This window comes from Pangasianodon hypophthalmus, chromosome 3 (assembly GCF_027358585.1).
Source record: "Pangasianodon hypophthalmus isolate fPanHyp1 chromosome 3, fPanHyp1.pri, whole genome shotgun sequence".
In the NCBI taxonomy this organism is placed as follows: Eukaryota; Metazoa; Chordata; class Actinopteri; order Siluriformes; family Pangasiidae; genus Pangasianodon; species Pangasianodon hypophthalmus.
The window spans coordinates 19,071,271-19,197,447 of NC_069712.1; the positions used below are offsets into that span (position 1 = coordinate 19,071,271).

At 39.4% G+C, this 126,177-nt stretch overlaps 4 protein-coding genes across 18 annotated transcripts; all 4 read right to left on the bottom strand.

Moving 5' to 3' along the window:
• Nucleotides 1-1,607: 1,607 nt before the first annotated feature.
• Nucleotides 1,608-71,829, bottom strand: marchf8 (membrane-associated ring finger (C3HC4) 8). Of its 6 annotated transcripts, XM_026933547.3 has the most exons (9): nt 71,081-71,829; nt 55,486-55,672; nt 20,394-20,444; nt 15,246-15,325; nt 14,134-14,916; nt 10,504-10,684; nt 6,811-6,946; nt 6,404-6,418; nt 1,608-4,812 (listed from the first exon to the last, which is right to left on the bottom strand). In XM_026933547.3, exons 2-9 carry the CDS (start codon nt 55,588-55,590, stop codon nt 4,508-4,510), a joined length of 1,656 nt encoding a protein of 551 aa, XP_026789348.1. In that variant the 5' UTR covers nt 55,591-55,672; nt 71,081-71,829; the 3' UTR covers nt 1,608-4,507. The 6 variants fall into 6 exon arrangements, with proteins under 6 accessions (XP_026789348.1, XP_026789314.1, XP_026789322.1 ...); XM_026933513.3 differs by lacking the exon at nt 14,134-14,916 and having other exon boundaries at nt 71,081-71,229; XM_026933521.3 differs by lacking the exons at nt 6,404-6,418; nt 14,134-14,916 and having other exon boundaries at nt 71,081-71,222.
• A 1,626-nt stretch (nt 71,830-73,455) lies between these two features.
• Nucleotides 73,456-92,392, bottom strand: zfand4 (zinc finger, AN1-type domain 4). Of its 7 annotated transcripts, none has more exons than XM_034303116.2 (10): nt 92,270-92,392; nt 89,804-90,108; nt 81,083-81,158; nt 80,817-80,884; nt 80,469-80,655; nt 80,025-80,169; nt 78,511-79,572; nt 78,230-78,284; nt 75,135-75,252; nt 73,456-74,297 (listed from the first exon to the last, which is right to left on the bottom strand). In XM_034303116.2, exons 2-10 carry the CDS (start codon nt 89,985-89,987, stop codon nt 74,162-74,164), a joined length of 2,031 nt encoding a protein of 676 aa, XP_034159007.1. In that variant the 5' UTR covers nt 89,988-90,108; nt 92,270-92,392; the 3' UTR covers nt 73,456-74,161. The 7 variants fall into 7 exon arrangements, with proteins under 7 accessions (XP_034159007.1, XP_034159000.1, XP_034159005.1 ...); XM_034303109.2 differs by having other exon boundaries at nt 80,025-80,172; XM_034303114.2 differs by having other exon boundaries at nt 80,025-80,172; nt 89,804-90,103; nt 92,270-92,386.
• Nucleotides 92,393-94,246: 1,854 nt separating this feature from the next.
• Nucleotides 94,247-113,051, bottom strand: washc2c (WASH complex subunit 2C). Of its 4 annotated transcripts, XM_053232842.1 has the most exons (33): nt 112,713-112,869; nt 112,466-112,509; nt 110,302-110,439; nt 110,048-110,212; nt 109,886-109,954; nt 109,081-109,254; nt 106,520-106,613; nt 106,354-106,418; nt 105,990-106,043; nt 105,756-105,842; nt 105,372-105,456; nt 105,163-105,228; nt 104,745-104,866; nt 104,498-104,558; nt 104,336-104,386; nt 104,061-104,243; nt 103,795-103,961; nt 103,362-103,472; nt 103,137-103,232; nt 102,920-103,021; nt 102,703-102,804; nt 102,406-102,578; nt 102,070-102,181; nt 101,462-101,671; nt 101,171-101,371; nt 99,656-99,784; nt 99,381-99,482; nt 99,149-99,229; nt 97,507-97,563; nt 96,279-96,497; nt 95,504-96,082; nt 95,059-95,233; nt 94,247-94,970 (listed from the first exon to the last, which is right to left on the bottom strand). In XM_053232842.1, the coding sequence occupies exons 2-33, from the start codon at nt 112,475-112,477 to the stop codon at nt 94,825-94,827; spliced, it is 4,188 nt and encodes a 1,395-aa protein (XP_053088817.1). In that variant the 5' UTR covers nt 112,478-112,509; nt 112,713-112,869; the 3' UTR covers nt 94,247-94,824. The 4 variants fall into 4 exon arrangements, with proteins under 4 accessions (XP_053088817.1, XP_026795900.3, XP_034158803.2 ...); XM_026940099.3 differs by lacking the exons at nt 112,466-112,509; nt 112,713-112,869 and adding an exon at nt 112,885-113,051; XM_034302912.2 differs by lacking the exon at nt 112,466-112,509 and having other exon boundaries at nt 112,713-112,887.
• A 2,932-nt stretch (nt 113,052-115,983) lies between these two features.
• On the bottom strand, nt 115,984-122,547 carry alox5a (arachidonate 5-lipoxygenase a). Its single transcript, XM_026945920.3, has 14 exons — nt 122,274-122,547; nt 121,503-121,701; nt 121,301-121,382; nt 120,940-121,062; nt 120,078-120,184; nt 119,740-119,912; nt 119,514-119,660; nt 118,497-118,700; nt 117,947-118,033; nt 117,654-117,832; nt 117,370-117,491; nt 116,842-116,942; nt 116,533-116,703; nt 115,984-116,438 (listed from the first exon to the last, which is right to left on the bottom strand). Exons 1-14 carry the CDS (start codon nt 122,421-122,423, stop codon nt 116,259-116,261), a joined length of 2,025 nt encoding a protein of 674 aa, XP_026801721.1. The 5' UTR covers nt 122,424-122,547; the 3' UTR covers nt 115,984-116,258.
• Nucleotides 122,548-126,177: the final 3,630 nt, after the last annotated feature.

The following is a 126,177-nucleotide window of genomic DNA, read 5'->3' on the forward strand; positions in this document are numbered from 1 at the left end:
GGTGACTAGGGCCTGGTGCATTGGCTTGTCATTACGGTGTATAATGCCTCCACAGGGCTATTCACAATGTAGAATTAATGTAGCTGTACAGACATTAATACACTATCTAGATGCTTGCTCAGCAGGTCCAACCACTGCAGGCTGCACTTGGTTTGGCCTCTCGTTTGGCCTCATGTATAAAACATGGTGTAGATTTATCACTAAAATGCTGTATGCACAAAGCTTGGAGTGTGTGTATGCTAGGTGTTGTGCACCTTTTTTTTATTATTCAAATCAGAATGAAATTGAGTGCAGACTGTAGTGCAGTTACACAAAGTTTCCAGAGAAACAGGATTTTTCAGACATCTGTGCAAGCAAAGTGCTTCTGAGGCTAAAGGATATGAAACCAGTTGATTTTCAAAATCAGTAGATGCAGTTGCTGCTGTCAAGATTTGACCATCATTACATGGTGTTACAAAGTCCCAAGAGTGTAGATGAGATTCACAGTTTCAAAATTATGATGTCACCTCCATAACAACAAGCTGTAGCAAATAAGCTATTCCTGAGAGAAACCCACAAAATGCTGCTCCTGGACTTCACCAAGCCTCAATGAAGATACAGTTAAGGTTGTGTGTTGTGGCCCACTATGACCAAAATCAAACTGTGCACACAACTGGCACAATTTAGAACTGCATACAATGAGAAAGCCACAGTAAATTATAGTTGTGGCTCATGGACATTTACATTGCTATTAACAGCATTTTGACAGCAACTTCTCCCCATCTTTGTGAATGCCTTCATGGCTGGAGCCTCATTTTTGAGGATGCTTTTTTTTTTGACAGTGTGTTCAGCAAAGACTTTCAGATGTCTGTCACTTCATCATAGCTCATGTTTGAGGGCAGTGAACACCATGTCTCCAGTGCTATGATCATATCCATCAGACATCAGACTTCTGAAGTAGAGGAAGCTTCAGCACTAAATCCAGGGGAGTTAGCAGAGCTTTCTACAAGTCAGACATGGGGGCTTTATTTTAAGATATGAATCAGATCTTGTATTTTATAATGATGCCATTTTTTGTTGAAAGTTAGGATTGGCACAAAAGAGCCATGATTTACACTCATATCTATGCATGCCTTTTTTAAGTCAGTGTATTTCTGCAGATATGTATTTTGAAAAAGGAGATACTTTTCCGCTGATTCGCCGTCAGCTTGAACCAGCCTGGCCATTCTGGTATTAGCACCAACAACTGTCTGGCGCCAACAACCATGCACCAGTCAGAGTCATTGAGATCACATTCTGAGATACATTGCTCATTCATGCAATTATCCCCATTCTGAAGTTTGATGTGAAGATTAACTGAAGCGCTTAACCTGTATCTGCATGATTTTATGCATTGTGCTGCTGCCACACGCTTGGCTGACTGGTAAAGTTCTCAGCATCATTGTTTAGGCCAAAATAAAAGCCAAAGGCCAATAAAAGAAAGGTCTCATTGAGGGTTTTTGTCATTTGAAGTCTCACGCAGCAATTAAACAAGTATTAATCATTCAGATTTGTCTGTACGACACATGTCTCTCCAAGCTACTGAAGTTCAACAGCTTTAGGAGCAACTTAAATAGACATCCAGCTGCTGGTTTCATCAAGGTTTTATTTTATTGCTCCATTTAATCTCCCCTTAAAAACACGAAACAACATCACTTACATCTCAATTAAGAAACTTAAAGTCAACCTCTTAAAAGTGTAATAATACTGAGAAAAAAATGTACAGATACATAAAATACAAAACTATACATGTAAATTACAGTCTTTTCAGTTTCACAAAACCATATTTAGCTACTGAGAAAGCCACGGCAATGTGTTCAATCAGGTCCACTGCTTCTCTATTTTGACACAGTGCTTGTGAAAGGCCTTGATGACATTTAGTAGCCGTATGGAAACCGAGGAAATGGGTATTCCAAGGAACATGTGATGGTTTCAATTCTTTAGGCAGTGTTGTGTCAAAGCAACCACTGCTTTATAACAGCAGTACAGAGTGTGGCAAAAACAAAATGTCTCATTTGCAACAATGTATAGGTTTACTTCATTTTATTTGGTTGTTTTACAGTCTATATACTCAAATATGGGAAATCAAACAAAACAAAGCACATCAAGATTTCAATAAAAACATTATGAAAAATTACTTTTACTATTCAAAGAAAAGTCACAGAGAGAAGAATGGAATAAGAGAGGGCTAGGAAACAGTCATGTTGACCACATTCAAGTTGATTCAGTAGTAATAAATTGCAGTTTGCAAGAAACAATGTCTAAGCACGTGTCATCTGTGTGTGTTAGTAAGCGTGATCGATCACATGATCATCAGAGCTCAACCACTAGCAGCCTGTAGCGATGAAGAGTCAAGAGACAAACAATACAATTACTGCAACAAATCAACGCTAAACAAAGCAGACGGAGTGCAGCAATTCAAAGCTGACACCTGACAAGGCATATGCAGAATTACAATCCAGAAATTCTCCAAATCATACCTTGTCCAAAAATATTACAGTTTGAACGTGATTCCATAAATTGTCAGTGGTCCCACACTGCCAGAGACTTAAAGGAGCCAGCTCCTATTTATCTAACAAAATCCATCTGTACACTGATTTCTAAACCACAAAGAAAAATGGATCAAACCGTAAAGGACGCCAGGCTGCAGTTGTGTGAAACTGCGCTTGTTAGGATTTACAAGCTGGTAAAGGGCATTCCCGCAGTAATCATGTAGCAAAGCAGTAGATAGTTGAGATCCCCTCTGTCCCACACAAGAAGAGTACAAGGATCTAAGTACAATATTATATTAGCTGTGCAACATCAAACCTGTAGTGTTATTTGCATAAACTGTGGAACTAAAACCCCTATGTGAAAACTGGAAAAGGACTGCAAGAATGATCCCATCAACAAACTGTAATTGCACTTTTCATTTTGCTCAAATTGCACCAATCATTCACGGTTACATTAAAATCTGTATAACAAAATGTAAAATGTGACCTTTGCCACTAGATGGCAGAAGTATGCTCTGATTTCAGGTTCGCCCTGACATTCTTATATGATGAGGGAGATAAATGTGATGTTATATCAAAAACACTTACTGCATGAGGAAATGGTGAAAGTCACAGTTAACATGGAAATTTCTCAACGTTTATAACCGTAACAACCTTGCACCATTCTGTACGCTTTAAGAGAAGGAGTGAACGAATCGATTTTAGGGACACCATGCAACAAATTCTACAGAATATGTAGATTTGTCCTAGACTGACCAATTTACTGTTGTTTTTAAAATGTCATATGTTAAGGTCATTCATGCTGAAATAATATTTTAAATATGTATGATGAACTATAATGACAAAAAGAATAAAGCAAAGTGTTGAAAGGCTACAGTTAAGTTTGTCAAGCCACGCTAATTATGTCATGTCACATGCAAAAGTGTGTATGGTTGTAGGAACAAACTGAAACTCTGTGAAACCATGAATAAAAAACTGTCCTGCTGGGTTAGAAAAATAAAGTACTCTTTAACTAAGACCAAAGTAATTCTTAAGGAAAGTGGTCAAAACAAAGACTCAGTATAAAGATTCACTCAAGTATAGAAAACACAAATCATCTAGAAAGGTGTTGTGATGCTACAGGTAACTTAATCTCTGCAGGAAAATGTCCTCTAACTGGTAATGGATGAGATCTACATTTTAGAGCCCTCAGAAGGAACACTTAAGGGCTGACAGCCTAGACAGAAACCATAGCATAGCTAGTGGTCAACGTATTCTTGATGGGCCTATGACGAGTTCCGGCACTACCAAGTACATTAACATGCTAAAACTGTGCAAGTGGCTTTAGTGGCTCTAGCCCTTGGTAGATAATCGTTAATTTAATTTTGAATAAGTATCACCATTAGAATAAGTTAAATATCAGATAAAACAAACGAAAAAGACTGATCAACTCAGAAAATATTTTCTTTTTTTATGAAAGATGGCATGATTACTCTAAAAACATGTCCATTTTCCCTTATTTCTCCTCAAATTTCAAGTTTTTACATCCAACGTTTGTGTGGGAATAAAAAATGTCATATAAAATGCGAGAAAAACTCTCAGAACTTCAAGCTTGTTTTTTTTTTCTCATGTATATATAAATGTATGGGTATTAAAACAGGAGAGCCTTAAAAGAGGGAACTAAAAAGTGCTTAAATGCATTGTTAAGGACTCCATTAGAACCAGCGCAGAGACACATACTCACACACAGGGTGAGCACAGATGCACACAGCTCGAGTGGTGCTTCACATATCTCGTACAAGAGCAGTACAATGGCAGTAGTTGGACCTGGTGCACACCGACTCATAATGGCTAGCCAACAACTTACAGGAACAGAACAGACAAAACAAAGAAAACACCTAAAAAACAGAAGGAGTTCTGTCTCAGTTACTCTGCCCAGTGCTGTGTGGTGCCTCCTGTACCCTGGCAGGAGGCAAAGCATCATCTGGTCCAGTGGAATTGGGCTGTGGATGCGCTGCTCACACGTGCAGTATCTCCATGCTGTAGTCCTCAGTCTCTGTATACTGCGAAGAGTTTGTGTCCGACTGCGCTGGCCCAAAACCCTCCTTATTATCCAAGTTTGGTTCCATAAGTAGAGGTTTATCGAAAACAATCTTTTTATAGGTCTCTGGCCGGTTTTGCACATATATCACTCTGTTGTAGGCCTTAAGTCTCCTCCACAGCTGGATATAGACTTTGCACTGCACGTACATGAAAACCAGTCCACCGGTGAAGCCAATGGCCACCACTACAAGCTTGGTCCAGAAAGGCCACTCCAGAATCCCTGCAGAAAATAGGAAAAGATCTTTATTCACAGTATCAGACGATACCAAATAAAAGCACCAAATAGTAAAGCCCAAACTTAATGTCTGTCTCAATGTTGTTACAATCATATCAGGTTTTTTGGAAGAAAAAAAGAAACATATAGAAAGATATTCATTCCAGGAGCAGCCATATGCTCTCAAAACCACAAAATGACAATTGCTAAAAACACCGCATCATTTCTGTGCACAAATACAGTATGATTCTGGAGTGTTATATATTCTCTAAAGGTCAAATCTATCACAGTGGTCTAGCTACAGGGTGGACACAGGAAGAGCTATGACACTGGAATCACAGACAAGATGTTCCAGTACGGAATCCTGATTTTCCACATAGAGCACTTATCTGAATTCATCCTAGTGTTATTGTGAATTTAAAAAGCAACTATTAACTATTCCTTACTTCTAGAAATAGCAGGGCATACCACTCACTTTTACTGTTCTAATAATGTTCTACTGCAGTTTTCTATCTTTCCAGAGACAGTCAATTTCCTTCAAAGTGACGAATGATCTATCAGAAGCAGTGGGGTCGCTGCACAGAATTACTAAGGCAGGATAAGGTTTATAGCTTCATAGTGCCTTTGACAGGAAAATATATTCAAATCAATAATTTTCACATTAATTTCGAGCATATCACCTTCCCATTTGCAGTAAGATTGGGAAGGGATTGTAAATGTGGTAAATCATTATTTTCTACTGTGAGCTACCACACAAGGTATTCCTGAACATGGAATATAATACTGTACTGCTTTGGGAGGCTCCGTAAGTTAGACCAGGGTGCAGCTTTAGTGTTCCTGACATGGCGAGCAGGAATAGAGCAAAGAGACAGGGGTTAGTCCTGAAGGTATGCAGAGCTCCTGAGAGAGACTGTACTATAAAGCTGAGAAGAACATACTTCTGGACATTTGTTGCTCTTTGATTGTTGCCAAGGCAACCGAAACTTTATTTACATCATGCCAGTCTTTTATCATTTGAAACGCACACAGCTGCTATTCTTGGGAACGGTTTGGAATTTACCGAACAGGTGTTTGTCTTGGCGTAATTCGAGCCTTTCTCTCTTGATCAAGCACAGCTATACCTTATGAAGCTTATATTTTTTAAAATGTTTATCAACTCAGTCAGATTATCTCAGATCAAAGCTGCATGGTGCTGATTATACAGTATTCATGTATCAGATAAAATGTGAATCATTGGCTGGATGGCAGTAAAGTGCTATACTCCCACAATGCTGGAAAATCCTTTTTACCATCATATTCAAAGCATACAGTGCACAGAAGGTGTATATTATTCACATTTCACCAACCAATTAGCATTCAAGGCTCAAAATGATGGGTGAATCTCTAGCAGGCAGAGAGTTGAAGGGAGGGGAGAGTAGAGGGACGAGAGAGTCAGACATTTGAGCAGAAAGGATGATAGATCAGATATTCAGGCAGAGAGGAAGAACGCAAACATCTGAGCAGAAAATAGGAGGAATAAGTAGAAATGTACTTATGTGGAGTAAGAACCAGAGTCAGAGAAAAGACACATCAGATGTTAAAGGCAGAAAGCATTTACCTGGTATTCTCCTGGCTGCGTGGTTAAAAAGAGTTTATTACTATTTTACTACAGGTGGAAGCAGGAGGCATCACAAAGTGGGGAGGGTACTGTAGTCTAATATCAGTTAACTTACATAATTAATGTACACCAATCTATAACACACACTACATAGCCACATATTAAAGAATGATAATGGATGTTCAGTTGTCAGGCATAAATGAGCAAGTCTACTTTCAGAACAAGACATACACTGGTTAGAAGAAGGGTATCATTAACACTTCAAACTGTTAATTTTCTTTTCAGAAATAGGAACACTTCAATGGGAACAAAATGAACCTACAGTAAAATCTCCAAATAGAGCAGAACAATGGGATGATGGTGAGGTAGGTTAGGGAGGGGAGAGAGGGCTGGTAGTGGCAGCTGACCTTGTTTGATCTCCTCTGCAGTGCGGTCGATCAGGACGTACAGTGACCAGACCACGCACGTAATGGCAATGACATGGAAAGAGACAGAGCACATGATCTTCCTCCTCTCGCTGGCTGTCATCTGCAGCTTCTCCCACTACAGAGACAGAGATGGGGGCATGAGCTCAGACTGGGATCTTTAAACACCTGGACTTTTTCTCTGACAAGTGTACAATAACAACAGATGGTATTTACCCCCTTATTGATGGCATAACAAATGAGGTTTACATCAGAATCCACTCCGTCTGTCTCACTGGCTGTGCTGTATTGCATTACAGATTACACACACACACTGCATTCAACTTACACACCTGGCCTTTCCACTATAACCCAACTATAAATATTTGATGTAGTTTTCTGTGTGATCTTACAGCAGCAGCTCCATGGCCTCTGTTTCAATAAATCGAGACAATTAAAATTGAATATTATATTATATACTTAATTAGCAAACTGTTTGCTAAATGCAGATGTTTAAAATTCCCTACATCAATGTACAGTATATAAGAAGTTTATATAAGGTTCTGTCAGATAGCTAAAGAATTGCTGTACATGTTTATTGATTGAACAAAACAGAACACTGACTCAATAACAGACATAAATCATCAAGGACAGTGCTGTGATGTTCCTAAAAGCCTCTGTGCTAAGCAGTTAGTGACAATATGTGCTGAGAATAAAGACCACTCAGCTCTCTAAAGAGATGCTTTCACTGAAATCCAGAAAAGATCAACACTTCTGTATCCGATAATACAGTGCCTTATTCCCCCCTGTGGTGTTTTTTTACAACCTGGAATTAAAATTGATTTTTTTGGGGGGGGTGTTACATTTAATTTACACAACATACCACTTTGAATGTGCAAAATATTTTTAATTGTGATACAAACAATAATTAAGACCAAAAAAAAACAGATATCTTGAGTGTGCATAAGCCTACTTTGTAGAGCCACCTTTTTGCTGCAAGTACAGCTGCAAGTCTCTTGGGGTATGTCTCTACTAGCTTAGCACATCTAGCCAAAGGGATTTTTGCCCATTCTTTATGGTTGGTGTATAGCAATCTTCAAGGTCATGTCATAGATTCTCAAATGGATTGAGGTCTGGGCTTTGACTAGGTCATTCCAAGATATTTACATGTTTCCTTTTAAACCACTCCAGTGTAGCTTTAGCAATATGTTTAGGGTCAATGTCCTGCTGGAAGGTTACCCTCTGTCCCAGTCTCAAATCTCTGGCAGACTGAAACAGGTTTTCCTCAAGAAATGCCCTGTATTTAATGCCATCTATGTTTCCTTCAATTCTGACCAGTTTTCCATTCCCTGCCAATCCCCACAACATGATGCGGCCACCACCATGCTTCACTGTTGGAAAGGTTTTCTCGGGTGATGGGAAGTGTTCGGTTTGCGCCACACATAGCGTTTCCCATGAAGGCCAAAAAGTTCAGTTTTAGTCTCACCTGACCAGAGAACCTTCTTTCATGCTGTTTGGCGAACTCCAAACGTGTTTTCTTTTTTTTTTTCTTTAAGCACTGGCTTTTTTTCTGGCCACTCTTCCATAAAGCCCCGCTCTGTGGAGTGTACAGCTTAAAGTGGCCCTATGGACAGATACTCCCATCTCTGTTGTGGATCACTGCAGCTCCTTCAGTGTTATCTTTGGTGTCTTTGTTGAATCTGATTTATGCCCTCCCCACCCTTCCAAAATCCATTTTAATCCCAGTTTGTAGTGCAACCAAAGTAGTGCCTGTTAATTTCTTAGCTGGCATGCCAACGTCACTTGATAGGTAGCTACTTGGCTGAGATGAAACGGGCACTGCAAAGACAGAGCTCTTCTAATTAATTACCCATCCCAATTGCCTGTAACCCCAACCTTCTTCTGTTGGCTTGGAAAGGAATCCGATTCACTAGTATGTGGTAAAAACACAAAGAAATGTGTTTATGAATACTTTTCTGATTCTGACACCCAAGAGCACAACACTTTTAGAAAACAAATTCCTTTTGCTGTTAAAATCACTATAGTCTCCTGCTTTGTTTTTGCAACCAGGAGGTGTGGCTGATGTCAGAGTGATGTGTATTACTCAGAGGTCTTTATCTTTATTATCTCAGAGGCAACTAAACGTTTAAAGACAAGAAACCACACTGTGCTTGAGATGTATATAAAGAAATTGACATAGCTACAAACAAAATTAATCACCCTTATAGTTCACTACAGTCATTTATGTAAACAGGAAAAAAGAATTACATATACTGTATATACACCGATCAGCCATAACATTAAAACCACTGACAGCTGAAGTGAATAACACTGATTATCTTGTTACAATTTCACCTGTCAAGGAGTGGGATAATATTAGGCAGCAAGTGAACAGTCAGTTCTCAAAGTTGATGTATTGGAAACAGGAAAAATGGGCAAGCGTAAAGATCTGCATGACTTTGACAAGGGCCAAATTGTGATGTTTAGATGAAAATGGCAGGTCTTGTGGTTAAGTACCTAATAAAAGTGGTCCAAGGAAAGACAACCGGTGAACCGGCTACAGGGTCATGGGTGCCCAAGGCTCACTGATGCGCATGAAGAGCGAAGCCTAGCCCATCTGGTCCGATCCCACAGCTACTGTACCACAAATTGTTGAAAAAGTTAATGCTGGCTATGATAGAAAGGTGTCAGAACACACAGTGCATTGTAGCTTGCAGCGTATGGGGCTGCGTAGCCACAGACCAATCGGATTGAGATCTGGGGATGTGCCGAACGAACAAGTCCGATCCATGGAGGCCCCATCTCGAAACTTACAGGACTTTAAGGATATGCTGCTAACGTCTTGGTGCTAGATATCACAGCACACATTGAGGTCTAGTGGAGTCCACGACTCAACAGGTCAGAGCTGTTAGGTGATTATATTAGGCAGGTGATTTTAATGTTATGGCTGATCGATCTATATACATACAGTATATGCAAGTTCTCTATACACCCCACCTCTCAAACTGTTTGAAAATTTATTTAATATCTACTGAGAAATTGCTATTTGAAACTATGTTTATACATCTGCTATAACTAAAAGGACTGCATTTATTAAGCTCTGAAAATGAACCACTGATGGCAGTCAACCACAGCTCTGTGTCAGAAGACAGATTAAAAAGACAGCACTTGGAAGAGAATGCAGTCACTGTGAACAAGGCCAGCGTGTCCAGCTGGTATTGTGGCCATACTGTTATCTTGTATAACTGACAGACACCTGACCTTGATGTGTTTCTACAGAAGCTTGATAAAAGCTGAAAGCCCACAGTGTTACAGAGGCCACACTGACTGACTGATGGTCTAGATGAGATGCACAACACAAGAAATTAATGATGAGCAAAAATTGATACTCGATTCCTTCTTGGAATTTCATTTATTTGCTTCTGCTAACAAACAGTTTAAGTGTTAAATCATTATAGCCCTTTGAAAATGATGGCAGGCTAAACCCCGTCTGGCAGAATGTGGTAGTGTTCTCAACAGTATATAGGACGAATGAACTCCTACTTGGTTGGGACAAGTGATAGGAATGAAAGAGAAACCTAAAGTCTAAATCAGTAATCAATTCAATAAAAAAAAAAACCCTTCAGACTGTTACAAGGAACTGGTGCATTTCCCATGCTCTTTCAACTGAACATGACCACTTTGGTAGGTGTTTACCTTGCGCAATGGCTTTAGTTTGGTCTCCATGATGAATTCGAACTTGCAGAGCTCACAGCAACGTGTGTCTGAGCTCTTAATCCACTGCTGCAGACAGGCCTGGTGCACGAAGCGCAGGCTGCCTGTGCAGTGGCATGGCGTGATCAGTGGACTGTCCTCATCACCCTCGCAGTGACAGATCCTGCACACAAACAAAAGAGAGAGTTCACATATGCACAAATGCCTGAAGAGCTTCAAACATGCATACAAGGCTTGCACAGCAGCTAAGCATGCACAAAGTTTTGCTCCAAAGTTGAGCATCAATGCCCTGATCAGGCAAATCACTGTAGAAGCTTTCTGTCTCCAACTATCTGCAGTGAAGCAAATCTGACATGTGATGTGAGGGGTCTCTGCCAATGTTGCCTGCTTTAAGTTTCTACATACCTGCTTCCTCTACAGACACTGTAAACTGATCAAAATAAAATGACAGCACTGACACTACATCAAGGTTTATACTTTCTACAAGGTCTACAAGCGTCATATGATTTCAAAAAAATGAAGATTATTAAGTAGGAAGGTACAAACACAGATGCTTGTCAGACTCAAATTCAGCAAATTCTTGCCCTGCATTGTCACCTACAATTATGGAGCTGCATCCAGGTATTTTAGAAACTGTACCAAAACATCACTGTGTGTGTACGTGCATGTGTGCGTGCGTGCATGTGTAGAATCTGCCACATGGGGACACAAGTAAATAAGCCTGCATTTAGATAAACGTAGCAAACATGCAATCTAACGTCCAATCAGGATTTCCAAGATAACTCTTGGAATAACTAATTAGGTACTAGTTAGCATAGATGGTCTAAAGCACACAGTCCACCAGTTAAAATACAAACACCCAGATGTAAGCACTGCCATAACTCATTATGACACAACACTCATCTGGAGAAGCTGGCAACTGTGCCCTTGTGCTGCTGAGAAATCTAGCAAGGTGACACTTGTAGCAGTTCACGTCAAACTGATGCATTTCAAACATCCCTGAAGCTCTAGGAGGGACATCGCTTGAAAAGGATTTTTCTGTTCTTTTGAAAGTAGCTGTAAAATACAATAACTGTGGTAGATTTTTAAGGAGTTACAAAGCCTAGTCAACACTTCTGATTATAGGTTTATAAACGCAGCCTGCAGTACAGCCGGATTGGGAAAGAAGGCTTAAGAAGATAAGAACAACCCCACAGCAAACAACACATGCCTGCATGTATCAGAGAACAGCACACCTCAGCCGCAGTATTAGATCTGACAACCGTCCCCTCGTTTCCCAGCTGTGTTTCTGACAGGCAGCTCTTTGGCATTAAAAATGTGACAGAATTAATGAGAAGAAAGAATGCCACCACCATGTGTGTTAAGGTGTTTCTTTCCACAGTGAACAAGCAGGATAATGACTATTTTCAGGCTGGTCTTATCCAATCCAGGATACAGGATTAAGAGACAAAAAAGATCTCCTTCAGTACACAGACTTCTGTACAGATAATAGAGATTTAGCAGAATTTAGTCTAATGGAGAGGAGCAGGCCATTTAGCAGCTGTCAGCACTAATGTTATATGTATTTGATAACAGGGGACATTTCATTTTGCTATCCAATTCAGGGAGCTGATGAGTGTCCAGACTTCACTAGACCTCCAGCAGGAACGGTACTGAAGTGCAATACAGTCTTTAATCCAGAAGACTATTTGTTTTCATGCATTAACAGTCCTCCATTTCTGAGACATTAGGCAATTCTCAATAATATGAACAAATGTAATATGATAAACAATAAAGCGACAAATGCTTTTTCACATTTGCTGTGAAGTGAGGAGCAAGGAGTGAATAAAACAAATTTGCATGAATAAATAACTCTGGGCGACAGGATGGTAAATGAACAGCAAATAGGCTAAATAATAATAATAATAATAATCATTTAATATTTAATAATAATAATAATAATAATAATAATAATAAGCATTTGATGTTTCACTCAAAAGCAAAAACAAACTTCACCAGACATGCTGTATCCATAATTAAAAAGCAAATCTGCTTTTAAAAGCATTATGCTAAATTCAGCTTTTTAATCCTTTGCACAAAGACAGACAACAGGACACGAGAGGCAACATCCTGTCCTTCAGCTTTATTTCAGTCAGAACATCTTAAGCCCATGACACAGTCCCAGCTTCCCAGCGATTAGACCGACTCAATCCAATTAGCGCATATAAGACGTTCCCTTTTTAACGCTGTCCTTCCTAACTCAGGTAATAGCTCCTGGGTCCCAGTGTTGACTGCACAACGTCTGACAATGTTGTCAAAGAATAGCAGAATAGTTTCACTGAGCAACTGTTTTATATCATGGAACAGTACAAACCCACAGATATAATTTAACTACAAATATTATTCCAGAAGTAATATTCCATAAAGTGTCACATTGACTAATGATTTCACAAACGGACTGGATTTCTCAGCATACTGTAATATAACCTTAAGGCTATTTTTGCAGAAATATTGAGACAGTCTCGCACATTTTTAAACAATAATCTATTACATATTGTGCAAATGCTTTCTCGAGCTCATGCTGCATATATCTCACAGCATCACTTAAACCCAGATCACCTTCACTGTGAGTCAGACCAACTGATCCATATTCTCTGGCTAGTTATTTGCAGATCTTGTGAAATAGACAAGACAGAGAAGGGCATTAGCAGTCCTTTGTCACTGGGATGAACTGATGAATCTGTGAAATGCTGGACTACCCAAGCAATGATTGGAGTGCCTCACAAAACAGTATGTGTATTTCATTTTTTTTTTTTTTTTTCAAAAGCTGAGTCGGACTGCATTCATATCAAAGTGAAAAATTCATTTTCTTTTCATCCTTTCACTAAGATATTTGAATGGAATTGATTGAATGGAAAAACTTAAAATGAAATGATGGGCAAACTCAGACATGCATACACAAAACTGCTTCAAACGGAATTAAAGTGCGAAAAAAAAACAACCTAAAATGGTCAATTAGGAAAATCAATTCCTTTATCTGATTTTAAGTTTTCTGTTGGTGAGTAATGCCTCTAGGTCAATTACATAGCTCAGAAATGGGCTCAAAGATGAGCTGACAGAATTGCATTAATCTTGGTTTGGTTTTAGCTCCTTGTGTTTGCAACGATGACCTGTGCGCTAATCAGATCTTCACATCCATCTTCCTCTCATAAACGAATTGACAAACTGCTATAGGTAGAGTCTACTACTTTCTGGTCTCCGTGGATGTGCTCTCCCTGGGAACCATCCATAGCAAAAAGTGCAGCTACACGTCATGAGACTCTATATCACATGCAGGAATGTGGGCAGATACTGATTATACTCAATATTTCTCTATTAGCTATTGAAGCTAAAAAAGTTGGCTAATTACTGGATTGCTTTTCTAACTGACTGTAATTAGCAGAGGAAAAGAAATGTAAGAGGCAGCACAGCAGCAGCACAGCAGCATATGGAGTTTAAACAAGTGAAGCCATAGGGATTTTGGGGACTTTTGGAAAGGCAGGTGGGATGATGGGATTCTAGAGATGGAGCACTTTTCTATAGATAGGGCACATGAGTAATTGGGCTGAGTCGGAGAGGAGAAACCTCACCAACCTGCAGCAATCCCCAGTCAGAGAGTACGGTGAGGGTGGACCTGTTTTCTCCATCAGTGGTGAGAAGCAGCTGTCCAGATCTCCATCCTCCTCCAGGGAGCAGAGAGGAGCGTGCTGCTCCTCGACCTTTAGCCTCCAACCAGAGGACTCCTCCTCAAACACATCGTCATCACCCATCTCCTCACTGCATACCTCGTTTACCTCCAGCAAGGCACTGGATGGCTTGGCACAGGGGACCAGCTCACCAGGAGGCAGGCTGCCCGCTGTGGAGGAGTGCGGGAATGGGAAGAAGAAGCGCAGCAGATTGGAGCTCTTCTGCATGTCAGCAAGGTGAGCACTCGCGTAGCCATAGGTGGTGGAGAAGGAGGTATGCTGAGTGGGGTAGAGGGGAGGCAGGCGAGCCAGCTTGACCACGAGAGTCTTGGCCTGGTGCCCACATTCTGCATCTCCTTTCGTATCGGAGCGCAACTCGCCATCTGAGCATGTGCGTTCAGCAAAGTGCAGGCTGCACAGCCCGTCCATCTTCTGACCCACGTCATTCAGGGACTTGGAGAACTTGAGCGTGCTGGTGTGCGGTCTGAGGTTGACCGATGGCTTTAACAGTGAGAGCCACTCAGCTCCAAACACAGATTTATTTTTGGGTTTGATGGGTGAGTCAAGACAGAGAGTCGTCATAGTGATGCTCTGTGATGCCCAGCGTTTATCATTGGAGTTGAGCAAAACCACAGCACTCTGCGCAGGTTTCTGAGAGACCTGCTCCTGAGCTGCAGCTCTAGCATTAGAACTGCACAGCAGGACAAAAAACAGACAAAAATACGAGACAGGAGCAGGGGCGAGAGACAAGCAGAAAGAATAATGAAACAGAGACATGCAACATGCAATACACAGCATGAGAACAGTGGTTTGAAAAAAAAGGACAAATAAAAACTCACAAAAGCAGTAGAAAAGTATGAGTCAAAATACCAGTCCTTAAATGAAAGCTTTAACCTCTGCTGGTTGCTAGCATTATAATTTTCATGTCTAATGCAGAGAACTACCTGCTTTGAGGACAGGAGGACACATGGCAGCACATGAAGAAGCTCATTTTCAAAATATGGACAAGCTAGGTGGTACCTGCAGATGTCCTGGTTTGAAGGCGTGACTGAAGTTCGAGAGAAGCTGCAGGGGGCGTTCACAGAAGTCGGGCTCCCTGCCTATGAGAGGAAAAAAAAACACATTCAGACTTGAGAGAAGAGAGAAGAGATGAGAGAAGTAGACACACTGTCAGCACTTCAACTCATGTTATGAAAAAACATCTCACTGATTGAGGAAATGAAAGTTTCATAATAGCTTACAACAACTAAATCCTGAACAGTTTTATTTTATAAGCATTTTTTATGACATTTTTATTCCAAGTGACACCAGAAACTGTAGATATCCCATTCTTATCATAGATACACATGCCATACATGCCATGCTTAATTTCTCTATGTCCATGACCAATTAGCTATTGATCCGCAGTGCATCATACAGAGAACTTATATTGCCCAAAGCCTGACGGTAATCAATATAATGTGAAGTGCTGACCTTCATTCAAGGCATGGACACACAAACAGAGCTTTCAATGAATAATATTTATAGATGCAATTATTCAGAGCGAGTAATCCAAATAATGCAAAGTATACAACAACTGATACTGTTAGTAAAGTGAAGAAGAATTGCACCTTGTATAATTAAAATATATATAAAATTGTATAATTATAATTATAATTGTTATTTAATTAAAATTATTAAAATAGTTTTTAATTATACTTTTCATTCTCACCAGAAAATAGAGGATGAAAGTTGCTGTTGTGTCTATTGTATGTCTCATATCGCATGTTTACTGCTCTGTGATCCTGCAGAGATGCAGAGCTCTTTGCGTGTGTGTGGTGACTAAGCACAAAAGTTACATTTATTTTTTGTTACATTTATTTATTTAATTATTCTGCCTTCCTGCAGTTCCACTGGTCCCCCAGGAGGTAATCATCACACACTGTGTGTATTTAAACATGATACAGGCTGTGGCATTTAACAGAACCCCACATGCACGCACCCATACACACAAACACCTTACACGAGCTGTGCCTGCATTAGCCCCGGGACCCCAGGCATGTCACAAATAAAAACATAAAAAGCTAAACGCTCCATGAGGCAAATCCTCCTTCCAGCACAGGAATGTTCTGTTGAGAAACACCTGACTAGATCACACTTACAGAGAGTAAAGGTGACACCCAACACTCAGACGCTGTATGCTAACTAATCTGAGCATCAGTTACAAAAAGAGCAAACAAGCCCTGGCTCAACGACAAGCTGCATATACTGTACGATCACAGATCAAACCACACTGATGAAATCTGTGAAATTACAAGCCATCACAAGATTACCAGTCAGAGATACTTGCACAAAGAATAGGGAAGACAGAAACAATGCACATTCCAAAGAGAAATGAAAGAAATGAAAGAGGGAACCTGCTAGTCTTTACCTGCTATTTGGACAGGCTGTATTTATTACACTGGTTGGTTAATAGTTAGAGAGGCTGCACTGACCACAGAACATGTTTGACTTACTATCCTTGTGAAGACCTTCCACTGATATAATTATTAGTTGTTGTTTTTTTTTACTTTTAGTTTTGTTTTGTTTTTTTAAATGAAGGCTGCAGTTTTTATAAAAAACACGTTGTTTTCCTTGTACGGACCAGCCAAATTTCCCCCAAGGTCAAAATGGTCAGATATTCCTATCTTTGGTACCCAACAAGATATAAAAACATGCCCCCCACACCCACACACACACACACAATTATATGCTCTATAAATCCATCTGCACCCTGAGAAGTGCATAGTGATAAATCTAATCTCACTACAGTAGTGGGCTGAAGCCTTTAGCCCAACACACTTAACGCTGCATTTATTAATGGCCATCTTTCTGTATACAGTCATTCCCAGTCCCTCCTACTGGGTACTTATCGTTTCACATGGCCTGCAGACAACTTAAACTGCTCATCTAACCACAATATTCCTATTTCAAGCAATCTGCCTCTCAAGGATTTCTGTAAATTATCATCTCTCGCTCTCTTTGGAACATTAACGATTATAAAAAGATAGCTTAGGCTTAAGGGGGCAGTATAATAGCACAGTATCTATTGACCCTCACATGGGTTTCTCTGCTATTTTTATATTGTTCTATACAGTGAAATAATAAGATGCCTGGGTTGGTTCAGAATGATATGCTTGGTGTTCTGGTGATAACATGCATGATTTCACAGATTTAAAAAAAAAAATAAGTCCCTATGACTGCTTTCAAAATAAAAGCCCCACTTCACAAAAATACACAAAGGCCCCTAGGTCCTAGAGGCATGGTGGGTTGCATTGCCACCTAACAGCTCTGGGGTCCCTGATTTGATCCTGAGCTCGGGTTACTCTCTGGGTGGAGTTTCACGTGGTCTTTCTGTGCTCGTGTGGATTTCCTTCAGGTTTTCAGGTTTCCTCCCACCTCCCAAAACCATGTAGATTAATGGTTTGGCTATGCTAAATTTCCCCTAGGTATGATTATGTGTGATTGGTGCCCTGCGATAGATTGGTATCCCATCTGGGATGAATTCTCCCACCTTGCACCCAGTATTGCCAGGATTGGTACCAGATTCACCAAGACCTTGATCAGGATAAAGTGGTTACTCCTGATTAATGAAGGATGAATGAATGAGTTTAATAGAGTTTAAAAATTAGCTGTGCTGTTATAAATATGTCCATTACATTTGCTCATTTTCTAGAGGCATCAGTAGTAGGTGCTCAGGCATGCTGAGCTAGATGCAAATAATGCTGCTTATCATCTGCTTAATCTGCTGAGAGGCACATGTTTACAGGAATGTTAAAAATAAATACACACAGATGTAATGAGCAAAAGAGCGGTCACTCAACAGGGTGTGACGCTAAAAGTGAGACAGAGAGAGAGAAAGTGAGAGAGTGAGAGGGAAAGAGAGATTCATAAATGGAAAATGATAGAACAGGTGTTATGATACAGAGACACTCTTTAGAGAGAAAAAGGCTTTTGACACAGTAGCAGGCACACAAAGTGGGATCACACTCTGAACGGTTCTAATAGAACTCAACTGGTGATTGAGGGCAATAACTGGACTGAAAAACCAATTGTAAACTGCACAGGAGATGAAATAAAAGGAAGAAAATAAAGAGAGAGAGAGCGAGAGATGCCATTCCTCATGGGAATACTCACACTGATAGCTGTAAACATCCTTTCATGCAATGTGTGTGTACGAGTGTGTATGTGCTTGATGGTATGCTTGGGGCAGTTCAAGAGAAAACGGAATACAAATGCATAATGAGACATATTTTCTGTTACTTATGTTGTTGCTGATGAAATGGCTCTAGAATGATGGGGTCCTCCTGCAGGGGTCTAACGCTGGCTGCCTGTAAACCATCAAATAACGATTCACTCCGAGGCTAAACGAAGACGTTTAACGCAACTGTGTGAACAGTCTCCATGTTAAATGATGACAAAATGTGAACCACAGGTGTTGCGTCATCAGTCCTTCTTGTGTTTTCATCTCTTGCTGAATGGTTCTGAGGGTGCTTGTCAGTGTTAGATGAGAGCTGTGGGGTTTCAGGAGCCTGACCACGCCAACCACTAATTCACCACACAAATGACATCTATCAGCACATGGAGCTGGTTTATCGGCTAAGAGGCTCATAGTGCAGATTTAGTGCACTTGTGCACAGCTAAGAGGAAGAAATCTGTGCCAAAGTGATAGCAATTGCCAGGCCTGATCCCAGAAAAATCCCACTCCACTGCACATGATTCGGCCAAGACATCGACATGGCTGCCCTGCAGCGTGTATAAACACTGAAATAAGTGCCCATTTGTCTGTGGCACTGTTTGTATACGATGAATAAAAATATTTGTCAAGTGTTACCCAGCTGTTTCCAGTTAATAAATTAATTAATTAATTAAGAAGTGCACACTATACCCTTGGGAAGAGAATAATAATTAAAGAATCAGTGTTATAGAAACTCAAGATAGTTCAGCTAAAGTTGAGCCTCAATATTATAAACAGTGAGCATGAAATTCTATTACTTTATTCACACTACCCCCAACTTAAAGTCAGCCTGGCTCTATTTCAGCAATATTTCACTTGGAAAGCCCTGCATTTTTTCAGTCTATGATCGAATTCATATGATGAAATGCAAAGGTATTGACTAAGTATATATTTAAAAAAAAATACATTTAATAATAAATACATTTAAGAAGGATATTGTTACAAACAATAATGGGCCTCATTTATCAATCTTTTAGTAAAGTTGGGTGTAAATGTTTGAGCAAGCCAAACCAAATAACAATTTTACGCCAGATTTACAAAAGTTTCAGAAACACTGATTTTCTTCGTACTCGCATACGTAGGTTTATCACGTGAAAGGTGCACAGTGCATTCCTGACACAGCTCATTTGCATCCAGTGATGCCCACAAAACTCCATAAAAGTTCAAGCTCACAGACAGCCAAAGCTCTTCTGTAAGTCACTCTGGATATAGGCGTCTGCTAAATGCTGTAAACGTTATAAAAATAAGCAATTTAACCTTGACAGTATATTCAATATACTAAAGTGCAGTAATCCATGAAAATATATGAAGTCAGTCAAGTCGAGGTTTACATTAGTAAGTCTTCTTATGCGTAAATTTACACACATTCAGGTGCATGTATAAGATACGTTTTTCTGAATTTACAGGATTTTCATGAATACCAAAATTCTTGTGTGAATGCTCGTACAAACAACCTACGAATAAATCCGTTCGTATCCAACTTGATAAATGAGGCCCATTGTTAGTAAAATGACTCATTATATATGCAAGTGATAAATATGAGAAGCGTATGCATAAGAGAGGTTTACTTCTTCCCTGGTTTATGTTTGGCCTTCCTTATTTCCCTGCCTCGAAATTATATAAATGTTCAGACCATCAATCTCCTGAGCCTGGTACAGACTAAGTGTCTCAGCAATGCTCAAAGAATAGAAATGAGAGATAAGGGTGAATACTGTGGGAATTTCAGGTGCAGACCTCCTGTAAAGTTCACCTGTCCTCATACTCTCTCTCTCTCTCTCTCTCTCTCTCTCTCTCTCTTACAACACACACACACACACACAAACACATACAAATACACATACACACATACACTTACGCACACTCAGATAAACAAACACTAAGTGAGAAGGTAGGAGGGAATCAGATTTCCGTACCTTTGAAATGTTGCTGGACCTGCTTGCAGAATGACCCAGTGGTTTCTCATTCTGTAGAGAAGAGAAAGGGAAGGACAGTGTTACCACAGAAACAATGTTCATGCATACTGCCAGCATGGAAAATGACAACCTTGTTGAATTTGTCTTAAATAGAGCAACCATTTTCACATGCGCCTGAGGCTCGAATTTTGTTAATGTTCAATGCTAGCACCTTTAATCCCATGCTGTCAGCTTGGATAAATTACAAAGGCATACAGTAAAAATACATTCAAGGAGCATTTAATGACTCTATTGACAGATAAAATAACTCTTTATAAAATGTCCATATTTTCCAAGCCATCAATATCCAACCGCTGCTTTATTCTACCCTAGAGCAAACAAAAGATTCTTTTATATGTTTTATCATTGTGACATAAAATGGATGCAAGAAGGTTATCAGAGTTGACTGAACCATTTAAACTCATTGAATGAATGGATGTAAGTATGAGCTGAGAAGGAAAAATATTTGTAAAGAGGATTTGCTGGCAAAACAGCTGAATTTCTGAGGCCTCGGCTCAAATAAGTTTAGCTGCTTAAATAGAATCCCCAGGAAGGAACAGTCATTAGGCCAGAGCATCCATCAGCAGCTAGCAAAAACCTCCAGAGCCTTCCGCATGTTTCTCCTGCACTCAGGAGTAATTTATAGAATGATGACCTTTTCAGTTGAAAATCAGACTGAAATTGTCTGCCAGCAGTCCAAGAGACCATAACTGGCCCTTCACTCTGGGTGAGAAGGACAGCATTCCTCTCTTGCATGTCAATCAGACTAACACTAGCCAATCGCAGGCGTCTGTTCTCTCATCTGTGTGAAATATACCAGTTAGTCTCCTTCAAGTGTGTTTGGCCACCTTGTGAGGCTGCATGAGTGGGATGTGATGCCTTCAGTTTTCTCACATAGAAGAATTTTAGCTAATTAGCAGGAATTATCATTGAGTAAACTGGAGACAAAATGGAGTATAACAAAGGTTGATGTTTACAGAGGCTACAGCCCTTTCCAAAAATGTGGGTATGCAGGTTGGGCTATAGTGTTCTGGGAGGCTGGAACAAGACAATTAAATTTTATTTGTCTTGTGCTTTTAAAAATAGAAATCGGCACAAAGCGAGTGTAGATCCACATCCCCAGTGAGCAAGCCAGAGGCAACACTGGTGAAAAAAGTCTAGCAAGGTGAGAGTGACTGTAGAAGGAAGGTAGACCATAAACACAACGCCTCCGAGATGGAAGAAAAACTGGTGGTTGTGGTTGAACAGGAAAGACAGTGAAGGGTTTAAGGGAGGGAGCAGAACAAGAAACAAGTGGCATGTTAATATGTTAATGAGGTGACAGACAGGAGCGGAGATGGAGCAGAATTTCGCTAGCAGGTAGATTCATTATATTTAACTATAATCTAGGCTCATGTCCTGAGTAAACCCATACCACAGGGTCTGGGGGAAAGGTTACTGAACACATCCATATTCAGTAGCCGGTAAAAGCAAACTAACATTGTGCTAAAAGACAGGGTTGAGCCTGGTACTTCCAGATGACATGGTAATAACAAAATGGACACACAAAGAAAACTCATCAGGGCTATCTGTGATCGATCTGTACACCCACATCCCATGCAACAGAAATCTGAGTGCTCATTTGCAGCATGGTGCAATTATAACTAGGGATGCTTGATTTTGCTGTACCAGGCATACTATTACACATAATGTGATAATTACAGTCGTGCAATTATTATATTTTGGGAGCCAATGTGATGATGGTCATTAACATATGACACAATGTACAGTCTGGTGTGACAAAAAAAAAAGCCTGTTAGGAAAATTTATACATACACGTACAGTACATATACACATGCAGTTTGTAGATATACAGTTATTGACTGTTGCTTAATACTTATTAGCCCATTCTCTAGCCCATCAGTAGAAAGAGACCAGCACTGACACGACCATTCCTGATCATCACGGACATGACAGAGTGGCTGTTGTAGTGACAAAGTGTTGCTGGGGTTTTTATAGTCCTTAGTGTCACTGAAGAGTTTAGAGAGTCCACCCACCAAAAATATCCAGCCCTCGACAAAGCTATGAACAGAAATTAATCACTGATGAAAGCTGAAGGACAATTAGCACATACCGTGCATGGAAAAAATGTGCTGTAGTATACAGTGTGTGATGCACTCGTACTAGCACACACTAGTGTGTAATATATTACACACACCAGTGGGCATGAGACAAAACAGTGTGATCTGTTCTCTTATCTCTCACTATAGCAAATAAGGATTTTTAAAATCTAGACTTAAGTTAAATGCTATGATATGAACGCATACACACACACGCGCGCACGCGAGCACACACACAAATCCCTGGACCAGAGAACTCCTTGTCATGTGAGTATTGTTTGTCAGAGGCTGAACTGAACTTCTGTTCTACCTCAGAGCCAGAGGAACGGCCTCCAGACACTCACACGAGGAATACACACAGACAAGATTACTCACATGTACACAGATAAGCACACACTCAGATAGATATGCACACAGTGACAAAGACAGACAGACAGACAGATACACACATACAGATAGACATGTACATGGATAGGGACACAGACACACACACTTAAAACTATAAACTGCATACTACAACAAACTGACCTATATTGGGTGTCACTGACAAAAAATGAAATGTGAAAAATGAAAAAATCTGACAAAAATGAAATACTCATACAGAGTATAATTCAGGCCCTGAGTGAACAGTGAGTCAAAAACATAACACAAATGATGTTTAGCTCAGCTGAGAGCTCAGAGCCTTTTGCAGAACAGTGTGATGATTCTTGTGCGAATGTTGTGCTGTTATCTTTCAAATGAACTGCAGTAGTTAGAAGAACAGTGCTGCTGTGAGTGAAGTGAGGGAAACTCTGTGTATCGTGGTGCAGCGCAGCAACAGAAGGACATGTTCTTTAACATTAATTACTCCACTGACTTACTCACAGCTCCTACCCATACACGTTACCATGGAGATGGCGGTGATGGAGGACTGGGTGTTAAATCCCCGCTGGTTTCTGTTCAGTATGAAGAAGAATTTCAGCCACGATAGCCAGCAAGACTCACAGCTTTCTTGCACTCACACACACAATAATTCTTTTATACACTCATGACACGATCTAACCTCATTTCTGTAACTGCATTCATGTGTAAATGTGTTAGAGCACACACACACACACAGAGAGACAGAGAGAGCACACATCTACAACTTTCATTTACATGTACTGATGCTTACAGACACCATTTACACCTCTCTACTGCATGTGCACGAACATACACAGATCGACAGCTTTAACACTGTGTACACACGGCTTTATCTAAAACAGTTTCAGCTAGCTTGAAACAGAAACTGAGGTTATTAAGAGCTTCTCCATTTTCCCCCAGAGCTGAGACTCAAATGCACAGAGATTTTAATGATGCAGGGCAGCAAATATTCTCAAGAACAAGCTGCCTTTTGAAATAACTTCTTTAGTTTTGGCAAAAACAACAGAACAGAAGTGTGAGCAGTCACATGCATTTGCAATGGTATTTGGTGTTTATTTTTTGTAAGATGCAAGATCATTTTTTCCCTAATTCCTCTTTATTTCAGTTGTTCTGACATGTTGGTAAGCCTGTGTGTGTGTGTGATTGGCTATCAGCTGGAATGCAGAAACTGGTTGCATTGTGATAAGAGGAAGCAAGAATGTTTGTTCACCACACCTCAATGACTGCCTCGTTCATCTCAACACTTTCACAAAATCCTGGAGGCTTGGAAAATTTTGCATTAGCTGACCTTCATTTACACATTCATATATCTCCAGATACTGCTTTATCATGTTCAGGGTCACAGAGGATCTGGAGACTATTCCAAGAACACTGTGCATGCATATACACATTCACACAATCATTTACACCTCGGGCAATTTAGCATAGCCAATCCACCTACAGGCATGTTTCTGGCAGGTGAGAGGAAACGGGAATCCCACATGGACACAGGGAGAACAATCCAAGCTCAGAATTGAACCGTCGACCCTGGAGATGTGAGGTAGCACTACTACCTGCTGCACCACCAAACCAGACTAGTTGGCCTTTAAAGTAGCTGATAGTGGGCCTAAAGGACTGTAAGAAAATTCTGCAATTGACCCTGCTGCCAGTTTAGATGAGGACTTTCTGGTATAAAGAAACTTACTAAGTTAGCACTGAATGCCTTTGGTCATCTGACATTCTGAGTCCACTGTTGGGTTTGCATTCAACATGGGATTAACCCATTACAAGACATTTTTTTTATAAATCCTAACTGCTCTAAAGAGACGGATGCTAAAATTTAAACAGCGTGTACTCCATTCAGTGTTATTCAAAACCACATTGCCAAACAATGAGGACTAACAGCAACAGCAGGCAGACAACAGTGAATAGGACTACTGCTTCAAGGTTGCCATGAGTGCACTGCCAGTACAATGAGGCAGCAAATGCACGTGCAGTCCTCGAGGCTAATGAGCAAGGGATAATTAGAGAACAGCAGAGGAGAGGAGAGCAGGGGAGTGATGAGAACACTGTACACCATACAAACACTCCTCCTGCACAAATTAAAGTGCCTCCAAGTAGCTTGTGTTACAACACCCCACAAATGGGTGAAAGATGAAAGGTGATGTTCTGGATGATGTGCACAAATAGAGTCTCATTGGAGTTGTATCATACAAAATGTTTGGTTGGCAGGAACAACATCCTAAATACTTATGAGAATAACCTTGCTGAAAAACAGCATTAATGCTGTCATACCCATATGCTCAGTGATCAGGGCTGAGAAGCATTTTCTCCAACACGCATGCAGATGGGCCAGTTTTGGGTCACTGCATCCTGCAGTCAGTTGTAAGTTTGTTTACAGACTCAGACAGTTGAATTGCATGGCCACTGGAGATGCCCTTTCAGCTGCTTTAAATGTGTAGTCTTTTGTATGTCTTTTGCATTTACAGTATTCACTCAGATAGCAGTATCAGAGCAGTATAATCTCCACTGAACATCCTAGTGTGGGCCCTCAGTTTAATTCAAGGACACGAGAGAGGGGACAATAAGAGATAGGTCTGAAACAGCCAATCCTGTTTCAAAGTGCAGCTGTCCCGCCTCCTAGTTTCTCTCTTCCTCTTTTTATGTGGGGCTTCTTAAGGAAGGGAGCCAAGCGCTTCAGTGACTGAATGACTGGACAGCTGGGGTTGTTACCAGTGCACTGAATTAATGGCGATTGTTGAGGCAAGGTCTACACTATCTCAGCCTGCTGTTCCCTGACCTGCTCTCTCATCCTTTATCCAGCTCTTTCTCACTCAGTCCATTTCTGTTTTTTGTTAACTGCCAGCAAGAAGTTCCAAATTCTACAGATAGCACTGACTTCCCTAATAATAATAATAATAATAATAATAATAATAATAATAATAAATGTCCTTTCTCAAACCGAAGAGCAGAAAAACTCACATAATTGTCTAGTGTCGCTGTGATAGCAGAGAGACAGCATTCCATCCCTCCCACCCAGAGAGCACAGCCAATTTTGCTCCCTTGGCTCCCGGCCATGGATGGCTATAGCATCGTGACTGAACAGTCTTCTCTTGCGCCACTTGAGAACCCCGTCCTTTCATCATCTTAAGGCCAAGGGAAGCAGCAGTGATATTCCCCCATCACTGATTGCACATGAACATTTTCTGTATAACATTTTTGTATTGGCACTGCTCAGATCCTGGGATGTAATGAAGACAGTAAGACGAGATGGAAAAATAGCATCCTCCGAACACACACTATGTGAGAGAAAGGTGATCAGATGCTGTCTAGGGCTGAACAGCACTCACATTTTTGGCTTTTCAAATACTGACCATACAGAACATTGTAACCAATCTCTGATGTTCCAGATACATGTTTGATGACATTTAAATGATCTGATAAATGCAATAATTTTCAAACTAATGCAGTCAGTAGTCAAATATCACTAAACCATTAATGTCTATAATATATTACTAAGCATGTCAGACTGCAGTAGCAGTGTTTTTTGTTTTTATTTAACACAGGTTTAATCTGGTTTGGCAGCTTTGACCCAGGGCCATTCAAGCACAGCTACTATAGCCTTTCAGTGCTTTATGAAGAACATCTAAATCCTACACTACACACACACACAGTGTCCATGAGGCACCTGTCACATTCGACCAGCAGGAGTCTTTGACAACTATCCACACTCCCGCTTCTCAAAACTGCTTCACAGCTATGCAGTTAGCGCGTAGGAGGTTTACAGCAAGTCAGCTGTGCCTACAAGCTTACAATCCTGATTATAGAATCATTTTTTCTTTCAATGAGAGATGTTTCTCTCAACACCATTACTGTGTCTAATCATTCGAACACTCCAAACACTGGAATGATTCCAAAACTATCAACCTCTTTTCAAGCAATGTTTGGCATGCAAACGTTTTGGTATTTTTTTTTTTCCTCTTAGGCAAGTATGTTAAAGGTACATTCTGAGACAGTGACCAAGATGCACCTGACCGCCAATGTACTGTGTATTAATACTGCTTTTGGACATTTTAATAGCATTTTAAAAATCAGACTGGGGTGATGAAACAGCCCATAGATATCTAGAGAAGGTCTGACTGCTGACTTCTCTAACTAAGAACATGTATGTCATACCAGCCCTGTCTACCAGTCAATTAAATTAAATTAATCTGACTGAACAGCAGATTTATTCCTATAATCAGTCTAATAGTGTCAAATTTAATTACTATAACAGATTAATCAAAAGCCTAAGCAAACACACAATCTTAGATTTGGCAACCTGTCACACTAGTACTTCATATAACTATATGTTTGTTTGTTTTTTTCAAAAGCCCTCTGTTTCAGTGCATTTACAGTTAATAAGATCCTGCTTCAGAGGCATCTACAGTACAATATACTTTTATAATCCTAAAACAAACTATTGTTGCAGACACCTACACAAATATCATGAACTACACAAAAACACTTCCTTCAATATTATGATTTCGAATGTGAGCAGAGGTAATGTGATCAGTGAGCACTGTGGGAAAAGCTTGAGCAAAAACAGAAGCCATGGTCATTGTGGGAAGATACAGACGGGTACTGAAATGTACATACATTTCAGGAAATATGCCTGTGTGTTCTTTCCTGTTCAACACTGAAATCTCACATTTCCTCCATTTTTAAGGCTTGCAGGACCAGATAACAAGCCAAGGATAATTCATACTTTAAGAGTGATGTCAGCAGCATTATTGTGATTTAAAACAAAAGCAATTCTCAAGAACTCACAGACAGTAGAGCAGAGGGTGGTGTGAACAGCATGGATACTTTTACACAACTAACCGCATGCCTGCTAATAAAACCAGAGCAGAAGACCAGAAAATCACCCTCATTTCAACAGAAGGAGATGTTTCTTTATGTATGTCTTATTCTCCCACACACACAGACCCCTGGTCAGAGAAGTATGTGAGAACAGGAAGCAGTGGTGAGCAGCAGATTCCTTCTGTCCTGCTTGGTGCCTGGGTAAAACTCTAATCAGCCACCAAGGATCAGCCCAGTGTAATATGAGATTTGTGAGTCTTAGCTGTGGGGAATTCCATTTGACTGTATAAAAAGACATTAATGTCTGTGTGTGCGCATCTGTGTCTGTGTGAAATACAGACAGAGAGAAAAAAAAGACAGAGATACAATGTATGAGTGTTGAAGTAATGCCTGAATTCATAAGGTGTTATCCAAGCCGCTTAGGAAACTGATGCGTGTGAATATCCTAATCTGATACCGCAAGTAATTCCATCCCTAAAAAAAATCTAATGTGTAGAACCAGTGGTGCAGTTACTCCATTTATAACAAGTTGATCTCAATCTTCTCCTCACTGACTTAGGCCTATGAATCCTAATTAGAGTGTTCACACAGGGAGCTTTGTACTGCTTGCTCACAGGCAGTCCATCGCCTTTTATAGAGTACAGAGGAAGGAGTTGTACTGTATTTATCTTCGTATCAATCATTACAATACACTGATAAAGATTCAAAATGGGAAGGTGACTCTACACATGACATTACTGTGATGTTAAACCCATCAATAAGCACAGAGCTGACTCCAAACCAGACTATTTAATCTTGTAAATACTTAAAATATCTATATATATGACAGCAAACAGAGAGGCAATAGTGTTCACAAAACAGTTGCCTGTCTAACAGAAAAGTCTGACTGGGCTCTAAGCAGTCTGCCTCTCCTCAACACGCTGGATATAGTCATGTAACCACTAATCTCAGTCTTCCCCTCCCCCCTTCCCCGGCAACAGGATTTTCACACAAAGCCTCCAAATCAACTTAGCTAATCGCTAAGGATCCAGATAAAAATCAGCTCTGCCTGACACTGAAAATCTGCATCTCTGTTCCAGAGGAAACATTTAATAGAACTGTGCCACATAATTAAAGTGAGCAGCAGGCTAATGGCTAGTGCGAGCTCAGCCTCGCTCTGAGGAGTGTATTATTCTGTCGTATCTGAAAAGCTGTTAATCAGTCATAATGGTAGTTAATGGCACAGAGTGAAGAAGTAGACTGACTGAGGCTGTACAGCACACAAACCAGAAGCAGCCATGTGTACTGAAGCTGATCACAAATCTATGGACTTCAGACTCAGTGTCACAAGCTATAAGAGCCTTACAGGAGTATCAGAGTGCCATCTGAGTTTAATCCGGGAACAGACAATAACCTACTCTCATACCAAGACCAACCCCAGTGAACTAACTGCAGAAAAAAAGCTATGCTTCACAAGATCTTCACAGCACACACTCCAGCATAGCACAAAATGACTGAAGTAAATAAAAGGAGGAAAAGGGACTGCAGAAGTCGTCTGGATAAATGCAGGTGCAATCGAGTCATACAGACACACACGGGCAAGCAAGCAAAAGAGCAGTAATTCTTTATCAAGACTCACAGCAAGTTGAATGAGAAAAAGCACAGACACACGAGCGCCTCATCATCTTCCAGCAGGCCTCGCCATAACAACGACAGAGAAAGCACTCTCCTAACACTGAAGGCTACATCCTCTGTGCATGAGTGTTCTCACACAACACACTCATCTTCAGGAAGACCAACAAACCACAAACACACAACACAATCACACAAATGTGAAAAAATATTTATAGCTTTTACCTGAAGCTTCATTTTCCAACAGGAATGCATCGGTGAATCCTTTGTAAGGGAGGCTGTTACCTCCCTCTCCTTCTCTCTCTCTCTCTCTCTCTCTCTCTCGTAAGCACACACACAAACAAAGCCTTGTTGGAAAGGTTACATGTCCCCTGTGTAAATCCAGTGGGGGATGAGGTGTTGCTGAAAGCAGAAGTGGCACAGCAGCGATGCAGGAGCAGGACAAACACAGGCCCTAGATGATGGCACACAGACACACGCACACATCCAGCTACAGCAGCGAGCTGCCCTACATTCACCTTTCTCTTGTACACTCACAGAAACACACGTTCCCTCGGCCACTACTTGTCCGGGCTTGCTCTAAGCTCTCAAACCCACCCATAAAACCACTTCCTCCAGCTGACTCCAATCAGCAGGGATTATCTGATAAATTATTCATGAAGAGGCTGAGCTGTGGATGTGCTTTGAGCTTCAGCCCCTGTGATTAAAGCCCGCCTCCCTGCTCACTGTTTGATGGTGAGCTCGGGAAAATAAAGGCCCTCTCTTTCCTTCGTCACCTCATCCGCCTGACAGAGTCCTTAATGCCATTAAAGGCTTCCAGAAAAAGATGGCCGTGTCTTGTTTTGACACAGAGGAGCTAAAGAGAAGCAGCTAAAACAGGGCAATCACACAGAGAAGGACACATATAGATAGCTAGAAGGAGAAGGGGGGAGGAGGCAGCGCTTCAGGGAGCATATAAGGCAGAATCTAATTTGTTAGAGAAATTACCATGGCTGAAACTAAGCCTACTCTACTCTAGCCTGGATTTATGTTGCATTAATCGAACCACAGGGCTCATCTGCTTCACAAAGAGCACACACAACACTTTCCACTGCAGCTCAGCCCCTTCACAGCACGAACCATTCAACTAGAATTTATTTTGACAATAATATAGCCTTCAGACAGCAAATGAGATAAAACAGTCTGTAAAAATACACCCAGAGCAGTGGCAGGCTGCAGCTGTGATGGTATTTGTAGCGTGTCTTATTGCCACAGTGTTTACACCACTGAGCACAATATTAAATAAGACACTGCCTCATTTGCCATGTTAGAAAAAAGATTCGCTACATTTCTGGTTATGGTTTTGTTTGCTTTATGAATTAAACACCATGTATGACATATACAGTCACAAACTATGTCTGATCCATATTACTAAACCATACAGACAATAAAAAAACAACAGCTGATTGTAAGTCTTAGCTATAGATACATATCAAATGGAGTTTTTTTTTCCATTTCAGTCACAATCATATAATCATATCTCAGCATCAGTAGCTCATATAACACACACCACTGAACTAACTCTCTCTCTCTGTCTCTCTCTCTCTCACACACACACACACACACACACACACACACACAGACACACACTTGTTTAATACTTTTAAACTCAGCTATATCAATCTAACGGTGGTATACGTTCCAGTCAAATTCAGTGATCGGATACCAAAGATAAATTATCTGAATAAGCACATGAACATTAATGCATTAACTACATCAAAACACCTACGCAAGTGAATAGATCTTTTTGTGAAACCATAGCTAGCTGCCTATGTAGTTCACCAAGTAAGGCTAAGGTTAGAGTGAGAGTTACTCCTACACTCATATACAAGCTAACTTTATCAGGCCAGTCAAATATTTCCTCTGGTTAGAGGCAGATCCATGTGTTTTTTGTAATGAAACACTCAAAAATTCAAACTCATCATTTTAGCTGTTAGATTTAAGAATACAAATGTATGAATAAATGCCTGTGGGTATAAAATGTACATGATGACTTATAAACTATTTTAATTAAGTCATTTCTATTTTAAAAGATGTTACCAATGTAACAGAACTCCACTATATTGTAAACTTCTAAAATAATCACTGAAACAAAATAACAGGCAAAATGTGTAGATAGACTGCAGTCATAAAGAAGTGTGTAGCAGAGACACACTTTTCGAATGCTGTAGTCTGTAAAGGTACTTCTCCATTACACACTTCCTCATAGGGGAGTCCAATCTTAACCACAAGGGACCGGTGTGGCTGCAGGTTTTCATTCCAACCAAGCAGGAGCCACACCTGATTCCACCTGTTTAAATCAATCAATCAATCTTCACTTTCAACCAGGTGGACTACCAGGTGTGGCTCCTGCTTGGTTGGAATGAAAACCTGCACCCATCCCTGCCCTATATAAACATTGGTCAGTCAACATGAGCATGAGCATGAGCCTAAATGGCAAATGGCCACTGCTTTCTGTTCTCAGAAACACGAAGTGTGAAAATAGTGTCTGCAAACCTTTGAGGAAATGCACACAGCCATTATGCTTGTAAAAGAGCATGATTAATTTGTGTTTTGTGAGTGCTAGAGCATTAAACAGTAATAACAATCCTCATTTAATTAAATCATAGACAAAACATAAGTGACTGGAGAGAGAATCCGATTATTAAATTAAACCTTAAATTTAAATGTTAATTCAGCTGTTCCTATTCCATTTTTGTTTCATGTTAAAACTAGAATTTTATGGATCATATATTATGGACTTATTTAGGTCCCTGGAGGACTAGTAGTTAGGCCACCCCCACGAGACAGTGCACTCCCAGTGCCAGTCCCAAGCCCGGATAAAACTGGGGAGGGTTGCGTCAGGAAGGGCATCCGGCATAAAAACTGTGCCAAATCAAAATATGCAGACCAATGATCTGCTGTGGCGACCCCTAACGGGAGCAGCCGAGAGAAGAAGAAGAACAAAATATTATGGACTTATTTGCTGCTGCTGCTGCATGGAATTTCCCAGACCTTTAATGCAATAGATTATCTACAATAGATACACTTATTTTCCCATCGAGAATGGGAGAAAGAGTGAAAGAGAGAGCGAGCGAGAGAAAGGACTATAGGTAAGAAAACTAAAGAGGGCTGATGTCTGCTAAAGAAGACATCAGATAACCCCAGGGGCATGAAATTGCAATGTACTAGTCCTTTCTGGCTCTTATTCAAAATAAAATCATACATACTAATGGGAGCCAGAGGCGCTGTCTCCTCTAGGGAACTCTCTCCATCAGGAGCAGACGGGAGATTGATAACTGGTGGGGTGCATACCAAATCCATCAGCCTCAAATACAGTCATATTCCTCCAGCACTCTACTTAATATTTTTCATTAGCGGCAAAGGGGGACACATAAGTACCTGTCTGCAAGTAAAGTATATTTACGAAATATATTTCCACAGCATGCACACTCATTAATATTCCCACTGATCTGCATTTATGGAATGTTATTCATGCCAGGTTTAAACACATAACTATGCTTAAAGAAGCTAGTTAAAAGTGCCTGAGTGAAATGGCACACACACACACACACACACACAAAACCAGTGGGTGACTTTCTTTAGTTTCTTTAGTTTTACAGGAGCTGCATGATATAATCAAAATTTGAAGGAAAATTATGAAGGCTGTCAGCCTTACCAGCATGTCTACATTCAGCTTATCACTGCAATTAAGAGGGAATAAATGCTATTATGTGTCCTAATTCACAAAGTTGCACATAAATAAAGTCTAAAGTTTAAAGGTTTTGTCTCAATGCCCAGGCTGCAGGATTTTTGCCTGAATAAAGTATTTGAATGGAAATAATACAATATTTCTGCTCATAGACACAGTCCCTGAATTTACCTCCCATCAGTCATCTATATTATATTTGGCTATTTTCAGCTGTGCAGATATGGCTCATATGATCACAATTTTTAAAATGAGAGTTTGAAAAATGAAAGATGACAGGTAAATATAGTGATAAATCATGTAGGATAATCGGTTTAGCATTACACCTAATTCATTAACAATGTCGCTAACAGTCAGGAAGCGAAAGCTTAATGCAGGTGGAAGACATTACTGCTATAGGGAGTGAAGATGTAGCCTTTGTAAGCCGGTCATGTGCATCTAACGTCATGTGCATGTGATCTTACTAGGAGAATGAATGAAGCATTTTAATGTGCTGGTAATGCCCCCGAAACGGTCGTTGGATGAACACAGATTCTCGGTGGGGATCTGGTGATCAAGCACTCAGAAAGAGCAGTGAGGAAACTGACACTGCATGCTGGAATGCCCACAACAGCCTCAGAAAAGTGGCTCCCACAGCAGGAAAGCAAAGAAGTACCATTAACACATAATAAAATTACAAGTAACTATATAGCAAAAACACTACTCAAGTAGTTTGTTATTCCGGACTATTAAAGTTGATCCTGAAGATATCAGTCCTGATTTACTTCATTGTACAAAAAAAATCCTACAGTATAGGAATATGTATATAATAATTATACAGGGTGTCCCAAAAGACTCCCTAAGGGAATATGTACGCTATCGGTTGTTCCTTTCGTCAGTGGATGTTCATGGACGTCCACTTCTCGGTTTGTCCACAACACTTCCAGTCTTTCTGAATTTGTTAATAAGTTTGGCAACAGTGTCGTGTGTGATGTGCTTGCCATGTTTCCTGTTAAAGTCCATCGCAATCACAGCTTCCCGATCCAGTCATGAGAACGATTTCAATACGTTCTTCTTTTGTCCAATGCATTCCTAAAGGCTACCTGAAAAAATATATATAATATAAACCAAGTATGAAAAATTTTGGAAGACATTTTGCTAAAAAGTGTTAATTTCCTCTACATATGGAGACTTTGGGACACCAAAGTCAGTCTAAGTATATTCAGTTAACATCTTAACAATTACACGAATGGAAGTTAAACCAAACTAGAAGATGACTAACATTATTACGCAACAGATACTGTAGAAAATGTAAAAGAATGTATTAAGATGCTAATAAACTTACTGATGATGCCACATTATGAGAAGATAGAGAACAGTTTACTGTTCCTGTTATTCAGAAGACTGTAAAGAATAAACTGCAGACTTGCATGTAAACAACAGAAGGCCATGTTGCTATAGTAACCGTTCTATAACAGAATCCCAGTACACAGCGCGAGCATAGTTGATAGAGTTCAGTTGACATTAGCATCACATACATAATGTTTCATGGAAGCAGCTTCATATTTTAGCGACGTTAAGGTCAAAGCAGTAAAATGTATGAAATACTAGCATAGCAATTTCATAGTTTAATGAGGCCTGTAAAATGTAGCCTGTTTAATTTTGGCTTGCTCAGATGAATGTAAGGTGATGTGTAAGTGCAGACTACTGATTTACTTCCATTTACATAAAGAGAGTAAAAGAGAAATATGACTCAATTTAGACTATACATGTCAAGTCTCTTGTGTCAGTGCCATTTGTAAAATTGCTTTTTATAATTTAAATGTGTTACTGACACTTGAACAGGGAGATAATCATTAGACAATATGGGGAAAAAAACAAACAAACAAAAAAACTTCCTGTAACATGATTTCTTACATTTACGCTTTTTGGGGTCAGTGTGTTATATAGCCATAATTTCTCACAGTATGGAAAAACAGAAGCCCCGGGACGACTCGTCCTCCACTGAGCTGTTGACGAGATTGTTGTGACAGTGTTTGATTGGTGATAATATAGTCATGCAAGGTATAACCTTATCCAGATGTGCAGGCAATGGTCAGCCAAATAGGACAGTTTTATATTTACAAACAACTCATGTAACTAAACAACGTGTTTAAACAAAATACAATTTATTCCAAAAGTTACTTAAGTAAATGTAATATCATAAATCATACTCAGACTTCACAGTGGAAGAATGTGCAGACTGATAAGAGTCACAGACACTGAATGTCAGAAAGACAAGAGAAAAGAGAACCTTTTGTTCTGCACTGGGGAAATATGAACATGAAAGCGAAATATGAAAGTATTTTGGACATATTCTTTGTGGGTTTTTATAAATGTTTTATTTCAAAACAAAAACTTCAAGAGAGAGGAAAAAAGAGGCTGGTGATGGAAAGTCTGTTTATAGCTGCTATAAAGTAAGTGATAACTTGTCTTTCGGATGTTCCACAACATTAAATGTAACTATAAATGGTTAAAAAGCATGAAGTGTCATTTATTAATAAATTAAAAATTGTAATTGTTATAAGAGGAATAAAACATGTTCTGTTAAAGGAAAATAATCCATACAGCAAAGCGCCCTCCTGTGATGGATTATCTTCCCTTTAACGGCATGTCCAGTCATGTTTTATTCCTGATTTAGTGCAGCGGGGCTTGCTCTGATCTCGCCTATAGCAAACGTGTGTCTTCACAGCGGATGTCGTCCACACTGTGAACCCATACATAACGACAAAAACATCATGATAGCTTCACTGGTTTTTAAAAAGTTTACGATCACACACAGCCTTGGGTAGTAAATATTTTACTACTTACATTTTCTACATTCTACATATTTAAACTCGGAGCCAGAAAGCATAAGATTGCAATTTGCTACTCTTGTTGTGATGAAATGAAGAGGATTAAAGTGAAAAATGAAGTGTTTAAACATCATTCCTTGGAGCCATGATTACACACAGCTCAAATAATTCTCCCATCGTGGAAAAGCAAAAGCATCTGAAAAGCAAGGAGTGTGTCGCTTCTTAAGTATTATTGCTACAGGAATATCTTCTAGGATGACATTTAAGAGAGTGCCTGCACTCCCTCATCTGCCTTACGTCAGGACAGAAATACAATGACTATTATTAATAATGCTATTGACAGTGGTTTAAAGGGGGGGTGAAAAACAGGACATTTATCTAGCCTAGTTCTGCTGGAAGAAAAACAGCGCAGACAATAAACATTAACAATAACCCAGACACAGAGCGTGAACTAGATTCAGTGAAATTGAAGAGAAAGAGGATGCAGACGGATGGAACGCTATCTGCGCAGTTGCTCTGTTAATCTGTCTCAGGTTGTGGTCTGGGACGCAGCAGGATGAAGACTCTAATTGAGAGCATTTCTGAGGACCACTGGTGGGAGAACAGCACAGGAGAAATGTTTTGATTACATGCGACATTGCTTGACATTTGAGTTCCGACTTTAACGCAATACCACAGATGTGAAAATAGCACTGGAGGAACGGCGCAGCACTGAGCTGTGTGGGAGGTACCAGATTGTGAAGCATATCTTCACTGAACACCACCAACTCGTTTATTGCTTCGTAAGCCAGGTCATCACACATGCCATTACCTCAGCAAGCAATCAGTCATTTACAATGAAGACCCAAGCAGCATCTCTCGGCTCCCACGCTGATCCATAGAAACGCAAAAATCATCACAATGATCAACCTGTAAAACATGTAAGGCTGCTAAAACCCGCCCTCTTCCAAAGGTTAATCATGTTCTACACGAGTTTCTGAGAGTCTCTCTCCATGGCAGTCATCAGCATGCCAGCTCGAGCAGTTGTCAGCTCCACAAGCAGGATTCCGAACTACAGCCGGGTGATATCTAAAAATAATTAGAACCATATCTTTTCATGGGATGGGAGGAAAAACAAATCGCCATAACCAACAAAACCCGACAAAAACCCAGAAGACCACAGTCAGAATACGCCATCCCCAGAAAAGCAGACAGCAGAGGAGAAGAAGAAGCCAACAAGGAAATACATAGCTAAAGTATTTTCACTTTATTGTATTTTAGTCAAAGGTTAAATATGAAACCATTTCAGTTTGATTTAGAATGATTAATTCTACATTTTGTAATAACTAAATGCCTCATAAATAAATGTTTTCATAATATAGCCTACATCTTGTCTTGTTTTTCTTTTTCATATGATCACTTAGTGAGGAATTTATTTAATCTGCCTGCTGCGTTTGCTAATTTATTTTTAGTCAGTAAAAATCTCTACTTTTATGATTCAGTATTTTCAGTATGCAGCTGTTTCTTATTTGTAGAATAATTAAAATGTACACAATGTACACATGTAAACATATAGATAATATTAACCTATTTCACAAGCAATTTAATACTGCACGCCTAGTTCTCTATGTCCAAAACAAGTGATCATCATCTGCCAAGGATTAGTGCTAACTTTAGTTAGGACACACCTTAATAGTTCAGATTTCAGGCATAGTTTGTCATTAATGCTTTGTGTCACTTCAAATGATTAAAATGAAGTCAAATACTTGCAAAGCCTCTTCACTCAGTTAAGCATACAAATGTGAAAATTGTAATTTTCTTAACCTTTGTACACCCAAAATATAGTATTGTGTGCCTTGAAAATTCTCCTCACTATTGATTCTTCGAACAGGAAGAGGTCTGGGAAAACTGTCATTCCCAGCTGTCTTCATGAAAGGATCTTACAAGAGTATACATTTGGGTCCATAAATATTTCTACAATGACACAATTTTTGTAATTTTGCCTCTTTACACCACCACAATGGATTTGAAATGAAGCAATATGTGAAACTGCTCATCAGTCAATTGTCCAATTACTTTTGAGCCTGTGAAAATGGAGGGACTCTGTAAAAAAATAAATAAATAAATAAATAAATAATGGCTGTAATTCCTAAAGGGTTAATGCAATATTTTTGTTAAACCACTTGAATTAAAGCTGAAAGTCTACACTTCAATCACATCTCAATTGCTTCATTTCAAATTCATTGTTGTGGTCGACAGAGGCAAAATTACCAAAACTGTGTCACTGTCCAAATATTTGTGGACCTGACTGTATACACAAAGTATTTGGGAGAAAATGTGAGGACAGTGGGGTCTCACAAGGCGACATCAGGATAGTCACACTTCAGTCATTATGAGCCACAGCACTACACAGTTTAGCATTCAGCCTCATTTAACACACCTGATTCAACTCATGAGCTGAACTGGATGTGGAAGAAGAGAGAGGAAAACACAAATATATATATATATAAAAAAAAGAAACTACAGGGATGTGGCCTTGCAGGACTTGAGTGTGACACTCCTGACCTACAGGAAGATATCTCAGTACTTCATCAGTGTACTGGACAGCACCACGCTGTTAGCCATTTTCTCAGTGGCAGACCCTCTGAACAACATCGCACTTAATGCTCTAAAACTGAACACAGGTAAACCTACATGAGCTTACATAAGAGTGTTGAATCTCTTGTACTGTGAACTAGATCCCCATTAAATAATGAATTAGTTTCTATATTTACTTTTATTTCTGATCAGAATTCAAACCCATATACATTTATAGCACTGCCTCATAAACAACAGCAGAAATATGGTGCTTCAGCTGAAAGTGAATTTGAATAAATAAATCAGTGCAGTTAGCAGATGCTCCCTCACTCACATGTGAAGATTTCCCATTGTGACAATAACTTTAGCATCACACTGTAGGCATACACTTTATTATTCCCATCTTATTATATCCAGTGTCACCAGCAGAAGTCAAAACCCACTGTGAGTCAAAACTCACTGATTATTGCTCTCTGTGTTTGTTAGTTAAACAGATAAGTCTTTGTTTAGCTCATATAATTTCATCAACAGCATTCATTTCAGCTGATTTAAGCTGTACACTTTTAAAGGTATGATGTTATTAAACCATGGTTTGATTTGCAGGAACGGGACAAAAACAGCTTCTGGAAATGTTTTTTTTTTCCTCAATGGGAACTAGGGCACACACATGAACTTGTAATTAAGCAGATTTGTGTGTGTGTGTGTGTGTGTGTGTGTGTGTGAGTGAGAGAGAGAGATTTTTTAAATCTTCTAAAATCTCTGCTTTTAAAGGCATTAAAACATCTGGAATTAAGCAGGCTAAACTTCGCTTCATCTGTCTCTGGCCACACTTAACCCTTGCTCACACTATACTATTTGCAAAATTTAATGTCTCTTGCTGAGGAAAAGTGAAGCAGCCTGGCATTAGTGTCGATGCAGGCGTGCTGCTAATGAGAGCAGGGCAAACACACCTGGACCAGGCTCGACTCCCAGACCTCTGCGGCCACCACCAGCACCCATAAATTAGCAGTGTGGTAATGAAAATGTCATTTCTCATTTACTCTGCCTGAAATATATCATTTGCATCACACCACATAAATTTGCATTTTAAGGCCATTCGTTTCAAAGCATGCTGCTGAACAGAGAGTGCATCCAGTTGCATTTTGAATGTTAAAACCAGAAAATTTATAATGCCATTCTAAGGAGGAGGAGGAAAAAAATAAAATAAAATGGACACCCATTGTATATAATATGTGCCATCTTATCAGTCTAAAATGCATTGCATATATGAATAATTCATTATAATTTAACATAGGTAAAAAGCATACTACAGATACTACACAGTATTAGCATTAGTTACTGCATTTTCCATAGAATTAAGGTTAGGATTGGAATTCAAGTTCATAAGCACAACTTCTCCATGTAACTCTAAATGATTTTGGTGTCTGAAGCAAGTCGGGACTCGAGGTTGGAGTTATAAATGAGGATTTATAAGCTGCTGTGCAGCTCCAGTGGCAGTCCCTATCTCCCCAGGCTGTAACTATGATAGCTTACTTACTCTAAAGGGCAGACACTGGAATATATGTGCAGATCTTTAAGAGAGTACGTGAACACCAGGCGTTTAAAGAGCTATACCACTTTTCAAATGTGCTATTATATGTTATGCACAACAAGTAAATCTGCCATAACCACCCTTCTGGTTACTGGTTGCTAAGAAGTTTTCTTTTGTATTTTAAGGACTGAGTACAACAATGAATTTTCATTTTACTGTACATTCAAAAACAATAACCAGCCCTATCAGGAATGGACACGTTTCCCTTTAGTTATGACTGTAACAAGCCCAGAGATGCATCATTGTTAAGGCCATGACACACCAAGATGACGTCAAAGAACTAGTACCAAACAAACCTGACTGAGGATTACCTCCCACTCCTTCATGTCTTCAACTTGCATTTGAAGGCACTCCAAAGACAGGCTGATGAAATGCACATACGTTTTCCATCAGAGTGAAAGAAAATAACTCGCCATGCCAAGAGGTGGAAATAGTATTAGTAGTAATTAACAATAGTAGTAGTATTTATAACCAAAATAAGAAATTCCAGTATCATGGAAAAGGGTGGCACAGTAGTGCCGTGGGTAGGGTTGCCAGCTAACTCCAGTAGATAATTAGAGGTTGAGAAATAATCAGAAGTTAGGTGTGCTCTCTCGCTCTCCGTCTCTCGGTGTGTGTGTGTGTGTGTGTGTGTGTACTCTCGAGCAGGGGTGTAAACCTCAGGCTTCCATATGATCCCATTTTCTCTCTTAAGGCAATAGTTCAATATATGACAGTACCACTGACTCTGCTATGATATGATACAATACAATTTGATTGAGAAGCTTCTAAACGCTGTGTGACAAACTTTGTTAAGAATCTGGGGTAGGCCTACCGTTCATTTGCGAATGATGATGACATAGAGAAGGACTATTTTAAGGATCAGAGTTCCAGAAAAACCACCTTGCTAGCCTTGCTAACACATCAGTTTCAAAATATGAACTATTTTTTACACTCCTGTTGTCTATCCTTTTCAGATAATAATCTAGTTTTAATTGATCATAATCTATTTATAATCAGTTATAATCAATAATAATCTATTTATGATTGTTGCCTTGATTCATTTCACCTGCTGCCTTTTAAAGGCCAAAATGTTTGATCGTTACACCTCTACTGTCGAGTGTGTCATTTGCTTGTTCTGCTCGCTGTGGTTTTTCTTCCCCTGCACAGACCTCAACCAATCACAGAGCTCTCTCACCCGCCAGCATCCAACACTGATTCATCATGTATAATCCCCGCTGACAAGAGCTCACTAGACATAGAGACACCGCAAACAACTGTGGATGACAGCAGCCATCACTGCTCATCAGTGTAGATCACCCCACACAACACGCTTTCTTAAGTGCTTAGCACATTTTCATTTGTCTGATCAGCCGTTTGGTTCGACTTATATTAGCTGCAACAAAACTATTAATGAAAAGGCTTGTTGGTAAAGAGTTTTAAAATTTTGTCAATAATAACTTCTGAATGTTAACAAATTGTTACAAGTTGCTGAGTGGACAAAAACTGATGAATTGTTGAAAAACAAATACCACATATGATCAGAAAGTGAACAGCCATTTAGTTATTCCTACGTAATTACACCTTTATGCAGGCTGATAAATTACTTTCAGTATGGCTTAATGTTTCTGTCAGTACAAAACACCAAATTAATCAGACTGTTATGAGTTCTTTTTATATCATTTCATTATTTTTTTTGTCCATTTCATTTAACGCGTGACATTGTAAGCGTAACATATCAGCAATGAATAGAGACGCTAGCTCCACCCCGAGTACAATCACTAAAGGATACACCTGGAACCACTGGTACTGAACCTGTGATCAATAGAAAAAAGCACAGTTCTCGGTTTTGTTGCCTAAAGTTCCAGTACTTTGTGCAGTGAGCAAAACAGATGTTGTGAAATGAATCATATGTACATCTACTGACTGTGTTCATGCCTACTCAGAGAAAGTACAAGTCTTTTGCATACAGACAGCTACCAGTATTTAGTTAGCATCAACAGTATAGATGATTGTGCTTGTGAGAAGTGTATTCTGTTCAACAGGCCAAACTCTTTATCTGGCAGAATGCTGAATGTGAAACACATGCGAGATAAAGTGCACCTCTGAGAACAATGCAGTTAGTGTACATGCTTGGTAGGCAAGTGATTCACCATTTCACTTCATATGAGCTGAGGAATGAGTCCGTCTGATTACAACTCAAAAATGCCATCTGGGATGCTGTTTATTTTTCGCTTTGTTTTGATGAGGCAAACTCAATAGCTCATCCACACCCCTTGAATAACAATCATGAATTTCTAGCTTTTTGCTTTCCTGCTTTTCACCTCCGAGCTCAGAAGATCACATGGTTCTAACTCAACAGGAGGTCCAAAGACCCCCACCAACTGTTCTCTCTGACTCAGACACACATCATTTTTTCTCATTAATGATGGATTGGTGCCTGGCCGCCATTTTCAAACAGCTGTCCTGGTTCATCTGGTTTGGTGGCACTGCTGTCTCTGAAGCATGTGATTCATGCCAGACACAGAAGGATGATTGTCAGGGAGAGGGATGGCAAGAACATTCTTCAGCAGTTTACAGCTCTGCTTTCTAAGATGCCATGTAACTTTCATGAGAAAGTAAAGACCCGACACATTCAACTGGGTCCATCTTTTACTTACTAATCCTATTTACCTGCACAGTGTGTACTCCAGTACTCATGACACCAATTTTGATGCAGTGTATTGGACTTTACTGCAACTGAGGAGAGAATAAAATTAGGCAGGAACCTCATGACTTGCACAGGTAGTGCCTTGCCTGTTAAAACCATACAGGTGGCATGTTAACATAATTTCTATCTGAGAAGGCCTCCATACTCAAAAAAAAAAAAAAAAAAAAAAAAAAAAAATCCTGCAAAAGCACCTATGTGTTTTTAGGGCTCCTTTATTAACAAAATAAAGGACTGCTTTTCAGCACCTTTGACTTATCTATTGTCTGACACCATCTCAGAGGAACAGTTGGTTAATATGTAACTGCTATTGTCCCATTTCACTATGTTTCTCTCTCCATTGCTGTTTTTGCTCTCCATTCCTTCTAGTAGTCTAGGACTGTCACAGGGAGACCAAAGGCCTTGTGTAACAGTTGCTGCCTACTCAACAGTTTCAGAGCTTATGAACAGAAAAGAAAAGCAGGATGAAAAAGCTTCTTCTGTGTCTGTATCGTACGTGTCCCCAGAAGCATCTAGATGTGATACACCCCTGCTTCTCCTCCAGCTCTGATCTGCTCTCTCTGGCTCACCACTGTACGCTACTTCAACTTCATTTATTCTAGTCTGCTTATCAAACCTTTCACACAGGGCCACGCTTCTGCCTCACAGCAAGGACTAAAATCCTTCTAAAGTGCACTGTCTGCAACTTCACAAATGAACTAGAGAAGTGAAAGAGCTTCAGGGCTCGGGCTTAGTGGTTCAAATAAAGCTAATGATCAGTACCTCTCATTTCCTCTGTTCTCAGAAGCATACGTCTCTGCAGAGGGAACAGGTACTTGAAGCATTTTCATATCCTATAAACAGCATGTAAACATGTAGAGCATAAGTACCACGGGCCCGGTCTATACACAGATACACACACTTTTACAGGTGTGTGTAATTTGGCAACTCTGGTCGCAAACTGAGGAGTTAAACAGAATGCTCTGCTTTCACTGAATTCATGATTAAGATGCAATAATTATTAAAAAAAAAAAAAAAAAGTTAAATATGCTACTTCAGAGTTAATGAACATGCAGGTATAATATTCATTGACAATATTCCTTGACAAATACATATGAAACTCCACCCAATAAAGTCACGAGTGCACTGCTGTTGCAAGAGAACCGAGAATGCATCTGCAAATTTAGGGCATGTTGCCAATGGCAGGGTGTCACAAGGACCTGACAATGGTAGGCATAGGAGCCATTTTCATTGTCTGAATTGGCAGTGAAATGACCAGAATTGGAGAGATGGAAGGAAAGAAGGAAAATTTAATAAATAAATTTAATAAGTACCTGAGAGCAACCCTTAGGATCTAGTTTTACTGCCTGGTTTCTTTGTTGGGTTGGCTCAAACAGCATTTTACAGGCTTTGAATATTTTTGTGTGTTTCAAAATGATTACCCCAGCACCTCAACATTATACCTTCCATATTTTTTTTAAGATATGGTACATTTGAGTTGGTGTAAAATAATTTATGCAGCATATTTTGTTTTAGAGTGCCTATAATTCAGGCACACATTTGCCTATAATTCAGGCACACAAAACTCCTATGCTGTCTTGATAAACAGGTGGTCTCTCTGTTATAGTTTAATAACACTAACTGTATCATATTGTACCTGAACAGGGGAAAAAAAAAACGTAGGTGTACACATTTATCTGCAGTGAATTTGCAAGTCTATACATGGTGCTCAAGTCAATAAAAAAAAAAATTCAAATCTCAAAAATACAGTCAAGGACAAGAGCTTGCATTCTCTGTGAATTCTAATTTAAAAAGAAAAATGTACCATGATTTTACATTTTATTTACAAAATAATACAGAATTCCAGAATGTATCCCATACTCGGAAGCACAAATTCCGAGTATGGGTCACCATACTTGGCCACAAGTCACTTCAGAAATCCTGCAACAGGACAACAAGTCAAAACATGAGACATCATCAACAGAAAAATATTTTTTTCTACTATAATCCTCTCAGTGTCCCAAGTGATTTGGAGAAAGCAGTGAATGACATCAGACAGAGTTTATCAGATATGCCCATAAAAATTAGCAAGGATAGGCTAAGCTAATTGGCAGAGTTAGAGCGGAAATATCAAGAAGAATATGTAAAACAGGTTAAAATTACAACTCAGAGGCTGTATAAGCTACTCAAGCAAAGGACAAGCAGAGAGGGTGGAGGCAGTTATATACACAAAGGATACAAGCAATTAAAAAATGTTAGGAACTGTAGATTCTGCAACCTCTGAGAAAGAGAAACTTTTGACCTCAGTCTCATCATTAACACCTTAAACTATCCGACCATTTTTACATGTAATAATTCAGGAGTAACTGTGAAACACACTTAATGCACTAAACATCTTGCTGCTATAAACAAACTTTTTCACTTCTTCACTTTGTGTCCTAAAGTTAAGGTTAATTGTAACTTTACAGAAGTTTTGCTATCATGTGTGTACATCACACTGTCTCACTTACTCAGTACACTTCTAAAGTGTAAAACTAGAGCATTGAAAACTTGAAAACTAGAGCATTAGCAAATTAACATGAACTTTTTTTTTACTGTGAAATGAAATGCAAAGTTTACTGCATTAGACTACATGAAAACTAGAGTACAGTGTTCACAGAGTGAATAGTGATTTAGGGTGAAAATGAGAAGTGAAAATTTGTCTTTGCACTAAATCTCAGTGTTGTCTGCTTAATATTAACCTAAACATATTGCATATGATGAAAGCCTACATGTTTCTTCATTCTATCACTTTATTCTTGCATTAAGCTCATTATAAAGCATGTGGACCTTCGTTTATGACCCAAAACTGCAGAATTTGCAACAGTGCACAATGTCCTACCCCACTGGGGTGACCACTGAAGGCTGTAATCAATAGTATATAAAATCAACAGCATTTTCTTGCCTGTGGGGTAAATGACAGGGCACACAGTGTATAAAAGTTAGCATGACTTTTAAGCCTTCCTCACAGAAATCATTCCAAAGCATGAAACCTGTTATATTTTAAACAATGAGTAAAATAGGTCTGATTTTTTTATTTATTTATTTATTTATTTTTTTAGTGAATATGGTCTCAAGTATACAGTATGTTATTTATATTAACAGGTGAATAAAATGTCAATGAGGAATAAATAAATGGTACCTGTGGGAAATCCAATCAGCAATCAAATCAAATCAGAACAATAGGAAAATTATTTATTGAAAATCACTGAAAAGGATAAACTGTCAGAAGAAAACTGCTGTATGATAATTTAGCAACGTTCATTCTAATAATTCTCATTCTCTGTGAGTAGCTCTCAGCACTGATATTGGCATTTACCTAACATTTACCATTACATTTGGATGCATCCACGTTCCTTTCTTCTGTGCAACATCTAACTACACTATATTTCTTCTGTGGAGACCTTGGGATTTTTGTGCAATACTGAACATTACAAGGATGCCTGGACTAACCAATTTATTCAACACACACAAGCTACATTTTCTTGGCTCTTTCTTTTTGATGATAGTCTTAGTCATTTAAAACTGTCTAGAGAGAGCACTTCAGAGTCAAACATTTCTTTGATTTGTAGACATCATCTTGCTGAAAACTCTATCTATGGCCAAGTCTGAACCTCCTGGCAGAGGCAAGCAGGTTTTGGTCTATAACATCCTGGTATAATATCCTTCACAAGAATCTCTGAACCAACAGCCACAAAACCACCCCAAAGCATCAAAGATCCACCTCTGTATTTTACAGCGGGTATCAGATGTTTTTTTTGTATGCCATTTTCTTTTGCCTCCAAATATGCTAATGGAGTGCATGACCAAAAAGTCTAAATTAACCACAACACACAATGCCATTTATAATTCTAATGAAAGTTCAGATGCTACATTTTGTGAGATGCTCTCAGGAAGGGCTTCTTCTTGCAACACTTCTCACAAACTGGTGCCAAAAATTTGGAAGCAGAGTCTAGAATGTCTCTGCATGGTGTGGCATTACAATTTCCCTTCAATGGAACTAAGGGGCCTAAGACAATGCACCTGTGCACAATGCAAGGTCAATGAAGACATGGTTTGTCAAGGTTGGAGTGGAAGAACTCGAGTGGCCTGCACAGACCCCTGACCTCAACTGGAATGCCAACTAAGCCCCAGGCCTCATTGTCTGTCATCAGTGCCTGACCTCACAAATACCCACAGTCACACTCCAAAACCTAGTGGAAAGCCTTCCCAGAAGAATGGAGGTTACTGTAACAGCAAAGGGGTAGCTAAATCTGGAATGCACATATGGGTTCGATGGTCAGGTGTCCACAAACCTTTGGCCATATAGAGTATTTATACCTCAGGGAAACATGATATGGCTTAAAAGGTAACAGGAGAGTTTCAGAGAGCAAATGAAAAATAGGATTTTAAGAGGGACAGTATGTATGCATTTATTTAAAAAAAATTCTTAAGGGTGTCAATTTTGGAGCATATATTTTGGGAGAAAATATTGTTGTTTTTTTTTTTTAAAAAAAGCAGTGAGAATGAAATTTCTTCTTGTTAAAGCAAAGGTTACTAATTATTGAGTGCAATGTTTATTTAATACAATCATTTAATACTTATTTGTATGAAGGGTGCCAAATATTCTGAAGGGCACTGTTTGTATATTTGAACAGGACAGAAATACTCAAGAATTCTCCTGGAGTGAGACCATGTATACTGTAACTTGCTGACATCCAGATAACCAGTGGAAAAAAAAAAAACAAGCTGAGGATGTGAAAGTCTGTTTTCTCTCTGTGTGCACACACGGGCCACTGTGTGATCTGTATTTTTTGTATATTTAATTAGGACATGTTGCTTAAGAGGAAGCTGTTTCAGCAGGAGCACAATGAGCCATCCAAGTAAAGAACATGAGAAGGTAAAAATCAGTTAATGTGAAAGCAGGTTGGTCTAATCCAAGAAAAAGTCGGCATACAACTGTATGCCAACTGTATCTTAAACTTTCATTTTTTTAGTGAATCATGTCTTTACAATTACCTTCATGTACCATAACCGAAAATATTAGAGCAAATAAATAAAACCCGTCTCACCCACATCACTTTTTCCATATGAGGTTTGCAAAGCACATTGATATTATATGATCTGACTGGCTTAAAAAGACCCCTGAAAACCCACAACACAAAAAAGCCACGCAGATTTTGTTCCACTTGCTCTCTGTATGAACGTCTAGGACAAAAGCAGGTCTTTTATAACTGGCAGCACAGCCATTGAGAACACACAGCAGTCTGATTTAACCATCAGGGGTTTGATGAGCCAAGACCTCCACATATGGCTGTCAGCTATTTGAGAAAACAGCCGTATCACACCTATCAGCGTGAAAGGAAAAATTCCTGACTACACTGTGTCCTTCATAAGCAGAAACTGAACATAGCCATGGCTTACAGAATGCAGGTGTGTCTTTTCATATATTGATGACGATGATGATGATGATGATGATTTAACTGCCAAGAACACATGCCTTATGAACAGACATGCAAGTGGGCAGTGATTAAAAGAATGGTTCATGCAAAATGGTTCTACAGCAAATTGCCATAATGACAATGGCATTCTGAAAATGATTTTGTATTCAAGGCACCTTCTAGACTCCATGTATTTTTAGTGATAATAAGATTTAAACAGCAAAAGGCTTGAAGGACAGTTTGTCCTTCTGTGACTGAGGACTCATTATTATCAGATGAATTCTACTGACACTGGGACATTTATATTCCTTGAGGACAACAAATATAATATATAGTATTTTTGTTTTTACCTGTTGGGTACAGTATTTTATTAACTAATTTAGTTCTTTTTAGTTATTTAACATGTTGTTTGTTTGTCTAGAAAGCTTAATATTTGCACCGTAAAGGAGTTGCCGGAATTGCACGAAACTTGTTTTGTTGCAGCCCATGGGATCCCAGTCCTGATGGGATCTAATCTCAAACACATGGAAAAAAAAAAGAACACATTCTCTATTTAAAAAGATTATCTGTTAAATCCAAACAACGTATTCGGATTTGGTTACACCCATAATATACACTGAGAAAATGATGGACCTTCACAACAAGCTCTCTCTCATACACACGCCGGTTGCCAATGTTTAAAGTAGATGTGTGCACTGGGCCTGGGATTCGCCTATGATTCAACCTAAAAACAAAACAAAACAAACACCCCCACCCCCAACCAAAATTCTGAAGATCAAAAATATGAAACACAGGGCTAAAAGCTCCTCTGCGTTTAACGACTTTGGAATGCTGCATCTGATTTCTGGCCAAGTGAATCATCTGGGCCGTGGGAGTCTGAAGCACATAATCAACAAGTCACCAATAATTAGACACTGTGCAAAGACAGCCATAAATCCAGTGAGGCTGAGAGAGAAGGAGAAGCCCATCTCAAAGCTTGGAGACAGGCCCAAGCTTCTGTATGTGGACCTTCCAGAGGAGAGGAGGCGGCTACAGCTTATCTCCCTCCATACTCTCAGCTGTGCCAGGGCAGATGAGGCAGTGCTGCTGGCTTCTGGCCCAAATTTCACTTGTTAAACTTAAGGCAGGGTAAGTTGGCTTGCACAGAGAGGAAATGATGCCACTAGCCTCTAATTAGGACTTCTTTGGGTCAGCCACTAGGGCTTCATAATAACTCCATAAGCAAAATGGCTCCAAGAGGCAAAATATTTTAGTCTTGTTATTCGATTGCGAATATAGTCTTTAACGATTAAGACTGTTAATGTGTGCAGCTGGTGCAGGAGTAACAGACAGAAAAGGAGAAAGAAGCGCACTGAAGCAATGAACTGATGGACACCTTGTACTAGATGAACCGACAACCATATTGGCATTTTCACAGTTCAGGTCTTTAAAATGACTGATCCAGAAAACAGGGCCTAATGGATATATGACTTCTTTCTCAGCATCTGGCTAACTGACCAGCTCACTGACTCTCTCTGTTTGTAATTGTAATAACAGTCTGAGATTTCAGAGTAATCAGCTGCACTTCAACACAGCAACACATGAATGGCACGTAGCTCCTGCTGCAATGAGCTTAGAAGAGTGCCATTTTACCCCTTATAATAAATTATTTTACCTCTCACTCTGGTTAAATAAATTTTCATTTCAAAACACTAAAAATGTACCTAATTAACATGAAATGAAAGGCCAGTGTAATAAAATTTTAATGCAGCAACATGTATTTAAAGCCATTTCCCAGCTTGGTCGTTCTGCCTGGAGGCTTGGAACATTGTGTCCTCCACTCCAAATTTAATTATGTTTTTCAATACTTCAGCTCTCGAGTGGCCATGTCAGATCTATTGGGAGCTTCAGGGAATCTTCTGTCTGGCATAAGTACAGCTCACAAAGGCGTATGATATGATGCTGATCTGGCAACAAGCAAAGCTGTGCATAAGCAATTAATGCCACTGACCTTGAATGTCATTCATGACATGTTGGTTCAATATTATACATTAACACTGGCAAAATGGCCAGCAGTGTGCAAATCCGGTCCTCTGAAATCCAACACACATGCCTTAACACACAGGCCTAATCTGGGATTTAAATTACTGAAATCTGCAGTACTGGAGGTAACCGCTAAATTTTCACATCATAAACATTTCAGTGAAATATGCAAAGTTGTGGAACACATTTTTTTTAATACTTTGCCCAGCTCAAATCTATTTTGCATGAGCCTCAGACACTTTATCCACAAGCTACTGAGCGTCTGACATCTTTTGTACACTTTTCTGGCCACAAGCCTCAGGATCTTAAAGCTTATAATCTGACTGGCTCTCCATGTTTTGTGTATAGAGACTTTTGTGAGGGATTTTCAGTGGGGAAACAAACTCTGCAACACAACGGGCTTTTCAAAGCTAGCTATAGCAACTAGACGGAAAAGTTTTTTAAAAGTTAATAACTTTCTTTATTAACTTTGGTTTGAAGCACTGGGTGATAAGTAAATAAGATAATCTTGCATGCTTGCCAACAAAAAAAGGTCTCGGGTTGATCATTTGTCATGTTGGTGAAATTGCCTCTTTTGCTAAAGGAGGTGGTTACTGGCTATGTACATTGATGAGCCCTACCAGATGCTCTAGCAAATACTAGTAGCATGAGTTTGTGCTGACTGAAAAAAAAAAGACTATGAGTGAATGGTGAATTATCAATATTCCTCCTGCAGTGCTGGCTGCAAACTGCCAGAGTTCAAATCTTGGAAATCCACTGTGTGTATTAAATTTAAACATGGTGCAAAGTATTCCCTACAGACCACAGTGTCACAGTTTCAAAACTTACAATAAAGGAGAGCCTGAGGATGAGATCCTGAGGGAGGCATACAGCAGAGTGTGCAACGACTGTACAAGTGCTGTAGCTACTGATGGATATGACGGATCCATATGATGGATGTCAAAACCAAGATGATCTGCTGAAGCTGCTCAGGTGGAGACATCAGTAATCTTATTCTGTCAAGTCCACAGAAGACGGAGCCACATGTTGAAAGCATTTGGGGGGAGTTATGGGTAAAAGCTGCTTTTATGATTAAGGCTGCCCACAGTGAAAGAAAATGTGCATTAGAAATAGCCAGACTGTCTGTAGTGCAGATAACGTGCGCTTTAAAGTATATTTTCATCATCTGTGAAAGAGCAGGCTTTTCTTCGCCTTGCCATCTCGAGCATTTGTGTGAAGCAGCAAGGACACCCGAATACTTTCCTGTAGACTTTGCTGTAAGGCACTAGTGATGACAGAATCCTTAATTTAAAATTGAGTCTAAAACTAGTCTAAAAACGTGGTGTGCATTTGCCTTCCATCCACACAAAACTAACTTCAAGCTGGCAATGTATGCAAATAAAGCTTTCCAGTTTGTATATTTACTCATAAATAGTGATAAGGACATATTCTGAGCTCTGCTGATAGCACTACTAATGTCAAATACTGACTAACAGGAGTTGCTGTGGCTCAACTCTAGAAGTCAAACAGCACCTTTGCCTCTTTCAGAGAGATTAGAGTGTTGACGAAGCTCAAAAGCACCCAAATAAGATAGCGCAGGCATTAAACCCCTGCCACTGCACAGTAAATACCCTCAAGCAGCCTGATGGCTTCACTTTGTTATTTGCAGTGCTGCAAGGCTGATGAGCTTTATTAGCATTGCAATCCATTCAAAAACTCCAAAAGCAAGGCAAAATCTGGGAAAGGAGAGATTTAGACATAAAATTTTTGGATGACTTTGTCCTGCTACAAATGTTTTACAAAATAAAGGATCTTGCGACTGTATATACATTTAACTGAACACGCATAAGAATAAAACACCAGGGGTCAAGCACTCTGCTTCTTCTTCTCCTGTTATTCAGCTCTTGGTATATTAGCCAGGATTGAGATGGAAAATTATTACAACTAGAAATGTATTTCATAAAGTTTGCGTTAAATGCAAAGTTGATCAGGCCGAGAGAAACAGTGCGTAGGTGTATTTTGACTTAGATCTTATCCGGTTTGTGTTTTTTGGGGTGTTTCTATCCATTTCTACCTACATGTTTCTTCCTGTCCTCAACTGCAATTGTGTGCACAAAGTTAATAAAGCAGGTATTAAATTGCTATAAACCTGTTTCCATCATTTGAAGACAAAATACAACCATTTAGAAATGGGAACGTTGCTCAGTATTATGTCTTCTATTACTACAGTAATAGATATTTGCCACAAGTAAACAACTCCAATGCCAAAAGCATTCAAAGAGAGCCTGTTCATTCACATACACCTTATCAACAGAATGCATTTATGTAATTCATATGTTTAGTTCATTGTTATTTGATGTGCAATTGCGCATACATGCCGCATGTTTCGATTTAACTTTTCCAGCAGTCTCCTTGAGGTCCAAGGATATAAATAAGCTAAATCGCATGAGCAAGAGATGTACTGAATATCAGCATGGCTGTGATTCGGCCATAGGCTGATATTAAGTACAACAGCACGATTGCGAGTGTGATATTGCTTTTATACAACAGTTTTATAAAGAAGTAATTAATATTTAGTAACTGACATTTCAGACACAATATGGCCAAAAATTTTGTTTATTTTTTCCCCCCATTAATGAAAACAGTTCCCAAAGGAAAGAAGCCATAGCTGGGCACAGTGTTGCGTGTTGCCATGCCAACACACAGACTGACTGACAGCCTGTACTAAGTGAGCACCTCTTGTTAAATTAGTCAAATCATCAAATTAGGGGACTGGAACTAACTGTTGTACAATAAACAATTAACACATTCAAAAATCATGATTAAATATTTTCATCACCTTCTTTGCATGTGACGTAGTTTATTCAATTATCACTTTCAAGATAGTCACTAACTGTATGTCTAATTTAGCAGGTTGCACATGCAAATCAGTGCTTGTGTATATTGTACACTACACAGTATACATACAGTACAGAGGAAAGATGTGAGAACACAGGTTTCCATCTTATATGTGCATGGAAACATGGTGACACATGTGGGATCACCCAAACTGCTCTAGAAGCCAGAGAGTGATTAAACTAGATTTTGTGGAGCAGTACGATGCTTCTCCAGCCCACTTTCAGAGCTCTGATTAGCAAACACAGAGCATCGCATCCAATCTACCTCAAGCATGCCATCACATCATATCAATCAAGCCAGTACTGACATCAATCACATCATAAATATGACATTCCATGCAGAGAAGGTTCACGAGAATCTCTGAGAAATATGAGAAATGTTATATAAGCCAGCTAGTTATGTTCCAGCTCCTTCATGGCTGGAAACAAACAGTGATTCAACCAAAATGCAACCAAAGAAATGGGAACATTCTTGCATGTACATGTCACTTGGGCTCCTTCTTCTTCTGAAAGTATTTAGGAGCATGTTGTGCAGGTGAAACTGAATCTAAGGTAAAGGGAAGTGTTTTCTTTCCATAGAAGAGGAGTTGTGTGCAATAGGCAGAGAGGTTATATTCCTCACTGATCACTGAACTGTAGTGCATGCTGGGAGACCAATGAATACACATCTCTAGTTCCCAAACTCTGTAGGAGGAACATGAGGGATATCAAATGTCAGACACGACCCAAACAAAGCCACAACGGACAGAAAGAGAGACTATCTGATATCAAAACAACAAAAGTTCATCAGTATATTTCTGCTCTACACATGACAGAGTGGTGTTAAAACACAATGAATTAACAGTTAATCACAGAATCAGCAATGTAAATGCTGAAGAGTCAAGGTTTATTCAAAGTGCAGCACGTCTCTCTGTTTCCCAGAGGTTTGATAGATTATAGTCATTATGCACAAACTACAAGTCTGGAACAATTGCTGAACGAGTACTCAGTGACTGATGCCTGCGTTTAGTCTCTGCTGTGTAAATTCCACCCTCTGTGTTAGAGCTTTAAAGTAAAAAAATGCCAGACGTGACGGGTCTGTGCTGACAGTAGTGTGTTAAACTAAGCTACATTTCCTTCACACATGCTTCATCACACAGACAGAATGAGAGGCCACTCGAGAGCACCTGGACTGACTAGCCTGCAGCACTCGAGCCTTGAGCTCTATTGTGTGAGTAACAGTAGCACTGCTTGGGCAGCACGTTGTCTTAGCATGTCTTTTGTGTTTGTCCACTTGGGCAGAAGCCTGTGAGAGTCTTGTCAAAACCCAGAGAGAAGCCGAGTGCACCAAGTTAAAACATAACACACCACAGTGGTCAATGCAGCAGGAGTTTAACCATCCGGACTTGGCAAATCAAGCACAGGAGCTGCAGTGGATATAAATACTGTACAGAAACAAATATGCATGGGAATCATGAGCACCATCGGTCTAGCGGGTACGTAAGTACATATTGTCCCTATTGGTTTCAAGGAGTCGAGGAGTTTTAGCTTCTCCAGCACAGCTGCAGAAGAGGGGAAAAAAGGTGATGGTAAACATTAAGCCTGAACACACAATGGCTGCCAAATGCAGCAGTGACTCTGTAAAATAAACCTGTGCTCAAACACTGAAAATCCACAGCACACCACCTATCAGTTCACAGAAGTCTGATAAGGAGCCTGCACGTGGTTCAGGCTAGGAGTCTAAAGAGTATCAGGCACAGAGGCCTGGCATGACCGTATCTGTAATTACTCTGTCCAGATGAGCCTAGCCCAGTGAACAACACAGCAGGCCTAGAGTGCTAATGATTCCACAGAAGCCCAGTCTTTCAGTCTCCACTAGGCACTAATCGCTGAATTAACCCACATTTTCCATCTCAGGGAGACAGGGCACTTTTCTGAGGCTTTTGGTTCAGTATGTCTTTGAACAGAAATCATCATGAACCTTGTACCAGGAATGTGTCCTTTCTTTTATTTTTATTTTATTTTTTTCTTTTACTTCCTTCACACACTTGCGTTTTGCTCAGTCATGCTGCTCTAGTTCTCTTACTGGAACCCAGCTGTCTCCACCCCACCCCCCCACCCCTTCTGACTGTGTGGCTTCCTCTAGCTTACCTACTTCCTTTAACACAGCTCAAATCTGAACACGAGGAGCAGGTTTTGCTGCCTTACAGAGTAGATCTACACAATCACTCCCAGATCTGATTTCACAAACACCACAACAACAGCACAATAAACACCAGCATGTGTTTACATGACCTGCAGGACAACCCGAAGGTCAGCATGACTCTCAGAGGCCCTTCTGACTGTGATGCCCCTCGTGAAGACTAGCACAGAATAAAATCTTATGAATGTGGAAGAACAGGCTTGGACTCTACAGCGTATAGGAGACACACCTGTTTGTCCCGATCCTTGTCCTTGGCCTTTCCGCTGCTGCCAGACCCCCTGGAGGAAGTGACATCCCGGGGGATGACAGAGATCTGATGCAGTGGCATGTTCATCCCAGCAGGCCAGTGTAGCTCTCACAAACACAGAAACCAGCCCACCACCAGCAGCATGATGGAGAGAACCATTAATCACGACCTGAGAGATGGGGGATGAGGAGAGAGAGAGAGAGAGAGAGAGAGAGAGAGAAATGTAAATTGTTAAAGAGCACACAAACAATAAGGCAAAAATAACTAATAAAGCTTCAAACAGCTAACCTCAAAAAGCTTTCACTGCTAATAATAGCACTATTCAGCGTGTAAAAATCTAACAACTGAAATTTTCTTTGTACGTCATCAGTGCAATGATTCATCTTCCCATTACGCGTTTAATTGGATCAAAAATATTTCCACAAAGAGTTGCGTCTGCTTTATGTAAAATGTGCAATCTTTATAAAAGGTGTATGCGACAACTGTAAATCAGCCAAAACAGTGACAATTATAATGTGTCATCATGGCAGAGTCGTAAAAACCTCCAATGCACTGATATGCGCCCACACACCCTCTTGCTTTGACAAATAATGAGATGTTTATTTAAAGGATAAGTATGTGCTCATACTCTGCTGGGAAGTCAGAAATGTCCGATTATTAATAGCTTGCATTTCACAGTTCTACTCTTTTGGTTTTGTGACCATCTGTTGCTGCCCTGACAGCAATTAAATGTTGCTTCACTTCAGTGACTGTGCTAACCTCACCACATGGGCAAACTGCCACAACACTTGACCCGTCAGACAAGAGCATACAGCACGGCATGACCATGCAGTACTAGTCACATTTATTGGGGACAAAATATAACTAATGAACAGTGAAATCATAAAAAAAAAAAAGCACCCTTCACCCTGATTGTAGATGAAAATAACCTCATCAAGTGAACTTTCACCCTCAGTGCTCCGGAATTACAGAGCGTGGCAAAGTGCAAACCAGCCTAATGGCCCAAAACCCAGCTAACAGAAAAATACATCAAAATATATCTTGATAAAAATAAATCCTTCTGAGGACACCATTATATCTGAATATGCAATTCAGGCAGGTTGCATCCAGAAAATAATGGACAAACAAGATGAAGTAATTCTGTTCCATCTGTCCTGCCAAAAGGAGGGTGATTCACTCAATCGGACTTTAGCGGAACATCTGGTAAGTGTATACAGACAGGGCTCTCATGACAGGTCCGGCATCATATCAGACACACATCTCCATCAGTGATCAATAAGACACACCGATTCCTCCACAGCAAACCGGCATCTGGCATGAGATCAAAATGCTGGGAAACGTTTATGAGATAAGGCTCACCAAATGAATATTATAAAAATTGACATCTGCTAAAATCTAAAGAAGTGCTTGGTCCTTGGTTTAAAAACCCTGCCCTTATCCATAGCAACTCACAGATGTGTGTATCAGGACATAAACAGCCAAAGGAAGAATGTGTGGAGCAACAGAACACCCACCACAGCCTTACTAGAGGTTAATAAGAATGTCATTATACTTTCAAAAACTACAGAAACGCAAGAAGAACATGCAAGGCAGAGTACTGCAAAGTAATTATACTGCCTGTCTGACCACTGAGCTGCCACGCTGTCGTACACTCTTGCCTTAAAATGTCTCCAAATGGCTCCCCGTTTTCTGATAAAGCTGTGGGGACTGAGCACGTGAGTAACTGCTTACAAAACGCCATTCTGATAATACAATCTCAAGCCTAACAAAATATGCTTTTACTATAAACCACTCCACCATAGTGCAGAGATGTATTGTGTAACCAAACCCTACCTAGCCATCCATCACAATACAATCATCATGCATTCATGCTACAGTGAAACCTCATATTTTCCAACATCATATTTTCATATTTTTATTTTACAGTCCAACTTCATACTTTCTTTCGTTGTGGTTTTCTGTTTTACTGGAAGAAGTCATTTATTTTGATCGTAATTCCTGATATACCTAGTCACTGTTCTTTAGCTCCTCCTTTAACTCCACCACTGCAGAGTGCCACAGGTCATAGAGGAAGAAACAGGAGTGCCTCTGATGAGCTCAACTCTCTTATCAAACCAGCAAAGTTACAGCAGCAGTGCTGCACCCACAATTTACAGCTCTCAACCCTCGATACCAACTTCAAAATGAACCCATGCACCGTACAGAGTGGTGCTATCAGTGTGTGCACAAAGCATGGTGGGTCGCTAGCTGTCGCTTCAGTGTGAAAGTCAGCAATGTATTTTTTGTACTCATGAGTGCTGAGAGTTGAAGAGAGAGAGAGAGAGAGAGAGAGAGAGAGAGAGAGAAACATGCCAAAATGAGCAACATGAGAAGCATTGTAGCACACTGCACCGCCAACCAGCAGTTTGGGAATTTTAAACACTTGCTCTAAGACCTAGGTTTGTTGACATCCTTAGATTAACTGAGAACAGGAAGGAAGTAAATGAATGCAGCTTGGCACAACATCAGAGACTGGCTATAAACTTAATCATCATTTTATCTTGAAAGTTTAGTTGAGAACTTCATTTCCAGGTATCTATAAAGCAACGCTGAATAAATTACTTTGCTTCTTGAGACGCCAGTGAATTACCGAGCTACTGCTCATCGACAAAGGCCCGAGGTCAATAATGCAATTTCTCTGTCGTCCACAGATCTTTCAGCTTGCCTTCCGAGAGAATAACATTCACTCTGTCATACTGTCATGCAGTGAAATGGCGTGCAAGAAAGCTATGCTTACACTGCAAGCGTCTTTAGATTTAGACATTTCTTCTTTAAATTTAGATTTTTTTTTTTTTTATTTTTAAAAACAGGCAGGAAATGAAACCTTAGAATTTACAGCAATCTGCATGACTTATTCTTTGATCCTTAAGTCCCAAATAAATTCTAATAGAACAGATTTGGGTCTGCTAGTTGAATATATAATAATTTTATTGATATATTGACATACCATTTAGTTTGACAGTTATCTTCATTAGATGCCTTAACATGATACTGTTAATTGAAGCTGAACTGCTGCGTTTCTTACTGATTAGACATATACATATGCACATGTGCACACATTCACACGCGTGCATATTCCGAGGGCAGGCACGTACTGTATTATTCATATAGTGCACTCTTTTACGGATAGCATCCACAGAGTGGATTGTGGGTTTGGCCCTGAAATCCACGATTTGCATATAGAATGTCAGATTTACATTTACAGATTTACAGGCTGACATTTAAGATTCAATCATTTCAATCCAAGGTGTTGGAGTAGAGAGCCCAAACAACAAAAAGTCAATTGCAGTTCAATTACAGGCTGCACTGCACTGTTTATTATGGCTTTGATTCAATTTTTATTCAGAGAAGAAGGAGGTGAGAATGAAAATAAAACACCATCATTATGTTCTTGAAAGCACTATTAGTCAAGCCGGACAGATTTGCATATGTACATGTGATGTTCACACACAATGCTGTTTATATATTATGCTATCAAATGAGTTCAGCAGTATTACACAGTATGAATTATTTCTAGCCTAAACTGCCGTAACACCATATTACACAACAGTGCCACAAATCCGTAAGGCAGAATAAGCCAACAACACTGATAAATCTTACCACATTACGATCCACAAGGATCTTACTGTTATGCCTAAAAACACATCCGAGAATTGTTTCTCTGAAGTGTCAATTTTTTAATATTTCAGTCCCTGCCCTTGTGAATTTGTGCACTTCAACCACTGTTGTGTTTTTCTGTGATCACTGTGAATTCATTTCAATTTGCTAAATATCTGCAGCCAGAACCAGGCACATCCATGATGTTTGAGTATCAGTTCTGTAATATACTTGTGAAAATGTATTTTTTCAACATGGATATTATGCAATAACAGTTCATTAGAGAAGTGAAAAATGCACAGCCTTCTTAAATTGATTTGGACAATCTGTACAAGAATAAAATGCACCAATAGTCAGGTAGTGTTGTCTTTCAAGTGTGTCAGCATAATTCTTTTCAACAAAAAATAACACATACTGAAATAGGCTGAAAAAGAATTGTTTGTAAGGAAAGGGAGGATAATTTACAAAGATAAACAGAGCTAATGAAACATTTGTTAATCAGGTCCTGAATACAGAGAACACAGCACACCACTTCAAGCACATGATTGAAGCTGTGCTTTGCCCAAGGGAGGATCCAGTGTTCTTCTAACATCTCTCTTCCACAGGCTCGAACAAGCAAGCACCCCAACACACTCAACCTCTATCAATCACCTCAGGACACATCTACAAAGCAAAGCAAATTTCATAGACATCTGTACCCCATGGTAAGTCAGGAATGCTGAATCTGTGTGTTCATCAACATCATACTACTCACAGTCTAGGGGAAGAAAAAAAAAAAAGAAGAAGAAAAAAAAAAAAACCCACCACAGTGGCTGATGACACGTTTTCCTAGAAGAGCAGGATTAAAAGTCTTGTATTCTAACAGAGGAAAATTACAACCACAACCACAAGATGCCTCCATCATCATTCAATTCTAGTCCTTCTTGTTACTAATTTGTATGCCAGAACTACCCTTAAAATATACCTCAAACTTTTGAGGAAAAACCACTGAAAACACTACTGAAGAAAAACTATTGCAGATATTTGACCTTGCTGTGACCTTGACCCTGTGTGGCTCAATTCCAAAATCTGTTTGTTACAATGATAATTCCATACAAATCCTACAAACATTCAACCACTTGCTCTTGAGATATCATGCTAACGAGAATCTCGGACAGATGGATGGTCGGACAGTTGCACGATCGGACTGACAAACAGATATTATACTGAAAAAGAAAGGCATTCTGCATTTCTTAAAAGAAAAATGCGTTCAAATTAAACTCCATTGCTGCTTGGACACGGCATTAAAATATCTCGGAGTGATCAATCAGTCAGTAGTATACATGACTGCGCTGTGCTGTTGGGGAAAGGGAGACTCTGGACATTCAGCAGGAAGTGCTGAATTCAGTATTACTGATTTATCATTGTGCACTGAAGCAAATGGCAGCAGCAGCCAACTCCACGACCTTAAATAAAAGTGCCTGGTTGCTATGCTACCAGTAAAATGATGAACGGCGTTTGCAGCAGTCAGTCATGAAGCTCTTTGGCGTCTTTAACAGGAAAAACATTTCTGCCTGTCTGTAAATGTGAACATGGGTTTCCTCTGAATTATTCAGTTTCTTCTTACCTCCCACCTGCGTGTATATGTGTGTGTGTGTGTGTGTCCATGCGCATGGTGCCCTGCGATGGACTGGCAGCCCATGCAGGTTGTATTACTAACTCATGGGCAGTGTTTGCTGGATAGATTTCATTTATTGCTCTTTTAATGCCATGTCAGCATCAATGGCTGTTTTCATGGCAAGATCAAGCCAGGTAATACATTTGATAAGAATTCTAAGATTTTTCCTGGTGAGACATTTTGGAAGATTTCTAGATACGTCTTTTCTGAGAAGAATCATTGTTCGTTGGATAGAAATGTGATTAAACAGATCATACAGTCACAAAATGCATCATTATAGCACTAAGAGCATTATAGTAATTGATTATTGTAACACCACTGCACGAACGCAAACAAGGGCTTATGTCAGTGTTGTCAAGGACCTTTCCGGTAATGCATCACTCCACTCTACACATGTGTATTAGACTGCTGGTTGCCTGAAAGCACAAACAAATAGTCTTTCATATGAGATTTTTTTCTAGGAAAAGTTATCACTGGACTACAGTAATGGCATTTCCAGGAATTCATAAAACTATACTCTGAATAATTCTTGAGAAGTAATTCTTTTATCTGCTCTCATATCATATCACATCATATCATATCATATCATATCATATCAGAGTTTGTCAGACTCACTGTTTGTAGGATCTTATAAGCATCCAGCTGGAGGTAAATTGGAAGACAAAGGAATTGGAAGAGGAAAGAAAAAAAAAACAAGCAGCTCACATTTTGCTACTTTGCTATGAACTCTACTCTTTAACTGTATGTTGTTGCTGTTCCTCTTTCGGCTGCTACCATTAGGGGTCGCCACAGCGGATCATTGGGCCGCATATTTGATTTGGCACAGTTTTTACCCCGAATGCCCTTCCTGACGCAACCCTCCTCAGCTTTATCTGGGCTTGGGACTGGCACTGAAAGCGCACTATTGCACACAACCTCAGTGGCTGGGGTTGGCTCCGTGGCTAGGAATCGAACCTGGGCTGCAGCGGTGAGAGCACCGAGGCCTAACCACTAGTCCTCCATGGACCCACTCTTTAACTGTATACAAAATAAAATTAATACAGTACTGAAGTTTTACGTGAGTTAAGAACTTAGCTGTGGACACCACCACAGACAGAAGGAGAAGACAGGCAGAGCAGGTAGAGCTAACCTGCAGTCATATATCATTCATGGACATAGTTGTGTCTCAGTGCGAGGAAGCATTGCTGAGAGAAAGCTGGATTGTTATGGGTGGAAAAAATAAGCTCTGTGTCAGGAAGGAAAAGCGAGTATCCAGCTGAGCCCTGAGCCCAATCCCTGACACCAAAAGCTGCAGAAAGTGTCAAACAGAAAGCCAAGTTAATATAAGGCACCCAAAGAGACAGAGCACTGTTTTAATGACATTTACATAGACTTCACTCCAGATATATATAACAACCAATTGACATTTCTGACGTTTCAGAGGTGGATTGTTTTAGGTCAGATTACGTGCATAGTAAAAAGATCCAAAATAATTTTCCATTTCTACTGTGCCACATTGTGACTAACTGGAGATTCTTGAGTCTCAGTTATCGATTATGCTGTCTAGTTCTTAATAAAGCAGGCAGTTTGAAACTTGCCCTTCTGTTCAGTACAAACTAAGATAAGAACATTAACACCAAAGACAAGTACTTACCAATCATTTTTGAACATTTCCATCCAATATATGTAGCAAAGGAAAAATAGAGAATGATAAATGCATGGCCTCTCCATCTACAGAGGAAAAGCATCTTTTTTTCCTTCACATAATTGGAAAACTATTAAACACACCAAAACATTTACTCCCATTCCAGACAGTTACTCCCATTCCAGACATTTACTCCCATTCCAGACTATAGATCAAGTCTCACTTAAGAACATTGCTGTAATGAATGAAAGGCAGTAAGAGCCAGTTAGCACTGGCTTCGTTCCCTACTTGTTTTTAATTCATGGCATGCTAAATTATATGAATATAAAAATGCTAATGGGGTTGAGGGATGACATCACCCCAGATAAGACACAATCAATACCTATTAGTTGTATAGTGCTGTGTTGAGTCTAGTGAACATAGTACATAAAAGTGTACCTACTATAAATCATTATTGTTTCTATTTTGAGCAAAGCTAGAAAAGATAGTAAGCCAGTACAAAAAAAGGTTCTATGAAATCAACCATTATTAAAGCACCTTGTGGGCAGAAAAAAGCAAGTCATGTACACAATGTCAAGCAAAGCATGATTTAAGCATATAACAGTCAAATCCTAGTATGGCATTAAAAAAAAAAAAATCATCCCGGTTAACCTAACTTCTGGCAAACTCTCTGCCTCACAGTGAATCCATCAGCACCACAGTCAGGAAATGTTGGGGAAGGGACACAGAAGACTGTGAATGCCAGCAGTGGATGTTGGCCCAAAGCCCCAACGTAAACCATAACCTGAGAGCTTTTGAGGAGAATTATCAATCAGGACAAAGGATCAATTCCCCCATGGTTTCTCCCTAGACCATCTGACCTTTCACAGAGTCTCTATCTAGTTCCTTTTACAATACACAGAGGTTTAATGCTGAGACTCAACTGACCGTCATTTTCAAAGAAAACAGAAAAGTTTCTAAAATACAAGAAATAGTAGTGACAGAATTTTGTAGTGCTTTCCCAAAAACACTGTGATGTGGAACAGCAATCCCACATTATGTCATTGTTTCCACTGTAAAATGAGCCATGCTACTTGCTATGTACTCACAGAATTTAGTCACTCCTCTTGCCAGTAACTGTGCATACCAGACAGACTAATAGCGTAGATCACTGGTTGTCCAACATAGTCATCACAGAACTCTCAGGATTGAATCTCTGACTAGAATGGCTTAGCCATCTTCTGTTTTCTGTAGTAATGTACTGTGATAAAAAATGTGGTATTAGAGGTTTTTATCTCATATTCATCTTTACAACATCATTCAGCAAGATACACAAATTCACTGTTAATGTACAGTTCCATCAAAGACAAGATGATGCATCAGTACACATCAGTACATAATGTACCAAATATATACACTATATGGCCAAAAGTTTGTGGCCACCTGACCATCACACCCATACGTGGGCCTTCACAAACTGCTGCCACAAAGCTGAAAGCACACAATTGTATAGTATGTCTTTGTATTGTGTAGCATTACAATTTTGCTTAACTGAAACTTGTGTGTGGGGGGGGTACAGCTGCTTAGTGATTAGCGCGCTTGCCTCGCACTTCTGGGGTTGGGACCTCAAATCCCGCCTCCGCCCTGTGTGCGCGGAGCTCGCATGTTCACCCCGTGCTTCGGGGGTTTCCTCCGTGTACTCCAGTTTCCTCCCTAGTCCAAAGACATGCGCTGTAGGCTGACTGGCATTTCCAAATTGTCCATAGTTTGTGAACGTGTGTGCGATTATGCCCTGTGATGGGCAGGCCCCCCATCCAGGATGTCCCCCACCTTGTGCCCCAAGTCCCCTGGGATAGGCTCCAAGCTCCCCCGTGACCCTGAGTAGGATAAGCAGTACAGAAAATGGATGGATGGATGGAACTAAGGGGCCCAAACATGTTCCAGCATGACAATGCCCCTGTGCACAAAGCGAGCTTCATGAAGACATGGTTTACCAAGATTGGAATGGAAGAACTCAAATGGCCTGCACAGAGAAGTGTCCTCAGCCCCACTGAACACTTTTGGGATGACCTGGAACACTGACTGCACCCCAGGGCTCCTCGCCCGACATCAGTGCTTGAGTGGAGTCTGTTATAGTAGCAAAAGGGGACTAACTCTGGAATGGGATGTTCAACAAGCACATATGGGTGTTATGGGTCAGGTGTCCAAATACCTCTGGCCACATAGTGTACAAAGGTGATTCAAATGAAAACCTCAAAAGTGTGACAAACTAGACACTTGCACTGATGGAAATGGAGATTTTGTGGACAAATTTGTGATACCTTTGTGCAAAAAACAATGCAAAATTTAAAAATTAAGATTTTCATTTGACTCACCTTCATATAAGGTTTTCAATGACAGGTCACAAGGTAGGAACTAAGGCTGGGCAATATGACAATACAGTATTTATGTAGTGATAAATTCATGCCTAGTGGCAATTAAGAAGAGCCAATTCATGCAGAGACATCTCCTGATGTGGGGGACGAAGCCAGTGAACATGGAGAAAACTAACGTGAACACAAGAAGCACACATAACAATAAAAGGGGCTCAGGATCAAACCCTGAGACAATAACAGTACTCATGGAAACTGTGGAATATCCATTTCATTTTTTTGTGGATTGGAGCTCAGCAGCACTGTAGGTCAGAATTGAGCTTGCCAGTCATGGTCATCTAGTAGAGTAGTTTAGCAGTTAGCTGTAAATTAGCACTTCAGCTGCCTCCAAGTCTATTTCATCTGTTTCAAGAGGTCCTTAAACAGTGGTCAGAAAAGTCCTAGAAAAACACTACTACTTTTTAAACAATACTTTTTTCCCCATTCCTGTTCCTCAGACATCTGCACTGCGTCTAGTTATATTGATAAGGAATATAAGTACTGCTGTCTGCAGCCCACCCTAATTAACCTGAGCCATGTTCCTCAGGTTCACATAGCAAATATCTTTACAGCAGTTCTACCCAGGAAACTCCTAATATGGCCACTGCTAACTACTCAACATGCAGGCCCTTTCTGATGGTTTGAATTTCTCTTCTAAATTTCTAGAACTTCTAAATTGCTCAAATAACCATATAAGAATTGCGGATGCAGCCTAAGAGCCAAGAGCTTTAAACATAACCTTGAGGCTTGTAATCTACAATCACCAAGCACTTTACTAGAAACACTATACTAACACTGGGTAGAGCCTCCCTTTGCTCTCAAAACAGCCTCAATTCTTTGTGGCATTGATTCCACAAGATGTTGGAAACATTCCTTTGAGATTCTAGCCCATGTTGACATAACTGCATCATGCAATTCCTGTAGGTTTTTCAGGTGCACTTTCATGCTTTGAATCTCCCGTTCTACCACATTCCAAAGGTGCTCTATTGGATTCAGATCCAGTGACTGGGAAGGCCACACTGAACATGAAATCAGTTTGAGATGACTTTTGCTTTGTGACATGGTGCATTCTCGTGCTCGAAGTAGCCATTAGAAGATGGGTAAATTGTAGCTATGAAGAGATGCACATGGTCAGCAACAATAATCACATATGCTGTGGCTTTCAAGCAATGATTGACTGGTATTAACGGGCCCAAAGAGTGCCAAGAAAACATTCCCCACACCATTACACCACCTCCACCAGCCTGCACTGTTGATTAAAGGCAGATTGGGTCCATGGATTTACACTGTTGGTACCAAATTCTAACCTTACCATATGTGTGCCTCAGCAGAAATGGAGATTCATCAGATCAGGCTACGTTTTTCTAGTCTTCAACTGTCCAATTTTGGTGAGTCTGTGCCCACTGTAGCCTCAGCTTTCTGTTCTTAGCTGAAAGAAGTGGAACCCAACATGGTCTTCTGCTGTTGTAGCCAATTTGCCTCAAGGTTTGACGTTTTGTCTATTCTGAGATGCTTTTCTGCTCACCACAATTGTACAGGGTGGTTATCTGAGTTACTGTAGCCTTTCTGTGAGCTCGAATCTGTCTGGCCATTGTCCGTTGACCGCTCTCATCAACAAGGAATTTCCATCTGCAGAACTGCTGCTCAATGGAAGCTTTTTTTTAATTGCACCCTTCTGGGTAAACTCTATAGACTGCTGTGCATGAAAATCCCAGGAGATCAGCAGTTATAGAAATACTCAGAGCAGCCCGTCTGGCACCAATAATCATGCCACAGTCAAAAGCACGGAGATCACATTTTTTCACCATTCTGATGTGAACATTATCTGAAGCTGCTGGCCCATATCCACATGATTTTATGCACTGCACTGCTTTTACGTGATTGGCTGATTAGATAACTGCATGAATAAGTAGGTGTTCAAGTGATCCTAATAAAGTGCTCACTGAGTGTATTTCTAAGGGCAGGGTCCTACACAGATTTGCATCTTCCTCATTGTAACACACTTAATGGTGAACAAAGGTTAGTGTTGCTCATTGAAAGGGATGGAGGATTTGTGGAAAGACTACAGTCCCTATTCAAGAGTTTTCAAGTCCCTATTCATGTACATGCATCCTAGTTTTATAATGATGGCATAGCACATCATCTTCTCTCTCACTTTGTTCTGCCAGGAGATTCCATATCTGACTTCTAAAGCTTTTCAGCTCTCAGCCACACCCTGAAATCTACTGCATAACCACCAAGATTGTGCTAGTAACTGAAAGAAAATGTCCAGTTTCATGTGGAGAAAACTGGTTCCCTGAAGCACAAAGATAAGGTGATCCCATCAAATATACCTGTTAAAAAACAGATTTATTATGAGCAAGCTGCTAGAGGATTAAACCTAAAACTGACTGCAGAGTAACTGCAAACGTCTAAGCTTAGTTAATGTGAATGCTTGACTAGGACTCAAGAATGCCACCTTCAGCTGTGTTTTTCCTGTATTGCTCAGCAAAGTGCAAAATCCCATACACGTCTGTCTTACAGAAGAGCCAACGAGACTCACAGGACTTAGTCTTCACATTGCTATTTTATAGTGTAATGGATGTACCATGCCAGCAGTGAGATGCTAACTAGATAAGACACAGATGTCAGTTCTCTCTAGAGTACTGAGCAAAAGGAATGATATACTATGTACTCTGTTGCAAAAAAGAACAAATATTCAGTTCTTATCAAAGTCCTACAGGATGCAGGAAAAACCTAATGATGGGTGTCAGAACTATCTAAAATTATTCATTCACACATTCATACATCTTCAGTAACCATTTTATCCTGATCAGGCTTGCAGAGATATAGAGTCTTTCCCGGGAACCCTGGGCGGAAGGCGGGAATAGGGACACCAATTCATCGCAGGGCATCCTGCACACATACGTTCACACACTCATTCACGCATAAGGGCAGTTTAGCATAGCCAATCCTCTAAAAACTGGAGGAAACCATCACAGGCACATGGACAGCATGTGAAACCCAAGCTCAGGATAGAACCAAGGACCCTGGAGCTGTGAGCCAGGAATGCTATCCGCTGTACCAATCTAAAATTACTTACCAGGAAATCAATCACTGCAATGCTTTTACTGTGATTCATTTTATCCTATAATAATGGCTCCCTGGAAAGCACGTATCAACAAGGGAAATAATTATAAGCAAGTTTATCAGTAGAAGCACAGCATTTACTTGGTTTCTTGGCAGACTTGGCTCCTTTGACAGAAAAATTCTATGGCACAACAATAATTACAAGCAAGCCTTTGACTAGCCTGTTTCTTTTCTTTCTATTAGTCACTCTGTGAAGTAGAATTCAACAAAACTTAGTACAGCCCATTGTTTATTTGAGCAGCCTTTGTGAAGCTTCTACAACGTAATTGCTGTCAGCCAACTTGACAAAATGGAAGGTTTGCACTACAGTAAACACGAGGAATAGTTTTACGTGATACAGATGTATTTAGTCCTAAGAATTGTCCTTCAAACTGTCAGTGATCCTGCCATTTACTCAGAGAAAAAAACTATATCCTCCACTGTAAGAACAGCTGCAGGCCTGTCATTTTCCTTCCACCTGCATACACATTATAATCACTTAAAAGATGTGTTCAGATATTGCATGCATTCAAATATTAAGCAACCTACAATTTTGCCACAGACATAAATAGTGTTTTGTTACACTATGCATTCATATATATTTTTATTTTAGGCCATGGAAGGCTAAAACTGTTGCTTTCTTCTCAAGAAAACTATGCAGATGCAATCACTTTATCATGCATTTCAATCAAAGCTTCAAATGGGGTTTTTTCATGGCTGACAATATTTTTGTCACTGATAGTTAGCTTCATTTGACTTTTGTCAGGCTACCTGTAAGCCATGTAAAAATCTAGCATCAACCCATCTTTAAGGAATTTGTTTAAGCACCTCCAACATACAGTAAGGCAAAAACTCAAATCCTTACTCACAGTATATGCTCACTACTTAGGGTATAACCCAAGCATTGTAGACCCTACACAGTCCAGTTTATGCGATTTAGGATTCAGCCACGTGAAAAAAGACTCCAATAAAGTACTGTTGAATATATACTACTTACATTTAATATGACCTTTTGGACACAGTATTTGATATTTTTTATTTAATTAGAAATGAATACAAGAATATATGAAAATAAAGTATTCAGTAAATGACAATTTGACAATAAAAACTTTAGGAACCATATTATGATAGATTTATCTAGCAACTAAAAGAATGGAAATCTATATATTCATGTGGCATAGACATAGTTAGCATGTAAACCTAGTGTCAAAGGAAAACGTGGCATTGAGACAATGATGACCATCTATAGCAACAGCAAAGCTGAGATGGACCGTCCATGTTCTCAGTGACTACATGTGCAAAACAGAGCCCAGGGCTGTCCATCCTGATGCTAGACAAGGACGTGTGGACATGACTGTGTACTAGAGTTGCCGTAATTATGACACAATACACCCTTCTAACTTCTAACTACAGTTTCCCTTCTTGCAAAATACTACACAGAAATGGCTTAGCTCCCTGTGTCATTTCCTTTCCACAACAGTTCCTTTTGAATGTAAGAGCCATGAATAATGTCCACTTATAAAGTCAGCTTCACAAAATATTTATAACTGCCTTTGTCAAGCATTAAGAGAAGTGCACACACACACACACACACACACACACACACACACACAGGTAGAGTGTTGTGTTTGAACCAGTGTTTGGAAAGTGTCCCACTTCACAGCTAATCACATGTTTGCTTACTTCCTCTTAGTATAATAGTTTGGAAAATGCTAACAAGCTAAAAGGCAATAAAGAATCAGCATATCATGCATTGCGTGCTTATAAACCCATGTTTACCAAGCTGCTGAGGGGACTAGGTTTCAAAAAAACAAAGGCAATGCATACAAATAGAGGGAATTACCAAATGGTTTTTATGTATAGTAAGTAGGTCTGCAATCTAACCAGATCCATCTAGACAAAAGGAGGATGGGACATTAAATAAAAGATGATGACGTGACATTAAAGAAGAGGACGGCTTGTGAAGAACAATGGCATGGCAGGGACAGAAAACATTGAGCAATTGATTTCCAGGACAGGCACTTCAGGATCACTCACTTGAAAACTGATACAAGAGGCCCTAGGAGTCAGAAATGAAAACTCTAGTGCCTTAGAGGTTTTAGACATAAACCATGAACAAGATGGCACTTTTCTTTTTTTTTTTTAAGTGCACCATAATAAAGAAAAGTGAGTTCAAAATGCAGAACAATGATAAAAAAGTGAGAAGTTATAAGGTTCCTAGAACAGGTACAGCCTAGATACAGCCTAGATACTTGTTATGGTCATGTGACCTACTAATGATCATGTGCAACTTGTGGTTAGAATAAAGGTCAATTCAATCAGGTTGCAGTAGGCATCGAGTTTTTAATATGACAACCATGCATATGTCGTAAAGACACTCCCAGCTCAAGGATTTATACAGAGATTTAATTGCTTTAATATACATATTGACTACAGACGTCTTGATGTCTGAAAATCTTATTGTCTGAACAGTAATACAGCACGTAAGAGACGGTGTAATCTTTCCAGACAGTCCCTGAAATTACTGCCATGACGGATTCGGACAGGACTAAAAATCCATGAGATATCCCGATAATGATTATTCCAATAATTCCTATGTAAAGCCAAGTGATGCACTGGAATGCAGAAACGCGCGCGAGCGCACTGCAGCTGTATCGTGACGTGTGTTTGTATGCATTCCTCTTCCACTTTAGTCATTTCTTTGTTTTCTTTTGTTTAATTTTTAAACGAGCAAGAGGAGAGATGATGAACACTCGCTCTCTGTGGGATTATCTCGAGCAAAAAAAAGCGAGCAAGTTAATAACCACACACACACACACACACACACACACAAATGCTGCAAGCTGAAATGGAGCTACATTCAGGATGTTTAGGACAGTCACGTCAATAAGCATGCACAACAACGCTTTTGGATTGAGAACCAATTCCTCATGAGGTATGACACCATTAGTTGAAGACGATGCCATCACGGAAAGCTTTAATATCCAATCTCTTAGAAAATAAACTGATTTTTTACGTCTCGAGACGCGATTTGAAGCAGTAAATCGCTGGAGATTTAGGATTTAGGTTGTACGTCAGTTTCTCCGACATTTAGAGAAATGAAACACTGAACTGGTCGGCTTCCAGGGCAGAGTTAGTCAAGTCGATATCGTTTTTACTCACCTCTCTCTCGCTTTCTGTCTGACCTCAGGAAAACGCGATGTTTTGTTTATTTCACGGTCTCCATCTGACTGAGTGCGTCATTCAGACTTCCGCGTTAATAGGAAAACGATATAAAAAATGCATGCAACTGCGCATGCGCGAAGCAGGCGCTCGGCGCAGGATGGCTCTTGTGTTGTGTGGGGTTGTGCTTGAGGTGCCCTCATGTCTCATTCACACACAAATTCGAGTCTGCTTAGTGTCTGAGATCGCATTCAGACTGCTTAATTGAACTTCTATACAGAGATAGGTAATCAGGAACAATGGGATTTATGCAGTGACTTTTAAGCTCCCTGTGCTGTTTACTGAGGATCTTTTGTTCGCAGACTCTAATGCAGTGTGGCCCAAAGCAATAGAGAGGGATTGCTGAAAACCATGTTACACTTTGGAAAAATCATGTTTTCCCCCCTCCACCACCCTCAGCACAGACTTATTTAATGAACATTATGAATATAATCCAGCTAGTAAAATATTCAGGTCACTATTCAAATATGTACAATATTGTTCTCGCTACTTATTAGAGCCATAAAGCTTCTTATTCCTGAACCTTCCACCACATGAACACATTAGGACCAACTTGACATTATTTGTAGGACTGCTTGTTTCTGAGTTATTTCGGTTTAGTTCAAACCAGCTAATAACTATAAGAAGTTAATAATAAAGGTTATAACTCTGATAATGATATGTTGTGATTTGCATCACTGTAACAATAATGTAAAAAATAATGACATAACCCCTGGCTATGCTTCACAAAGCCCTAGTGGTCCCCAGACCCCACTTTGAGAATTGCTGCTTTATATGACTTGTCCAAATGCTTGCTTAATCAACTCTTACACTGGGGGATCAATAGGTTTAAACAGTGGGATTGTCCAATTATTAGGCAACAATTGCCAAGAACTGGTATTTCATGAATGGCAAATGGATGAAACATGATTCACTGTCCAAACCATAAACACACCTAGTGATGCCTCATCTTGAAATGGTGTGTGTCTTTGTACATGCAGAGCTAACCTGTTAAGCAAGTTCTTGTTCAGTATGTTTCTTCACAAACATTTTCACTAGAGATTACATTTCCTAGGAATAAGCTATGCAGGCAACACCAAAACCTAAGAATAGGGAGATCATTTTACCTTAAGTTTTAGTTATTTAGATGAAAATCAACAACAAAAAAACATTGTAATTCTGTTATATAACAAAACACATACTTCTCTCTTTCAGTTTCATAATGAGTGATCTGTGTGTATGGTTACAGTATTTTTTTTTTTCCAAACAGCTGTGCGTTTGTCTGTGGCTGGGTTTGTGTAATATAATAAATCAAGAATATCACAACAAAATTACTAAAAACCGCTGTCTATCACTTTCAAAATCATCTTCTGCCTGGTCCAGCGTACTGTGAATCACAGTGCATATGATCTGTTAGTTCTAGACAGCCGGAGAGAACATATTTCTGGAGTGCCAGAGGGGAGTATTCTTCCCATCTATGATTTTAGGTCTTGTTGAAAGGTAAACAACTCAAACAACAAACTGTTCTGCATTCCAGGTAGAAAAATGTATGAGCTGGTGCTTGCTGACTGCCTGCTTATCACATTAGCTGTTTATCGTTTTACGACATTATCTGGCTTATGTGATCACACCCCACCATGAACTTGGCCATGTAATAAAACCTCAAGGGAGGTACGAACAGTGACTAAATGTAATAATGAACAATGCGTTCTGTTGCATGTTTACATCCAGGAGCAATTGTACAAAGTGTGCTGGAAAAAAAAACAGCTGTAGAAATAAATGGACCATTTAAGCATGAGTCAAGAGCTGTTCTTGAGAATAGTCCAATTCCCTGTCTAGTGTCGAAGAAGAATGGAAAATATTCTGCAAAACATCCTTCTAATTGAGGATGTGAATTAATCTACTAAAAGGCTTTGCGAGTAGTTTAGATGTAGGTGGACAAGTCCAGTTTAATTCCCATTTACAGCAATTTGAAAGAAATGAAGGCAGGCAACTGTTTTGATTTTTAACAGAGGATGTCATGCTCTCAGGGAACTGCAATAAAATTGTACAACCATATTTCAGTGACTCATTTCTGCTATGTATTACTGGAATAATTCAGTTCTAATAAAAAGACTAAGAAAACAAAACAGATGTATGTAAACGAATAGGGTTTCCACACGGGTAAGATGCTTAAGGAAGTATTTTCTTACCGAAATGTATGCTTAAGGAAATATTTTCTCTCCCAGTATCTCAGAGTAGCATAGTGATAGAGGGGAAAATCAAGCATGTTTACTACCCACAATAAAGCAGCTAGTGTTTAAAAAAAAAAAAAAAAATGAACAGAAACAAGGATATTTCATCTTATTTATATTTCAGTTTATTAGTTTAATTCCCAAATAAATACTGAACATTTTAACAGCTGTTCATGGTGGTGTGCAATTAAAAAAAAATCAAGGTACAAAAAAGAAACCTTCACGATGGCAACTCAGCTTTGTGTTCATATCAGCCTATCAAGCCCTTCTCAAAATTATTAATATGCTACGTGGCCATACTGCATAGTAGTGTTTACAGCTCTCAAAGTACAACTTGCATACTTCCATTCAAAGTGAATCCATAACAGACACATCTTTTATATTGAGTATGTGCAGTACCTGGTGTGATGTCCTCAGTGGAGTGCTGTAGGCCTAAAATGGACCAATTTAGAGAAAGAAAAAAAGATGTGATGTCATTATTACTAAAGTGCATCTTGCAAAGACTTGTCTCATGAAGCTATTTACATTTTAAGAAACAAAGTGAAATATACCATATATTTCTATACATATTACAATTTGTAGTGATCACAACTTTTCACAACACTTCCACGCCAGTTTCATTTTTTCCATCCTATGTGTGAAGACAAAAAAGTTAAAAATAGAGAAGAAACAAATTCACATTTTTGCAAAGTAAAAAAAAAACCTTGCAATTAAGCAAACACGGTGATAAAAGCACACTGCTGGTTTAGTTCTTGTTCTTTTAATCATGCTTTTATTTGCATATCATCTTCCCTCTTACATAGTGCCTTCATATTTTGGGCAGCTTTGGTGCACTGATGATGGGATTAGACTTCTGTAGGAAGCGGCGTCCTGCACTTTTGTAGTCGTAAGTGCAGTTGTGGGTCTCTGCATAGCGGTGCGTGGAGCAGAAGTTGTTGCCACACCTTAATAAGGGAAACAGAGAAGTATCATCAGGAGAGACCGTAGAAAAAAAAAAAAAAAAAATGTGTGTAGTAATAAAGTGTAGCACATATACAGGCTTTTAAATTAGTAACAAATCGAGGAACTCTAGAAGATTCAGTGGGATTAATGTAGTAAGCAGTTAAGTCTGCTTTACAGAAATATGAATACAGATCAATTCAGAATAATATAGCATGGCTGAGACCATTCTCTAATTTGGAATCCATTTTCAGCACCTTTATCATTCCTCTACTTTAAATCACACATCAGAACCAAATCCCAAGAATATAACAGATTAAATACTGTATTCATATGTTTTAGAACAAATACCAGAAACATTGAGGCTAGCCAGAAATGACAAGCCATCATACAAGACCAGAAGAGAAAAACACAGATGTCACTACGAAGCATCTCAGAGCAGAACTGCTAATTTAGGACCTGACAATGTTACTCTCAACCACATCACGCCTTACAGAGAACGAGCTGATCTTACACCCGAACTGTAGCTCTGAAATATCACATCATAAAGCAGCTAAGCTTCTCTGCAAAAGGCAGTTCTGAGGTAAGCATAAGACAGTAAGACCAGAAAATATAAGGGCTTATCCTTTGTTTGAAAAGAGATCTTACAGATTGCACATATTAAGAATTCTGGAAATTCGTTGAGGAACCCCAGCCTACTGCTGAAATGAAAATGAACGTTATCATTCTGATCAACACTCAGACTTGTCTTATGACTGTAAGCTCTAGTCTACACAGCATGAAGAAATGTACAAAGGAGCACAGAGGGCTAACTTCAACTGCCTGCAGCCTAAGCCAAGTACCTGCATTCATAGCTGGTGGCTAACCCGGTCTTCTTCCCACATAGGAAGCAGTGTTTTGAAGTCTTCTTCTTTGAGCTCAGGGGGGCCTTCACAGGAGGGAGGTGATATGTCAGAGAGCCTACACATTTCAACAAAGCAAAAGATAATGTTAGAAATGTCTATACTTATAAATCACAGTATATTTATAAATATACTTATAAAATAACAGTAAGACGAAGAAATGCACCATCAAATAAACAAAAACAGTACACTGAAAGATGAGTAAAAACTATCACAGCTAACAGAAAAGCCTTCACCCTATTCCCATGATGCCACAGTCATCCATGGCCGGGAGTCCAAAAGAAGGAAGGGAGGGATACCATTACTCTCTCTTCTGTCAGTCATAGCGATGCTAGCCAATCGTGGGCTTCTGTGAGCGTATGTATGCCGAAGTGTGTTCAGTTTCCGTGATGTAGCATGAGATGAATTTTTAAGTAGAGACTTCAGTGATGCAAATTTTGGAGAGCGCTGTGGATGCAATTCTCTGTACAGTTATAATGTTTGTACTTTGTAGTGGAAATTACTTCCTTCCTTCCTTCCTTACTTAGTATATTAGTTCATAATTAATATTTGAGGTTTGGGTAGTCTCATACAACTATTTTTTCAAGATGAGCTCTCAGGAGCGTCTCTACTTCCAGGTCAGGCAGCTATCGATCAATATCTCACTAACCAATGAGAGTACATCGTAGTTAGGCCCGCCCACACGAGAGGTTTGTGCCAGAATGAGGAACGTAAACTTGCGGGTGTAAATGAAAACTCTGGCAGTGCGTTCATAGCTATTTGAAGACCATGTTAAATTTTTGCCACTGAGTTCATTATTTTCAGTTTCAGAGTGTTCTTCTTTTTTCCTCATTGTATATTTTTGTTCATTTCTTGAAAAGTTACATTCAATACTTTTGGCACAAATTTAATTCCTCAGAATTAGTCTGTGGGTGAGAATTGGCCAAATGACCAAAACTGAGTAAAAACAACAATAACAACAACAAAAACAATATCACTATGCTCTACACCCATATTTTACCAAGATAAAATAATATAAAGCCTGTAATGCATTTAAATTTGGTTGAAGGAGAAAATTAACTCCTATTAAACTTCAGACACTCATGTGGCTGCTAATGTACATTACTTACATAAATTCAGAGTGGTTACAGAAGGAGCCATAAATTCAGTGGCTACAGAAGGAGGAGGCTACACACATGAAAATAAGACACAAACCACAAAGACAGCCACATCAAAGCTCAGACGAAGCAGCTCTTACATACAGCATTCAGCTAGGTCACTGCCACATATAGACATCCTTGGAAATGCTGCCACAATTTATATGCTTGGAAAGTACACAACACGATAAAGGAACTCGTGCGTGACAGAATAAGCAAAAGAAGCTCTAGTCCAGGTGCTGAGGCATGAGATTGGATTTGTAGTTGCGTTCTGCAGCTATCAGTTCTGATATCAGAGAGATCAGCATGTTCAGGATGGGATGCAGACATTGGCAGTGATATTTCTGGGAACATTTTAGAATATCACAAACACCAGCTGCTGACGAATGTTTTACATTCACACCCACACACCCAACCATTTCTTGCTGCCTTGAAGCTTTACTATTGCAGTTCATATTTGCTGTTATTTTGCAGGTATAGTGTACTGAATTCAGCATACTGTGTGAACTTGTTCATGCATGTAAAAGTTTATGTTAGAGAGGAACAGAGCTGGTCATGGTTTCCATTTCCTGATGCTTGTTTTCTATGAATAGTTCTTCTTCAGCCAATGGTAGTGAGGAGCTGATGCCTCACCCACAATGATAGGGTCATAAAACATTCATAAGCCTCTACAAAGCAGCACTGTAATGCCATGCTACCCTTTAGGTCATGGACACACACTCATCATCTTTCTGATGCATGACGGCCTTAAAAAGAATGCACAAAGGTGTTCAGTCATTTCTAAACACAGTTTGATACATGGCTCTAACGCATATTGTCCTACACACGTTTATTGACAATTTCCTGCTTTACTATAAATAACAATAAAAGGTTATGTATTTTCACTTAATTCATGCTATTTTTGGTTCACCGCACTACAGGTCACCACAGACGTAAAAGACTTGATTAAATAAAGCCAGGCAGAAGCTGGAATTTCACTGGCATTCATGTGAGACCTAATGCATGTAATAAAAAGATAAATCTAGCTGTGACAAAAAGCATTTCAAGGACTAGGCTGTGAGATGCAGCCTAGTGATGCGTGTCATGCGCCACTGAGGACTCATTCTTCAAAATACTTACTGCAAAATATTACAAAACAGTCAATGCAGAAATACTAAACAAGGTTAAGTCTCCAGACAGAAAACGCATGTTGTTTAGGGGTGTTACTGTTCATTTTTAATGGTGTGATAATTTAGTTTAAAAATATCATGGCTTCATATTTTTAATGTGCAAGCCCCTGGTGAAAATTAAAGGAAAATTGCTGTTGTAGCACAGTTCCACATGTCTACTATAAATTAGTAGCAGGATACTAAGATTACTGAACATATGGTTGGCACTTGAGACACTGATTGGTCAAATACAAATGTCACAGGATTGTCACTTGAATCAGACAAACATCATGTTGATAAATACACTAGTTAGCTAGTATCATTTTTATACTGGACAGAACAGCACCACAAAAATTTGGTTTACAGTGGTAAACCAAAAAAAAAAAAAAAAAGTTTTGTTTGGTCCTTTATCTCTCTTCATACAAACTCAATGTCACATAGGGAACAACATCTAACCTCAAACCCTCCAGAGAACTATGCTACTTTCACCAGTGCCATTATATGATGGAAAAGGGAAACTGATAAATGACCAAGGTAGGGACAGTTCTTTATTCAGTTCAGTAACTCTACCACTTCATACAGCACTGAGTTATTGGAGAAGAGAAGCACAACTGCCCTAATTGATATGTTAAAGTGGCTGACAAGCTTCTGGAGGAAATTATGTGATGCTGACACATGGAGTAATTGAGTCTTTGTGATAGATTCATCTCTCTAACAAAATGTCTCCAGAATGTAAAGTGTACAGACTCACCTAGTCTCTTTATTGAACTGGAGGGTCCACTGGTTGAGTCCAGGATGCCTGATGGCTGAAAAGACAGTATTTTATAAATCTGTTGAGTCCTCTTTTCAGTATAACTTGATCCATACCCATGTAAAGGAGAAGCGCCACTTTGATAATATGCTAAGATTAAAGAAAAGAAATAACTTTTTTCCAACCATACTAAATTATTGACCGAAATTCAACATCTTTGGTCTAGTGTAAAATGCAGATATGTACAGATCCAGCAGTGGTTCGGAGAGCTGCACACTCACCGTGTATGCTGCTCGCTGCAGGGGAACTATTCTCTGTAGCAGATCCTCCTGTAGCAGATGGATGTTGGCTTGCAAGGGGGCATTTGTGCCACACAATCTGGTCAGATCACAAGGCCTTGCTAGCTTTTCATCGATGTTACTCACACAGCCTGACAGCTCTCTGGAAATGTTGTTGGCCATATTGGTGAGGTCCTGTGCCTCGCTCTTGCATACCCTGTCTGGCTGTTTTACTGGTGAGTCCACTCTGATGGCATGGAAAGGAGGGATCTGTGGAGCCGGGCATGGTGGAATGGTAGGCCCTCTGTTAGAGCCGAGGAAGGGGCGAGACACTTCCCTGGTAAAAGTGTCTGTGAAAGGTCGAGGCACATGCGGAGGAGTGTGTAGCGAGTTCAGTGCAGCTCTGTCAGATTGGGACTGTAGTGTCTTAGTGCCTACTGACCATGTGCTAATGGACTCTGAGCCCACAACTTGGGAAAGCAGAGGAGTTGCAGTCATGGGTTCGTTCACAGCTCCTAAAGAGTCCAGACTAGTCTCCTGCTGAGCAGAAACATCCAGACTCAGTGGCTCTGGAAGCAGGCTATTAAACGGAATGGGTTTGGAAGCCTCCATCATAACTCCATCTTCCGGTAGCATTAGTCCATCACTCTGTATCTCTGTCTCGTCTTCAGCTTCCAGACCAGACAGGACAGACAGCGGTGGGTACAGACAGTCTGTTATAGCCTTTGGCTCACTCACATCCAGCCTGGACACTTTAGGAGGTAGCCTAATATTCCTGGGTGTGGGCTTATTCCATGGCTCCTCCTCCTGAAGTATGTATTTGCTAGAAGTTGTCAGTGAGGAAGTGACTCTACCAGAGGCAGGACTTGGGTGACAGGTGAAAGGTGGGCCAGCTTCGGAGGAAGACTGTTGCTGATCACCAATCAGAGGTAGCTGTGTTGCAGGGGCATGGCCAATCTGAGGAAGGATGCGGAGCATTCGGTGGTGGCGAGCAGAGCCAAGTGAGCCACAGAAAGGACGTGGACCAACCGGAGGCCTCACTCTCAACTTGGTAGACTTCTTGGGCTAAAAAGGTAATATGCAAATAAATAAATAAATAAATAAATAAAAGCAGAAATACAAACTTTTATCTGAGAATATAAAAGATTCGTGCACAGCCATTAGTCACTGGCGTAAGCTAATGAAAATTATGAAGAACTGTTCTCTGTAGATATTAAATCCCAGAAATAGTTGCAAGAGCCCTAACATTTTAGCAGACTCCTAAAGACTTTGCAGAGAAGTGGTGTTAATTAAGGCACTTCGCCATTGTGCTGAACTTGTTGTTATTACTGTACTGGTTATGAGAATTGTTCCTCCAGTCTAGTGACATTTACTCCTAGTCTGTGTTAGTGACAATTCTAATAAAAAAAAAAAAAAGGCTTAAGACAATTACTGTTTGGCATAAAAAGACTAGCATCATTTTAAGCACTTTTATACTTACTGATCTATACATCTACAGTCAGTCTTTCCTCTGGTACCTTTTTATTGAGGTTCATATTCTCCATCTTGGCTTTGAGTAGCTTCATCTTGTTCATAGTGATAGTGTTCTCTAGCGTCAGCTGTGCAGAGGAAATGCTAACACCCTCCTCCTCTTCCTCAGTGTACACATTGTGCACTGAACCACTGCTAAACCAAATACATGCACAACAAAACCATTGAAGCATAATTAAATATACTCAAAGTGTTTATCTTGAATTCTGTGTTCCCAAACAGAACATTCACACACTTTTGCAAAACGTTTAAGCCATTTTTGAGGATACCAAAAAACATCTTTATTTTCAGCAACTTCAGACACAAGCACTTCTAACTCACCTTCACTAAAATATATGAAATGGACTTTGCCTTATTTTGATTCAAAAAGAAAGCACTTTTTGGTCTATAGCTCAAATTTCTCTTAACTTGTGACTTCCCTTTGAACAAACCTTAGTGACTTCGACACAGGTGTCAGAGTTCCGTCTCCACGGTCCACAACTCGGAAGACGTTGAGCTGGTCACCCTCTTTGTACACCAGTAAAGTGACCTGTTTATTAGACAGAGACTTTTCCCACACCTCATCACTCTTTGAATCCAAGCAGTCAGAGGTATCTTTTACTGAGTTCTCCATGGTCACTTAAGAGGGAGGGAAAAGGGAAAAAAAAAAAAAAAAAAAAAAAAAGGGTTTGTTCACTCTGTGAAACATCATGCAGTGTATGCAGTACTCATTTCAACAGTCAACGTGTGCACAAAGCTTATGATTCTCAGTTATCAGTATTAGTCAGCTAGTCAGACACCTCGTTTGGTGTTGATAGGCCCACCCCTCATGGCAAGGACCAGCTTGAGAGTGCAACCTTCTGCAATGCTGTAATGACAAGCAAGTACAAATTCTAATTAAACTTTATCTCAGTCCAATTTCCCCTAATCTATGCTACAACAATTTACCTGAGACGGGGTGGCATGACTACAGTAACTGACACAGAACAGGAAATCAGGCTTATGTGTTGAAGACAAAGAAATGCCTGGGTGCTGAAATGTTCCCAATCAGAGCAAAAATAATTACCTATAGTCATTCAAACAGTACTCATCATCAAGTTCCAAGCTATTCCAGATCAAATGCTGCTGAGCAACAGGGATACCTGTAATAAACAAAGAAGAAATAAAGAACTCATGTTAAGTAATCTAGTTGGCAAGATACAAACATTCAGCTCTGACAATGTGCAGGAAAGGGGTGGAGGACAAAGTCTGGTTAATGGCTGACACTGGAATATTATACTGTAATGAAATTTGAAGTTAGAGGGGCTATAGACAAAATATACACTAAATTCAACATGGGGCATCAGGCTGCTGGAAACCCACTGTACGGTCAAAGTGTCCTCATCCTTCACAAAAAAAATCCATTGTCCTTGAAATCTCAAGGTCTTATTGTTATTAAATGCACTTTTAATCTGAGCAAAGGTCCTAAAAGTGGACGAAACTGGGAATCACCAAAAGCAGAAGAAACACCTGGTGCTCATACATCCTATTAGCAATTCCTATGAAAAAGAAAATACAACAGTTCATATTACATTGCAGGTGCTAAAAAACCCATGCAGAAGAAGCATGTCTCAGTGCTGCCCCCCACTGTAGACTGAATGCATCAATCAGCCCAGAGATGCAGTTTATCTAGCATCCAAGTTTAGCAAAGGGCACTACAGCCCCCAGGGTTGACTCAAAATTAAAATGAAAAAGATCTCACCAGAAAAAAAACTGGATCACAGCAGACAATTACTCACAGCTGTTTGTGTCAAATTAGATTAATCTCTAGGTTAATTAATCTCTAGATTAACCCAAACAAGATTACATATTCAACATAAGACCTTGGCTCTTGTTTCTTAATCATACACATGTAGAAATGAGACACCAAAATAAACTTCAGCAAGACTATCCGGTCTACTACTGGACACCCAGTCCCTTCCTCTCGGCACAAAGTCCATTTTAAGGTTGCCTAAGAACAGGTAAACAAAGCCAACCACAAACCTTCATGACTTCCAAAACATGTGTGTGCTGTTTCTAATCAATAAATATCTCTCTCTCTCTCTCTACATACATACACACACACACACGTGTAATATATATATATAAACTGACGTTACTGATGGCATTTAGACTATAACCAACACCATTTACCTTTAGATAATTTTCTATGTTTACATTTCAGCTCTGAAGCACCTCACAAAAAAATATGCATGTGTATATGTAACTCACCCACTCACATACAGTGGATATAAAAAGTCTACACACCCCTGTTAAAATGGCAGGTTTTTGTGAAGTAAAAGAATGAAACTAAGATAAATCATGTCACATCCTTTCTCACCTTTAATGTGAAATTGCAGAGTACACTAATAAAGTGAATAACAATAAGAAACTTTGATAAGCAAAAAAGGAAAATAAAAAACTTACAATATCCTAGTTGTATAAGTGTGCACACCCCTAAACTAATATTTTGTTGAAGCACCTTTTGATTTTATTACACCACTCAGTCTTACTGAGTAAGAGTCTATTAGCATTGCACATGACTTCCCAATATTTTCTCCACTCTTTCTTGCAAAAATATTCTAGATCCGGCAAATTGTGAGAACATCTCCTGTGCACAGCCCGCTTCAGGTCACCCCACAGATTTTAGTTAGATTCAGGTCCGGGCTTCAAAAACATTGATCCTCTTTTGGTTAAGCCATTCCTTTGTTGATTTGGATGTCTGCTTTGGGTCATTATCATACTGAAAGGTGAAATTCCTTCAACTTCAGTTTACCAGCAGACACCTGAATGTTTTGCACTAAAATCAGCTGGGATTTGCAGCTATTCATGATTCCCTCTGCCTTGATAAAACTCGCAGTTCTGGCTGAAGAAAAGCAGCTCTAAAGCATGACGCTGCCACCACCATGCTTCACCGTGGGTATAGCGTTCTTTTTGTTGATGTGTTTTTTTTTGCGCCAAACATAACTTATGGAATTGGTCTCATCAGACCACAACACATTTTGCCACATTGTTTGGGGTGATTTATTTGGGCTTAGATTTTTTTTTTTTTTTTTGAGAAAGGGCTTCTGTCTAGCCACCCTAGTCCACAGCCCAGACATGCAAAGAATATGAGAGATTGTTATCACATAAACAGTACTTGTCAGATATTCCTGCAGCTCCTTTAATGTTGCTGTTGGTCTCTTGGCAGCCTCCCTTGTAAGTTTTTGTCTTGTCCTTTTAAAAATTTTGGAGGGATGTCATGCTCTTGGTAATGTCACTTTGGTGCACCATTTTCTCCACTTGGTGATGTTGGCCTTCACGGTGTTCCGTGGTACATCTAATGTTCTGGAAATTTTTTTGGTACCTCTCTCCTGATCGATTGCTTTTGACAGTGGGAACCTGTACAGGCTTTGTCAGTTCTTTGTAGACCATGGTTTCAACATTCGGATGAAACCAAGATGGTGTCGAGAAAATCCTACAAAAACAGCTGGTCTTTATTTGGGGTTAATCACAATAATTTCATTGATGACAGCTGTATGATAATTACTTTTGTACAAGAGTTTGAATGTGATTGGTTCATTTTGAACATACCTACATCCCCAAATATAAAAGAGTGTGCACACTTATGCAACAAGATTATTGTAAATTTATTTTTCCTATTTTTCCCTAAATTGTTTCTGATCATTTTTCACTTAATTTTTTACGTTGTAATTTGAGGGTGAGAAAAGTTCTGACATGATTCATCTTGGTTTAATTTTTTTCATCACAAAATCTTGCCATTTTAACAGGGGTGTGTAGACTTTTTATATCCACTGTACACTACACACTAGGTGTCTTGTTGAACAACTCATTCCAGATTAATCCTGTTTGCTGTTATAATAACCTTTATTCTTTTGCGAAGGCTTTCCACTAGATTTTGGAATGTGGCTGTGAGGATTTGCCACATTTGGTCAGGCACTGATGTCATGCGAGGAGGCCTGGGGTGCAGTCAGAGTTCCAATTCATCCCAAAGGTGTTCAGTTGAAGTCAGGGCTCTGTGCAGGCCACCGAGTTCTTCCACTCCGACCTTGGCAAATTATGTCTTCATGGACCTTACTTTGCACAGGGGCATGCTGTCATGCTGGAACAGGTTTGGGCCTCTTGGTTCCAGTGAAGGGAAATTGTAACACTACAGCATACAACAGTATCCTATACAATTGTGTGCTTCCAACATTGTGGCAGCAGTTTCAGGAAGGCCCGCATATGGATTTGATGGTCATGTGTCTACATATTTCTGGCCATGTCGTGCAGACTTAGCAAAAGAACATTTAACCACAAGCCGGCTATTAACACTGACGTAATCTTTGTTGGGTTCACTGTGGAAACAACCACAGACAAAGCACCTAGAGTGATATGTAACAATGCAATGATCACTGCATAAATTATACCATGGCAACACAGCACTGGACCAGGTAGCGTTGCCACCTCACAGTTCCAGGATCTGATCCTGAGCTCAGGTTACTGTCTGTGCAGAGCTTCTCATGTTCTCCCTGTGTCTGTGTGGGTTTTCTCCAGGTTCTTTGGTTCCCTGATATTTTTCAGCATTTAATGTGAAACTATAACTGGCAGCCAAAAACTGAGGTTAATGAGGTAAAGGCTATAAACAATATGCTGGATAAACAGGTTATATTCAGTCAGTTACAGTTGGCAGGGCTTTGTTTTGCATATTATTCTCAAACATGTCTGATCATGCCCTTCAGCTCCTTCAAATATATCAATAGAAGAAACCTTATATTTCTCACATGAAGGTGTAATTCACTTCTAACCTCACAGCAGAGAAGACACACCTTTGCGTTTAGCAGGATCTGAAGTGCTGAGGCTGTTTGCTGTCTCACCTCTCAAAGCTCATCAACACCCAAGTTAGACAGACAGAGCTCTTTGCAACACACTGGTGTTTTTACAGAGCCGCATGACTTAACAGAAACCAAAACTCACATCCTTCATGTGGCAAACTGATGTTGTCTTATCATTTGTATCACTGAAGTGTATGGTGTCTACAATATGAATAAAGTGCATTCACTCATTATGTATGACACAAAACAACGGAGTACTTTGCAGGTACTTAAAAATCATCTCACTGTGACTCAAACACAACTGGCGCTGTAAGTGACAGCTTGTGAAGCTCTTTTAGGACTTCCAGTATTAGCCTTGTAGCTTGAGTGCAAAACCAAAGAAAGGCCATTTCAGACAAATAATAATAATAATCAGCATCATCACACTCAAAGACACCTCACAATATTAGGGTGTTTTCTGACCTGTACATCTGTGCTTTGCTCCGAAACGGGAACTTAAATTGTTACAATGCTGAATTTTCTCCTTGGCTCGGTTCGCTTTCATAAGGCAACATTTCAAAGCGTACCAAAATGTGTTTATGTAAGTCACATGTGAGTAAACTGTCCTCTCACTGGTCAGAGTGCGCGTGTTTATGTTCCGGGGCTCCATTCATAGCAGTCATCCACCAAGATGGATAGGCAGCAGCTCAGAGAGCTTACTGTGGCTTTCTTTTTAACTGTAATTATAATTTATCAGTTTGAGTGGGAATCGATGTTTCATCACGACAAAATTGTTTTTTTTTTTTTTGTTGTTTTTTTTTTTAAAGTTGTTCAGAAGTATGTTCATCAGACCAACTTTCAAGAAGGCATTTTACCTCGAATTTGGTCCAAGTTAAACCACGAATCATGTTGCAAGCCATGAGTAAAACAAAAAACGCTTTTTACGTAACTACGTTCCCATCATGCACTGCTATACAGGTTGGTTCATTGGTCTGTTGGGTCGGATTGCTTTCTCACCAAAGTGGACCGCTCCAGAGTTCATTTGCAATCAGACTGAGACCAGCTTGTTCGGGTGGTCTCGGACCGATTGTTTTGGTGCAGATCCAAGCACACTTGCCGTGATCATATACGTCTAAATGAACTGAACCAAGGCAGAAAACGAACCAGGTTCCAAACCAAACGCTCCAAATGAGCCAGGTGTGAAAACGCCCTTAAAAATCAAGTATCCCATACTGCAGAACAAAAAGTCCATGGGGTGGAGCTGGACCTGATCCAGCTCCTTCTATTGGGACAGAGTCAAGCCCAGAATCCAGATGGTGAAGACAACTCAGTGTGTCTGTACAGCATGGTGTCAGTTTGTTTTAGGCTTAAAGAAGGTGTTGGATCAGATTCATCTCTACCCCATGGACTTTTTGTTGTACAGAAAGGAGTATTCCTTAAAAACGAGTATAAAAAAGAGGGAGAAAGAAGAAAATTAGCTCTTACTAAGAGGGGTACTAGTAAGGGGGGGGAGTATGTTGTGTGAGGGGAAAAAGTATGTTTACAGCTGAAACAAGGCAGAAATCAACAGCCACAGAGATACTGTGGGATGAAGTTCAAAAAACTAGAGGCCACCAGTGAATTCAGATGGGTTATTTTTTACTTCATTTCTATCCATTTTTTATTCTAACTGTGCTAAATGTTTAATATGACACAACTAGGGTATATAAACATTATAAATATTTTACACTATGTTCCCTGGGATTTTAAAGAAAGTTAGAGTCTGATCACAATTTTAATACAGGCAGTTAATTATGCAGAAAACAAAACTGTCAGAGATTTCAGTGAAAGAGAAGTGAAAGAGAGGTGAAAGAGAAGAACCTCAAGTTTCACTGTTTCAAAGGCTGTCTTACAGAATTACAACAATGAGAGTTCCAGAGTCACTGAGAGAAGGAGTCCATTGGTGAGTCATTTATAAGTCGTCTGAGTGCTACACAGGGGACTAGAGAGTCTACCATATTTTCCTAAAAATTAAACTAGAAACAAAAAGTTTAGAAATTGGTCTATAGGTTGAGAGACAGAAGATCAAGGCCAGTTTTTTAAAAAATGGTGTAACCACAGCAAGGGAAAGAACCAGATTGAGGGAAATACTGATGAAGTGGGAGAGAGGTAACAGACGAGCGGGCCTTAATGATGGAGGCTGGGGCACGATCAAGATGGCAGACAATATACTTATTAAATACAGACACTGATTCTGAATCAGTGTGTGCAAAGATGTGCTCAGAGCACATTAAACAAAGAAAGCAGAGCAGTTTCACAATAACAAAAACAGACTTGGTTCCTGTTTCCACTTTTTGACTTTGGTATACTGATGAAACCTGTGAGAGGACAAGCATTTCCATTACACAAGTACAGGCAGACTAAAGACTGGTCTATTAAATGTCTCCTGAAGAAAAAACACATTAAATAATTTATTAAAAACATATTTACCACACAGATACTCACCACACAGATACTCATTATATGAGTTGAGAGAACAGGTTCACCAGTGTGTGAAGCCTTATGTGTCACGCTTGCACAAAACCGATGTGCCCAATGGCCAATCACTAATCACCACCGTTTCTCCCACCTGTGCACTTTGTTGTTCATGTTAAACTAAAGTAATAAAATAATAAAGGGTAATTATTTCATCGGCCCAAAGGTTAGTTTATGGTGCCACAACCAAAACCAACTTCCTCTTTTTTTTTTTTTGGATTATTTCCCAATTATATCCCTAATTTAGTTTTGGCCAATTCTCATCCACCAGTCAGGTCTCCCATATCATGTGACAACTACCAACCAAGCAAAGTCTATCATGTGCTTCCTCCAAGACACATGAATCCCAACAACCGCATCTTTTCAAATTGCTGCTCATGCTGCATCATGGGGCAGCGTAACACACTCGCCCTCTTCGGCATGCATGAGCTGGAATCGGGAGCCCATTATTTTCTATTCTGATTAAGCTTCTATTCTCTACACTTCTAAGAGTCTTCAGAAAATCTTCCTTCTTCATATACCCTAATTTGATATGTAAATGATCATGATGAATCAGTGAATATGCAAATTACTTCTAGCAACTTTTGAGTGTGCTTTAAGCTACTTTTCTCTGAACAGAGTAGGCAACTCTAGACAGAAGAACACCCTGGGGCAAACCCAGGACTCAACTGGGGAACACATAGCATCATCAGTATGCATAAGTATGCAAATTGAAAACACCCGTGTGTCCTCCTGTCATCCCAGCCACATCCCATCTCCTTCTACCCTGATTACTTCACACTCTTACATACAAACTACCACATCATTACAAAAAAGGTACAGGCACCACACTGAGAAAATGTGACCCTGAATGGGTAAACTTTAGATTGACTAAAGAGTCTGAAGCAGAGAAAACTGTTTACCAAAATCAGACAAACGAGGAAATGTCAGAACAGTAATTTCAGTTTACTGACATAGCTTGTTTCTAATGTACAATTACGCCGTACTGTACCTAACTTCAGAACAGATTTAGCCAAATAGTTGGCTGTTAGAAAACTAGCTAGTATTTGTCACAGGACAACACGAGTATAAAATTTCAGGATCAAGGTCTTGATTTGGACCATCAATATCTCAGAGATTTATATAACAGTACCCAGATGTCTCACCATATAGCCTACCATTTCCATTCCTTTTTTGTTGTTTTTTTGGATATACTTGATATTGCATTTACATTTGTATATTCTGTGAATTGGATATGTCAAAGTACTTTATTAGGAACGCTATACTAACACTGGGTAGAGCCTCCCTTTGCTCTCAAAACAGCCTCAATTCTTAGTGGCATTGATTCCACAAGATGTTGGAAACATTCCTTTCAGATTCTGGTCCATGTTGACATGATTACATCACACAATTCCTGCAGATTTTTCAGGTGCACTTTCATCCCAACGGTGTTCTACTGGATTCAGATCCGATGACTGGGAATCAACAAGGCATTTCCATCCACAGAACTGCTGCTCACTTTATTTTTTTGCACTTTCTTGCACCTTTCTGATTAAACTCTAGAGACTGTTGTGCGTGAAAATCCCAGGAGATCAGCAGTTATTGAAATACTCAAACCAGCCCGTCTTGCACCAACAATCACAGTCAAAATCACTGAGATCACATTTTTTCCCCCCATTCTGATGATTGATGTGAAAATTACCTGAAGCTGCTGGCCCATATCTGCATGATTTTTTTCCAATGCACTGCTTCCACATGATTGGCTGATCAGATAATTGCATGAATGAGGTGCACAAGTGTCCTTAATAAAGTGCTCAGTGAGTGTAAATCCAGTATTTGTCAGCTACCATAAGAATTTCAATGTGCAGTTTTCCATGTGTCATCTGCGCAAATGACAAATAAAAGACTCTTACCTGACATTCCAACCAAGACTTTTATTCATTACTAACTTAACTAAGTTACCCAGCTGTGTAGCTTTGCACACAGGTTCGGTAGCTGAGGGGTCCTGGTTGCCTTGTCATCCTCTTATACTTTCGATATCAGACAATGATGGGTTAAACAGCTTAAACCTCCACCCTTGGATGGCTGATTCTGATTTTATAGATTATTATATTTATAGGTTATATAGTAATAATTGGTGATACATTCTATTCTATTGACTGACATTTGTGTAGGGTTACTTTTAAAGACAACAGACCAAACAGCACAAGCACACTAGTGGAGCCAATCCAGAGCAGGACTGGTGAAGTAGTTTAAACTTTTATGAATTTGTCACATGACTTTTAGGGCAGGACGAATCCATCCTCCTTTAACTGGCATAAGAGGTCTTCAAATTTAAATCTAAAACTGTCATGTGAACTTTATATCAGGATGATTAAACATTATACCATAAATCTCCACAAAATTTCTCCATGTCTCCACAAAAAAAGCAAGTAAAACTATTTCACAACACTATTAAACACTAGTTATGAAAGTACACATACCTTCCAGTCTCTGAATCTTGGCTTTTACGGAGACAATCGTCTCAAACGGGGAGACCCGCAGCTGGAAGCAGGTCCCTGTCAGAGTCTCTATGAACAGCTCCATGGTCTCATAGAAGGGCAGTTTGTAGTTGACAACCCCTAGGTTATCATCGTTGAAAAATGGCGGCTCCCTCTTGTCGGCCATGTTTGTAGAGAGGGGAGATTCTTTAGGAAGAGACTGGGATGAAACCTGCCCAAGGTGGAGGAGTGAGGGTTGTGATCTCACCACCGTCCCCGGGTACACTCATCCTGGACAGAGGCCTACGCTGTGGAAAAGACACGACACACTGAGCTGTGCAACACAAGCTACAGCCATTCGTTGTGTGACATCTGAAACAACTGTTTGTATAAGGGTGTGTGTGTGAGCGGTATCCTCTTACTCCTTACTAGACAGTGATTTGAACCTCAGTGCTGCAATGCTCCAAAAACAAGCACATACACCGCTTAGCCTAGAATGCTAGAGTGCAAGGGGGGGGGGGGGGGGGGTGTCAGAATTGATAGCCAACAGGCGAGTACAGACGGCCCCTTGTACTGATTCATATGTTGGTCATATGTTGGTTAGAGTTCCACACAGACTGGAGTTTTTCCTCCAAGCAGATATTTTATTGACCATTGCAAGAATGGGAGGAGAACGTTCAGAATATTCCAAAAAAAGTTCACTGATTTAAACAAATCCCTCAAAACACTACTGTTTTTTGTAATAACTAATAAATAAACTTCTCTCCCCGCTATATTTGGAGCTATATTTTTGGTTCTCCCCCATTTTCTCCTCAAATTGGTCACCTGCCAATTTCCACCCACCATGCAGTCTAACACATGACAGCTTTCTCTGAGACACATGAAGCCGTGTCCTGCTCGTGCTGCAAACATTCAGAAAGTGCTATCTACTCTGCTCCACATATATGTCCATGTCCGGGAAAAATTCCCACAATTAGCTAGTGTCACTGTGACTGATGAGGAGAGAGAGAGTATGTCATCCCTCCCACCCAGACAGCCCGGGCAATTTTGCTTTCCTTGGCTCCCGGACATGGTTGGCTGTGGCATCCGTGGCATTCATATTCGCAATCTCCCAATTATAGGGCAAACCATAAACTGTATCTTAATAAGGAATGTTAGCAAATGTGATATGCACTGAGTTAGACCCTTAGTGTCTTTATCCACTATATACATACTTTTTCCACAACATTTCTGGATTTGCATACTTTTCTAGGATCTGGAAAAAAGGTTCCTTCAGATATAATTTTCCAGACCTTTATGAATTCATCTGTGTATTCATCAAAACTAACCGAGTGTAGATGAGTTCTCAAATACTACAGTGCACTAACCAAACACAAGATGCTCAACACGCTCGTAAAAAGTCTTGATAAGGCAAAACAAGGAAGCATCTGCAAGCCAGAGCTATTGTTGGTGTAATCCTGCAAGAGCCATAAAAAAAAAAGAATCAAACCACCTTAACAACCAGTGTGATAATCTGAATAAGTCACCTAATAAGTCAAGAAAGATAGCCATGTACAATTAACTGACCTTTTACCAGCACATTTATGGGGTCACAATAAGTGTGTGTGTGTGTGTGTGTGTGTGTGTTTCAAGTGCAAATCCCTTTTCAACAAGACGCAATAAGACAAATCTTTTCTCTGGTAGCTTGTAGACATGTAAAGTAACAGGCCTGTTATATGAAAAATATAATAGTACGTGTTTTGCTATGAAAAACAGCTTCAAGGAGACAAACTCCACATCCTAAAGGACCCCAAATTACTTAATTAAATTCACTTACTTGTGTTACTTTATTAACTGACAAATAAAAAACTGAAAACCTCCACAAAACGCAATCTAACTAAAGTTTGAAAGAGCCAGCAGGAGGCTTCATGTCTGCTGCAGGAGCCTGAAGCATTACTGCTCTTCAGTCATGGCGGCAAGCACCAGTCTCACACACGACCCAGAGAGCTGGCCAGATTTCCTGAGCTGCAGCTGTTCAGAGGAGATCCCACACTTACACACACTTCCATTAGATCACCATTTGGAGAGAATGCCATCTAAATGATGTAGCTCTCCATCAACCGGCACTGCCAAGATAACAACACTTTGTAGACGTCCCAATAAAATGAATGTTGTTTACATGCTGGTACTCTAGAACCCAATAAAAAGAAAACAACATACACAAAAATATGAACGCGCACAAACAAAACTAGCTCGCGCCACAGATAGCAACCTAGCTAACTGTCTATTTCAGTTAGCTAGAATTTTATGGAACACAAAGCTAACAACAGGTACGGTTACACATAATGATAATAATGACGATGATGCTAGCGGCTGTCGTGCTAGTTAGCTAATTCACCAACCCTTTTTCCGCTGCCGTTATCGTGAGAAATAAAACAATAGTAATAATAACAACTAAATCATGATTTACGTCACAGCGGGTCTCAGTACCATTAATTCCTCAGGACATCTTCACCATTTTTCGGTCTGTCCCAGTGAACATGGTGGGAGGAGTCTATTCTGGCACTTTTTGATTGACATCAGGGAAGCCGTATGGCGTCGGCAGTAATCTGGAAAGACGATTGCAAGCTCCAATGAGAAAACTGCGGAGGCGGGATTACAGCCTGTTCGGTTGCAGGTGAGCGATTTTCCTCGCTGTCTCCCGGATGTGAACTCTGGTTTCTAAGTAACACAAGTACACACATGTGAGGCTCCGTCTGACCTGCGCGTTACCACACTACCCTCACCGAGTACTTTATTAGGAACACCTGTACACCTACTCGTTCATGCAATTATCTAACCAATGATTTCATATCCGTTTTTAAAATCCTAACTGTGGACATGGAATTGTTGCCAAATCCTTTCTACCTATGACCTGTTTAAATCATTTTCAAAATCATGCACGCATGAACGAGTGCATTGACTCGACCTAATGAACGCCCCATAAAATAAATAAATAAAAATAAACATCGATCAGCCATAACATTAAAACCAGCTGTCTAATATTGTGTAGGTCCCTTGTGCCACCAAAAACAGCCCTGACCCACTGAGGCATGGACTCCACAAGACCTCTGAAGGTGTGCTGTGGTATCTGGCACCAAGACTTTAGCAGCAGATCCTTTAAGTCCTGTAAGTTTCGAGATGGGGCCTCCATGGATAGGACTTGTTTGTTCGGCACATCCCCAGATCTCAATCCAATTGGGGGCCAAGTCACCACCTTGAACTCTTTGTCATGTTCCTCAAACCATTCCTGAACAATTTTTGCAGTGTGGCAGGGTGCATTATCCTGCTGAAAGAGGCCACTGCCATTAGGGAACACTGCTGCCATGAAAGGGTGTACTTAGTCTGCAACAATGTTTAGGTGGGTGGTGTGTGTCAAAATAACATCCACATAAATGCCAGAACCCAAGGTTTCCCAGCAGAACATTGCCTCCACCGGGTTGCCTTCTTCGCATAGCGCATCCAGGTGCCATCTCTTCCTCAGGTAAGCATCCAAATGATGTAAAAGAAAACGTGATTCATCAGAATAGGCCACCTTCTTCCATTGCTCCATCGTCTAGCTCTGATGCTCATGTGCCCATTGTACTTTCAGTGGTGGACAGGGTCAGCATGGGCACTCTGACCAGTCTGTGGCTACGCAGCCCCATACGCAGCGAGCTGCAATGCACTGTGTGTTCTGACACCTTTCTATCATAAACAGCATTAACTTTTTCAATAATTTGTGCCTTCGCTCCCCATGCACATCAATGAGCCTTGGGCACCCATGACCCTGTAGCCGGTTCACCAGTTGTCCTTTCTTGGACCACTTTTGGTAGGTACTAACCACTGCATACTGGGAACACTCAACAAGACCTGGCATTTTGGAGATCCTCTGACCCAGTCATCTAGTCATCCTTGTCAAAGTCACTCAGATCTTTATGCTTTTTTCCTGCTTCCAGCACATCAACTTTGAGAACTGACTGCTCTCAAAGGTGACACTATAACAAGATAATCAATGTTATGGCTGATCGTGGTGTGTGTGTGAACATATAAATATTATATAATTATATATGTGTCTGAATATATAAATATTAATGGCAGGTTATGGGATTAGTCATAGTAAATTTTTAGGAAATGGCAACACTAGAGCAAAAAACTGAATGGAGCAGAAATCAGGAAATGGTGAAATTCCATGGCTGTACTTGCTTTGTTAGCTGGATGTCAACAGCATGTGTCACAGAGGGTACATTGTCCAAGATCCACTAGACTTTCACCCACAATTTCATTTAAAGAGCATTTCTTTTGCTCTAATTTTGCTGCAAACATTACTTGATATTAGCCTATTTAGTAACTAACTAATAGTAGGCCAGTGAAGTGAAAGTCAAATAGTTAACATATTGATAAATGTTCCCATGAAGGGACTATGGGGGTAAAAAAAAAATACAACAATTTCACTCTTCATAAAATATATTTTCTTTAGTTTACAAAAAATCATTTTACATGCAACACAAAAATTTATAAAAACAGCATCAAAAGACAATGAGCACTAAGGTTGATAAGCAATCTTGACAGTCATATGCAACAAACTGATGCAAAAGAATGCAAATAAACCATGTTTACCATGTCAGAGGAATGTATCCATTCACAATCAAATCAATTTGATTTTATATGATGTACAACAGATAATGTCAATTTTAAAGTGCTTTACCATAATAACCATAAAGAAATAAAACAATCCATTAATAATCTAAATAACACTTCATGGCAGCTTTACTCTACTGCTGAGAGATGAGCAGATGCCATTAGAAGTTACTTGAGATTTCTATTCATCTCTTTTTGATGAAGATGTAAGCTATTGATCAAACATGAGTTTTTATATAGCGTTAAAAGTTAGTTTTTTTTTTAATTATTTATCTATATGTCATAAGGCTGTTTTTTCTATTAATTATAAATTATCTGTCAACAGTATTAATTCAGCAAGTTCTAGCCTGTCAGTCCAACAATCTCAACACAAATATAGAAGATATTTAGTTTCCACCAAACACATTAAGAGGGTCATCAAAAATATTATGGCCTGATTCCTCTGCCGAGTTGGTTTCCTGGACAGGCTTCTTAGACTTCTTTGCGGATGAGGCCCCTACTGGTTTTGTGATTCCAGATGAGAAAATATCGTCTATAAACAGCAAAAATAGTAGTGAACATCTATCAGATATGCATGCATGTGTTTTACCTGTCTTTACCCTCTAGTAGCAGTAACTTACCCATGTCATCATCAAATATTGATTTAGTTTCCACTTTCTTCTTCGTCTTTTTCTCCTTTGGCTTTGTTACAGGAGTCAAATCAGCAAAAATGTCAACATCATCATCAAACAGGCTTGCCTCCAAGCTCTGTTCTTTAGGTTTCTTAAGTACTTTGGAGGGTGTTTCTTCATCATCCTGTAAAGACATTTTAGATCAGTTTAGATCAGCAGTTCTCAAAACGGTTCTCAGGGCCTCCAGACTGTCCACATTTTTGCTCTATGGCAACTTGCACAACATAGCGATAGAGCGAAAATGTAGACTGTCAGGGAACGACTGTTTGACGCTCATCAATGAAGTCACAAATTTCATCCCTTAACACCAATCCTAACTAAAAAAGGAACATCTGAGCTTTGTCTGTATCTGTCTGCTAAAAACCTTAAGGAATAGGATTAAAATATACATCACCTGGAAAAGGTCTGGTTTAACAGAGCTGACAGGTGTCTTAGAGTCCTTCTTCTTCTCTGTTCCAAAAATGTCATCGTCATCATCAAGGAAAGGCATAGCCTTGGCTTTCTTCACCGGCTTTGGCTTGACTGTGGCAAAGAGGTCCTCACTATTGTCGTTGAAGATAGGCAGGGCTGGCTCTTTTTTCTTGGAGGCTCCATGGACCACTGTCTCAGGAGCCTTTGTCTTGGTTTGCGGTAGAGGTGTGTGTTTAGGAACTGAGGCAGAAGCAAAAAGGTCCTCTGAGGAAAACAAGTCCTCCCCAGTAGGAGGGAGAATCTTGGGCCTGACCACCCCATCAGAGAGTGTTTGTGCAGGCATTGTGATGGTGCTAGTGGTTATAGGTAGTGTGAGAGCAGAGGGTCTGGCTGTTACAGGATTAAAGGCAGATGGTGCTGAAGTCGTTCTGGCTGCTGAACCAGCTTGAAGAGCTGAGTTTTCTTCCGGGCTGTCCAATCGAGCCTCTTCAGAGCGCTGAGCAGCCAAGTGTCTCGCTGCACGTGTCTGGGGACGCCGATGCATTGCGCCTTTAACGCGGTCCTGCACAGACAGGTTTTGGATTAAATCCTAAATTTACAAAAGCATGTCCATGCAAAGTGAGAGTGAAAATGTGGACTATCTGGGAACGACTGCTTTACATTCATCAATGAAGTCACAAATTGAATCCCTTCACACCAGGGGAAAAATAGCATAACCATAAGGCAAGTACCAATTAAAAAGCCACACTCTGACCCACCTTATTGGCATTCTGTAATGTTGTGACCTGAGCTGGGGAGTCAAAGCTGATCCCTCCCTCAGCAGCAACCTGGAGTCCCGCAGTGGCCGCAGAGGCAGGCAGCAGCCCTGCAGGTCTGGGTGAACTGGACTGAGTCAGATCAGGGGTTATGCTGACTGCACCTGGAACCCGTGGACCTGCTCCTGGCATGAGGCTGGCAGGGTTGATGGCCAAACTAGCCTGAGAGGACAGAAAAGATTCAGAGAGAAAGATTCTCAGAAATGCTATTAGGAAAAACAGGACTTTCCAGGATTAGTCCAAATGCCCTATAGAAAAATGAATAGATGTTAAGAATGGGTTACATGGCAAAAAAATATCATATCGCAAGATACTACATAAGCTCCCTATACAGAAAAAATCAGGACCCATCAATCATTAACATCCACCAACAGTATCTACAGGTTACACACCTGGATGAATGTGGATGAAATTTGGTCATATGCACCCTACAGTTATCATCCACAATCTGACAAACCAGTTTTATGCTAAGTTCAAACACTGTATTAAGATGTACAACTAACATTTTACAATAAAGCACTGCTATTTGTGGAGGAAATAATTTATCCAGGAAGCTTCATCACATCACAGTATCATCACATTTGAAAATACAGTGCAAATCTATGAGTTTGATTATACTTTCATTAAATATCTAAAAATAAATGATTTGATATGGAAAAAATAAACATTTAGTACAAAAATATACTTTAATGCCCAATCAGCTGCTTGTTACAGTGAGTAGCAGGGCTTTTGACCGGTGTTATATACATACTGAAAAGTGTACTGTGAAATAACTGATTATGATGATGATACTTTGTTGCCATATAATCCACAATAGATAGACTGAGGCCATAATCAAGATAACTCAAGAAAAAAGGCTTAGAAATACAGATTGTTGCATATTTTAAAACATGCTGTACATATGAAGAAATACAGTGAAGAGGAACAAACACAACAATACAACAGAGGCAACTGAAGCAAAGATACATGCAGACATCAGTCCTTACAGCGTGATCTATAGAATGTAAAATACAGCTTTAATGTGTTTAAAGAGAGCCGTGTTAGCCAGATGCCCAAGCTTTGTGTCCTTTTTTTTTTGGATGAAGTTTGTTGTAAGTGAAGCCACAATGGAAAAAGTTCTTATAGAGTAACAGGAAGAAACAGGAAGAGAGAATTATTAATTAAAAATTACTTGAAGTTTTCCAATCCTTGATGAGGTTTCTTTGGGTTTTACAGGGATCACAGGCTTCTGTGCAATCAATAACAAATACATTTTAAAACCATTTGTAATACTTTAACACATGATTCTAATTACTAAAATAATTTAATAGGCATATCCATATACACCACAAAACATCTGTTTTCTATGGATTACATAATATTATGGCGAGAGCTGGATAAAATTGCCAGAGCATGGAATAACTGCTAAACACATCCGTTTCATCAAGCTTGTAAATGATGATATTGGGGTGTAACAATGCAACATGACAGGATGCATTGCAATGCAAAAATGTGACAATGTGCATCATGGAAATATGTAATTCACACTGTATAAATTAGCATTCTATTAGCTATGCATATAATGCAACTTCACTGTTTGAACACCAGAGGTCCTAATCTGCACAACCCAAAAAGTTAAAATACACTGATCAGCAATAACATTAAAACCGGCTGTCTAATATTCCGTAGGTCCCCCTTATGCCACCAAAACAGCTGTGAGCCATCGAGGCATGGACTCCACAAGACCTCTGAAGGTGTGCTGTGGTATCTGGCACCAAGACGTTAGCAGCAGATCCTTTAAGTCCTGCAAGTTGCGAGGTACGGGCTCCGTGGATTGGACTTATTTGTCCAACACATCCCACAGATGCTCGATCGAATTGAGATTTGGAGAATTTGGAGGCCAAGTCAACACCTTGAACTCATTGTCCTGTTCCTCAAACCATTCCTGAACAACTTTTTCAGTGTGGCAGGGCGCATTATCCTGCCGAAAGAGGCCACTGCCATTAGGGAACACCTTTGCCATGAAGGGGTGCACTTGGTCTGCAACAGTGTTTAGGTACATTATGTATGTATCAAAGTAACAGCCACATGAATGCCAGGACCCAAAGTTTCCCATCAGAACATTGTCCAGAGCATCACACTGCCTCCGCCAGCTTGCCTTCTTCCCATGGTGCATCCTGGTGCCATCTCTTCCCCAGGTAAGTCATATACATGCACCCGACCTTCCACATGATGTAAAAGAAAACGTGATCCATTAGACCAGGCCACCTTCTTCCATTGCTCCATGGTCCAGTTCTGATGCTCACTTGCCCATGCTCACTTGCCCAGTTCTGATGCTCACTTGCCCATTTTTCCTGCATCGTCGTGGCACTTTAGCTGATTTTGGAGCTGTATTTCCAGTTACAATTACGCTGCAATCGCTACTACGGAGCTCAATTTTTTTTTTATTTCCCCAGGTTAATAAATAAATAAATGTATAAATTCTTGCAAAAATTTCCAATTAAATTTTTGTGAGTATCTATTTATTTATTAGATATGGTGAACCTGTCATTCATTTTATTTACAATATTAAAGCTCTGTTCGCAGCAATTTTTGATTTATTTAGTTTTATACTGACAGATTCAGAAATTTTAAAAAAAAGGAGTCTTTTCAGTCATAATTTTTCTTCATTAAATTTTGTACAAAAATATTCTGAGAATCATACTGAATTGAATCATGAGCGAAGTCTACTGTCAAACCCCTAGATGATATGCATTATCTTCACGAAAGGGAATGTTATTCATACCCAAAATTTATACCGAAAAATGTGTAAAGAAAAGGTTTTAGTCACATACCTCACTCTTAGCTGACTGTATTGTACTTGCACCTTTGTCGGTTTCTTCAAGTTTAGCCTTACTCGGCTTGTCTGGTACTTTCTAAATGTGGGAATTATATAATGAGAATAATACATGTTCCTAAATTCCCTCCTCCTAATATGTTCTATAACATATAGTTGTAAAAAGAAATCACACACCAGTCTCTATATTTCTTAATAAATGTTTACAGCAAGAAATCGAACTATATTACCGGTGGAGCTTTTGGCTTTGCAGAGCTGAAAAGGTCGTCATCATCCTCGTCCTCCCCAAACAGTGTAGAAACAGCGGGCTTCGCTGAGCTAGGTACAGGTGCCTGGAACCACAAAACACCACTATCCTTTATACTCCACTTTTGCCTTTTCAAAACATATAAAAGTTCACTAACAGCACAAGAAAGGAATTTCTCACTCAAATTTTTGGACTGCTATAAAAACGTACTTTCAGTAGATCAGAGAAATAATTCTCGTCAAAGTAGTTTGAACTTACTGAGGGTTTAGCAGACGTAGCAAAGAGGTCCACCTCTGGGTCATTGTCTCTTTGCTGCGTCTGGCTGAACAGAAGCTCCTCATCCTGAAACACACCTGTGCTCTTCACAAAAGTTTTTGGCTCCTGAGACTGAAACACAATCAGCAACATCTCATTATTAACTCATTGTACACACACACAGTAATGTGCACTGGGTGTATTTGTTATGCCTTACACCCACATTAAGTATGTGAAAAATATGAAAAGCAAAGCCATGTCTGGCAGAATTTTGTTGCAGAGAGCAACACTACCATGGAGTGCAAGTTAGAGGTGTCAGAGCTAAAAAGTATCAAGAACAGTCTGTTTTTACACTCGTGCACGAAGACAGTTCAGACAGGAAGCTTCCAGGATAAGATAACACAGTACATCTCAACTCAACATCTTAAATTACAATGGAGACCAATCATGTACATCAGGTTTGCAGTTTAAACCCATTGTACATCAGAACATTGTACATCATCGGCACTGCATGGGGAACAATGTAGTCACAACACATTTTATTCCTGTCGCTGTTCTAATGTGGAGCATTCATGTATGTTTCATTCACTGGTAATTACTAAATATCTGTCTATTTCATTTAAAAACGTGATTTTTATCCCTAAACTCAGTTATAAGTTTCATAATTTTGGTATAAATTTTTGTGGTAGTTGGAAGTTTCATGAAGTTTTCGACCATCGCTGCTACAGTAGGACTACAATCTGAAATACTGAGCTGATATTCAGTAAAGCTTTTGCTGTATGTTTAATATTTCTGTTCATTATTTCTCAATATCATATCTGTCAAACACAAACCCGTGCACTGTTTAACTGTAGTATAAAAATGATACTCGATTATGCCACATAAGACATTTTCCTCATTTCCATTCGGTTAACAAACATCCCTTCATTAACTGTTATAGATACACTATATGGCCAAAAGTATGTGGACTCCTGACCATCACACCCATATTTGGTTCCAACCCAAACTGTTTCCACAAAGTTTGAAGCACACAAATGTATAGGATGTCTCTGTGTGCTGTAGCATTACAGTTTCCTTTCACTGGAACTAAGGGACCCAAACCTGTTCTACTATCAGATTGCCCCTGTGCACAAAGCACGCTCCATGAAGACATGGTTTGTCAAGCTTGGAGTGGAAGAACTCGAGTGGCCTGCACAGAGAAGTGACCTCAACCCCACTGAACACCTTTGGGATGAACTGGAATGCAGACTGCACCAACATGAGTGCCTGACCTCACTAAAGCTCTTGTGACTGAATGAGCACAATTCCCCACAGCCACACTCCAAAATCTAGTGGAAAGCCTTCCCAGAAGAGTGGAAGCTGTTACAGCTGCAAAGGGGGACTAAATCTGCAATGGGATGTTCAGTTAACACTTATGAGTGTGATGGTGTCCACACACTTTTGGCAATATAGTGTATTTAAATATTAAAATTAAACAGAACCCCACATATGCACATAGTTCTAGATAATAAAACCAACCTTTAATGTACTTTTGTCTGTATGCTTGGTTGCTGTGGAAAGAGGAGATATCTCATCATGTTCCTCTTCTTCATCATCATCATCATCAAACAGACTAAATGTGTTTTTCTTGGCCTTCTTCTCCTTGGTCTCCATGGGTGGTGGGGTTTCCTTATGCCAGTCAAGATCATCGAAGTCCTCCAGTGCATTCTTGCTCTGTTTCTGTGGCACACACACAAATTGGTTTTAGTTTGCTAAAAGAAATTTTAGCATCAAATACCTGAAAGGGAGGGGCAAAGTTTTTATCCTCACTGTTGTGGTTTTGGCTTCGTCTCCTAGCACATTAATTCCTCCAAACAAGCTAACAGCCCCAGCAGGCTTTTTACTCTTGGTAGTCTCCTCAGGGGAAGATGCTGGCTGCACAGGCTTCTTGTCTGAAGGCTTTTCCTCAGCTACATTTGCCACTTTCTGTGTTTCCTCTGGGCCAAACAGAGAGGGAGCCTGAGACACAGCAGCAGGCACCTGAAACACACACACTCGTATTCAGTTCTCTTCTCCGCTAACCAGCGTGCGCTGATAGCTTCTAGAGTGGCGTTTCACACTGGCTACACTGTCTGAAATTAAATGAATTATACCTCACATGGTTAGTGACTGACCTGTTGGAATTTAATCACATTCCTCATGCAAGCTCTTTGTGGTAGTTCAACTCCTTAAATCTTATACAAAATCTGCATGTACACTTATATATTCCATGAACAGCAACAATTAATTATGAATACAAGTTCCACGTGAATAATTTATGATTAAGAGTAAGTCATCACCAAGCAAATCAAGTCAACAGTGCAGCTAAACAGAAAATATTACTAGTCTGTACATATGTGTTTAACATGAATCTTATTTTTTGTAATTACACAGCTTACTTTGACTGCCGGAGTTCCTTTGTCTGCAGATGGCTTGAAACCAAACAGTGAACCTTTGTCTTCATCGTCTTCATCCTCGAACAGGAGGGAGACTCTCTGAGGTTTCTTCTGACTGAAAGGACAAATATCAGTCTGCTGTGTTGGTTGGTGCAGGAACATTCAAACAGTTTGCATTCTTATTCAGATACTACTTTTCTCTGAGGTTAAAGCCACAGTCAGTGCTATCTGTACTTCTAGTATATTGGTTTACAATAGGCTGCATGGGAAAAGATGTTATCCTGGAAAATCAGTGGAATTTAAGGTTTCTTGTTAAAATAATGATGATTTAAAGGACACCTTGGCTCTTTTGTGGCTGCAAATAGATCATCGTCATCATTGTCATCAAACAAGCTATCTTTCTGTGCTGCTTTGCCACTGGGTAGCCTGGAGGGGGCACTGGTACTAGCCTTCATCCCACCACTCTTCACGTCAGGCTTGGCAGGGCTGGGCTGTGAGCTCATCCACTGATCCTGGGAAATACACATTGGACACGGATTAGATACATTTAATCCAATGACAACAACTTGGTTAATCATATTCTGCACATAATGAATTCTATTCCGGTTTTATGGAAAGGTTTGATGTTCTCCATACCTCATCATCACTAAAAAGAGCACTTGATAAAGTTTTCTTGGGTTGGGGCACTGCTGTTTTGACCTGAACTGACTGAGATTTTGGCACAGAGGAAAAGAGATCCTGCAAAATGCAGAAAAAAAGTGATCATTTAAAAGGCCAAAATCTTTGGTCTGGTATGTGGTATTAAACTCTCCTGTTTGTTCCATATCTTAGAGCTAGAGCTGCTTACACTCACCTCCTCCTCCTCATCATCAAATATAGAGATCGTAGCCTTGCTTGGTTTGTTCTGCACTGGACCTTCTGGTTTTGACTGACTTTTTGGCACAGTAGGGAATATCTTTGGCAAAAGAAGAAACGCAAAAAGAAAAACAGGCAGTGTAAAAAAAAAGTCACTGTAAATGGGAAAGTATTCACTTTTACAATTCACGATAAAAAATGTAATAAAAGCATACTTGTGAGTCCTCATCATCAGAGAAAAGACTCTTGCTCTGCACTTTCTCTGTTGTTTTAGGAGCAACTGATGGTTTGACCACAGGAGGGGGCATACTCTAAAAAAATTTCCATTAAAAAAAAAAAAAAAAAAAAAAAAAAAAAAAAAAAATCACCAGCATGGAAAATGAGAGAAATGAGAAAAAAATGAGACAGATGTAGAGAGAGAATAAAGAACGGTTTTATACCTCCTCAGATTTCACAGACTCCTCACTTGTTGAAGGATGACGTTTCTTCAGGCTTTCTGCAAGAAGATTATTTGTGCCAGGCCCAAACATGGAGATGGCACCAGCAGGTAACTGCGTGCAAACAAATTTATCATACATTTGATTTAATGACTGTGAGTAAAAGAGAGTACAGCTCTTGCACTGTCTGAGCTGTAAGTTATCCTCATGATTAACATTAGGCATGCCTGAGACTTGTGCTCACATTGGGTTGTGCATGCGGTATAACTACTGATCACCAGTTAAGTGTTTAGAGCTTTAAACAAGTCAACAAGGACCGTAACAGACAGCCAACAGAAACGGAATATAACTTTCATATGAATGGGTTACGAGCAGGGTGATCAGCAACACACTGCAATAGCCTCATCAAAAATTTGTGTTGCATATTCTTAACTACCTTTTTCTCAGGAGGTTGTATCACCCCTTCCTCTTCCACAGCTTTCTTACTCTGCTGAGCAACTGCAGAACGAGAACCCACACTAAAAATGTCACCATCCTCATCATCATCTTCATCACCTCCAAACAGGTCTGCTGTCATCTTTGGCTTGGCTTTCTCCTGTACAGCTAAACACAAGATATGATTTTTACTACAGCATCCACTATTTTTGACAAGTAATAAACCAGCGACAGGGCTCAGGCCTACACAGGCCTACACCAACTCACCAGACGTGGGTTTTTTGAGCATCTTCCCACTGAAAAAGTCATCATCATCCTCATTGTCATCAAAAAGGCCACTTCCTTGTGACGTCTGTTCTCGAGCTGCCTGCACTTTGGATTTGACTGGTCGGTCATTCTCTTTACTCATTAATGAGTCTGAACCATTTGGTGAGCCAAAGAGACTGTTTTCTGGCAGAAAAACACAAATATCCCCCAATTAAAGGCTAAAAACTTTAATGATAAACTTCAGGTTTTTATGCTTTATTAAAAAAGTAATTTACCTGGGAAAATGGAAACTGCACCTGTGGGTATTCTCTTAGTGTTGACACTCTCTACAAAAACAAAAGAATTAAGTTAGAGATTTATAACACTCATAGTTGCAACTTATTAGCTATATATCTTCCAAAAATGAACTGTAGGAGAGGTTGCTCGTGGTAAAGTACCTGTTTTTTGAGATGCTGCTTGCTCATTCACCTTTTTGGGTGCCTCAGAAAACAGATCACCCTGCAGAAACATAGAGAAACATTCAAAATGTTGGCAATTATATTATTTGGCTAATGCCATCTGTTTGTAAAATTTTATTTAGAATTTGAATTTCCTTTCACAAGAAATATTTTTACATTTCATCATTTTGTCCTTTTAGAGTATTTATTAAATGACTAATAATCAATAAACAGTATGAACACTTACCTCATCATCATCAAACAGGCCTTTACCTCCACTAAAGAGACCACCCTTTCCTCCGAATGGAGAATATTCATCATCCTCCATTTTTGGAGGCTTGAACATCTCATCATCATCATCATCTTCCACTGCAACAAAATGGATATGAAAATGACAGGGTTTATCATATGATTCGCTCAAGCTATAATATGCAATGCAAGTCATTTGGTGTAAATATGTCCTTATTGAGAATTTTAAGGAAATAAAATGAAAACGAAATTAATAAGTTGTGTAGCAAAAAAGAAAGGTTGCAAGATATGAGAAAGACATTGCAAGTTTACATGAACACAAATTTTCCTGTTTGAAGTATTAAACATATTAAACCAACAGTAAGATGTTTTGACTGAGGGAACCTCTCCTACAGTGTGAATGAAATTACATGTACCCTGTGCCTCTGGCAGTTTCTTTCCTTGGTTTTTCCTCTTGGTGACAGATGTGCCTGATGACAATGCTTGAAAAGAATTACAAACATGCAAATGTAAACAAAACTAAATAAAAATCCAAATTAAAAACCCTTTAAGTGTGACAAAAAAAAGCTAAGTGTGTCATAAATAAAAAATGAATGGAAAGTATGTAAGTGAATCATGAACTTACACGTACGGTCTGCCTCTGGCTTTTTTGTTGTATCTTTAATTCTTGCAGCCAGCTGATCAGCAAAAGATGCTGGACCCACGTCATCCTGAAATACAAGCAGAGGCAGAAAATCAGCCCAGACATTTGCTGAGAGATTTATTTCTAAATAAGTTTAACTGCAATCCTTGTTAAGTCCATTTTCCACAATGAAAGCCCACTTCACTAAATTGAGTTCATTCTTTCCAAACAAAACTCAGTGACAAAATATTTTTTCGTCAAATACACCATAATAGCATTAACCAACACATTAGATTTTAAAAAGATGAGAAAATTACCATCAAGAAATTTCTCACATGTACCAGCGTCATTTATTCATGCATGTATGGACAAATGCAAATTATTCACCCTTCTGGCTTCATCTTCATCCTTGTCAGATTCTCCAAATAAGTCAGAATCTTCATTTTCTTCCTCTTCATCAGAACTGACAGGCTTCTATAAAGATACATCAAAACAGCTCATACACAGTATGTTACTAATATTGCCCATCTCATAATTAAAACAAATACACATTTTTTCACTTGCATGCCCTCGTAGTAACAGAACTGAAAGCAATGGACTGAATACATAAACAGTTCTTACTTTCTTTAAGCTTCCTTGGCTTTCTCCTTCTTGGTCAAAGTCCTCGTCTGAGTGCTGTTAGGATTAGAAATCATCTTATATAGACTAGCCTGATTTTTGTTGGCCGTTACAGAAATACAAAAATGGCAGAAAGCTATGCTACAATAAATCTAGTCAAATTACATTCAGCTAGAAAGGAATAGATTCGGGTTAGGGTAACTGTCACCTCTGGCTTGCTAAGGAATCTAAATTCAAAGCCAGACTATCACAAAGCAACTTTACATCCAGTGAAGCTCTTTTGTAACAATGTCTATTGCTAAAAGCACTATACAAATAAAATTTAACTGTGTTAAATTTAATAAATGTGTATAATATCCAGTTTTACCTCCTCCTGATCTTTATCCACTTCACTCTCAACAAGACTCTCCCTGTCGCTGTCAATGGACATTTCTGCAAGAGAGAGAGCAATGCACAAGCAGTTATTAAAATAAGAGACAAAAGTTAATTCAGATCAGAGAATGGAATGAAATAAGGCATTAGGAGTACGCCACCATCACTTGAGAGATCTCCCAGGCCAACGTCATCTTGTTCCATAAAAGCCTGAGATCCAATCAAGTACGGGAGCGGCCTGTCTACGTATAAATCCTGTTAAAAAATGAGAAAATGCAAATTAAAAACTCTCACCAATGCTATGTACTGCACTTTGTCAACTCATAGAAAAACAGTGTACCTGCACTAGGGCTGCAACAATTAAAGGTAAAATTGATGTAAATTGTTGGCAACAAATTTCATTATTAAAAAGCTGGACTGTTTTATGACACATGCTGTGGTGCGCTGTCAACCACAGATTCATCAGAATTGGTGGTCAAAATAGAAAATAGGAGAACTCTTTACATTACACTATGCTGCTGGCCTCATGACAATTTGTGGTTTCATGTGTAATTATGCTTCTGTGGGCAATTTGAGAAGTGGAAGTGCACTGTGCAGTGGATATAAAAGATCTACATACCCCTGTTAAAACTGCAGGTTTTTGTGAGGTAAAAGAAAGAAACCAAGATCAATCATGTCAGATCTTTTTCCGCCTTTATTGTGATATAGCAACCAACAAAATGGAAAAAGGTCTGACATAACATCTTGGTTTCATTTTTTTACATCGCAAAAACCTGCACAAGCATTTTAACAGGAGTGTACAGACTTTTTATATCCACTGTACCTGGCTGAATCCTGTTTATTAACTAGCGTGCATTGAGTCTAGCTTATCTGGTTTCCTAGCTGTAAAATCACATTTATGGTCATGTATTTTGATCCTTCCTGCCCTATCAGAAAACGTTATCTTGTTAAGTTTAAATGGGTTGAAAATGAACATGGTCTCAAATAAATGATTAGCCTATGAGACAAACTTTTTCTCATTTCAAAACTTACGTCATGAAGCATGGGTGTTACACAATGTTGGGCAGCAAGTGGCAAAGGTGTTTGAATCAATTAGCTTGTAAGTAGTTAAAACTATTTTTTGATTCAGTAGTGTTGACAAATGCTACATTGTTTAATTTTCTTAATATACACAATATATCCTGTATATTTTAATATATCTTGTGTGTCAAGCAATCAGCTCCGCATCCTGCCGAAGTTGATCCGAAAGAGAATTGATTAATTGATCCCAGGCATTAAAATGTGTCGACTGAATTGTGGAGTCGATGCCTCACTGAAAATGATTTGCCTGATGCACACACTGCAAGCAAAATGAATTTAGCATTGGTGTGTTTCGGTTAGCGAGACAGTCAGTAGATACACTATATTGCCAAAAATTTTGGGACGTCTGCCTTTACATGCACATAAACTATAATGACATCCCATTCTTAATCCGTAGGGTTTAATATGGAGTTGGCCCACCCTTTGCAGCTATAGCAGCTTCAACTCTTCTGGGAAGGCTTTCCATAAGGTTTAGGAGTGTGTTTATGGGAATGTTTGACCATTCTTCTAGAAGCGCATTTGTGAGGTCAGGCACTGATGTTGGACGAGAAGGCCTGGCTCGCAGGCAAGTCAAGTTCCTCCACACCAAACTCTCTCAACCATGTCTTTATGGACCTTGCTTTGTGCACTGGTGTGCAGTCATGTTGGAACAGGAAGGGGCTATCCCCAAACTGTCCCCACAAAGTTGGGAACATGAAATTGTCCAAAATGTCTTGGTATGCTGAAGCATTAAGAGTTCCTTTCACCTTTCACAGACTTCCACCAAACTTTACACTTGGCACAATGCAGTCAGGCAAGTACCGTTCTCCTGGCAACCGCCAAACCCAGACTCGTCCATCGGATTGCCAGACAGAGAAGCGTGATTCGTCACTCCAGAGAAACCCATTCCATGAAGCTCTCTACGCACTGTTCTTAAGCTAATCTGAAGGCCACACGAAGTTTGGTGGTCTGTAGCTATTGACTCTGCAGAAAGTTGGCGACTTCTGTGCACTGTGCGCCTCAGCATGCGCTGACCCCGCTCTGTGATTTTACATGGCCTACCACTTCATGGCTGAGTTGCTGTTGCTCCCAATTGCTTCCACTTTGTTATAATACCACTAACAGTTGACCGTGGAATATTTAGTAGTGAGGAAATTTCATGAATGGACCTTATTATATCACGATACCACGCTTGAATTCACTGAGCTCCTGAGAGAGACTCATTCTTTCACAAATGTTTGTAGAAGCAGTCTGCATGCCTAGGTGCATGATTTTATACACCTGTGGCCATGGAAGTGATTGGAACACCTGAATTCAATGATTTGGAGGGGTGTCCCAAAACTTTTGGCAATATAGTGTATGTATTTTGCCATTATTTTGAATTTCTCTGTCTGAAACTGAACAAATCAGGGATGTTAATCCAGAAAAGACATATAGTTGAGAAAGAAAAGTGTGCAAAACAAGTAAAAAAGACTGGTTTCGGTGTCTCCTTTGGTTGACATTAAGTTACTGACCTGTTACTAAATAAGCCTAATTAAGAGTTCTGTAGTTGTATTACAGTATTATTAATTTAAAAAAAAAAAAAAGATTGATTGTTTAATCGATCATCAAAATAATCTTTAATGGCAGCCCTAATATTTTCACTGAACCCGAGAACTCTCACCTTGGGTTCCAGAATGGGCTCCACTCTGTCAGCTGCCTCCTCATCCTCAGAGTCCGAGTTCCCTACTTTAACGTCCAGCTGCTCAAAGGCACATTCCAGGACCTTCAGACCATAGTTCACTGCCTCCTGGACTTTAGGTATCAGCTCTGCTTCTTTCTGTTCTCGTGTTTTTTCCTTTTAAAGGGACAGTAACAGACAGTGTTAAAGTGATGCATCCAAAACTGCCTGTTTTTTTGGATATTTGTGGGTTTTTTAAACATGCAGTTTAATCCCCCTACGGAAAAAGCAATTTCTGTTCCAGACAAAGTTGGACATATTAAGTTTAGTTAAGACTTAATTAGGCATGCACAAATCCCATTTTTCCATTAAGTTATCAATATCAGAGCTCTTAGTATTGGCCAGTACACAATTATGATCAAACACTGACACCTTCTTAAGCAACTGAGCTAAAATTTCTGCAAGATTCTGTTGCAAAAGTTAGACCTGCAATAGTGGTGCATTGTGACAGATCCGTGTTGTGTCAGTTAGCACCAACCACATTCACAGTACAGCACACATCAGTGGACAGACAGAAAAAATGTCAAATCTGATCTGACATCCGTCCATTTCAGGCCAGTATCAACTTACCCATTTTTGACTGAGCAAAGATTGGACAATTTACATGCATGTTTACTCTAAAATACACAGAATAAAGCTTAACACTCAACCACAGACAGTAGTAACAAACTAACACTGTCATGACATCATAAAAAACGGAGATTTCCCAGTATCAGGGTTTCTTTCAAAAGGCAAGAAGTGTACAGACCTGTTCAGGGCGTTTCTCCTGAGCCTCTGTTTTTGGGACTGGCTCTTCAACTTCCTCATCATAAACCCTCTGCATGATTAAAAAGATATCTGACATCAACTTTGGTTGCTCAAGCACATTACTGTCTAATTCAAAATAAAACAATCAATTTCTCAGACGCACATTTTCTATAAATTGTATGTTGGAAAGCATAAGAAAGTCATTAAAGACTGTGTGGAGGCAGCTATCAGTTGCTTTGGTGTCCCGAATAAGGCCATCCAACTGTTTTTCGATCTCATGCGTCTTAGACAACATCCACTGAGAGAAGTCTTGCAGGTAGAGAAAAAGCTGTCGAGGTGAAAAGACATCAGAGTGATAATCGTGCATCGTGACAAGTAACTTCACACTCCAAACATTTCTATAAGTAACATAAATACCCCAGAATCTGCAGCTAGAGACCAATTTGCGCTGTTTTTCCGCATCTCGTCCAACGTCCAGGGTCTCTCCCATACCTGCTCGGCCTCACCGTTGCAGTTACTGGGGCCGTTCTCCATGGGTTCTGCCATAGCGATTACCTGTTACATTACCAGGACACCATGGTTAATATAAACTGAAACAACAATTTAACTATTTAATTTTCCTGTCTGAAACATCAGCCATAGCTGAAATATCTACCAACTAGAGTTATGTTGTCATGGTGTAAGACAAAATACAGATTAAAATACAGATTAAAATGCATTTTTTTTTACCTTAGTGATAAATACTGACAATTTAAAAGATTTTAAAAATATCTTTCTAAAGTCCTTTTGGAATTTGATGGAATTTAGATGTGAAGCTTGGGGAATATAATTATACCCAGAGTACCCCATCCAAATCCCCAGGTCTTATATAGTATATGACAAAAGTATGTGGACTCCTGACCATCACACCCATATGTGATTCTTCCCCAAACTGTTTGAAGCACATAATTCTATAGGATGTCTCTGTATGCTGTAGCATTACAGTTTCCCTTCACTGGAACTAAGAGGCCCAAACCTCCAGGATGACAGTGACACTGTGCACAAAGCGAGCTCCATGAAGACATGGTTTGCCAAAGTTTGGAGTGAAAGAACTCCCGTGGCCTGCACAGAGCCCTGACCTCAACCACACTGAACACCACTGAGATGAACCACAATGCTGACTACATGCCAGGCCTCCTCACCCGACATCAGTGCCTGACCTCACTAATGCTTTTGTGGCTGAACGAGCACAAATTCCCACAGCCACAGTCCAAAATGTAGTGCAAAGCCTTCCCAGAAGAGTGGAGGCTGTTATAAGAGCAAAGGGGGATTAAATCTGGAATAGGATGTTCAACAAGCATATACAGGATGGGTGTGATGGTCAGGTGTCCACAAACCTGTACACACCATCTGAACTGACAGGGTAATATCCCAGTTATAAATTATGCCATGGGGAAAAAAGAATCAGTGCTTTTTCATTCAGTATAAAGACACTTCGGGAAGCACTCACTAATGTCTATCATTTCCCACTGAAACCAAAACAAAAGTTTAAAACACAGAAGAATAAAATATATAGGACAATTACAAGGACTTTAAATGAGCGAGTTCCCAGCACAGGTATATCCTACATAGAGGTTATGGTCCCATGACCCACTAATGATCAAGCTCACTATAATAAACACTTATAATAATAATAATAATAATAATATAATAAAGAAGGTTTGTATAAAAATAAGGTTCATGTAGTATGGAGTTTTTTAGAGTGATGAGTGAGTTTGTGTACATGGTGAAGACACTCCCATCTCTGTGATTTATACACACACACACACACACACACACACACACACACACACACACACACACACTGCTTATCTTGTGTGAATTGCTCAGAATTACTACAAACTTCCTGCAGCAATATTACTTACAGAAATATGTCCGGAAACCTTACCAGATTTGATCTTTTTGTTTCCTTCTTATTTCCTTTACAAAAGAGACTTTCGTACAAAGATTTTGCAGTTAATATTTCCTTACATTTTCACCACAGGCTTGTGTGTGTGTTTACTGTGATATTGTTAGACTAGGTTATAGATAGATAGATAGTTAGATAGATTCTTTATTGTCATTGCACAGGGTACAACAAAATTGAGTGTCCCTCCTAATGGTGCACAAGAGTAAAATAAAAGGAGTAATGAATAACAAATATAAAAGGATATAAATATAATCAGATCTGTTCAGTTAAGATAGTAAAGCAGCTAAGATATTGCACTTAACATCTTGCACATTTGAACAGTGTGTGTGTGTGTGTGTGTGTGTGTGTGTGTGTAGTGCAAATCACACCATGAGAACTGCAAATCATAACCCTCCTTCAACCAAACAGTGATTAACACTAAAATGAACCCTGTGCTCATCAAAGCTTTAGACTGGACTGATTACAAACCCACCAGTTATTGTGATCAGTGATCTACAGTGAGACTGGACAAGGGCAGAGTGACACACACACACACACACACTCATACTCCTGTGGTGCACTTATTCACCAACACAGACAGTGTGCGAATACACAGAAAAACCATGCATTTACAACATTATGTGCCTAACTCACCATGTGCTTCATTACTGATGCTAAGATCCTGATTTAAGGCGATTCTAACCGGTCATAGACAACACATAACAGCTTAGTCCATCAGTCAGGAGCTTCAAACGCACGTTAGCAAACTCGGCTAACACTAATTAACGTTAGCTACATTGTGTAGCGTTAGTTATACAGCTATTCAGCTAGTTATTAAACTGTTAAAAATACACTTTTTTATTTTAACCTGTGTGACTCCAACCAAATCAGAAGCTCTTACCTTCTCGAAATTTTAATGCTTGGTATTGTAGCTAACTCTCACCAGCTAGCTCCATCTTTCCCTCAACAACATCTCCATGTTTCCCCTGTGTGCAATGCTAACCTAGCTCAGCAGCTAACACACGCACTGTGTGCATTCAGCTGCTTCTTAACACAACAGGCATGCTCAGTACCTTGGAGGAATTTATTTCGCCCAGCTTGCGCTTTTCATAGAAAACCAAAACCTAGTTCAGCCCTGGCGAAAAGGTGGCTGTTGATGATCCGCTGCCTCATTAGTATTCCTCCTGCTCGGCCATGTCCTGTCTGCTACAATCAGCTGACTCCATAGTCACCTGACCTTAGCGGTGCAGTATACTTTCCACCTGTATTCCGACACACCCCGCTTCCTGCTCGCGCAGCTCGTCCACGAGACGTAGCTGACGTCCTGTGTTGTGATTGGTCCGAATTCAGATCACTGACGGGGGATATAATACGTTACTATGTACAACTAACCAATCCCCAGCGATGGAGGCGGGGCTTATCAGAATGCAGGTAGAAAAGAATAATAAAAAAAGTTTTCATGAAATAGAAAGAGGAAGAGGTGAGGAATATTAGAAAAGAAACAGTGTGGAATTAGTAAAATGTTCAGTTATGGGTTTTCCTTTGGCTTGGAACTAATATGTTCCTATGGGATGATTGAGGAGCTAAAGAATGAGTAGCATTCATTAGTGCTGGCAGTATAATGTGTAGTTATGAGATTTGGGTCAAGCCCATTCATCTTTGATGGTTCTAGCATAAATATTACTTTAGGTTAATATCACACTTACAAGTTGTCCTCCACCTCATGCCCCAAGCCCCCAGGGACAGGCTCCAGGCTCCCCACAACCCTGTGTAGGATAAGCAGATCAAGTTATAGTTATGGTGGAAAAACATTTTAAAAAGCATAAGATCATTTTTGTTTTTCACAATGCCTTTTCAATGCAAGGCATGTGGCCTTCATCAGGCTAATTAACAGATTAGCCTTAAATACTCAACTCTTACTATCAACCTGTTAGTTTCTTAAGATTAATGCAGCTGACATGGATACTGGGTAGCTCAAAACTAGTTTTTATTAAAAAGAAAAAAAAAAGTAATCAGAAAATCAAGAATAACTTGGAATTGATATTGAATTTGTGTGTGTGTGATGGGGAGGTGGTGGTGCAGCATGTACTGTTGCAAACACACAACTCTAGGGTTCCTAGTTTGATCCTGAGCTCAGGTTAGTGTCTGTGTGGAGTTTCACATGTTCTCCCAGTATCCATGTGGATTTTCTCTCCAGTTTCCTCCTAAAACATGCCAGTAGGTGGATTGGCTGCTCTAAACTGCCCCAGGTTTGACTCAGTGTGTGAAAGTGTGAATGAGGGTGTATTCTCTGGGTCCATCATGGCCCTGACCAGAATAAAGTGCTTACTGAAGATGAATGAATGAACAATTGTTTATGTGATTAATGTATTGCCCAGAGACGGATGCACAGCAATCACCAGCAGGCTTAGCTATTAAACTTTGCCTTTGATATTAACTACCTAATCAATTAATTATTAAGTAAGTATTCAAGTATTTGTCATGCCCAAAGAATGTGTAAGAATTAATAATTAACCATATGCTGCATACTATTGCCTAGAGGCAACACCTTATATTTGGGTCCACTCTTTATCCCGACTTTTTAGCATTTTTTTTTTTTCCACGTGAATTTGTTTTTTATCACATCATATAACAAGGTGCCGTATGGGAAAGGATGTGTAATTTGGAAGAAGGGACTATTTTAGGAAGATTCTACTGCATGGTGCACCAAGAACAGGTTAACTAATGGTAAACTAAAATTATTAAAAAAAACAAAAAATTACAGGAATGTCTCTAGAAACTAGAAACTTTTGTTTTGAGTTGTTTTAAGATTGATGAAAAATGTACGTTTCTCAACATTGCCATAGGACAACAATGTGCATTTGTGGTCCTCATTAGCAGATAATTAAAAATACACTTTGGTCCTTCATATGTTTATTCCATTAAAAGAATAACAAGTATTCACATGGCAAGGACACTTGATGGCACTGTGTAGCCTAGACTGTGAAACAATTCCCATTTTAGTGTGCCTATTGTACAGATGTCAAATATCATTGCTTCTGTGCTAATTTTATTACTGAAAAACATTGAATGATCTTTACTTGTGCATTTTAAGGAGATGAATCATCTGATGACACCACATAGGATCACTTCATTTTTTTTGGTCTTTTTATATAATGAATCGATTTTTGTTGTCGTTGTTGTTGAATAATGCTTGAATATGTATTCAAAAAGCACGTGTGGGTGTGACCATGAGGCAGAGGAAATAGGGATGGACTATCTGAAGCTTTCACTTCAGTTTTAATTTTTTTTTAACTGGTGTCAATTGTGTGTCTGTTGTAGACATCATTCTGAAACTTAAAACAGAAAATAAGTGATAAGTTTAACTACTCACTGGTGACACCCTACTATTAGGTCAACAAATAATCCACTTATTATTACATTAAACTTTAATGCATCTGGAAATAATGAAGCATGTGCATTAACAGTCAAATGAGTACTGATATCTTGTGAACTCATTCTGTTAATATCATGACAGTATTAATAAAGGTTGTTCACATTATGAAGTCTGTTTGGAAGCAATCCAGGACAAATTATAAGCTATAAATTTTGAGACCCTTTTGAATATTTGATTTCCAGCACCCCCATATCTAAACTAAACCCTAACACAGGATATATTATTAACACAGGATATATATATATTATTATTATTAGGATATAACTAAAATTGAAATATACATATTGTTAAAATTTTCACCAGTGGCATGAACTTACAATTTGTAGTACAGTGTTCTAAAATCATGTCTATGCACAGCTCTAAGTGAGGCCTACGTTTATTAGCATAGTTAGATGGGAAATCATAGTTGTATTACAGATGTTATATAAAATTTGTACAAGCTGTATTATATGTTCTTTTACAAAGAATCTGTGACAAAATCAGCCATATGATGTAAATGGCGCAGGAAATGCCCTCCAGATATGCAGACTCACTGCCATACTATTTGGGATTCTGTCTGGAGACAAATAGTAGATTTTTTTTTTTTTCAGTGCATTTTTTGAGGATCATATGATCTCAAAGCAACTTTTTAGCAGTATTGGCTTTGCACTGTGGATTTCTTTAATGTCCAACACCAAGAGCTTTCATACAAAGTGCAGCCAGCACATGAGTTTACTTGAAGTGAACACCAAACCACTTTTCAAGAGATATTACTATTTATTCCAAGTTATTATGACAAAAGTGCAACAAGTGGAAAAGCAAATCTATATTTAATCCAATCACCTAATCATAGTATTGCAAGACTGGAAAATCATAATTGTATTACATATATAATGCAAAACCTTAACTCTATTACAGTATACAGTATGTTCTTTAACAAAGAATCTGTGGCAGAAAGAAGCATACGACATAAATGGTGCAGGAAATGCTCTTTTCCTTCACCACCCCTGCAAACCCTCCACGTATGCAGACTCAGACAGCAACACTGTTTGGGATTCTGTCTGGAGACAGGTAGTAGTAGGGGAGTTTCTTCCCCTCGTTGCGATTTTTGATGGCTTTGGACAGCTCATCCAGCTTTTCCCGGAAAGTCTCCATGGCTTTCTTCACCGGTTTGTCAATGAAGTGTTCATCAGCATACATGCCTAAGAACAACTAGAAAAAGATTCACCCACCAACGTCAGTAAAACTGCATTATAGCAGTGAATGTGAAGAGGAATGCGTGTCTTTTTGTCTTTGGAGATCTCACCTCATTGTCCTGGAACTGACTAAGAGCCCACACTGCTCCGAGATGCCAGCAGGAGCGACCACGGTCAGGCAAACTAGTCACGATGAATTCTATATCCACCTGGCCCTTCTTTGTAGGCGGGGGTTTTCGCATAGTGGGGGGAGCGTTGGGGATCCATGAACACCAGTCATACTGAAATTGTTGGAACATTTGGTTAAGAATTTTGCATTGCAATATTTTGTTCATGTTGTTTATTCAATTATTTATAATCAGAGGTTTTAATGTAGGATTAATATATTAGTTTTTGATGATCCTTGATACAGATGTTACCTGTCCAAAGTTGATGGCAGCATGTTGTGCAGAAGCTGTGAAGATTATAACAGTCAGGTACTCCACCAGCTGCTCTCGGTTCTGCAATGATTTCGGAAACTCTAAAAAAAAAAACACATTTGGGTGTCCATTCAGACATGTGTGTCCTCAGACATGATTGGACAAACACAGACACAGAACACAGTTCATTTCTTCATTTTTATTTTTATTTTTTTTTTTAGGATGAGTGGTTGTGACTTGGAGGAAGTTCTTGCATGATGAAACTCAGGAAACATCTTTTAGAAGCTTTCAAAAGATCTCTGACATCTGACATCATGACAGACATAGTTAAGCTGACTTTTTTTTTTTTTCATTGTATATGTATACTTCTGTTACCATTACACTCTACATTTTTTCATTGCTTAAATGAATAAAACATGTCCCGATGAATAAAACATCAGGGTCAGAGACAGGGGTATAAGAAATGTGCATTTTTAAAGAAAAATATGGCAACATGGCAACACAATACAGTGAAAAGCCTGTTCTCACCACAATAGTCAAAATCCTGCATTCCAAAGCTGCAGACATCTTTGACGAATGCCTGTATCTCCTCATCCTCCAGTACCGTTTTGTCACTATCATAGTATATGTGCACCACATCTGTGACAAAACTGCCAAGAGCCAGAAAAAAAGAGTTTGTCATCCTAAGTTTTATAAAAGATTTTATAGAAGAGTAGATTCTCAGCCAAAAAAAATTCATTCTTGCAGTTTTCTTTTACCAACAGAAAATTTTAGTGGATTTATATTTAGATTCTGTGAACTCCCCTAATTACCTTTTGATTACCTCCCACACTTTGTTGCCATCATCTCTGTAGTAGTAGTAGGGAAGCTCCTCCTTGCTGTCCATGCCTCGAGCCTTTATGGACTCCGGAAAGCACAAGGACTTATAGGTGAACGTCTTCATGGCTTTCTGCACTAGCTCTGCATGGCCACCTCCACCTGTACCATTAGCCTGGAGTATGCCCACATACACACATTTAAAGTCACTGTGGTTCCGAAACACATCACAGGTTCAGAGGAAGAATTGTTTGGTATGGTGTAAAAGTGTACTACAGGGTAAACATACCTTGTCAAAGATTCCACATTCGCAGATAAGTTGCTCGCGTGCTTTTGTATTGATGGCAATTGTGAAACGAACATGTGGCACCAGCAACTGGAAATTTGAAACACGTCTTACGAAAATGTCTTAAAGAACTTTGCACAATGTACGTATTCTCATAAGGCTATTTCATGCTTGGCTGATATGTGTATTAGTTTTGCCTCAATAATGCATGACATACAAAGTGTAAAAAGCAACAACCTCCAAATTAATATACACATAAAATTCTACATGACTATAAATAAATGCAGAAAGGACATTGTTCATATCACACTATCCAGTGTCACCCAAATGAGGATGGGTTCCCTTTTGAGTCTGGTTCCTCTCAAGGTTTCTTCCTCATATAACCAGAGTTGCCTCAGTTGCCTCAGGCTTGCTCACTAGGGATAATTTTGTCTAACATCTAGGACTGTTTGCATCTTTTTGTTTCTGTTTGCATGCTTACGTTCTGTAAATCTGCTTTCAGCGCTATACAAATAAAACTGAATTGAATTGAATTGAATTAAAAATGGCATACCTTATACACTGGATGAACAGCAGGCAACTGTCGGTACATAGCAATGCCAAAAACCTCTGATATCAAATGAGTCCTCAGGAGGTGTGTGACTGTCTGGTGCACATGAAAGTCTGAAGATTTCACCCAGATCTTGGCCAGCAGCCAGTCATACTCATTATCACTAGGCAGAAAGATTGGGCTGTCTTCCCCTGGGGTTTGACTCAGCTTTTAAAACATATAGAAATAAGTTATGGCCATGTCATCACAGTCTGCAAATTAAAATGACAATACTAGAAGGAATACATCTTAAACAGAACTATGGTACATTTATTACAATTCAGGTTATGTTCAGTAAATAAAAAAAATGATCAGCCACAGAAAAGTCCATGATCGTCTGGATTTTGTGGTTGTTGATGTGGTCTGGACATTTGATATTACATATTCAATATTCCAGAGTTGAACAGGGGGGAGAATCAATTATCCAAAAAAATCCAGTAAGTGCTTCTGTATCATCATTTTTTAAATAATTTGAATAATATTGTTTATGTATCCTGGTTGTGGTGGATCAGGAGCCTATTCTGGGAACACTGGATACAAGACAAAAATACAACCATAACAGGGCATAACACACTCATTCACACCTAGGGGCAATTTGGAGTGTCTAATCCACCCACTGAAAAGTTTTTCAGATGTGGGAGGAAACCAAAGTAATCCTGAGGAAACTCATACTTAAACATGTAAATTAAAAAGGTGACAGCAGGCACTTTTTTCCATGTTTAAATTTTGTCTGCTGGTGTTGTGGCATTGCTTTAGGTGCCTTGAAGAATGTTTTCGAGTGAACATTAAATCTTTTTAATCTTAGTTACTTTGCTACAATTGAATTAAATTAAATGTGGTTAATTACATTTTTTAAATGATCTCTTTCCTGCATCTAAGTTCATTTTTTGACTGCACCAGAAGAGCATTTATAATGTAACTGAAATGAGGTTGTAAAAGACATTGAGATCTGTAGGTACTATAGAAAGTATAGCTATATACCTGTATGGCGATTGGCAGAATTTTGTTCTGACTGTTCTTGTACAGCAAGCAAATGGGTGCAGCTAAATACTGCAGGGTACAAGGATCTGTAGCATTAGGCGTGATGTCATCCATAATCTTATAATCTGCAATGAACAGGTTTCCTGCCTGCAAACCACAAAAAACACAATTGCAGATTAAAAATAGGTTGCGTCAGTGTTCAGCGTCAGTGTCAGTGGTTAGTTACCTTAAGTTCATCTTCTAGAGTGAGGTCTCTTTCCAAGCAGTCTTTCACCATTTCATGTGTGACTGGAAAATTATCTGGTATTTTTGTACACTTCTCGATCATGACAGGATTACAGCCATTTAGGAACTGATATCCGAACATGAAGTCTTCTTTCCAGTGCTGCATCACATACTCTGTCCAAAAGAAGACATGATCAAAGTCATAAAATGTTAAACAGATTGTTATGCTAAACTCACAATTACTCAGTTATCTCTTAATATACTATGTAGAAATAAACTATGTACTATGTCTTAATATTGGATGAGGATGAAACAGTCTAAATATTCAGACAAAAGAACCTGATATTGTGTTCTTGATCCTCACAAATATCCGCTCAAAATCTGCAAAATCTCCCCAAGAGGACTGGAACATGTGCATAAACTGGTTAACACAGAGGTTCTCTATCCTAAAAGAAGAAGAATAGCTGGTTTTAATATTGTTGCATTTGTAATATTGTTGCGATGGAGGAAAGACAACATCCTGGTCATTAATATCACATTTGCTTAACTTTCTGTTTTCTTAAGCAAGTGAAATTAGATTGCAGACACTTTCCACTGAACTGATTATATTTTTTAATCTAAACAATCAAACATAGAGCAAAATTATGACTACTGAGAGAAAACCACTCAGTAGACCACATAACCTCTTTGTGAGTGTCTAGCTGCATGCTAGAGTCTTCAGTAGTAAATGATCAATGCTTGCCAATGCTCCACCTGTGCTTGCACTCTACAGTGAAAAACTGCTCTCATGCACAGTTACACTGGTGTTTAAAATTATGGGTTTGAAGAAACTTATTAATCATTGATTAATGTCAGATTCCCAAAAGGTTTCTAAGAAACATATACATTTTATTATTGCATTGTGTTATTAAGAAACTTATATAAGTTAAGAAGCTTCGGATTCTAAAAGAGCTGGCAGAGTCATTTTTAGAGTATATTGTGTAAAGATACAAATGTACAAAATGAGAAGTCCGGGAAACAACTGCATGTCCTAGGCACGCATGTGTTTGACAATATACTGTTCGTGCTCAGGAGTCTGGCTGCAAAAAGTACATGCAAATGTTACTTAGAACAGTACAATGACTGTCTGTTAGACAATCCAGGAATGTTATAGCAGTGGGTGTAGGTTAATTTGTAACTAGGAATATAACACAGAACTCACGCTTTACTGTAGTTGAGGGCGAAATCTATGCCTTTCTCACTGTCAAACTGGATGTCACGTGGTAGCTCTTTATGGGTTTTTGCATCAATGCTCATGGGAAAGCCAGGATGCCATTCCTTCCATCTACAATTAGAAATATTAATAATTATATCTGCATTTAAGCACTGACAAAATAAACGGAAAAGAAACCCCTCACATTTTATATATATATATATATATATATATATATATATATATGAAATACAAAATTCCAGTAGCAATGGTTCACAAGGTAGACAAAAAGGAAACAACCTATTATGCTCAGACTATTTGTATTCAGTGTAGCACATATAATAGCTTCAGATCTTAATTTCTAATAAACCTAAAAGTCTTCTGTCTGTTTTCCAGCTCCTTGCGTCTGTGTTGTTTTGCCACTCTGGTTTTGTCATGCTGAGGCAGGCGAGCTGCAAATCACACATATAGAAAGCATGCAACACATTTTGTTCAGTCTGACTCACTTTAGAGCACTTATCATAGAGATATAGCAAGCTACACGTGTGTAAGACAGAACAAAAAGATCCTACCTCTGCCATCTCGAAGTATCACCTCTTTATCGTCCACTACCCAGCGAAAACAGGGGAACTCAATGTAATCTCCAATGGGTGTCTTCACTGTAATGTATTTACAATACCAGTCATCTTGCATCCAGTACTTTTTCTTCTCGATCTTCAGAAGCTCTAAGTCACCAAGGTCCTCTGCCACTTTGACATCATATGAGTCCACCTGAGATTAGACAAACTGCGATTCAACTGACAAGTTATAAGATAAGAAAATGTTATGAGTTTATTTTTTTAATAAACCAAATTGGCCCATCATAAGCCCTCCTAGTAGAGAGGGTGCAACGCCTAAAATAAACAAGATCATTCTTGTGATATGAATATGGTCAGATTGTAGCTAGAGAAAATGAAGTTAACTGTGAATGGAGAAACTTTTTTTTTTTTTTGAGACACAGTGAAGGTTCTGACTCTTCTTCTCACACTGTCATGCTTAAAGTCCTCCATTTTTGCATTCATCATTTTTATCTTGTTTGTTGCATTTTCACCTTATTTACCTTGTCTGTCTACAGTTTAGAGTTTAGAGTCCATGTCTGTCTACAGTTTAGAGTCCATTTCAGGATTACTATGTCTTTGTTATGTCTTTTCCCTATTCTTTTCCCTTCCTGGCCCATGTTCATTTTATTCTTCTTTACTTTTCATCCAGATTGGTACCAATTGGCATTTTCTCCAAAGTTAGCATTAAGCGTTTTTCCTGCAATCACTGAATAAAAATGTTGAAATTGATGACAGACATCTTACCGCGCCTCGTTCAAAGTCATTATATAGTGGTTTATCCAGAAGTGTTCTCTCACTGCTGCACTCCGTCCCCACCAGGGTCAAGTAGATGTAGTCATCAGTGCCAGCAAACCACTGAGAGCCCGTGGCAACAGTCACAGTGTATGAAGGCATCCTGGTCACACAAGCGGACAAGCTTCTGTGTCTCCACAGTGAACCCACTGTAGTCTCTCGCTGAAAGCATTTCCTCTTTTCTACTTCTCACAAACAGAAGTGCATGTGTGTGCGCACACACTCAAAAATACGTTTCTGATCTACTGAGATAAGACATGCAAATGCTTAAAGGCTATTTCTCAGTGGACCATGTTCCACCCATAATTTCGTCATGTGAAATACTACAACAAGTATCTGCAATTAATCTAGAAAAATGTTCTATATAAAATTAGAAGCATTCCTATTTCTCCACTGACTAAGAAACTGTTGAATAATGCACAACCAATAAAGCACTATGGAATCAGAATGATGAGTAATCAGAAGCCTTTTTAACATTCAGAAAAGGAAACCACATAAGGTGCCTTTTCATTATAGAATTACAGACAGAACAGATCATTTTGGATGATACAACATCAAACTATTCACTGTATTTCTGCTATTTATTTACAAAGCTACATGATGTGGGATATATCAAACAAAGAAAAACCACAAACAGTATTTTGTATACACCGTATTTACCAGTCAAATGAGCCACTACTTCATGCAGTAGCACTATACAAAGCCAGAGAGGAAATGCAAATAGGTGAGGAAAAGCCAGCCTTTGCATATTCTCAAGTTAGGGGGGTATTTTGGCTTGTTTAGTTAGAATATGATGTCGCTGACATGAAGGTTTAATAAATACCACTGCATTATAAAGATGCATGTTTAATGGTTTGGTCAAACAAAACCTAATTTCACAACAATGAAGAGTTGTATATGGCTGTATTCTTGTTCCATACTCAACCAAGCAGACACACAATCTCTGCAATATAAGATGGCATGGCTAATATAATAAATGCAGTATTCCAGTATGCAGAAAAGCAGGATATGGAACAGCATCTGTGAAAGTCTCCTCACTGAGGCCTGCTTATATATATGAAACTGCATTGGGGATGCTGTCTGTGTAGAGTTTCACATGTTCTACCAGTATCCAAGTGGGTTTCCTCTGGGTTCTCCTGTTTCCTCCAATCTCCCAAAAATATGGTAGTAGGAGGACTAGCGACTCTAAATTGCCCCTTGAATTAGTGCCTGAAGGCTCCTGCTTCTCCATGACCCTGACAAGGATAAAGCAGTTACTGAAAATGAATGAATGATTAAATGTATTGGTGATTAAAGTGTGTACTTCCAGTAGCCTATTATAATATTTGGTATTCTGTGGAACTGCCATAACTATCAGAAAGATATTTTCCATTACTCACACATGTTCTTAGGCAGGGTGTGTGTTAAATAGCTAGTGTTACTGTGGTTTCCCTAATCAGCTGTCAAAGAATGCAAATCTTGCCTCATAACAATGAAAGAAGTTATTTTAACACTATAAGTGAAAAATTTCCATGGTATCTTAGTTTTTATTTTACTATTAACTGAACTGTATTTGTTCAAATTTCTAGCATTAGATTTGTACACATGTAGCAAGTAAGTAGAACTTCACTGAGAAGTGTGTATGTGTGTGTGTGTGTGTGTGTGAGTGTGAATTGGCTGTCGGCCTCCTCTTGAAGAGTTTCAGTGCCGTGATATCTGTTTGGAAAACAACATAATATGAGATGATGATAAAGACTATGGTGATGAAGAGTAACTTATTCCAAAGTCCTTTCTTAGCGCTCTGAGGTAAGGTTTGTATGGTTAGGAAAGATTGGCTACCTGGGCTCGTCTCTGGGTGGGATCTAACATCTAACATCTCAGTGGAGGTGACCATCTGAACTAAGGATCAAAGACACGTGCAACTTCAAATTGGAGAAGAGTGAGATTTTTCTCAACAACTGAGACACTATCGTGAACTTCAGTTTACTACCCCAAGGAGTGACAGAGCCATACATTTAGTAAGGGAAAATATTTCTTGATCTGTTCAAGTAGAATATTTTGAAAAGGGTCAAAAGACTCGCAGTAAATATTGAGATTTACTGTTAAGTGGCATAGAGTTTTAAACATCTGGGACGTGTCCTGAGTTTGGTATTTTATTTAGTATTTAACTGCAACCCTCTTAGTAGATGTACTAGGTTGTAAAGAGAGAAAAAGAGTGCACAGAGTTGTGAGTGGACAACTCAATCTAAATTGGGGGTTTTCAAGTAAAAAAAAAAAAGTGCATGATTACGAGTGATCAGTAGGAAGTTGTACCATTTAACCTTTTGCGCTGATTCAAATTTAGACAGGGAGTGAGGGAAGAAACTGTATTTTTATTTCTCTTTCTTTGAACAGGTCAGTTATCTCATTTGTATAATTAGAGGAAATTATATTCCTGGCCATCTTCTGAAATTTATACCACTCTATAAAAAGAAAAAGAAATAATAATAATAATAATAATACTTGAAATCATTACTGGGTCTTCAAGTAGCAAGAAACGATGTTCTGGTCCTGTTAAAGAAATGGAAAAAAGTTGTAGTACCATAGATCATGATCAAAGTAAATTAAATCTGGTGGTTCACCATCATCTGTCTATGTGTGTGTGATCAATATTAGGTTTAGCCATAAACTGCCTGCCTCACTTTCAGCTCAAGCTGCTGAGTTGTTTGCACTTAGTAGCGTATGTATTCTAGCTGAAGGCTCATGTATACAGAAAGTAATTACGCATTTAGAACATTGCATGACACTGGTGTTATATAAACACAGGACGTTTCTCACATCTTCAGGCAAACCCTTTGCACACAAGGTCCTGATAATAAACTTGTTAAAGGCTGTTCAGCTTCCCAAATCTGTATGTAAGTGCAAGGCTCACACACGACACTGACCCCATTGACTGATTCGACAGCTTAACAGACTGCAAGGATTTGCCTCTCTTGCAGCAAGCTGCTACTAAACAGGAACTGAAACTGTGGAAAGTAAATTGCAGACCGGACCCAGTCACGAGAACATGGCTGGATGATCAGAACAGACCAGCTATTCCAAAAATAGCTTTTCCATTTTTGGCAAAAATCACTCACGGTGCAGACTATGTATCTAAGGGAGGTATGGTAGAAATGGTAAATAGATACTGGTACGCACCTGGATTTGGAAGTATTTTCATCTTTTGCAACACAATTTTGCAACAAGTGTATCATATGTCTACAAATGAACATTGGGAAAGTTTCTAACATTCTGCAAAGTGCACCTGTACCTGATACAGCTATTGTTTAGTGATTGTTGATACATAATACCCTGAATGTTTTCCATGCAGGAGACAAGATGCAGTTACAGTGGCAAAGCACCTGGTCAGAGAGATGATCCCCCACTGGAGAATACCTAAAAAAAATACCATCAGACAAACAGGACTGAGTCCACTGGAAGTTTTGACTGGTCTTCCAATGTGATTAACTGCTTCTCTTCCTTCCTTCCACAGGCAGAAGAGTCTTTTAGGGAGACCAGTGAGGGTCAGGAGTATGAGGAGGCTCTGGACTCGAGAGCAAGAGCAGAAGTCGTCACATGAAAGACATATCTGAGCAGTCTCGTGAGAAACAACTAATCCACAGTTGTTCACAAACTGACCATTATCATTCCATTATCATAACAGACAGAAGAAGAATATGCAAAAATAAGCCTAAGAACTTTATTTTGCATACTGTAAGTTTGGCAATCCTATTAACCTCACTCAACCTCTATTAAACTGAACTTTAACAAGTGAGAAAAAGTACATTTACACACTTACATATTAGATAGAGGTATCATTGTGAGGACTGCTAGAGTATCATTCTATGAGTTCTCACCT

Excerpts from the sequence above, each read along its gene's own strand:
- zfand4 (XM_034303109.2), bottom strand. The coding sequence starts at position 89,987 with ATGGCCGACAAGAGGGAGCCGCCATTTTTCAACGATGATAACCTAGGG. Across the intron at positions 81,159-89,803 it reads CAAGATTCAGAGACTGGAAG|GTATCCCTGTTGCTCAGCAG; the intron begins GTATGTGTACTT and ends TGTTTATTACAG. Across the intron at positions 80,173-80,468 it reads CCTGTGTCGAAGTCACTAAG|CAGTGGTTCAGTGCACAATG; the intron begins GTTTGTTCAAAG and ends TATTTGGTTTAG.
- alox5a (XM_026945920.3), bottom strand. The coding sequence starts at position 122,423 with ATGCCTTCATACACTGTGACTGTTGCCACGGGCTCTCAGTGGTTTGCT. Across the intron at positions 121,063-121,300 it reads AACAGACAGAAGACTTTTAG|ATGGAAGGAATGGCATCCTG; the intron begins GTTTATTAGAAA and ends TTCTAATTGTAG. Across the intron at positions 116,439-116,532 it reads GTCAGTTCCAGGACAATGAG|TTGTTCTTAGGCATGTATGC; the intron begins GTGAGATCTCCA and ends ATCTTTTTCTAG.
- washc2c (XM_053232842.1), bottom strand. Across the intron at positions 105,457-105,755 it reads ATGAAGATGAAGCCAGAAGG|GATGACGTGGGTCCAGCATC; the intron begins GTGAATAATTTG and ends CTTGTATTTCAG. Across the intron at positions 101,672-102,069 it reads AAGGAACTCCGGCAGTCAAA|GTGCCTGCTGCTGTGTCTCA; the intron begins GTAAGCTGTGTA and ends TGTGTGTTTCAG.
- marchf8 (XM_026933547.3), bottom strand. The coding sequence starts at position 55,590 with ATGAACATGCCACTGCATCAGATCTCTGTCATCCCCCGGGATGTCACT. Across the intron at positions 14,917-15,245 it reads TCAAACCAGGACATCTGCAG|TTCTAATGCTAGAGCTGCAG; the intron begins GTACCACCTAGC and ends CCTGCTGTGCAG. Across the intron at positions 10,685-14,133 it reads CTGACTGGGGATTGCTGCAG|GATCTGTCACTGCGAGGGTG; the intron begins GTTGGTGAGGTT and ends GTTTGTGTGCAG.